At 37.1% G+C, this 126993-nt stretch overlaps 3 protein-coding genes and 1 long non-coding RNA gene across 6 annotated transcripts; 1 reads left to right on the top strand and 3 right to left on the bottom strand.

The window, feature by feature from the left end:
- Positions 1–4689: 4689 nt before the first annotated feature.
- LOC588305 (monocarboxylate transporter 2) lies at positions 4690–34438 on the top strand. Of its 2 annotated transcripts, none has more exons than XM_011671151.2 (5): positions 4690–4829; positions 26309–26507; positions 30482–30622; positions 31202–32143; positions 32643–34438. In XM_011671151.2, exons 2-5 carry the CDS (start codon positions 26330–26332, stop codon positions 32798–32800), a joined length of 1419 nt encoding a protein of 472 aa, XP_011669453.1. In that variant the 5' UTR covers positions 4690–4829; positions 26309–26329; the 3' UTR covers positions 32801–34438. The 2 variants fall into 2 exon arrangements, with proteins under 2 accessions (XP_011669453.1, XP_800498.3); XM_795405.5 differs by lacking the exon at positions 4690–4829 and adding an exon at positions 10850–11033.
- A 1988-nt stretch (positions 34439–36426) lies between these two features.
- Positions 36427–41862, bottom strand: LOC588279 (pancreatic triacylglycerol lipase). The gene is made up of 5 exons (XM_030982540.1): positions 41768–41862; positions 40430–40722; positions 39385–39613; positions 38244–38371; positions 36427–36772 (listed from the first exon to the last, which is right to left on the bottom strand). Exons 1-5 carry the CDS (start codon positions 41820–41822, stop codon positions 36488–36490), a joined length of 990 nt encoding a protein of 329 aa, XP_030838400.1. The 5' UTR covers positions 41823–41862; the 3' UTR covers positions 36427–36487.
- Positions 41863–61716: 19854 nt separating this feature from the next.
- On the bottom strand, positions 61717–77207 carry LOC115922544. The gene is made up of 3 exons (XR_004063473.1): positions 77192–77207; positions 72669–72673; positions 61717–61808 (listed from the first exon to the last, which is right to left on the bottom strand). It is a non-coding gene; the product is annotated as an uncharacterized LOC115922544 (long non-coding RNA).
- Positions 77208–103754: 26547 nt separating this feature from the next.
- LOC100890236 lies at positions 103755–119474 on the bottom strand. Of its 2 annotated transcripts, none has more exons than XM_030981561.1 (3): positions 119272–119474; positions 109980–110753; positions 103755–103811 (listed from the first exon to the last, which is right to left on the bottom strand). In XM_030981561.1, exons 2-3 carry the CDS (start codon positions 110418–110420, stop codon positions 103770–103772), a joined length of 483 nt encoding a protein of 160 aa, XP_030837421.1. In that variant the 5' UTR covers positions 110421–110753; positions 119272–119474; the 3' UTR covers positions 103755–103769. The 2 variants fall into 2 exon arrangements, with proteins under 2 accessions (XP_030837421.1, XP_030837420.1); XM_030981560.1 differs by having other exon boundaries at positions 119260–119474.
- Between the last annotated feature and the right edge of the window lie 7519 nt (positions 119475–126993).

Consider the following 126993-nt stretch of genomic DNA (forward strand, 5'->3'; position numbering starts at 1 on the left):
TTTTTGAAAGAAAAAAAACATGAAAAGCACTGCTAAAATGTATTTCTGATTTTAAAAAAGAAAAAAAAAAAATTGTAGGCCGCCATCTTGAAAAATAGCCCGAATGCCAGGGAAAATGTACGGAGCGGCCATTTTGAAAAAGAAAAAAAAAAAAAAAGCGCCTCCTCCTTCCCATTTTTCAAAAAAACAGGGCGCTATAAGCATGTTTTTTTTTTAATTTGGCCTTATATTAAATTTTAAAAAACAATCCAACTGTACCGGTAGTTATTCTTTAAGCCACTGGAACTGCGTAGAGTTCCGTAGTGTAGCGTACCGACTACGCAGAAATTAGGCTGCGTATTAATGGGAAAATAGTCCCTGCGTAGGTTATGCGTAGGCTGGCGTACAGGTTTGCTTATGGTTGCTTACTGTGTGGAAATCTTTTACTGCTTAGTCGATCTGGCGTAGGGTAGCGTACTGTTGCGTAAAAAGGCGGACTTTCTGCGTAAAAAGGCGTAATTTCTGCGTCAAGTTTCTACGCCGAAAGTACGCAAAAAAAATTAAACATGTTGAATTGTTTTCGTTCACCTTGCGTACCCCTTTCCGTCCCTCAGCATATAGTAACGTAGGCCAGCGTAGTTGGTACGCAACACTACGCAACTCTACGTATTGACCCCACGCCAATTAGTGACCCGCAAGTGTCACAAATAAAGTATTAAAAATATGCTCATCTGACCCTAATTAAACGCCTAAAACCCCCGAGCTTTCGGGGGTTTATGGCCCCTTGAAACCGTGGACCCCACGCCTATATTATATATACACTCAACTCGCTGCGATCTGATCTCTCGGGGATCTCTCCCCCCCCCCCCAACTTTGAAGAACGTAACCTCCGAGCTTTTGGGGGTGTATGGCCCCTTTAAACCCGTGGACCCCACGCCTATATTATATATACACGCAACTCAGGACCCGTGGAAATCCGCGGGATTCTAGAGGGGGGTGCAGGCAAAAAATTAAGTTTTTCATTTCGGGGGCTCCATTTCAAATTTTTGGGAAATTTTCGGGGGCTACTTTTTCAACTTTCGGGGGCTCTTTTTTCTGGGGCTACTTTTTCATTAATTCATAAAAAACGATAGGCCTACACTTTGTTGAGATTTGTTCAGTAGCCTAAGGTTTCAGGCTTCCTTCTTTATAATTGCCTATTTAAAAAAACAAAACATTTTTCTAGTTCAATAACTAAGTTTTCATGCATTGATTTGATGCAAGAACTGTAACATAATAGACCCTAGATTGTGATTATTTCTGACCATTAATTTCGATAATCATTTTTCAAAGTAAAATTTTCACAAGAAAATCAGACAGTCGTTTAAAAACGTAGACATTAGTAATACTTTTACTAATTCTAAGCTCAGGTTTCGTAAATCTATTCACGAAACTATATTAAAATCGCGGCAATAATGATGCAAACTAACAGATAACAATTTCAAAGTGTCAAATCTCTTCGACTCGAATTCAACTCACACACTGCTGCATAACTGCAGCGTAACTCAGCTCATCTCACACACACTACACAGTGCCAATGCACTATTGTATGCGTGTCAGTTACGGTGATTTTGTCTGATTTTCTTTACTTTGAAGAAATGATTATCAAAATTACGTAAACATGGCGAGAACATCACAAAATAGGCTTTAATTTCATACCTCTATTTATGGAAACTGTATAATATTGCAGCAATCGTGAATTCGTGATGGAAATTGATTGCAGTTTCGCGATGTTTAGTGGTTCATGGTCTAGATTCAGCTTCTACCAAACCAAATCGACCGCCAAAAACTCGAGCCCTACGCTCCGTCTCGATCTCGCAACTGCGAAAATGTACGTGTTTTGGCGTACTTGCGTGCGACATGGTAAGCCAGGTAAGGTATGGAATATGGTTCGAGTTTTTTTACGACCGATTTTTGTGTATACAATTTTATACGGATAGTCATCGGTCGTGTGTCTACGGATGCAATGTTGAATATCCATGAGGTATCTCTGTCGTCACGCATATCCTGCATTATGCATGTCGCGTCTGTTTTCGCCCTGGACGTCGACACGGAGGAGGACCTCGGGCGGAGTATAGCCAATTCGATAGAGTAGACTCTCTCGCGGACGACGGCACCGGGCACGGGTACCCCGAGGGCAGGGTTCAGGAGGAGATAGCCGCACCAACTTGGGTCGGCGATCTCATTAAAAAACAATAGAATACAAAGGCCGGCGGAGACGTCATGCCCCCCCCCCCCCCCCCGCGGAGCCTTAGCTTATAGATATTAAGTTTGTGACAATCTATAATATTGTTGTATTTGTACTAGAGATATTGATTTGTGATGATAGTAATTATGTGAGAGTCGGGATGAGGATATATTAGGAAAGAGGTTGTTTTGTGATTGCTTTGTGCATGTGTTCATGTGACAAAGGATGTGTATAGGCAAGTTAGGGTTTGTTACATATATAACAGTGAACTCAGGGCACTCTCATTTGGTGTGTGAGTCTGAGTGTGCACTGCGCACTAGTACTAGTAGAAACGAAGGAGTGACTTGTGCCTCTTGTTTGCTTAATGAGCTGTAATCTATGCAAAAGGGAGTAGAAGCCCAGAAACCTGCTCTGGGATGATTATGTTGCAGTATTAGTGTAAGTGTATATATTGCTGTAGAGGGAAGGCATATATTTTTCCAACCAGTGTTAACATAGAGTATAGTGATAAAGTATATGAGACTGAGTAGAAAACGTACACTTTGATAATTAGTTTGGTCTTGAGAGAACAGTTTTCTAATTGTTATGGCTTACTCCTATACAGATGTTAGAGAAAGTATATTGAATTCTCAAACATTAAGTATTGCTTAAGTATTCTCAAGAGTAGACATGTATAATACGAACAGTATAAAACGGTTACCATAACCACAATAATTCATGGTTTCATATGGTATTATATTATGTATTATCAGTTATTGGTTTACTGATAATCTTTGTTGTTATTCAAGCTTAAGTAAATTCCAGTAGTTAGATTTTCATCTTCATATACATGTAAATATACCAGAAACAAAGTAGTTAATATAAATGTATTAGATGAAACTGAGATAAGGACATGATCGCAGTTGGTCATAAGTATGGTTTTGATATTATAAGTATTTAATGAAGAACTAAAGATGATTAGATGGATTCAGGGTCAGATGCCAAATGTTCCATTGCCAAAGTAAAACAGACCAAAGTATTGAATATGCCTTTTTCAAATTGGCATACGTGTACACGTGTATATTGTAAACCTTGTTTATTACATTGTAAATTCACATATTAGTTTGAACTATCATATTTTTAATAAAGATCACATTGTTTTAGCTGATGCTACATCCAACAGTATAATTGATTTCACTCTCGTTTTGTCCATTTTAGAATAACTCCTGGAACCCCGTAACATAAATATTCATAATTCCTGAAAAGTTCTTCAGAATTTGATGTTGGCTGCAAATGGGAGATAGTACGTTGCAGTGATTTATCCTTCTTTAATATGGCAATGTTAAGAAAATATGTCTAATCCAATACAATCCAATCCAGGTATTTATAAAGCTCCAATATCTAGTTGCCTAATCAAAGGCGCTGATGAGGCTAACAAACTACAACAAATGTCTGTTCATGTTTATATCGAAGGCCTTCTCTTCTCCACAATAAAACTGATTCCACGCGTTTGTTTCCACATTGTCGGTTATTGTAGGTTAAAACGTAAGTAGAAGGCGTAAATCTGTGTTATCTTAATATTTTGTTAGATCATTAAACAGTGGGCAAATCTCTCATAGTATCGTATTTTACTAAGCAAAATAAGCAAAATATAAGGGTGCATTTTGATAAATGTAAATATACGGGGGTACCCATTTCAAGAATAAAACTGATTCTCCAGTCATGGAATGAAAACCCCCGATTGGATTTGACAAGTAACTATATGGTATAATCTACAGTAATTTGCATGTCTTGTCCCTTGGTACTATTTTCAAAATACATTTATTTATTTCCTAATTGATTTGAATAATTAAGTTCTCCTAAAATGACCTTTTTTTAATGAGGTGGGCTTGCGACTAAGGGCTTGCAGGGCTTTTTTTTTAAATTTCGTTAGATGACTAATAATAATAACTAGAAATACATCACATCTACACTTCTCTTAATTGGAAGTTTTCCCAAGATATTAACATTCCGTTCAGTCAAAGATATGGGACCGACACCAGATCGATATTGTAAGTACAAGTTCAAACTAAATACACGCTTTGCAATGGGTTGTCCGCCAACCTGTCCTTAGAACGGTCCCGAAAACGCTTCACTGTTTATTAAAGTTGTTGTGTGTTTAATTGGGTTGTCACAGATTTATATAAATCTGATATTATTATTTACTACCGTTGGCATTGCTAGCTGGGTTACAGGCGCACGCCACAACGCTTAGTCATAACAATATTGTTGTGTTCTATATTTCCTCTTTTATACTGCCCATGCATCAGTGATCCCATGAAACAAAATAATCAGCGTTCTGCGACATATTATTTATACCGCTAGCTTCTATTGTGTTGGAATTGTATAGTAGGGGGAGCGATCGAGGTAGTCTTGGTGTAGTGGAGATCGATCAATATTAAAAAGGCAAGATTCCGTACTACGTGCGCGCCCGCTCACACACTAGCTACAAAGCTGTACAAGAGCATTACATAGAACATGATGTATGCCCTTCTGTTGTACGTAGAAGGCGGATAGTGGATACGTATTGACTACTGACTGGTGTTTCGTTTATTCCCAGCTCTGAATGTCAAATCTTTACAATTCTGCGTAAACGTAAAGGAAGGTAGGTTGATGATTTGATTATAATTGCTTTCTTTAAGAATACAGTTTAGGCTTGATGTGGCATGTATAGAGAAATATGTAATTGACTGCCAAGGGACTCCAGTCCTATAGTTCACGCCCTTTCGCGACAGGGAGCTCTAGGGACGTACTCTCAGACGATCAAATTACTCATCACACCAGTCATGTCAGTATCCAGGTATCGGGTTTACTTTCATAAACTCGAAATCATAAGGAGGAGAAAGGGGAATTTGTCAAAGTAAAAAGGGGCACTTATCAGATGTGGAAAGGGGCACTTGTGTGTTCCAAAACCGTTTAACTCGTTCATTTTCGTAAACTCGCTTTTGAAAGATAACAGGACTCAGGGAGAAATATAAGTAGAGGGGGAGGGGATGCGGAGGAGGAGGAAGAGGAGTAGAAAATACGACATGAACAATACCAGGATTTTGATACGCAACTGTGGATTATCTTCCATCGTAATTACGTGTCCTGGATATTCGCTGCATCCCTCCCGTTACTATATGGTGACTCCTCCATAACGTCTCCGACTTGATCTCTTTTCCCCATTTTACATCTCGCCTCGCCCCGCCCCATCTTCCTCTCATACCAAACTTGATTGTTCGTGCACCCCCCCCCCCCCACACACACACACAATGAGGCGCGGTCAGTGAAGTGCAAAATAGCCTTCATGAACTTAGCACATGGTGTCACACAAGCAACATGAAGGTGAATGCTAGTAAGTGTCGTGCGATTAGAGTGGCTTTGGAAAGATTCGACCGCCACCACCGAATGTTGAAATAGGCAACTAGACACCGGACAAAGTACAGGTTGTAAAAAAAATGCGGGATATCCTTGTGCAATCAGATCTCAAGTGGAAAGGGAAAGCACTATGCTTTTAAGGCTAACAGGAAAATGTACATGTTGAGACATCTCCAACCTTTACAGCTTTCCTGTGATGATTTATTGACTGTGTACACTGGCTATGTAAGGCCTTTAAGGGAGTATGTAGTTTCGGTGTGGCACCCAGCCCTTACTGATTGACAATGTACTAAAAAGGAAGAATTAAAAAACGATCTTTAAAAATAATTCTAGGAGCTCGTCACATGACATATGAGAACGTCTTTTCTTTGGTTACAGACGAGCATGGGTCGGTCTCCTTGGTGTGACTGAGGTATAAGATATAAAAGTTTTTCACAGACACGATTTTAAAATTTAGTTTTGTATTATATCCTTTACAAAAAAGTACCATGGTAACCATGTTTTTTTTTGTCCAAATTACCATCCACCATGGTTATCATGGTACAAATGATAACCATGGTTACCATGGTGGATGGTAATTTGGACAAAAAACCATGGTTACCATGGTACTTTTTTCATTCTATTATACGAATGATACATAAAACTAAAAATAACATTTCTCAACTGTGAGGCGTGGGGACAGTTTTACCTGTTGCACATGGGTCGCCAATCATCTGTTTCTGATGTAGCATACAATTGGTTTAATACTTTGTGGGGGGGGGGGAGCATTAAATATCGACTTGGTTGGTAATCTGAAAACGATGTAATCTTTTATGTTGGTAGCATTATGTTCATTGTCACACAAATCAAAATTAGGACAAGTCAATGGTTAATGTCTACACAAAGCTTCTGAGTTAAAGACATCTGATAGAGGTGTCGGGGACGAGTGGATATGAAACCGGACTGTGTATCACCAGGTCCGCGGTTCAAGTCCCACCGCGGTACTAATGTCCTTTGGCAAGACATTGATGTACATTTGCCACTCTCCACCCAGGTGTTAAATGGGTACCCGGTAGGATGTGAAAGCTAATGTGCTAAGTGTGCGCATGTAAAAATGACGCCTGGCTGAAATGCTCCCCAGGGAGTGGAGAATGTGCATACATTGTGTGCGGGTAAGCCTGAATCCGATGACCGATCTCTACCGATGTGTTAAATGGGTACCAGCCAGGATGTGAACATTATGTAAAAGCGTCTGTATTAACGATAGCTGGAATACTTCCCAGTGAGCGGAGGGTATTCTATCTGTAACCACCGACGCTTATAGAAACCATCGATGTATCAAGCGCTATATGAACCCATAATATTCCAATTAATATCAACACCAGAATACAACTAGGAAGAAATACAGAGCTTCCTAAAAACAGCTAGAGCAAGAAACTTGGTAAAAAAGGAGAGAGGGAGGGGGATGTCGATCTTCAATTATTTGTTTGCCACTTTCAAAAATAAAGGGGAAAATATTTGTATAAACAAATATATATATAATGCCCAACTTTCAGTAGAAAATGTCCTACTAGCAGTTTTCACCGATCAGAGAGCTAGAGTATGTATGTGTGGTAAGTAATATAAAGTAGGATACGATCACTAAGCAAATAATTGTCTCGTTATAAGAACCTTGTCACATCTTAATTTGAACGACTATATTTGAACAAAGTGGTAAAGTTCAATTTTTCACCGCTAAAGTCCGCCACGGGTATTGTCTTCCATGTAATGAACTTATGGTGACATATGAAAGGTAAATATTAAAACACAAACTAAAAAAAATATTGATATGACTCTTATTATCTAAATGCACCGTGGTGTGCGGCAGGGGCGGATCCATCCGGCGGCAAATGATCGGGGGGGGGGGGGGGGGTTGGTAAGAGCACATTTTTTTTTTTGGGGGGGGGGGGGTTCCAGTTTTTTGGGAAAATTTTTGCTGGTGAATAAGCGGGGGGGGGGGGGTTGATGCTGTAGAGGAGGAACATTTTTTTTTGGGGGGGGGGGGTAGGGGAGGTGAAGCGCCATTTTTACATGACTTTCTTTTTAACTCTTACTTTCACCTATCCCAGATAACCCTAAGTTGTTTGTTGCTGCTTTCTATTTAGTTGATAATGCATGATTAAAAGAGAGAGAGAGAGAGAACCCCCATCATTATGCAATGGTTCAGGGTTTGTGTAATGTACATTTGAAACCATTTCTTAGCGTCCCAACCCTAAAAAAATAGCGAAACTGTTTTTGAGGAAAAGCATTATACTGAAACGCTGTTTTCTTTCTCGTTTGCAAGGGGAGAAGAACGTTAAAGATATTTAAAGATCAGTGTTTTATGCAAATACCGGGCCCCACGGAATGTTTATCAAAGTGGGGGGCTAAAGTATTTACGATCAGGTAGAGAGAGGGTAGCGAGCTAAGCGCAAATTGGTGTGGGGCCGGTTCAGGGGGCGGAGCCCCTGGAAGCTCAGGGGTTTTAGGCATTTAATTACGGTCGGAGAAGCACAAATATTTTGATGCCGCATTTATATCCCTGGCAGGTCACAATATTTTTGTTGAATGACGTACATTATGTTTAAAATTTAAAACAAGCGAAGAACCGTATCATCTCTTCCTCTCACATATGGCAGATTTGTTTTTGAGAGCAATATATACATGTATACTATAAGCAAGTGTCGCTGTTATTGCGTCCTGGACTCACCAAATAGAATCGGCCCGTGGATCCGCGCCTGGTGTAGGGCGGCTGAAAAGCCTGTGCAGCCGACGAGATGTGTCTGCCCCGCCCCCCCCCCCCACTCCCATGTTATTTAGGGTACGCATATGCGTGTTCCAATCGACCCCCCCCCCTTTTCAGCAAAAGTCCGATGTGTAAAGTTAATACGGGTCGACATTTTCTTTTGTTATGCGAGCCTTTCTCAGCACCCCCCCCCCCCCCCCTTTCAGCAAAAGTCCGGTGTGTAAAGTCAATACGGGTCGACCTTTTTCTTTTGTTACGAAAAGGACATTTTGGTAACACGCATGGGGTCCGTCCGTTCTCGGAGTGGGCGGCCGGGGTGTGTGCGTGAAACCCTGTCTATATTAAAGGCACATCTTACTTGTCTCCAAGTCATAACATGATGATTGTTTAATGATTACCATCCTGACGACAATATTATTCACGATATATTTCAGAAATATTAACATTATTATTTTTGTCATAACATAACGATATTCTAGTTATTGAAGTGTAACGTCGGTAATGTAAATGTAAATTTTGATTTATCCCCAATATTGGTTGTTAGATATAATCAAGAGGCGCAAAGTGGATATATACAGTGCGTCCTAGAAAATACGAAACCGAGAATTATCGATGTTTTATCATAACTTAATCACAATTACAATTAATCAATGACACATATTTGTAAAGCTTAGATCCCCCATATTCATTTGATGCAACTCATATGATGCATATTTCACGCATGAGTGATTAAACATAATTTGAAGAGAGAGTACCAACAAGTCATTTGGCCGGCGGTATCTGAATTTCAAAGAGAAAAATCACAATTCTAGAAAGTTCATTGTCTGCCCTTTCATAAGACACCTCAATCAGGAAAAATGAGCCAGGAATGACAAAGTTCTGTTTTTTAAGTTAGCTTGCATTTCAATAATTGGATTAAACGAATTCGTTTTCACTGGCTGCCTGCCGTAGCAACAAACAGAGTTCGTTGACGATCAGCCATGCACAAAGAATACGAAAGACTTGAAACACTATTATTGTTGACGGTGAAAAGTTGCTCGAACTGAATCAGTTGATGTTAAAGGTAAAGACCAGTATTGGAAACACCCCAATTTCAAAAAATGAAATGGAAGCTCTCATTACCAATCATGTGAAAGAATATGTTGTGACTAATACATGATGATAAAAAATTTGCCGAGAAACCGCCTACTAATTCATATATTTGGTAAATTTGTTTCTCTCATGGTCTGTGAGAGATATAGGGTAGTCCCATATACATCTTTCTGTGTATAGTGCTTGTAACTTTACAAAGAATGGGCCAAATTTCTTATCATTTTGATGATTCCAGAACCTTGCAGATGCTAGATGCTAGATGATCAACCTTTTCCGATCGATTCCACGTTTCTTTCACAATGCAATCGCATGACCATAACTGGTCTTTACCTTTAAGGTTACTAATTGTTGGTATAATTTTAGTTTTTTTGAAATAATCACAAGCGCATTGGTATTTTTAGAGGTTAATAAAAATTGCTCATTCATTCTTTTGAGGTTGGAAACGGTTGTTCAGAAGAATCAATATTATTGTTGGTATATTTTCAGTTTTTAACGTCATCACTCTAACCGAGAAGCACATTCTCGGTTTTTGTTAAAGATGATTTGTAACGGTTTCTCAGCAGGACAAGTATCATCATCGCAATCGTGTTGACATATTTTAGGTTGGAAAAGTTGCTCAATAGGAACATTTGTTTAGGTTGTTATCATCTCGTTTAGTACATCATTGCAAGCACATTGGGTGTCTTCTTTAGATTAGGTCTGTGCCCAAAAGGATCATTTTTATGTAGTTTCAGTATTTGACATCATTGTAAGGAAATTAACGTGTTTGATGTTCTAGCTAGATCTATAAATGTTACTCAAAGACGAAGTTAGCTCGTTTAAATAGAGAAGACTTTCAAGACAGTATGATGTACTTATTTACAACCGTGTATGACATGTCTTCACAGGTCACTGTCTGATCAAGGCTGATCAACCTCTATGAACACGTACACGTACATCCTTGAGGTGAATTGTTTAAGGGGTCAGTTCAGATCATGTCAACAGTGAAATGATGTTTAATCTTCTTAACACGTGACCTAATCGTGCAGCCTAAACTATTCACGTACTGGCTAGACGAAATGTATACGATATACAGAGTTGCAGTCGAGTTGACATTTAGATGTTTGAAAAGGTTGCTCATTATAGGATCAGTCGTTTATGTTATATAGAGTAGGTATCATCTTTATTTGTTGGCATCTTTGCAACCACACTCGTGTTAAGGTTGGTTAAAGTTGCTCATCGAAAGGACCCGTTGTTAAGGTAGGTATCATTTTAATTTTTAACCTAATCGCAAGCACATTTAGGTGGTTTTTTTAGGTAAACTTGTCGCTTTAAAGCCCGCCTGTACTAGTTTGGCCAGGAGGAATTAGACCACCTTGCTGGTCACTGACAGGGGGTTATCTCATCAACTCAGCTCTCAATTAACATAAGAAAAGAGGATCATGGGGGACCAACGAGCACCGCTTAGGCATTGTTTTCTATATAGAATGTGATTTGAATGCGCCTAGCAGGCAGCCGTCTCTGTTTTTGCTCTGAATTTTACCTTGTTTTACCACTGATAATCTGAGTGTATGCTGTTTTATTGTTGATCAACTGTCATCTTATGTACTTGTGACACTGCATGACATTTTTGAGGTGATGTATTTATATATTAGATACTGGAAACTGTTTTTCTAAATTTTGATTCAACGGATGTGTACACAGTACATGCAAGTAACGCCATTTTACATTGGGCTGTTACACATGTACTATACTGCGTGGATGTGTGAACGTTGTTCGTGTGTGACCGATTTGCCTATCCGTGGTGTAACATTCATCTACATACAATGAATAGTCTTGAAACGCACTGATGGATACTTACAAAGTATACGTTCTTTTCTACATTGCCCTATGTATAATTATCGGCCTCCGTGGACATTCGAGTTACTCTAAACATGAAACTGCGTTTGTTCCCGTTCGTGCTCCTAGCCGAGCTCATAAACAGCTTCATCGTAGCGGATATCACAAAACACCAATTAAGTATTATGCTAATGCAAGTGCAACTTTCACTTTACCTATCATTTGTTGCGGTGATGTGGAATCTAACCCGGGTCCGTTCGAGTTGACATCATGCAATACAAATAAACGATATAATTATACGCGAGGTGAATTGGTTAATATTAACTCAAATTCTTGTGGGAAAAGCTTACGACTACCAGTCCAGACATGGAAAACAATATCAGAGCTCGAAATTGGAAAAGAGTTCAAAACCCATCGCGGCTGCAGAGCTGGTGTTCGAAAATTGAAACATTTCAAGCATCCCATTCCGATTATTCTACCTACGGCCCGTACCAAGAAAGTACCTAAGAAATACCCTAGGTTCCCTCGCCGAAGATGCTTGACTTCTGTCCCAGTCGCCCCTCAGTCTGGGTGCGATTTGCCTTCTTTTCTTTTAAGCAATGTCAGATCAGCATGCAATAAGTTTGATGAGCTATCAGCTGTCATCTCGTATCTTCATGTAGACATTGCAGCTATTACCGAGACCTGGTTTAGGAATGACTGCCCACTCGATAACTTCTCTATACCAGGTTATTATCTCTGCACTAAATCACGAACTAATCGTATAGGTGGTGGAGTAGTCCACTGCCTGGACTGTTCTCTACATGATCCGTGCTCGCTCACATATCATACTTGGTACCATAATATACACGTACGGGCACTTTCGGGGAAGGTGAATTCGTGGGGAGTACGCATATCATACACGCGCGCGCATTCGGGAAAAGGCAATTACAGATTAAAACGACCTTTTTTCGGGGAAGGTGAATTCGTGGGGAGTACGCATATCATACACGCGCGCGCATTCGGGAAAGTGCAATTACAGATTAAAACGACCATAAGCTGGTCTAGTGGTGGAGTAGCTATCTACGTGAGAGACCTTTTAAATCCTTCTCCAGCCGATGTCCAAGTCCCTATAAACCTTGAAGTGACTTGGGTGAAGATACGCCCTCCTCGTCTTCCAAGATCCATCTCCTGTATTTACTGTGCAGTGGTATATTACCCTCAGCCTGATGTTGAACTTGAGACAGAACTCATAGATCATTTGGAAACAACTATTGATGTTATTTTAACTAATCATACGGATGCAGGTTTTGTAATATTGGGAGATTTTAATCGAATGCATATTGATCCGGTGCTTTTAACCCACTCATTTCGTCAAGTCGTTGATTGCCCTACTAGAGGGGCTCACATTTTAGATAAGATTATCACAAATATTCATCAGTTTTATGATAAACCACAGATTTGTTCTCCTATTGGAATGTCTGACCACAATTCAATTATGTGGTTTCCTCTTAAAATCAAACCTAAATTACCAAATACTACTCGTTTATGTATTCAACAGACCCATGACAGATAGTGCAATAAGGGCGTTTGGACAGTGGATATCTTCTTATGATTGGCCAGAAGTGACTGAAGACGTTGATGTAAATGTTCGATGTGGTTCTTTTTATAGTACTTTAAATAATGCAATTAACATTTATTTTCCAGTTCGTAAGGTATTATTGCACTTTAGAGATAAGCCCTGGATGACAGGTGAAATTAAATCTCTGATTCATAAGAGACAAATTGCATTTCATCAGGGTAAGGGAATTTTGTGGAAACGTTTAAGAAACAAAGTAAATTTATCAATTCAGAAAGCAAAAGTTAAATATTACAGGTCACGTATTCAGAAACTTAAGAAAAGTAATCCTTCACGATGGTATCAAGAAATACGCATCCTCACAAAGGGAAGTCGTCAATCACTCAATATCCCAGTTGATGGTGTTGATCCTAGTGAGAGAGATAAAATTGCGAATGCCATAAACGATCATCTCATATCTGTCTCTTCTGATTTACAACCACTAAATTTAGCAGCTTTACCTGCATACTTACCTTCTAAAAGTTTACCCGAGGTATATCCTTGGCAGGTTAATAAAGTTCTTTCTAAAATCAAATGCTCGACGGCGAATGGCCCAGATAATATTTCAGCACGCCTAATCCGTCTTTTTTCTGTTGAACTCTCGGGACCTCTAACCTATATAATTAATGCTTCTTTTAGTCAAGGAAAAGTTCCGGCCTCCTGGAAATGTGCGATTGTAGTACCGATCCCAAAGGTGAATCCTGCACGTATTGACAAACTCAGACCTATATCATTAACATATCACTTTGCTAAAGTCATTGAAGGTTTCATCGCAAAGTGGATGTATCAGGACATTGCCCAACATATAGACCCCTATCAGTTTGGAAACCAGAAATGTTTATCGACCTCACACTGTTTGATTAATATTCTTCATTATGTTTTTTTAAATGCTGAGGTACCAGAAACGTCATCGACGATACTTCTCACAGATTTTCAAAAAGCGTTTGATAGAATAGATCATACAGTTGCCATCAAAAAGTTAATTAAAATCGGTGTACGACCAGCGGTAGTTTACTGGACTTTCTCTCTCTCTTTCTCTCCTTTTTTCTCTCTCTCCTGCTTTCCCATCTCTCTTTCTTTTTAACTCAAATTTTTAAATTTAAATATTATATAAGATTAATGGTATATAGTATATACACGCTCTTCATAATTATGTAGATTGTAGTGTGACATCTTACAATGTAAAATTTCTTTTTTCCAGCAATTTAATCATGTGCAATTCAGTTACTTTTTACTGTGATATCACTTGAAATGTATAATTGTCTTCACCATCAATGTTTTATTCATGCACAATTCAGTTAATTGTAACTGCGATACATGGAAATGAATCAATAAATACCATTTATCTATCTATCTATCTATCTAGAGGGAGCAAGTAGACAAGTCGTGCAGTGGGGCCATACTGAAACTATACAGAAAGGATCGTTTCTGTATAGTTTCAGTATTTCACATATTGTAACGAAATTAATGTTTTAGATGCTCTAATAAAGATTACTCAAATACGAAGACCGACACTATACAACATGGCAAACTTATTTCCGATCATGCGTGACATCTCTTCAAAAGTCACTGTCTGAACGGAGTCTCCTCGCTATTCATATGGACAGCTGTTCATTAGGACCACTATTTATAAGGAGCGTTATTCGAAAGGACCGCTATTGATAATCAAAGAAGAGGGTCGCTATTCATAATTCAAGAAGAGGGTCGCTATTCATAACACGAGGAGAGGGTCGCTACTCATAATACGAGAAGAGGGTCGTTATTCATAATTCGACTAGAGGGTCGCTTTTCGTAACGCGGAATGAGGGGCGTTGTGGCTTGCGCCTGTAATCCAGCTAACAATGGAAGTTACAAACTGATTCAGCCAAGGACGTAGGTTCGAAACTGAGTCACGTCTTTCGGATGGTGACGTTTAAAGCTCGGTCCCAAGACTTAAATAATCATATCTGATTGATACACGTCTTTAAAAAAACTAATTACACACACACACACACACCCACACACACCCACACGCTATTCATAATGCGAGAATAGGGTCATTTTTCATGAGGGTCATTATGCTTGAGGAACGCTATTCATAATCGAAGAGGAGGGTCGCTATTCATAACACAAGGAGAGGGTCGCTATTTATAATACGGAAAGAGGTCCTTATGATCAATGACCCTTAAAGTGAATTATGAACAGCGACCCTCATCTCGCATTATGAATAGCGGTCCTAATTAATAGCGAGGGTACCCCATCTGAACGCTGACCAACCTCCGTGAACACGTTCATCCCTGAGTTTAATTGTTTAAGGGGTCACTTCAGAACATGTCAACATTGATAACTGATGTTTAATCTCCTTCTAGCATGCGACCTTGTGATGTAGCGATGATATTCTATACATGATACAGGAAATGTATACGCTTGTTTACAGAATCGTGTAGAAACTAAAAGGGAAGATGGTAGTCAGTTTCCGTTATGAGAGTATACTCGAGTATTGGTTCCCCCTCCCCGAATGTGATTACTTTTTCGTCTTCAAGTTTGGAAATTGAGGTGTGTCTAAGCCATGTTTTAAAAGAGATTTCATCCCATAGTCTGTAGTATGATTTGTGAGTTGAGACAAACGTATTGTTTGTTGTTGTTGATTTTGGTCCCTTGGCGATGTCGGCCTTGCCACAGTAAAATGTATCATCGAACTTCATGTAGTTGGTTTAGTATTCCTTGCCTATGAGAGGGTTTTTTTGATATTTCAATGCACCATCGAATTTTCTGTAGTGGGTTTATTCTATGCTCATGATCGAGATGGATATTTCGATGTTCAAACAGTTCCATCCAATGTACCCTCGAATTTATTGAAGTGAGTTTATTCCATGCTCATGAGAAGGAAAGTTCGATATGGCCTCTTACACCGTGGAGCTGTACACGAATATTGCTAAAACTAAGGAACTCCTTGCTTTGCGAGCCTGAGCGTCGATTACTTACTTGATCCAGGGACGCGATAGAGAAGGACGGGAATCAAGTCGCTCTCCTTTGACCCCATGCTCCAAGCCGCCGAAAAGTTATGCGCTAATCTGCAACTGTTGACCAGGTGGTGAGATACAAGAGCGCATAAAATCTCAGGATCTAGAATTCCTACATCAGAAACATCAGAAATGGTATCACAGCAACTGCTCGCTGTCCCTTTCAATGATTTCTCATCAATTGTTATCAGTTTGTGACGTCATAGCTTCACGTTTTATCAATTGCTTTATATACTTTAATGCCATTAATTTCCCTTTGTATACCCATGCCTTTGCCAAGGTTATATGATATTGCGTACATGACATTTCACACAATCTTTTATGAACTTTCAAGAATTGATACTTTTTTTTTAAATATTGAATATACACAACTATTGATTTTTATATAAATAGTTTATCAAAATTCACATTTTTCATGATTTAACTGAAACAAAATTACTCTATATGTGTGCACCTACACAAAAACATATTACTACCAATATAACTTGGATGCTTGTGTGAAGAAATAAGATTCATAGGGGGGAAATGGAAAATGTATATTATCAATATAAAGAAAACAATTAGTAGATAGTGAAGCAAAGACGTCACAGACTCATGAGTGAGTTGCCAATTTGTCTTGTGATTTTTTTTAATTTGTTCCCGTCATAAGAATTCATAACTTTCTTATTAGTTATCCGGTTTTGATCAAACTTGTTTTGATTGGTTCGTCTGATTTTTTTGCTTCTATTGAAAGTAAGTATTTTTGGAGTGGACTTGCCCTACTAACGATATTAGGGTATTAGGGTAGGAGCCTACGCCAGAAAATTCATATAAGGGTGTCGGTGGGGCGGGGTCGTCGTTTCGGAGTTCTTGTAGTGATTTTATTTCAATGATATGAATTCCTGTTCACTTCCAGTTTTTTTTTAAATGAGGAGGAAATTGTAAGGCCCCATAATTAATACAGTTATGTTATATGACATTCACAATTATTGTTATTCTACTTCTATTCTGCTACTTGTCAAAGCCTGTTCAGCATCTCGACAAGGATTATATATTCGATATTCCCACACAAGACGTACAAATACTTATCTGATATAATCCTGAGCACAAATTTGCATAATACAATTTCATTTGGCTTATCTAGGTATTTCATACAAATGTAGTTTTGAAGTGGAAGTTTCGCATATGGAAACGTTTGCTTTGTAGATTTGTCTCACAAAATAAGTTAACCACCAACTTGATCCCACACTAGTCTGCAAGCACAAACCCTGGTCAGTCGTAAAAGTGAGTCTGCACTATAAGACTACTATAGACCATGTACTGTAGCTGCTCCTGACACAACCAGTAGGTAGCTGGGCTAGACTTCTCTCAAGGCACAATGATTTTTTAATTAAGTGTCAAATTAGGGTCTGTGCCTGCAGACTAATCCCACACCGCGTTGAGTGCAGACTTGGGTCACGGGCCACTGGCTTCATCTGTCAGATAGTGTGTGTTCATCTGGAACTTTCAGGTCAAAAGTCAATTCAGAAGCTGAAGGTTTTGTTTAGGTTTCCGTTATTCCGACAAGAATATACAACCAATCAAAACAAGTTTTATACCAGAAGAAAGCTAACGATTAGTATGTTCATTGACCGTTCACCCAAAAGCCACCTGACCACAATGAAACGAGTGAGAGCTTGCGAGAGCGGCCGAAGTTTGATTGAAACTCGCTAGTTTGATCTTCTCCAACGCAAAAAGAGAAGCAATTGTGCTGGAATACTATTGTCTTTCCGACAAAAGTACAGAGAAATTGCATATTATTTTGTTATTATACTTTTTGAAAGGTATATTTGTAAAGCGCTTAGAGACATTGTATTAAGCGCTAAATAAAGGCTAAATATTATTATTACTATTAAAGGTTACCCAAGTGACTTCCGGGCACGCCAATGCTGAAAAGAAACACACTTTGGAGAAAACTTCACTTTTTCATGCAAAAATTTGTTTTATGCACGCAAGTCAGATTAAGCGGATGACCTTCGTCATTGCCTTGTTTTCGTTCACATTCTGCCCCATTAATATTCTTATCCTGGTTTTCCTTATCGTCCGGAATCCCATTCGTTTTGCACGTAGTGCTTGTCCTTCCTATCTAGGTCCTTTTCTCTTGCTCGATTCCTTTCAAACTTCGTAGGCGTAATCTCTGATATCCAATCTAGGTCACCTACTTTTTTGTTTTCTGAAATCACTCATGCGTAAACGTCCAAGCGCCATTTTGTCCGTTTCTGGTCCATTTTAAGGCCTTTTTATCTTCCTTCCTATCTCCACTATCCTAGATCCTACAAACTTCTAACAATTTTCTGTAGATAGTCCAAGAGATGTTCTTTAATCTGCGACGTATAACCTGCCCTTCAAAATGCCATCTTCATACTCAAAATTCAAATCTGAAACCGTCTCCGTTAACAATCTCTCAAATTCTTGAAAAATTGACCCCTAAATAATCTAAAACTGCCATAACTTTCTCATATAAATTCCGTTTTGTATTTAAATCTCACAGTATCTTTATCTCATAATTGCACATAGCCATGCCAAATTTCACGCTCCAATGGCTTTGCAAACCATAAATAGCGCCCTCTAAAGTTCTGGGAGTTGGCTTTCTTTCTGTGGCCGTATCTCCATTATGGCTTGGCAGACCCGTACCCTTTTTTGGATTTAGATACTTGAATATATGCCCTTTCCAGCCATATACAAAATTATATACCCTATCACTGACCGACTTTCAGAAAAATGCTCTCCAAATTCGCCATTTTCAAGAAAATTCCAAAATAACTTCAACTTACTCTAAAATGGCGATCTTTATACTTACATCAATGAAACTTGGCAGTCATATGTATCCATATAGGTGACAACTGTTTGCCAAGTTTGGTAAAATTCAAATATATCAGCGCAAAGTTATCGCCAAAAATGATGAATTTACTATGCATTACGTAATAGCGCGTTTAATGCGTGCACTACATTGCGCGCAGATAACAGTGGTGTCAAACTGACCGCAATGAAGTGCCCTTTCGAATGATACAAAGTATAGTATATGTTCACACAGAAAATTGTGAGTAAATTGCATTTGAACAAAGATCACTATACGAATTCCGCCGAAGTTTCCGCCCGAATCTAACACGTATCGGCTAAGACGTCATTTTTTCAGACTGCTTTTCGCCCCTTAAAGGCACACTGCCATACTTGTAGCTACTTGCTCCCTCTATTAAGAAAACTTCCCCAATCGGTGCCTGTTGGTCCCCCATGATCCTCTTTTTCTTATGTTAAATGAGAGCTGAGTTAATGAGATAGCCACCTGTCACAGTGACCTCGATGGCTCGCTATGTGGTCTAATCCCTTCTTGCCTAGTAGTGGTGACGGTCTTTAAACGACCTTTTTTTTCCTTGAAAATTTGCAGTGACATGCCGAGTTCGAATACGCAGGGCACCTTGTGTCTTGATTTTTGAATTTGGTCAAAGGGGCCATTTAAGACGCCATTTTGTCCTATAAATCTATTTTACATCACGTGTTTCGATAGGATTATCATAGAAAAAAAAAGGAGTAGTTCACAATAACAACAATGAAATTCTCTTTCTAATGATACCAAACACGGCCCATGAAGAGACATAAAGAGAGAGAAAAAACAATTGAACTCCGGTCATAATACAGATCCTGTACGTTTTCCGCCCATGCATTACACGCATTGTCTATGGGGCATATCGCGCGGGTTCACGCTATTGGCCCCCAGAACGATCTTGATTGCAACTAGAAATGCAATCGTGTCACAACGATGTGCGTGCAATGACGCCATGTTTCTACGTGTCAAACGAAGGAGCTACTCTCGGACTGTTACTATCCAGAGCAATATGTAAGAAGTCTGTAGCTTCTGTGATAGTGGAGATAGTCAGGGCGAAAGAAAGGTCATCAAAAGGGCCCGAAACGGAAAAAATGGTGCCTGGACGGTCACGCATGAGGGTTTCCGGAGAACGAAGAATCTAGTGACCTTGAAGGAATGCTAGAGACTACGCCTACGAATTTTGAAGGGAGTTGGAGTAGTGGAAGGGATCTAGAAAGGGCTCGCAAGCACTGCGTGCAAAACCAATAGGACTTGGTGCATGGTGAACATGTTGCGACGCGTGCCTTGGCACGGACGGCCGCCCATACTAACACAACCAAATAACAGTCTCAAAAAATGACGTCATGGCCGAAACGTGTTATAATAGGGCGGAAACTCGGCGGAATTCGTATAGTGACCCTTGTTCAAATGCGATTTACTCACAATTTTCTGCGTGAACATATACCATACTTGGTATCATTCGAAAGGGCACTTCAGTGCGGTCAGTTTGAAACCATTGTCATCTGCGCAAAACGTACTGCACGCATCAAACGCGCTAGTACGTAAAGCATAGTAAATTCATCATTTTGGGCGATAACTTGGCGAAGAGGGCATTACAATTTACTAAATTTAGCAGACAGTTGTCACGTATGTGGATACATGTGTCTGCCAAGTTTCTTTGATGTAGGTATAAAGATCGCCGGTTTAGAGCAAGTTGAAAATGGCGAATTTGGAGGGCAATTTTCTCAAATTTCGTCAGTGATAGGGTATATAATTTTGTATATGGCTGGAAAGGGCATATCTTCAAGTATCTAAATCCAAAAAAGGGTACGGGTTTGCCAAGCCATTATGGAGATACGGCCACAGAGAGAAAGCCAATTCCCAGAACTTTAGAGGGCGCTATTTATGTTTTGCAAAGCCATTGGAGCGTGAAATTTGGCAAGGCTATGTGCAAATATAAGATAAAGATACTGTGAGATTTAAATACCAAACGGAATTTATATGAGAGAGTTATGGCAGTTTTAGTTTATCTAGGGGTCAATTTTTCAAGACTTTGAGAGATTTTTGACGTAGTCGGTTTCAGATTTGAATTTTGAGTACGAAGATGGCATTTTGAAGGGCGGGTTATGCGTCGCAGATTAAAAAACATCTCTTAGACTATCTAGAGGAATTTGTTAGAAGGTTGTAGGATGTAGGATAGTGGAGATAGGAAGGAAGAAAGAAAGGCCTTAAAATTGACCAGAAACGGACAAAATGGCGCCTGGATGGTTATGCATGAGTGATTTCGAAAATCGAAGAATGTAGTGACCTTGATGAGATGTTAGAGACTATGCCTATGAAATTTGAAAGGAAAAGGACATGAGGAAAGCACCTAACTAGGAATCACAAACACTACGTGCAAAACGAATGCGATTTCCTGACGATAAGGATAAGGAAAACTAGAAATGCAATCGTGTCAGAACGATGTGCGTGCAATGACGCCGTGTTTCTACGTGTCAAACGAAAGAGCTTCTCTCGGACTATCCAGAGCAATTTGCACGAAGTCTGTAGCTTCTGTGATATTGGAGATAGGTAGGGCGAAAGAAAGGCATCAACAGTGACCTTGATGGGATGGTACTATGCCTACGAAGTTTGAAAGAAATTGGGATAGGGGAAAGAACCTAGAAAGGGCTCGCAAGCACTGCGTGCACAAACCAATGGGATTTGGTGCATGTTTGACATTGCAATCAAGTTCGTTCTGGGGGCCAAAAGCGTGAACCCGATATGCCCCATAGACAATGCGTGTAATGAATGGGCGGAAAACGTGCAGGATCTGTATTATGGCCGGAGTTAAATTGTTTTTTCTCTCTCTCTTTACGTCTCTTTATGGGCCGTATTTGGTATCATTAGAAAGAGAATTTCATGGTTGTTATTGTAAACCACTCTCTTTTTTTCTATGATAATCCTATCGAAACACGTGATGTAAAATAGATGTATAGGACAAAATGGCGTCTTAAATGGCCCCCCTGACCAATTTCAAAAATCCGGCCAAGTGGTGCCCTGCGTATTGGAACTCGGCATGTCACTGCAAATTTTCAAGGAAAAAAAAGGACGTTTAAGGGGCGAAAAGCAGTCTGAAAAAATGACGTCATAGCCGAAACGTGTTAGGTTCGGGCGGAAACTCGGCGGAATTCGTGTAGTGATCTTTGTTCAAATGCGATTTACTCACAATTTTCTGTGTGAACATATATAATACTTGGTATCATCCGAAAGGGCACTTCATTGCGGTCAGTTTGACACCATTGTTAACTGCGCGCAATGTATTGCGCGCATTGAACGGTCTATTACGTAATCCATAGTAAATTCATCATTTTTGGCGATAACTTTGCGCTGACATATTCGAATTTTACCAAACTTGGTAAACAGTTGTCACGTATATGGATACATATGTCTGCAAAGTTTCATTGATGTAGGTATAACGATCGCCATTTTAGAGCAAGTTGAAGTTATTTCTCAATTTTCTTGAAAATGGCGAATTTGGAGGGCAATTTTCTCAAATTTGGTCAGTGATAGGGTATATAATTTTGTATATGGCTGGAAAGGGCATATCTTCAAGTATCTAAATCCAAAAAAGGGTACGGGTTTGCCAAGCCATTATGGAGATACGGCCACAGACAGAAAGCCAATTCCCAGAACTTTAGAGGGCGCTATTTATGTTGTGCAAAGCCATTGGAGCGCGAAATTTAGCATGCCTATGTGCAATTATGAGATAAAGATACTGTGAGATTTAAATACAAAACGGAATTTATATGAGAAAGTTATGGCAGTTTTAGATTATTTAGGGGTCCATTTTTCAAGAACTTGAGAGATTTTTGACGGAGTCGGTTTTAGATTTGAATTTCGAGTATGAAGATGGCATTTTGAAGGTCAAGTCATCCGTCGCAGATAAAAGAACATCTCTTAGACTATCTAGAGGAATTTGTTAGAAGTTTGTAGGATCTAGGATAGTGGAGAGAGGAAGGAAGAAAGAAAGGCCTTAAAATGGACCAGAAACGGACAAAATGGCGCCTGGACGGTCATGCATGAGTGATTTCCAAAATCGAAGAATGTAGTGACCTTGATGAGATGTTAGAGACTATGCCTATGACATTTGAAAGGAAAAGGACATGAGGAAAGCACCTAACTAGGAATAACAAACACTACGTGCAAAACGAATGGGATTTCTGGACGATAAGGAAAACAAGGAAAAGGAAAATATTAATGGGGCAGAATGTGAACGAAAACAAGGCAATGACGAAGGTCGTCATTGCAACAAGGATAAGTATATTAATGGGGCAGAATGTGAACGAAAACAAGGCAATGACGAAGGTCGTCATTGCAATGACGAACATGCACCAAATCCCCGGCCCCCCCACTTAGGTTCCGAAATGACCGCATGCTTGTTGCCAAAATGTCCTTTTCGTAACAAAAGAAAAAGGTCGACCCGTATTGACTTTACACACCGGACTTTTGCTGAAAAGGGGGGGGGGGGGTGCTGAAAAAGGCTCGTATACAAAAGAAAAAGGTCGAGCCGTATTGACTTTACACACCGGACTTTTGCTGAAAAGGGGGGGTCGGTTGGAACACGCATATGCGTACCCTAAATAACACTGATTGGGGGGGGGGGGGGGGGCCGGGACCAAATCCCATTGGTTTTTGCACGCAGTGCTTGCGAGCAGTTTCTAGGTTCTTCCCCTATCCCAATTTCTTTCAAACTTTGTAGGCATAGGCTGCGTTCATGCTTAAGTTTTGAAGGCAGAATGAGCGATCTGAAACGCTCATCGTAAACGCTCATCGTGATCGCAGTTCCACGATGTTCTGTTCATGCTTACTTCTCTGGCTCCCCCAGGCAATTCTCAGTGTGTGGCCTTAATTGGTCTTCCAGCTGGATTCGCAAACCTTCACTGTGCATGCTACGTAGACCCACTAGAGGTCAGTGCGTTGACCCCATTTAAACGCGTTTACAAATTGTAAACGCATCTTTTTGTGAGTTTACGATCGGCGATCGTGATCGCCGTTTTTCGGTGATTCTACAAAAGTGAGCTAAGACGCAACCGTGTTTTAAACTAAACGCGTAACAGATGCCTGATTCTGGCCGTCAAAATCAAGCATGAACGCGCCCATAGTCACTACCATCCCATCAAGGTCACTGTTCAGGCCTTTCTTTCGCCCTACCTATCTCCAATATCACAGAAGCTACAGACTTCGTACAAATTGCTCTGGATAGTCCGAGAGAAGCTCTATCGTTTGACACGTATAAATATGGCGTCATTGCACGCACATCGTTGTGACACGATTGCATTTCTAGTTGTTATTGTTATTTCATTAATTGCCCTAAGATTCCTGCTCTTGAAGGGGAGAGTTTTGTAAGCGAAATGAGTGTTGTCCCACCATCGATAGGTCTCATAATGCAGGGCCTGGCTTTCGCATGTGCAGCGAGTTCATGTTAGTGAATGACATAGCGTTAACGATAAAGGTGAGTTCTGGTCATCCGATTGCATTGTGAAACAAAAGGTGTGGAATGGATCAGAAAAAGTTGATCATGTATCATGTAAGTATTGGTGTGTACTGCAAGGTTCTGGAGTCATCAAAATCATAATAAATTTGGCCCAGTCTTGGTAAAGTAACAAGCACTGTACACAGAAAGATGTATATGGGACTACACAAATGGTGTCGGGGCTACTAACCTTGATTTCCTAATCTTTCTATGCTCATTACTCAGCCAGCATACATTTTCTACCAAAACTGTTTGGCAAATTACATTTATTTGCAATCTTGAACATTCAGTGTAAGTTTCGTTTGATTCTGTGAGAATTCATTTTCTTTTCTTTTTTTAACCAGAAGTCACCTTTATCTTTAACTTTCCCATATAGAACCCTGTTACGTGCTTGTAAACGGTCTGTTGCAAACGGAAGGGATCTTTCCACTGCATTATTCCCCTGCGCTAATCAGTTGTGCGAAGGTGATTCGTCCCATGTGCCAGTAATTAAATGCTATGCATTTTCCGCTGTTTCAAACACTGTGTGTACTGTACGATATCACGGTCGCGGGGTGCATATTTCCATGGTGCGTCAAAAGAAACGAGCCACTGACGCAGCCTTACGTCAGACTGTACAACAGGCATTAGTCATAGGGTCTGACCCTAAATGCCTATTGCACATTAAACGTCATTGGGATTACGTATCACCTGCGCTAATAAAGCCTATAAAGGAGATTTAATGCAAGTCGTATTGTTAATTATATTCACGTTTTGACTCTCACATGGTGCGTCAGAGGCAGGCCTTAGGGCGCGTTCATGCTTGATTTTGACGGCCAGAATCAGGCATCTGTTACGCGTTTAGTTTAAAACACGATTGCGTTCATGCTCACTTTTGTAGAATCACCGAAAAACGGCGATCACGATCGCCTATCGTAAACTCACAAAAAGATGCGTTTACAATTTGTAAACGCCTGGAGAAGTGAGCATGAACAGTGCACCGTGGAACTGCGATTACGATGAGCGTTTACGATGAGCGTTACAAATCGCTCATTCTGCCTTCAAAATCAAGCATGAACGCGCCCTAGTATACAAACGTCATTAACGATTGAGAATGCACTCTATACACCTCGTGCGGTGGGAAGGAATATGCCCTGTATTTGACCTAGTATAACATCTAGTATTAATTGCTTATTTCGCTTTTGTATACAAAAATATCGAAAATATTTAACGCAGCAAGGTTGGTATTTGGTGATTTGTTCAAAAATTCTTATGTGTCTGAGTGAGTTATTTTAGAAAGTTTAGCCGATGGCTGAAGAAAAATAATCACATTGTCAAACTGTTTGGGTCGTTCCCACGTGTTTCAAAAGCTTTGTTTCAAAATCTATGTCAACACAATTTGCTGAGGTCAAGTTTCGGTCTGAGTGTGCAGTGGTCTAATTCTTAAAAGTTAGACAAACTTATTCAACGGATGTTGAGAAATCGATTTTTGTTTTTCCTTCTGGATAGTAATGGGATTACCAAATTAAAGTCTGCTGTTTTAGGGGGATCGATACCGAACGACTTCCGTCTATGAACAAGGGTTTGGTCCCATCGATCATTGTAGATCAAATGATTCTACACCAAGCCTCAAAGGGAAGGGATGGGGGGGGGGGGGGGGGTGGAGCATCCAAGAAAATTTCTTGATGACATTCCACCACCTCTTTCAAACGTTCGACGTTTTTTAATTTTTTTTTTAGGAAATGTGTATGATTTATGAGGTTTAAAGAGTAATTTGACAATAAATTCCTTAATTAGTGTAATTTGTTTTTGTCCTCTTTGGTTTTAATGTTGAGCGAGGGATAGGGGCATGTAATTTAACTTCCCCTACAAGTACAATATAGAAAGGAAAGAGATTGGAAGTGAATTTATTGGATATAATCTTATTCTCTTAGGAGTAAGATTAGTAGAAGAAGGGGAAGAAGAAGATTATGGAGAAGGTGAAGTAAAGGAGGAGGTAAAATAAATGAAGAAGAAGAAGAAAAATTAATTAAAAGTAGAAAAAGAGGAGGATAATGATTAAAAGAGAAGGGTAACAAGGACAAATAAGAAGAGGAAATCACCCAAATCCATACTAACCTCCATGTATTTTCCTGAACAATAATATTCCCCATCCAGAGCTGCCGTGACGTAATCAAAATGGCGATAGGTCGCCATCACATCGTCCTACTAGGAAGGTTCTTTGATGCCTTTTTCCGGAAAGGAATTCTCAAGAGTTTCGGTGTCCTAGTCCCAGCTTTGACTGTGTACCTGGGCACCAATTACACAACCATCGGGCTTATCCTCTCACTCAATGCTGCATTTACACAACTAGCATGTAAGTACTTGATCTACCTGTTTATACGTTTAATACTCTATTACATTAAACATGATAATGATAGCAATAATAATGATAATTAACAAAACATTTTTAAAAGCCAATAGCGAAAAATGAACATTGGTCGGCTATGAGTCGGTTTGGCGGTTTTCTTGCACATTTTACAAAACATATGGGTAAACACAGAGTAAAACACGTGCAAGAACATAATGACAAACTAGTCCAGTCCAACTATAAAATGACCCAAAAGAAACTCTAAAACGTCCATTTTAACTGCATATACTTATGAATAGCTCCCACAACAACGTACTAAAAGTTTAGACAAATCAAAGATGTGGACAAATGTCTAGTTTGCATAAATTGCATGTATATACGATCAGCATTTTGGATTGAATCTCCTCCCCTAATGGCACAGAGGCCAACCACCGCATATTTGGCGGAACTAATACATGAGGGGGAAGCATTGCCATTAATATTCAAGTAGGCCTAGAAGTAAAAGTAGAACTAATCATATTGAGAGGCTTCTAGTTAATGGTAAGTTTGGAAACTTTACTTGCGTGCAAAGTTGCTTTCGTCTGCAAATCGGAATCATAAAGAAGTAGCGACCGGAACAGGAGCGCCGGAAGCAGTTTGGGATTGGGGGAGGGGGGGGGGGGGGGGGCAAACATTCCAGGGGGCTCACATTCCAGGGGCAGTGACGTAATGAGAAAAAAGTTCGGAAGGGGGGGGGGGGCAGACGAAAAATCTGCATCACCACCAGTCTTACACGTTACATGCAGTTCCCGCGGAACGTTTTTCAAAGTGGAGTATTATCGATCAGGTAGAGCGTAAATTGGCGTGGGGTCCAGGGCATGAGCCTCGGCAGGGATTCAAGGGCTGAGCCCCGGAAGCTCAGGGGTTTTAGGTATTTAATTACGGTTAGATGAGCATCCAGTTAGGCAATTGACGTGTTCCAGGGGGGGGGGGGGAGAGCCCCCAGAAGCTCAGAGGTTTTAATATTTAACTACGGTCAGATGAGCATCCAGGGGCCGTCTTAGGGCCCTTGGTGTGGTCCAGGGGGCAGGGCCCCCGGAAGCTCAGGGGTTTTAGGTATTTAATTACGATCAGATGAGCATCCATGAGGCCGCCTTAGAGCCCTTGTTGGGGTCCAGGGGGCGGAGCCCCCGTAAGCTCTGGGGTTTTAAGCATTTAATTACGGTCAGATGAGCATTTTTTTTATACAAGGGCTGAGCCCCGGAAGCTCAGGGGTTTTAGGTATTTAATTACGGTTAGATGAGCATCCAGTTAGGCAATTGACGTGTTCCAGGGGGGGGGGGAGAGCCCCCAGAAGCTCAGAGGTTTTAATATTTAACTACGGTCAGATGAGCATCCAGGGGCCGCCTTAGGGCCCTTGGTGGGGTTCCAGGAGGCAGAGCTTCCGGAAGCTCAGGGGTATTAGGTATTTAATGACGGTGAGATGAGCATCCAGGGGCCCGCCTTAGGGCCCTTGGTGGGGTCCAGGGGGCAGAGCCCCCGGAAGCTCAAGGGTTATAGGTATTTAATTAAGGTCAGATGAGCATCCATGAGGCCGCCTTAGAGCCCTTGTTGGGGTCCAGGGGGCGGGGGGCGGAGCCCCCGTAAGCTCTGGGGTTTTAAGCATTTAATTACGGTCAGATGAGCATTTTTTATACCTTATTTGTGACATTGGCAGGTCACTTATTTTTTTTCTCCGTCTTTCTTTCTTTTCTGTTAACATACTTTTTCAAAAAGGAGGGGGGGGGGGGGGGGGCTCGAGCCCAGCCACTTTGCATACCATGACATAAAGGCTTCTAAATAAGCGTATTTCGCCTGACTGTAATTTGGGGATTTCTTATTTTCCAACAAACGCATAAAAAGGTATGACTTACAAAAAAAAATCAAGAAAAAATGCCGGGAAATCATGTCACAACATCAACATTTGTAAATCACTTGTTTCGAATTAGAAATACATCAGTTCCCCCCCCCCCATCAGTACGCCAGCGTTCAGGGCAGGGCTCAAATTAATTTTTTGTCCACGGGAGCTCTTCCCCCGAAAAAAGAGCCCCCCGTGAGCCTTCTCACGGGGGCTCTTTTATTACTGACGTGGGCTCTTTTTTATACAAATATCCATTGAATTGGTACCTATGATACTCCTCAATTATTTGCTATTTCATCATTATCATTTCAATCAGCTTTTTCCCTCTTACAAATTTACAAGCTACATAGCTGTTACTGGCCTGTGTATATAATATATACGCATACAACACTGATCTTTATGATGTCTTTAACGTGACATATCTTCTTCTCCCCTTGCAAACGAAAAAGAAAACATGTTCATTAAAAGGGATTAAGCGACAAATAATGATTGTGATTCAAATCGATGCGAATATTTGTTTAAATAAGCACTGCTATTCACCCGAATCTTCTTTGTAAAAACAACTTTTACAAATCTCAGCCATGCTTACTGAGTTGAGACGTTCCATTCAATTTAAAATACCCATTACATTATACACTTCTCCTAATCTCAAAGTGATCTTACAGCACAGTGGCAGAATTGCATGGCTGAGATTTGTAAAAAGTAGTTTTTACAAAGAAGATTCTGGTGAAAAGCATTGCTTATTCAAAAAAATCCTTGCATCAATTTGAATCACAATGATTATTTGTCGCATGGTCCTTTTATTAAATAACCTTGTTTTCTGTTTTGTTTGCAGAGGGAGAAGAAGCTATGTCACGTTAAGAAATCATAAAGATCAGTTGTATTATGCGTATATACATATGATACCAGAACAAATGTTGATTATCAGAATGTCATTTTGGAATACTTCTATACAAATACCACATTGTCTTTAGCCCGTATCAGTATTAGTATGATCCAATATAAAGCTATTATTCTTTATTTAATTCAGTATAATGCTTTTCCTCAAAAATAGTTTTGCTATTTTTTTAGGGTTGAAACGCTAAGAAATGGTTTCAAATGTACATTCCACGAACCCTGAACCATTGCAAAATGATGGTGGTTCTCTCTCTCTCTCTCTCTTTATTTTAATCATGCATTATCAACTACATATAAAGCAGCATCCAAAAACTTAGGGTTATCTGAGATAGGTGAAAGTAAGAGTTAAAAAGAAAGTCATGCTAAAACGGCGCTTCACTTCCCCCCCGCCCCCTGAAAAAAATAAAATAGATTAGTAGTCCTCCTCTCCAGAATCCCCCTCCCCCCGCTTTAATATCACATTTTCACTTGGCAGCCCAAGGGGGCCGGGGGGGGGGGGGTGGGGGGAGGGGGTTAAACCGAAATGAAATATTTTTAATTTATTTTGTTTTTTATCTTCTTCGTTTTTCTTCCGTATCCTGTCTGGACTCTACCTATATACCTGAAAACAAACAAGCAAGGAAGCAACATTTAGTAGTTATTCCAACCGGTATCTACCTTCTTGCAACCATTTGGCTGCGATTTGATTTGTCATGTGTAGATAAATACTTAAAGGTAAAGACCAGTATTGGAAACGCCCCAATTTCAAAAAATGAAATGGAAGCTCTCATTACCAATCATGTGAAAGAATATGTTTTGACTAATACATGACGATACAAAATTTGCCGGGAAACCGCCTACTAATTCATATATTTGGTAAATTTGTTTCTCTCATGGTCTGTGAGAGATATGGGGTAGCCCCATATACATCTTTCTGTGTATAGTGCTTGTAACTTTACGAAGAATGGGCCAAATTTCTTATAATTTTGATGATTCCAGAACCTTGCAGATGCTAGATGCTAGGTGATCAACCTTTTCTGATCGATTCCACAACGTTTCTTTCACAATGCAATCGCATGACCATAACTGGTCTTTATCTTTAACATGCTTAACGAATAGTGAAATGAAAGAGATAGGGATAACCCATTCAGGTAATAATAAGTTTATTTCCAATGCGGTCCTTGCTGATACCATGTCAATTGTCACTTTTGAATGCATTTTACAGGTATGCTGATGAATCCATTGATGAAGCGGTTAGGTACAAGACGTGTGGCTGCCACTGGCGGGCTTATGTCAGGGATTTGTATCCTAACTACGGCTTTTACTCAATCAGTCTATTTGACAGGATTTCTCTTCGTATCCGCAGGTAACCATTTATCTTCTTCTTCTTTTTTCCTTCATCTTCTTCGTCTTACTATTCTTCTTATCATAATTATTATTATTCATTTTCTTATTCTTATTCTTCTTCTTCCACTATTCTGTCATCTTTTTCCTCTTTCTTCCGTCTTCTTCTTAATTTAATTTTCTTTCTCCTTCCTATTATTTATGCATTCTTCTGTCTTCTTCATATTCTTCTTCTTTTTCGTCTTCCTCTTCTTCTTCCTTATTTCTTTTTCTTTCTTCGTTCTACCACTACTTTTTCTTCTCCTTTCTCGGATTCTGTCTTCTTTTTCTTTTTTTTTTATCCTTCTTGACAACAGATGGAGCCGTCCTAAAGATGGCGGGTGTGATGTCCACGCTTGTTTACAATGACCTAAAATGTTAGTAAATGTTATTGAACCTTTAATAAAAACAAGACATATTCAAAATAAAATAGGCATCTCTCACTTGTCTATATCAAACCACTTTACCTTACAGTGAGATGCACTGTATGATAATCAATATCACTATATCTAAAGACCATAATCAGTTGCCTTAAAAGAAAACTCGCACTATTATTTTCCAGGGTTCTTTTCTGCAGCTTCTAACCTCGGCACGACAACGACCCTTCAGCAGCATTTCGGAAGAAGGTTTGGCGCCATGAATTCCCTTGCTCTTATCGGAATATCAGCAGGTTCTACCCTCTTACCTCTCTTAACAGCCGTACTGTACAGGTACTACGGACTCAGCGGGACCCTTCTTATACTTGGTGGACTACTTCTGAACGAGTTCCCCATCGGTGCTGTGCTAGTGCCTCCAAGGAAACGGATCATACGTGTGGGAACTGCTTTGGACGAAGGAAATTGTGATGTTAAAGATAGCGTTCAGGTTGTTATAGCGGGAAATCTCCGAGGCAGTGAGTGTGGTCCTGTTGCAAATAGCGCTAGTGAACAGTTTACTGAATGTAATACACAAAACGAAGCTTCGCTAGATCAGGAACAGTCATCTGCTAGTGCCAACTCCTGTAGAGACTGTATGAAAGTAGTCAAAGACACATTTGACTTCCGGATATTCCGGGAAGAGAAATATTTTACATTCTTCATGCTACCAATACTAATTCTTTCATCTTTAGCCAACTATGGCTGGGTCCTCTTTGTGACGTCCTACGCAATTACAGTTGGCATCGAATCATCCAAGGCTGCCTACCTTGCTGCCGTGGGCGCCGCCGGTGGCATAGCTTCCTGTGCTCTGCAAGCCATTGTCTTTCACAGGCGCCCTCAATGGAGCCCGCATGTAATGGCTACGCTATGTTTTACTGGCGCATTGACGTTGATAATACAGACCTTACAATCTGACCTACCTTACCTGTTAGTGTGTTCCTTCATCATTGGTGCTAGTCTCTACGGTGTATCAACCGCCGTAGATGCCGTCGTAGCTGTCATTGTCGCACCGCATAATTTCCAAGGTGCGATCGCCTTCACCTTTGCCCTGGAAGGAATCGGAACATTAATCGCTGGGCCATTCTCGGGTACGTTCAATATATAAGTTCCACTTCCAAATATTGCTATTAGTCCCGGAGATCGCAGTTCATAGACCCCAGTAGATGTCACTCGTTTTAATTGACGTAACATGTCTCGCTAAGGGAGGACATTAATTGTTCTCCGATTGCAGTTGTCTCTCTCACTCTTAAAGTTATCTCTCGAACCATTATTTTGAAATATTGTCTTTATTCTTATACAGTAGTTTGCTTTGTTATGATAAATTGAACGCCTGAGGTTTTGAGGTAATTTCGAACAATTCGAAATGAATATTACCAAAAAAGAAATTACACAGTCACGTGTAATTGTTGCCATTTGGGGGAAGCAAAGCTATTATTGGGAGATACATTATTTGGAATATGCTGTTTGTTATGTTATTTTGAAAGAGGCACAATTGTATTCGGATGTAGTATTTTCCGTGATTTCTTTTTCTCGAGACTAATTTTTTTCTTCTATTTTTCTTATTCATCTCTTTAACAATAATTCCAGGATTCCTCTTCGACTTCACCGGGAGTTTCGAGACCGTGTTTCTTGTTATTGGAGGCATGGCCAGTCTCGCACACGTATTTGGCGTCATACTCATCCTAACGCGGAGATACAATAGACGGCATTACAAAGTGGTAGAAATGGTGGAAGACCCTCTCTAAGTCCAAGTCTCAGGTGGCGCCCTTTATCAGTCAGACTCAGTGTCATTGATTAGGATAGTTTGGCCAACCCGGTTCGAAAACAAACAAAAAATACGACATGTTGTGATCCAGTGAAGCCAAGTTGGCCAAACTCTGTGTATAGATGGCTCTGGTCAGACTCAGCTTCGGACTACCGTCTTACAAGCGAAAAGTTTGAAAACAGCGAATACCGCGCAGTGAATATAAAGCCTTCATCGTTCAATATGTACAAAGGTGTGTACGGCAGGCATAGGGAAAGTCAACCTGTTATATATTCATTTAAATATATACACAAATACAATAAAGGTGATGCTCCGTAGACGAAGAAATTGGAGCATCATTATTTCTTGTATTTCTGTGTATTTTCTCGAACTCCGAGCTGAAATCTAGAGTTTATTCTTTGTGTATAACTATATATTTGAATAATAATGCTCAATCATCCTCAGAATCCTTGAATGATTAGTCTTAACTTTCAAATGAAAAAAAAATGAAATAAATGTATCAACATAATTTTATATACATATATGTATATTAACAGCAGTTGACTTTTCCAATGCTCTTCGTAAACACTGCCTCGCAATTAATTAAACGTAAGGCCTCTTTACTCACTGTGTGACCAGTGTTATTGATTAGACACATTGACTGTGTACCATAGGTCTCTCTGTGTGTGATACTCGCTTTATTCGAAGAATAGGCCTATTCTTGGTTTCCCGATTTGCCTTTGCCTTTATATATGTGATCACAATTATATTGTAAGCTCCGCAGTCTAATATTAACGTAATGGACCGACACATTTTAAATTCTAAATTTCTCGATTGGTGTTTATTTCAACATGGCCGCAGGTCGAGATTGAAATAAAATGGCAGGAGGGAAATTATGAACTTGCATTCAAAACTATAATTCAATGACGACGTGCATTCAATATGTGTGACATGAAATTGAGGGCATTTTTTATCCAGTATGCCATATCATAACTGACTTAAAACATATCTGTTCCGATCTTACCAATCTTAAATTATAAAGGAATCATGTATATTTTGTAATTGATTTGAAAATTGTAAGTGATAAACGGTGAAAGCCTAATGTTTGTATTTATATCCTCTACTCTCACCCTCTCTCTCTCTCTGTCTCTGTCTCTGTCTCTCTCTCTCTCCCTCTGTCTCTCTCGTATCTAAGATTTGAATAATATTGTTATTATCATCTTTAATATTCCTTAGTCCCTTTATCGTAAGTCATCCCTCTCTCGATTTATGGACGTATATATATTATGTTCATTCTCTATTAGCGATTCTCTTCAAATGGTGCAATGGCTCTGCAAGTAAGTTTTATCGAATGGGCCTACATACAAATTATACCTCATTTAAACTTGTTTGATAACTGCTCGGGAGCTATGATTTATGAATATATGCCTATTTTACTCCAAAGCATCTTATTCTAAATGTGTTGTACGTCAGTATTATAGTCGTTTCCTAATGTGCGTGAAATACATTTATGAGCCAGGTATTATAATGGTTTAAGCCAAATAGTTATCATTTACTCCCTCCATGAGGGATTCATTAGATAATCATATTACCTCCACCCTGGCATCAGGTTAATGTCATTAAAAACAGACGAAAGACACAAAAAGGTCATTGACTTTTTCTATCTAAGAATCAAGGCTTAAAGGTAAAGACCAGTATTGGAAACGCCCCAATTTCAAAAAATGAAGTGGAAGCTCTCTTTACCAATCATGGGAAAGAATATGTTTTTGACTAAAACATGATGATACAAAATTTGCCGGGAAACCGCCTACTAATTCATATATTTGGTAAATGTGTTTCTCTCATGGTCTGTGAGAGATATAGGGTGGTCCCATATACATCTTTCTGTGTATAGTGCTTGTAACTTTACGAAGAATGGGCCAAATTTCTTATCATTTTGATGATTCCAGAACCTTGCAGATGCTAGATGATCAACCTTTTCTGATCGATTCCACAACGTTTCTTTCACAATGCAATCGCATGACCATAACTGGTCTTTACCTTTAAGAATTTCGTTTCAGGTTCACAACTCAAGTTGGTAACTGCATTATAATTATTGGCGAGTTACTCACCATTGTGTTGTACAATATTGTTGCCTGGCTCTGCATTTGACAAAGCTGTGCTTGAGTTATGGGTTGAATGTAGTTTTTCCTCTCATTCCTCAATTCCTCTTTATCATTTTGTTTTAAATTTGTATTTCTTTTTGTTATCTCTGTAAAAAGGAGAGTGCCTCGCCGAGGAAATAATACGACTTAATACTTTTTGAATCTGATCTTCCAGATTTAATATTCATTGGAACCTCCTTAAAATGTATCTGATTTTTTCTTCTCATACCTTTATATTGTTTTTCTTTTAAGTAGTAGCAATTATGACGTCATGGGCAGGATACGTGGCGTAACTATAGCCCCCCCCCCCCCCCCCAATCTTCCCATCCTCAATAATTGAATGGTCAAATAAAAACAGAGAGCAGGAAAGTGGGGCAGAGCAAACGCGAAACGAAGATGATACTACCACTTAAACGTCCTCGTTTACTTTGTTCATATTCCATCCATATAGTAATGCCCCTGGACCCTCCCCCTCCCTCCCCCATTGGAAAGCTGCATACAGACTACGCCACTGTCTTCGCCCATGGATGCCAGCTAGCAGGGTGGATTTGTGTGTTTTATGACTGCCTTACTGCTACTGCTAAGTGGAATGTTTGTGTGAGTCTTTCTACAAGCAATGAATATGCAATGTTCTTCCGCTGGTCTTTCGTCCTTTTTAAATTTTCTATTCTGAAATGAAATCTTATATTATAATGTTAAAAATGTTTTGTATATCAGGTATAACCAAAGCAGATTGTTGAATGATACGTGACTGTATGTATTGTGTGTATCTCTTCATATTTCTAGACATATATGAAATATATTTGAATGGCTTTACAAGCAATAAATGATATATAATATTCTCATATTATTAATTATGAAAAAGGATTGTTTTTCAATGTTATTCCGGACCAAAAATGAGAAAATAGGTGAAGAGAGGAGAACAGGTGGCTGACAATGTGAGGAAGTGTATGTGAAAGAGAGAGATAGAGAGAAAGAGAGAGAGAGAGAGAAAGAGAGAGAGAGAGAAAGAGAGAGAAAGAGAAATAGAGGGAGAGAGGGAGAGAGAGAAATAGAGGGAGGGGAGAGAGAGAGAGAGAGGGGGAGAGAAAAAGAGAGAGACAAGAGAGAGGGAGAAAGAGAGAGAGAGAGAGAGAGAGAGGGGGTGCTGAGAGGAAAAACAGATCGGAAGGCAAGGCGGAAACAATAAGGATATACTACAGAGCAATGGTAACATGCGGGGTTAAAAGCACGTAATGGGTGAACAAAGACATTAGGGACTTTTAGATACGCACGAAGACAATAGGTCTATGCTACGATCGACGTCCTAATAATGCACTGCCTTGAATGGACGTCACACGTATCACTCAAATCTAAAAGTCACTAGTGGTTTGGGGTGAAGGAGTCAAGGACAAAGAGAACGGGTGTGTAGAAAGAGTGTAAAATAATTAGGTCCATGGGTACACAGACGGCTACAACAAGAAAGTGGTATTAACCATTTTTTAATGCGGATTTCTTTTTATATTTAATTGTATTGTATAATTGGGAGTCATCTATAATCGAAATCACATGCAGAAGGGGCTTGCCCCGTTCGTCTCCACAAAGTAGGCCCCGCTTCCACGGTTCTTGTCTGCCCAGTAGCCCATCGTGGGGCAGGTCCCACATCTGGGGCAGTTTGGATAGCTAGCCCAGTTGCTGCATTTCCTGGAAGGAGCGAAGTTACAGCTTGAGGTGATACTCTCTGTATAGAGGTCTAGCGCCCTCATGTGGTCGCATGCCTCCATGACTGAGGTTCCCTCGCAGCCTGGTTGGCTTATGCCCTCGTTTGGGTAGAAATCTTGATGGCCCAACTGAAAGGAGACAGGAGTCAATAGTTTGAATCAGTATTATCATTATTAAATTTAAAAGACTAATTCGCACAAACGAAACCCTTTACAAAACATTTACTTCCAATCGTGACTAGGCACCACAAAGTTGCATGGCTTGATTTTCAGTTAGAGCTCAATAACGATGTATCTTGTCAGGTCGGTTACATTTCAGTTTTTTTCTTCTTCATTTCCTGAATGATCATAGCTTCTACTATATATTTTGAAATAAAGCGGAGGCAAAATATTTGCTAGAAGCAGGCGCGTCCACAAGGGGGGGGGGGTTGTGTAAACCCCCCCCCCCCATAACCATCCTAACCCCCCCCCCCTTTGAAAAAAAAGAAAAAAAATATTCCCATGGCTGACCTAAAAAAGCTGACCTTACCCCCCCCCCCCCCCAAACGGAGCAAAATGGCAATTTTTTCAAATTTGAGACAAAAAAAAAAGTGTCCTCTTACTCCCCCCCCCCCCCCCGCTTATTCAGCGGTCGGCTGAGTCGTTGCGGTTTTTGGGGGACCAAAAAAAAAAAAAAAAAAGTGACCTCTTACCCCCCCCCCCCCCCCCTGTGTACGCGCCTGCTTCTAGCAAATATACCATCATTAATTATCATCCTCATCATCCTCATCATTAACCTCATCATTATCATTATCATCATCATCAACATCATCCTCATCATTATCATTATCATCATCCTCATCATCATCATTCTCATCATCATCCTCATCATTATCATCACAATCATCCTCATCATCATCATCATCATCATCATTATCATCCTCATCATTATCATGATCATCATAACCATCATTATCATCCTCAACATCCTCATCATTACTATCATCATTATCATCATCATCAACATCATCCTCATCATCATCATTCTCATCATCAACCTCATCATTATCATTATCATCATCATCAACATCATCCTCATCATTATCATTATCATCATTATCTTCAACATCATCCTCATCATTCTCTTCAACAACCTTATCATTATCATTATCATCCTCATCCTCATCATCATCATTCTCATCATCATTCTCATCATTATCATCATCATCCTCATCATTACCATCCTCATCCTCCTTATCCTCATCATCCTCATCATCATCATCATCAGCAGCATCCTTATCATCCTCATCATCCTCATCATCCTCATCATCTTCATCCTCATCATTATCATCCTCATCCTCATCATTATCATCCTCATCATTACCATCATTATCATCCTCATCATAATCATCATCACCATCATCCTCATTATCATCATCATCAACATCATCCTCATCATCATCATCCTCATCCTCATCATCATCCTCATCCTCATCATTATCATCCTCATCATTACCATCATCATCATCCTCATCATTACCATCATCATCATCCTTATCATAATCATCATCACCATCATCCTCATTATCATCACCATCACCATCAGCATTTTGTTGTTCACCTGTTCAATCAGACCTGCACCGGTAGCACCTCCATCCGTGTGTATAGCATCAACGAATGATGCATCAGATGAATCTAGCTTGCATTGGTTCTCATAACCAAAGAACTCGGGTCCTGCAGGGTCTAGACCTAAATAAGACACAACAATAATATAATTATATAATATCATTCAACACCTTTGTGTAGATACGGAAGGCTGTTATTTATTAATATCTCCGCCTTTCTATATCCATAGAAATGAAAACGTCCAGCATACTTGTAAATGAGCGTCAGAAGGAGCTAGCTTGCATTCATTTTTATGACCTATATACGAACTCTGGCCCTGCCGAGTCTATGCCTAAAGTGGTATACAACAATATAACTTTACCAAGCAACTTTACGAGGGCCCGGAAGAATCTAGACCTGAGTTTTGTATACATTCATAACAAGAACAGACTGTTTGTATACATTCATAACAAGAACAGACTGTTTGGATTATGCTTATAACAAGAGCAGACTTTTTGGTTTGTAAATAAAATCAAGTAAAACAAATCTGTTGAAAGTCGGAAGCATCGAGTCAGGAACTACTGTACATGGCTCGATGACAAGGATATGGAGATTGCACGAAAGCTCAAGTACCTCAGATCAGTCATAAACAAACCGAGAAGGATCAGAGACGGATATCCGGGCACTAGAAGCAAAAGCTCGAACCGTAACGGTGTGGAAGTCCATCGAAGGAAGTCTCCGTTTGGAGAAGCAACTGGACAATCCCTTATCTCGAGCATTCTTAATAATAAATGATTATTGGGGGGGGGGGGGAGATAAGGAATACGTCCTCTGTTAAAATAAATGGAGTATATATTTGGTAACCCTTCGTTTATCGTTCGGCATTTTGTCCTATTATATCCCCTAGTAAATTTGATTATCGTCTTTAGTCTTTCGTTTTTTATTTTCGTCTTGTTCGCTTTCTTGTACGTATTGTTTCTTTTTAGGCAAGTTTCCCTTTTTTTTTCCACACAGAGCCAATGCCTCCCGAAGCAAATTTTTAATCTGCCAGTCATTTTCTTCAAATCCTTTTCTGGATACCACACTCTGCCCATTCCTTCTTTCCTACTCTAACCATTACCATTATATATCAATCTTGAGAAAATGTGAATGCCCACCTGAGATTCTGCCTACGCCCGACCTTGCCTCGCCAGCATAGCCGCTGGTATGAGCTCCCAGACTGTGCCCGATGATATGCATGCTACCATACGATGCACCTGTCGTCGACTTGAGTTTCTCGATGAGCTTCCCAAGCTCTCTTCCTACCACACGTGTGTTAGCCCGGCTCTGAGCGTAGTTGAGACGCCCAGCTCCCTCCTTCCAATCTACCATGATCACATTGGTATTCTAATGGACGGTAGCCATGGAAACAAACACAGGATCTTAATGTTTTCAATTTATAATGACGGATATAAACCCAAAACCAGCATACCCTCGTTTCAACATGTTTTAAGAAAAAGGGTTCACGAGTGTTTGACTGATGAATTTTAAAAAAATGGAGAAAACAGTAAAATACAATAATTGTGGTTTATATATTCAGATATATTTATCGCACCTCGAGGACTGAATTGTAAAATACTTTTACACAAATTAATTTACGTAACAACATAATACACTAAATAGAAGATATACATATGAATATTCATGTACATGCATAATTATGATAACTAGTTTACATTTATATCTGCAGCTATAGATTATTCATTGTCCAATCACACGCAGAGTTTCTATTATTAAATTTTAGAGATTTATAAGCAAACTGGTCAAGAAAATAGTACAAACTTTATTTGCGATTTTTTTTTTTTTTTAATTTATTTATTTAATTAATTTATTTATTTTAATGTGAAAATATAATTTTGTTTATGTGAATATTTTTCATCTGTAAATGTGTAAATTTATTTAGACCTATGTGAAAATTATTTTGTTAGTTTGTATACAATGTTATAAATTATGTACAATTTTCTTTATGAGAGAAATGAATAAAAACCTATGAAAACAAATATTAAATCCTAATTGAAAAACACGATAAACTTATGAAGAGAATGACGTCATACATGAAGAAATACAATTTGTCATAATGCTAAATGAAATAAGGGTGCATTTTTTGTTTTTTAGTCTGAATCCCAATTGCTTAAATTGTTAATTTTCTTGTACTGTCCCTACCTCCGTCAAGAGGGCGTCCTTCATATCCATAGCCCAACCAGACGTATACTCGTCTGTGTACCCATGGATGATAAACTTCGTATCTCGACCGGCTGAGAAGTACGATCTGGTGATCGACGAGGATGAAGAACGGTCTAGTTGTTGGCCTGAATTCCTGTTGTTCTTGGTGTAAAGCCAGAATCTTATCACGATGGCTTCAGGACTTTCTGGTCTGAAGTGATGGCAGCTCGGCGCGCCATTCCCGTACTCAAAAGTCCCAAGGTCGCCATAGGTTACAGAGTCAGCGACGCCATCTTGAGGCAAAGAGAACCGACACAAACTAACTAATGTTCAAGATTTGTATCTACATTTTTCAACTTGGTTTATCAGCAAGTTAAACAACTTGAAGGAAATAGAATGTTAAGTTAATCGCATCAGTGCTTTTGATATTTAATTCATTCTTTCTTGTATATTTTATTTTTGTTTTTATTTATTTATTGGCCCAATGTGCATTTAGAAGGAAACAAAATGTTGAGCTCATATGAATAGAAAGGTCCAAGTATTGTACATTGTATTTTTTCTAATATAAATAAAATTAGAAATATACTTTACAATATTGATGTTAACATTGGCTGATAAATACAACAACCTGGATGCTTTCTTCGCAGTAAAAAAAAAAAATCAACAATACAATCTATTAATAACAAACTGGAAATAATCACAATAACCCTTTACCATTAATTGGACGGGGGGGGGGGGTGTTTCACAAAGATCGACTTTAAGTTAGACTTAACTATGGCAGGCTGTTCATGCCACTGTTTGCTCTCACCATTAACTGACATTGGTCTCTGAAGGAGCGTAGACATCATGGTCACAAATCTACAAAATTTACATTTTTTGAAGGAAAAAATACTATTTAATGATCATAATGGTGAGAGCAAACAGTGGCATGAATGACCTGCGATAGTTAAGTCCAACTTAAAGTCGATCTTAGTCTTTGTGAAACAGTGCCCTGGAGTTCGGCATATAACTTGGTCGGGTACTTTATTTAGAATATTAACCAGGCCACTTTTTATCATATTATCATTATTAATTCGGCAGGGTAAAGTGTATACAAAAGAAATACATGGAAGAACAAACCATACAAAGGATGAAAATCATTAAAGAAAATCATGATCTTGATTCCCATGTGCATTTACAAGTTGCCAGGAATGGGGCAGACAAACTAAATCACCGAAACCTTGAAGGTCACCCATTCTTACATGCAGTACTGTTGCAGTTATTGTTGAGCAATTATATACCCATCATTTTTACAGTACGAACTAACAGCATGAACTAAATATAACAAATAGTTTTTACCTCCTATCTGGTTTGATGAAACCAAAGCAGCCAAAAACAGAGAGCTCAACAACATTTTGCTTTCCCTTTTCTCGAAAAGTCACCGAAAAACAAGCTCACTCTGAAAATTATAAGCATGATATGAAATAACCGGTTTTATATACACCTGGAGTAAGAAGAAGTGGGTGTGCAGGGCAGGGGAGAGGTAGAGGGGGTAGGGGAGGGGTAGAGGGGGTGGAGTGGAGGTAGAGAGGAGAAGAGGGATAAAGGGGGCTGTGGTGTGGTCAGGAGAAGATAGAGTCAATTCGTAAAAGAAACTGGCATGGTGATGTTTAGTCGCAGAGAAAGTGTTTAGCCTGATTTGTTGTTCTCGTTGTTGTTGGGTTTTTTCTTCCTGTAGGGCTTCTTCTTTGGCATAAATCAGGGGTACGTCTCCCCTTGGACTCCTGGCCATTTGATACTCGGTATGGGATCGAGACAGGTGTTCCATTCGTTTGTTTCTGGATTAAGTTTAAAGATTAGTTTTAAGGAAATAATCGGATTACCAAAAAACATCTATTTTTGTGCAGGGGCAGTAAAAGGCTGGCTGGTAAGACATCAAAATATTGTGCGACTAGGAACAACAACAAAAAAAAAAAAAAAAAAAAAAAATCGAATTGATGATTTATGACAACGAAACATGGCATGATAATGGCCCTATTATGTTCAAATTCAGGACAAGATTGTTATGCAATATATTTTACAGACGATTTTATTATAGTGTTCTCGCTATAAAAGAACGATAACAAATATATAAATATATATACATGTTTTTTGTATACATCTATTTTTATGACAAAAGTAGATTGTGGATGATGTAGTTTTAATTTACAAAAAGGTCAGAGTGTATTATACAATTTAATGAATCATATGATTGAGGCCTTTCCCTGCACGTGTCATGTTTAATCCGATTTTGGTTATCTAAAGCTATCCTAAAATAGGACTAGACTTTAATCAAATAGTGCTTAATCCAAAAGAACTATACCTACAGTGGGAGACTCCACGGAATATGACCCGTAGGAAATTGTATTTCATTAATATCGTAGACATATGTGATACTCAAAAATAAGAAAGATATTATGATTGGTCTTTACTTGAACATTTTTTTCCTTCTTTGAATGTTAGTTTGGACGAGTATCATAGGAAAACATATATAAAGAATGGCTCTTTACAGGCCCTCATATTCTAAAAATGACAAGTAACAACTACAGGTTTGGAGTTTCAAGCCCATGTTGTGCAGTCCCATGGCCATGATACACACATTTCTGTGTTCAGTGTGTGTAATTTTTAGCAAGACATTTTCTTATCATTTTGATGATTCCAAAACCTCACAGTATACACCAATAATTATCTGCTGCATGATTAGCCTTTCCCAATCACTTCAAACATTGTAATCTTAATAATGCAATCGCATGACCAGAACTAAACTTCGTCTTTGATTACGAAATCAGAAACTTTTCACCGACAAGTCAGTCTTTAATTTTCTAATGCCCGAGCCAATCCATTTTAATGATGAATAACAATCTAAAGGTGCGGTACCAACGTCTAAAAAGAGGTTGTATATTAATTTTCATCATTTCAATGATTAATCATACAAATATATTCTGTTGAAATAATGAGGTTACGTAACGATGAAGTTTAAATAAGTGATCTCGAATTCGAGAAGAACTACGATATTTTCTTCTTCCAAACATAGCAAAATGAAAAAACCCGTGAAGTCGGAATTTCAATTTCATATGATTATCTCTGTGTTTTTAGCTGAAGTAAACATATACGATCGATAATAATTGTGACTACGGTCACTGGTGGTAGTAGATCACAATATAAATGAAAAGGTCACTTTTAAAAATACTGTGGCCATTTATCTTTCTCGTCTATACTATGGACAATGCATCATTGGTGGTGTGTGCCATCAAATATTCAGAAAGATGTAGTACGGGTCATTGTTACAAATGATGAATGCTGCACGTAGAGTCCTAGACGCTAGCGCCCCCATTTGACGTCACAAGACACGCAGTCAATCGATGATATATTGGGTGGGTGATCAGACTAAAGTAAAATGAAGAGAGAGAGAGAGAGAGAGAGAGAGAGAGAGAGAGATAACGAGAGAAGGAGAGAGAGGAGAGAGAGAGAGAGAAGAGAGAGAGAGAGAAGGAGAGAGAGAGAGAGAGAGAGAGAGAGAGAGAGAGGTCGAAAGAAAGAGTGAGAAGGGGTTGGGAAGACGGAAAGAGAAGAAAAAAGGGAGGGGAGAGCGATATAGGATGAGAGAAGATAGAGTGAGACAGGGAGAAGGGTGGGAGAGAGAAGGATAGAGAGAGAGGGAGGAGACATCGAACGAGAGAGAGAGAGGGGGGAGAGAGAGAGGGGAGGGGGGGGGGGGGGGGAAACACACACACACACACACGGAAGTCGATACTCCAGAGTAATGGGGAGACAGAGATAGGCAACCATGAGAGTCAAAAAGTGGGTGGGGATATGTTGAGCGGGATAATAATTATTAAAGAGAAAATTACAAACAAATATATTTTTTTCTTAAACAATGAAAACAATAAAAGTATGATTACAGTTAGTCAAAATAAAATAAGAATTCCAATAAAAACACGTACTGCAATTGTCATGAACATACCTTCTTTCCAACGGTTTTCTTTAACACCTGAAGATTGTGATCTCATAATTTATGAAAAAGCCATTCCATTATACATGAATTAATGTCGCTGTGATTACTGGAAACAAATAACGCATGCAAAAGAGGACTACAATAAACAATGAAATGAAATCAGCAATAACATCAAAGGAACTGTGCAAAATTAATCTATACCGGTGTCGATAGGTCTGTGAAACATCGGAATTAGGTAATTCTGCAAAGCTTTTTGTCGCCGAAGCAATTCTTTGCTCAACTAGTACCTATTGTTTTGTTAAAAAATGCAAATGTGGCAAATAAGCGACTGTGCAGAAAAGCAAAGAAAGCAACCACAGTTTATAACATAAAGAAGAGCAATCGAAACAGTTACATGTAGTCATGTATCCATCCTAATATTGCATGTTCTGTAGAATTCCCGTTACAATGTTTCGTATAATACCCAAAGGAATTTGTTGAAATGGTTTTACAAAATTAAGACATCATCCCTACCGATACTAACACCTACAGTCGATGGCAGTAGGTGTCGCTATATGTCATTACAGGAAACATAAAATAGGAGACAAAAGATGAATGAAATTAGCCAACTTCTTTGTGTTAACAATATCCAGCAAAGCACAATGGCTACTGTTTCTGTTGTTGTTGATATCTCTTTGCAAGGGAAGGTCCAAGGGAGATGCGGGCTGGTAGAAAATGATGACAAATGAAGCACGTATGATTGTGAACTTAAATTGCGTTGTCGTGGTAACGATTGACATAAATAAAATCCCTACGATGCACAATAATATTGTTATCCTTTGGTCATGGACAATTCCTTTTTTCATTACCTCCCCATTGTCTTCCTTGTCTTCCTTCTCTTTTTTTTCTCAATCTCTCTTTCCGTCTTCTGTCTTTCTGTCTTTCTCTCTGTTTTTATCTATATGTCTATCTTTATGTTTTCTTCTTCTTCTCTCTCTCTCTCTCTCTCCCTATCTATCCATCCGTCTTTTTGTCATTTTCCCTGTCTTTCTCACTTTCTTCCTCTCTCTCTCTCTCTTTCTCTCTATGTCTCTCTGTGTTCGTCTTTCTGTCTTTATCTCTGTTTTTCTCTATGTGTCTTTCTCTATGTATTCCTCTTTCTCTCTCTCTCTCTCTCTCTCTCTCTCTCTCTCTCCGTCTTTCTCTCTCTCTCTCTCTCTCTCTCTATCCGTCTTTCTGTCTTTCTCCCTGTCTTTCTCTCTCTGTGTTCGTCTTTCTGTCTTTCTCTATGTGTCTTTCTCTATGTATTCCTCTTTCTCTCTCTCTCTCTCTCTCCGTCTTTCTCTCTCTCTCTCTCTCTCTCTCTCTCTCTCTCTCTCTCTCTATCCGTCTTTCTGTCTTTCTCCCTGTCTTTCTCTCTCTGTGTTCGTCTTTCTGTCTTTCTCTCTGTTTTTTTTATCTATATGTCTATCTTTATGTTTTCTTCTTCTTCTCTCTCTCTCTCTCTCTCTCTCCTATCTCTCTCCCTATCTACCCATCCGTCTCTTTGTCATTTTCCCTGTCTTTCTCACTTTCTTCCTCTCTCTCTCTATTTCTCTCTATGTCTCTCTGTGTTCGTCTTTCTGTCTTTATCTCTGTCTTTCTCTCTGTGTCTTTCTCTATGTATTCCTCTTTCTTTCTCTCTCTCTCTCCCTCTCTCTCTCTCTCTCTCTCTCTCTCTCTCTTTCTCTCAACTCCCTCCCTCTTTATCTCATATACCTTTTCTCCAATTAACCCTTGGTATCACCATAGACCTAGCTTAGTTGTCAGATAACCTTGAACGTCATTACTATATTCATGATCAATTATGTCTATTTATATTGATAATATGAGGTTGATATTACTCATTTCTGACATTGCGATAGATGCAAAAGGTTTGGGGTCAATACAAAGTAACCCTTTCAACCTCTCAATTGCGATATAAAATAATCAGCCCACGCTCGATAATATTCAGTATTCATTATTTTGTCATTCATTGATAATTTTCATTAATCAAGCTATTTGTGTTTGTTCGTTGAGGGCTAGATAATGGTAAAAAAAAAATCAGTGCAATCAATGACGCGTGTATGGGGGGGGGGGGGGGGGGGGGGGGGGGGGGGATCGATAGAGTCATTATAACAAAATACCCTCCTATTTCCACATAGTTCATTCTGTCCCTCCTATTCTACTCTACATCCATCTCAATTATCATTCACGAGGTTTTACATTAACGACTGAAACTTGAACTTGAATTCATTGACTAATTAAGTCAAAAAGGACAACAAGCTTCAGTCGAAAACCCAAATACAATTAGCTCGGGTGATTGCTCCGACAGAGTCCTGATATAATACAGCTAGTAATGTATCTAGACGTTATGGGGGTAGTCTTCTTTAAAAATTAAAAAAAACCCCAGATTTAACAGGTTCGGGGGAAGACCCCTTCCCGTTTATCAATTTCTGGAAACGCTCTCTCTTGCAACACCCCTTGCAAGCGATTTCAAAAGTGCTGATATGACGTCATTTTGAACTAAACCTGACCCCTAATGAATCGTGTCATAGTTTTACCGATAGTGCTTTCTGTTACGTGACATTTAATTGTCTTTGGTATAATAGCATATTTAGGAAACCGGAACGATTTCATTTTACACGGATGTCGAAAGGTGATATATTTTGTAAAGAAGGATAAAGAGCTTGGCACATATTTAACATCGAGGTCTGTAAGCAAAATTATCATAGTAAATAGTTATTGTCGTATTTAACGATCGGTTGATTCATGTATAGTCACGTCAAGAGAACAGTTTCCGTGTTCAAATTTACATTGGACCCCCCCCTTATAAAAACAAGAAGATATGAAACCTAACAAAGGGAAAAAACTGAGATCGACATATATGATATACATATCCAGGGAATAGGATTCATTATCGTTATTGTTGATATTTGATCGCAGGAGTTAAAGCCCCATGGTCTTACTTGTAGCTACCTGCTCCCTCTAAATAGAAAACTTCCACAATCGGTGCCTGATGGTCCCCATGATCCTCTTTTTCTTGTTAGTTGAGAGCCGAGTTAATGAGATAGCCAACTGCCAGTGACCTCGCTGTGTGGTCTAATCCCTTCTGGCCCAGTAGTATTGACGGTCTTTAAAACAGAGGGGAAATGTTAATGTTATCTTTTAGATGGAAGAGCGAGAAAAATATTCTGGATCACATCGGCTTTTTTGGGGGGGGGGGATTTGTTATTTTCGCTTTAAAAATATTGAGACAAGAACTTTATGTGAAACTAATTGAGTAATGAAATAAATGATATTTTTGCTATTTCCGTCTTTATTCTCGCCTTATATTAAATTCATTCTACTTGATGGACAGATTCAGGGGCATTCTACGTATGCAAAACATTAAGAACATCAACTACATGAGGGATGAAAATAATATTATGCCGGATACGTGATGTCAACACCTTCATAGCCTGCAGTGTAATGTAAAAGTCCTATCATAAACGTTAATTTGTCTGCATTAACGTCCGATTCAGCTAATTAATTGGAATGGAATGACAGGCGAAAATAAAGCAATCATGTTGAAGGGCCAGGTCGTTGCATTATTATATTCACCCTTTGGCAGATGGTATTATTATACCCGATTCCTTCCGGGCCCTGTAATGTATATAATTAAGATGACCATGAGAATTTGACTTGATTGCCAGTGGTTATGATGAATTCACATCACCATACTCTGTGATTGACATCTGACTCATACACTTCCATGAAGCGACCAGTGTGATGGATACTAATGTCCCTGTGGCATATTTGACCCACTCCCCACATAATGGTGTAATGGAAATACTGTCTCATCGGCAGATTCGGTCCACTCACCACATTTCGGGGCTGGAGAAAACTGTCCCATCGGCAGATTCGGACCAGTCATCACATTCCGGTGTGATGAAAAATATAGTCTCATCGGCACATATGGTCCAGTCACCACATTTTCGATGAGTTGGTAAATACTGTCCCATCAGAAGGTTCAGTCCACTCACCACATTCAGGTGTGATGACAAATGCAGTCCCACCGGCTGATTTGGTCCAGTCACCACATTCCGATTAGTTGGTAAATACTGTCCCATCAGAAGGTTCAGTCAACTCACCACATTCTGTGTGTGATGACAAATGCAGTCTCAGCCGCTGATTTGGTCCGGTCACCATATCCACTCAGCGAGTCTTGGGCTGGGTTTGGTTTGGTTATGCTCTCGCTATCAAACTTAAATACAGAAGTTTTAAAAAAATACATGAATATAAAAATACATACATGTACATGTGTATTCAAATGATTGAAAAAAGGATGGATCGCTTTATCTACAACCATTTATATATATTATATATATATTTATAGGCGTGAAAAAAATGGTCTACGAACACCCGTTGTCATGTCAGAATTCTCGCACTTTATATATATATATAATATATATATATAATATATATATATATATATATATATATATATATATATATATATATAATCGTTCTTTTTTCTATTTCTTCTAGAGGTCCTGCATGGTTTACTTTGTACTCTTCACAATAAATATGTGTTAACGGATCCTTTAGATATTGTAGAAACCGAATCCTAATTTTATAATTCGTGTATGATAATATATGCTTAACTGCTTAGAGAAAACGTTATATATTATCTATATATTCCATATACAACGTTGCTACCAAATGTTTGGGAAAGTTTCGTTTTAATCCAAATCATCGCTTCTATTTTCGAAAGACAGCTTTAATGCCTGTCTTCGGGATGTAAATGAGAGAAATACCACCATCGTATTTCCCCATATTGCTTCTGTGATAAGTATATTGCCTTATGTAATATTCAATATTGTTTTGCAATTCAGATCGTGAAATTGAATATCAATATTCCCATGAGGGTTTTGACGAACAATCGAATTTACGAACGGCATGCTTCTATCGTTTATTATCATCTGTCTGCCCTTGGCTGCAAAAATGCGAAAGAAAGGATCATATTATTATTCCCATAGCAAAATTGCAAATATCATTGAATTTGTAATGGACAAAAACATTTTAAAAATACATCATCACAAAATTCCATACTTTTGTTTGCGGGAATTTAAACTTGTTTTGATAGCAAATATTTATGTTATGATTTTCCATTTCAGAATATATTTATTATCAGTTACACGTGTAGCCAGATCGATATTTACTTAAGGAAACAAATAATACTGAGTTTGAATCAAATTTAATATCATTTCTAAACTGACCAAAATCATGACAATACATCCAAAACATGGTCTGCCTGTCGGACATTAAGGCAACATCTTATTCACAGTCCTCTAATGTATTTAGCAGTGCAATACTTTTTAGGAAATCATATGTTGACTTACTTCAGGAATTATTCAAAATTTCCATCAAAAGAATATATGTGAAGAAATTGTCAAAGTTGTTCAAAAAACCCATTTCCTGATTTGTTCCTCTAAATGCACCAAATACATTCTTTCATTTCAACTGACAGTATCAATATCTTGTCCACAATGCAAGTTCTTTATACTACTCTAATGCTCGATGATGAGCAACTCTAATTGTTTTCTTTCAAGAATATCCGATCAGAAAATTCAATCTTTATATCACGTGATTTGAAGAGGATCTTCCAGAAATAAAACGATTTACAATGACAGGTGTAATCTCATCAAATGCTATTATTACATTTGGATGGTGAAAATATATTTCAGAAGCCTAGTTGCCCCATATAGTTTAAATACGGTAACAAATAATACAAAACTATAAATGAAATCAAACAAAGAGGGAAAATAACAGCAAGACTGTATACAAAAAAATGAAGAGCGAGACAGAGGAATGAAGTGAGGGCGAGAGAGAGAGGGAGAGAGAGAGGGAGAGAGGAGAGAGAGAGAGAGAGAGAGAGAGAGAGAGAGAGAGGAGAGATAGATAGAGAGAGAGAGAGGGAGAGAGAGGGAGAGAGGAGAGAGAGAGAGAGAGAGAGAGAGAGAGAGAGGGAGAGATAGGTAGAGAGAGAGAGAGAGAGAGAGAGATGGCAATCCGAAAAAAAATACATAATGACATTTATTCATGATATAACCGTATACTTTATATAATAAAATATGAATACAAATGAGAGGGGAAAAACTAGGCGTGCCGTGATCACTTTCAACAAACAATGTAACTAAAGGATAATTTGGCGTACGGTTTGGTTTTGTTTTATAATAATAATAATAATAATAATAAATTTATATAGCGCAGCTTTTATACAAAATATATTCAGCTGCGCTGGATTGACGCCATCGACGTGCAACTTCTTTTTCTATAGTTTATTTTTATATTTGTCATAGAAAGGAGGTGGCAGGGATGTTATAAGTTATAATGATCTTGCACTCGACATAATTATAATCATGATAACGTTTGTGTTTAATAATACTTGAAATAAATGAGCGATTATATGAAAGTGATATCTAAGGGGGACTATACACTCCAACAACAAAAAGGTCAATCAGCATTTAAAAGGACCAAGAAGTGACCACATTTTCAAAATGGTAGATTGACACTTTGCATATGATGGACCCAACACTATAAAGGTTAAATCTATAATTGAAGATTGAAGTGTTAATCTGACAAGTGGTTACTCCTTGGATCTTTTAAAATGGTGATTTATATTTTTAGAGTGTAGGACTGCACTTTTTAAAAGGAAGTAAACAGGATACATGAGGGCAGGGTAGGTTAATTCGTGTTATAATTTAACGATTCAAAGAAAGCGCTCTAGCTAATAACCTAATAGTTGGTCTGTACACGTCCTCCCTGTTAAGGTTAAGGGCGTATGAAGGTGTTACAGCGTTGATAGCCAATTAGGTGCTACAAATCTCTTGGTCGTGTACCCCCTCAGCTGATAGTGACATCTCTCTCTCTCTCTCTCTCTCTCTCTCTCTCTCTCTCTCTCTCTCTCCCACCTCTCTCTCTCTCTCTCTCTCTCTCTTCTCTCTCTCTCTCTCTCTCTCTCTCTCTCTCTCTCTCTCCCTCTCTCGCTCAGGTGGATAAACAGATAGGTGCATGACTCCTTGCACTGCCGCCACTCCGGCTGGACGAACCATCGGAGGCGTGTGACTATATCCCCGGCATTCACAACCGTCAGAGATCTCCCCTAAATGCTATATGTGAATCGTGACATTATCAGATGAAGGTGTATTTTGGACCTATAGATTTATATTTCTTTTCGATGGTATTGATCGAGTTATTCGCGTGGGTAGCATGAAACAAAATGTCATCGGCCACTTTTAATCGATTTCCCTTAACTAATAAACAACAACATCTTTCATTCAAACTAACAAAATCAAAACAGCGGAAAGGCTGATGATGTTTAAAAGCTGTTAAGGTTTAATATGCATATCAATGTTCAATATTAAGTATCGCAAGAAGAAATATGGTTCCATGTCTTAAATCATTGAAGAAAATTGTTAAAAACATTCACAAACACGAAAAAAAAACACGAAACAAACACGAACAAATAAAAAATATATTTTGGTTGAGGCCAGGTGATTTAAGTTTTGTTACATCTATCTTTTTATTTGTTCTTCAAGACAAAACAACCGAATTGAACTTGACAATGATTATAATGAGAGCCATTTACACCTTTTAATTTTTAAGGCATTCTGCGACGTACGGTGAGTTTGAATTCTGTTCTTATTGCGACATTCTATTATATTTCTTCAGTTGGCAAATGCAAATAATAACCTAAAGACGAAATCCAATTACTACATAATCACGATAATAAATATACTATACCTATCTGTTGTCTTATCTTAATCATTATTGCGAGTATCCTATATTTAAGTCACTGCTTATGCGTCACTGTCCACCTATCGTATCCCACCTGTCTTTATCCATCTACTCTCCAATTATTGTTTCCCCATCTCATTAGTATTACATCATTGCTCTAATTAATTTCATTGAATTAGTAACGAATGTTACAATTGCCTATTAATGTATTTGTATCATGTATTTGAACTGTAAATTATGAAGTAATTCACCTGACTCAGTCATAGGGTGGCGAAAAGTTTTTAGTACAATATCTATATATATATATATATTTAAAAAAAAGCAGTAGCAGTAGATGCAGGTAGATGCAGGTTCAAGTCCCGCTGGTTCCAAGATTTTTTTCTGACTTGTTTTTCAATACAGATCGATCAATCGATCTTATTTACAGGGTGTAAGCCACAATTGTCTTTCATATTTATACATATAGGGAATCGCACCATAATCGATGGGAGTCATTAATAAAGAGTGAACAAAATGGAGGAAGCAAAAGGGGGAGGGAGAGCAAGGACAATGGTGAGAGAGACATAAAGAAGGGACAAAGGGGAGTGATAGAGATAACGATAGATAGATAGATAGATAGATAGAGAGAGAGAGAGAGAGAGAGAGAGAGAGAGAGAGAGAGAGTGAGAGAGAGAAAGAGAGAGAGAAAGAGAGAGAGAGGGGGAGAGAGAGAGAGAGAGAGAGAAGGGGAGATGGATCGAGATTATGACATAGAACATTACGAACGGAAAAATATCAAGAACCTGTTCATGAAATGCGAGGAGTTTTATTACTTGAGATATACTGAGATGCAGGACCAAGATGAGATGCCAATATATCACATGATATGATCTAAGGAGAGATATGTATATATCATTCATGTCACGTGACTAACTCTACCCGACATATCCAGGGTTCTAGCAGACAGCGCACATGATTGGCGCCATTTCCAGATTGACAATTTCATTTCTGGAAAAAAATGTAGCCTGCAAAAAAGAATACACAACAACAAATTTAGAGTTTATACAAATATACAATAAATTTAGAGCTGATGTTTTCAAATATATGTAAAGATGACATTGTGGATTCCAAGAGTATTCTCAGGCTCGAACACAATTACTACAGGCTTAATGTATGTTTGTTGTTTAGTGGTGGGGCCATATCTTTTCTATGCAGTAATATCTAATGTGTAATAACATTAATAATGATAATAACAATAATGATAATGATATTATTAATATCTCGGGACTTATACTATAACGATATTTAAAAAATAAAAAAATTGTCTATCTCACGTGTTAATATCTTTATGGACTCATAACATACATGTAAAAAAAATTTTTTATTGTAATATCGGAATAGCATAGAACTTGAACTTGAGTTCCGAAGCTTAACTAATCATTTAGTGAAGTAACTAGTAAAGTCTATGGCATCGTGATCAATAGGAAGCAGGGTTTTTTCTTCCGTGAATAATGGATGTAAACGACACTAATTCACTTTCGGACCAATACATTTGAATTGATTGAATATTCGTATTTGATTGGATGGAGGAAATTCTGTTATTAAACTTAAGTAATTGTTATTGATAACAAGTTTTATGAAAGATGACCTTGCGGTTGCTTCGTTGTGTATTGCCAGGCTCTTTCAAATTGATGATATAGTAGCAGTTAGGGACTTAGGGTAAGTGGCTTGAATTGATGCCATTTAATCTGGCCTCATCAGTCACTTATACCAAGAAATATACGATTGAACAACTTCACAATTATTACCAACGTCAGGCGAAGTCATAAACACAGATCAATGCAGAAGTTCTATGGTATTAGTGGAATTAGTCAGCAAGTTTTCTTACCGCTTTCCAGGAAAAAAACACAAATGAGGTACAGTTCATTATTTCTAATGTGCGACACACTTTTAAGGCACGCTAATTTAAAGGTCATTTTGAGTTCTGGGAAAGAAAAGAGATGTATCTTATACAGCACATATCAAGTGTTTTTGGAAGAAAATGTTTCGTTATTGCGCTATATTTATGATGGAGACAAGGACGAACGAACAAAACAGAAAAACGTTAAATGAAATTAACAAACAAAAAGTAAAAGGAAATAAACATAAGAAACAAGAATACAGAGAAATACAAACAAAATAAATAAATAAACATGGAAACCGAGCCAATCATTTATCCAGGACTCCGTGCATAGTGATACGTGATAATTATTCGCTCATGTAAATAATGCTTTAGGATATGAGATTTCTAGCAAAATGTTCGTTCTAGCATGTTCATATTTTGCGAATCCTTACAACCCATCTGCGATGTTTACTGCTTGACAAACATTGAATAGGTACCTTTAGCCATCTCAATTCTCAAACACAAAATAACCTCAACTCAAGATTAGTTTTTTAAAAAAGGTTGAGTTCATGTAATGGTAAACATAATTTTCGATCTTTGTAATTTGTCTATTAAAAATGTCAGAAATAAAAATGTCTCCCTAAAAGAATTGCCCTTCAAGTGCCATCACATTCGAATTATGACAAGAAATAGCTGAGTTGTGCGACCAAACAACCATGCCCCAAGTGTGTATATCCTCCTCTCTCTCTGAAATGTGTGCGATTTTCATCAAGATTGAATTACTTTATTTGTGATAAGTACGTTGATTGCAAAGTAATAAACAATCAATATTACCGCATTGCATTAAGTAAGTTTATTTTCCACTGTAATCCTAAGATCGGAATTAAACTTCATCTTTAAGGAAAATACATGGTGACGCGGTCGGCGAGGTTTAGTAGCCATTCCATTTGATCATCTGGACTTGACACCCGGTTAGTGTATGATGCATAGCCCTGTAATAGGCGATTCTATCACCGTCATATCACTGTTACTCTGGTCATTCTTCATCAGGCAGACCGCGGGCTTCTTTTACAACTCCTATGACAACACAATGGATCACCCTGGATAGGTGAGAAAAGAGGCTGCCCCGTTGATCTTAAAGGTTAAAAAGGTTTGTTCCTCGAAACAAAACCACGAAAGTCCTTTTCACTTGTGAATGCCCCCCCCCCTTCCCCCCTCATGTAGAATGATTTAGTTATCGGACATGTATGCGGTGTTCGGTGCATATTTAGGTTTAAAATCATTCAACATGTCTAAATTGTTTTGTGAAGAGGTAAATCATTAATACAGAACTCACTCCTACATGCTGACCCCGGTGATACATTGACCTCGACGATTACAGTAAAGAAAACAAGAAAAGCTTCGTCATTCTGGACTAAGAAACTATGATTCGTGTGAGTATATTCAACAGAGAGGTTCAGAAGAACAGGCATTTGTTAGTCGCTTTACAGGAAATGAAGCCAACAGAAAAAACAAAAATGCCCTTAAAACATGCTACCTTAAAGGTACTATGTCCCTTTTGCAGCCAACCTGAAATGCTGTAGAACTTTGCAGGAATTATGAATATGTCATGTATGTCCTATCTGTGAAATTTAAACGTTAGCAGTGTCCTCATATTCAAATTATGCAAGATAACCCGTTTACTTGCTAGACTTCACTGTCAGACACTATTGAGTGACTGACTGGCTTTTTTCTTCTTTGGTAATAACATACATGAAAAGAGTTGTAAAGGGTACATGAGCATTTGTCTACATTAACCCACTTCTTGTGATGGCCAAGATAAAACTGATTGAATCTTTGCGCAGCATAAAACGTATGACCATTCGGTACAATTGTCTGAAAATCAAGACTATTACTTTTGGGCTCTATAGCCCTAAAATTGATTTGACAACTAATAGTCGTTTTTTTCCCACTTGAAGACATTTTCAAGCCCCACCTTTTTTAGGGAAGTTCTTAATTAGTACTATCTTTCAAATGCAGTTGGAATTTAACTTTTTCATTTTTTTGGCCTGCAAATGGGACATAGTACCTTTAAAGGGATCCGGTAACTTTGTCTTATATCCTTTAAAAAGGTCCTTGATTTAGCTCATGCTGCAATGATAATTATAAACCTATAGGTCAGTCAGGAACCCCATGACTTTTACAAACCGATCGCCTGTCTGATTATCAAGATATTTATGATTGAAATCGAAATCAAATTTTGCGTTTGCCAAACGGTATTCATCATGATGACACTACAGTCTATTGGGGAAAACGAGTGTGGTAAAACCGGTCACTCAAAGGTTTTTTACTTTTTTGAGGCACTTTTTGATCATTTTGAAGCGCAATTTTGTTAGGGTTTCAATATATCACCATAACAAGTGGGGCCGTGCATCTCAGATTTAACATTGTTAAACGAGGTAAGGTATTAAAAGCAGGGTCAAGGTCAACTCAGGGAAACGACGTCAGAAAGATATAAATTGTATGATAACATAGTAGCATTATATCAGGTATATGACTGTTATAATGTAACAGCGGGAGTGTCACGGGTTTATTACGTTATGACGTGTTTAACAGGTGTTATGATGTCAAAAATAGATTAAAAAAAATTTGGAGCAGAAACTTTGTATTGATAATTTCAGCGCGGTGCGCTTTTTCATTTGGTTGAAATCAATAATGATCTATTGAACCAAAAGGAATTCCTGTTACTTTAACTATGAACAAATTGCTCCTAACACGGGATATTAATATCAACAAGGTACATTAGGTTTTTGTTCGAATTAACCTTTTTTCGTGAATTGCTGCATGGCTTAATTAAATTTTCCCAATATTTGACGAAATGATGACGCATTTGAAATACATCAATATCTTGTTGTAGCAACACAACTTAGCTAGTTCACTTGTCAACAAATGCAGCGAAGTCACTGTAAAATACAGTTAAAGGTAATACAAAGTTTTGGGAAATTTTGAAAATTTGGTGGATAGTGATTCCTTATAATTTTGATGTTAGGATGCCCCCGTGGATCAAGCACTAGAAAATGTTTACCCTAAAACACTTCTGAATTCGAGAAAAATAGAACATAAAAATTTACCGGTGCTCCCGGTAAATTTTGATAAATTTCAAATAGCGCCTACATTGGTAGCTGCGACCATGAAAATCTCAGAGTATGTAGTTGTGATATATAATTTCCAAACGGGAATAGCTAATCGGTCAATTTTAGTCAAGGAATATTGTTTTATAGGTTAATTAATATCTTGACGTTGAGGGGGAGCTATACAACATAAAGAGTGTATTATTTACAATTTCATAACTTTAGACTCGATTTCAACGGCGACAACGATCATTGAATTGTTTAGGATCGCATATGCTTCCAATATGTTCATTTGAACCAAATTCGTGAACCCATACCAAAACTTTGTATTACCTTTAAGATGTATAACACAGAAGACACTTCACTCTATTCTAGAAATTATTTCTTGGTGGATTGATAACAGAGATAATTTTACATTCAATCAAGTGTAATTTATTTTAAAATGTGACGTACATGTTCGTAATGGAATTGTCATTTCTTTGAGAAGTGGTTTGTATTCAAGAAAAGTTTCTTTAATACCAACAGATCATCAATATAATACGGAAAATATTCTAAAAATAGACACTCTAACAATTTTTTATGATTTGTCCCTAGATGATTTCCATATTCGAAGGAATTGACAAAGCCTAATACAAATTGAAAGAAAAAAAAACAACAACAAACAAACATGGACATAACATCCGTGCTGAATATTCACAACACAAACAAAGAATACTTGGCAAATCCAGAGTTTTGTGAAGGAGGTGAGGGGAGGTGGTGACAGTTGCCCTAATTAAAATATAAACAAATGGTGGCAGTCGTCCTAATTAAAAAAAAAATGGTTACAGTTGTCCTAATTTAAAAAAAAATGGTTACAGTTGTCCTAATTTAAAAAAAAAATGGTTACAGTTGTCCTAATTAAAAAAAAGAAATTAAAAGAAAGTAAAGCAAGTTAAATGAATATAAGTTTGATGGGTTTCTATGCGTGAGTGAGTGTGGTATTTTTACTTTGCAGTAAACAGCTTAGAGAAAAAAAAAATATTGACGGTCATAGAATTTCTAGGCAACAATGATATGAATTTGAGTTAACTCTTGCCGCATCGATTCTGTGTTTGAATACCGACATGTCTCGAGACCATTGACCTCAAGGAAACATTGCTAATATATTACATTCAACATTAACTTTACCTGAACCCTTTGATACCTTGCACGTATTTTTCTTTCAAATTAATTTACTTGGGTTTAATTTTTTTATAAAAGTAACTGCAAGAGGGGGAGAGTTGAAACATATAGAATGTGAGAGGGAATGCGACAACACGAAAAGAAATTGTCCTTGCCCTCTTGGTACTCTCATAACGGGCCAATGCCCTTCGTGACAGAACAAGAAACATCAATAGGTAATTGATGTAATTCCTCGGTTTCTGCAATACCAATAACAACTTGCAGTATCTTGGTATCTGTATTTAATCTGTAGACCGGAATAGTTTCATTATTAAGATTTGCTTGTTGGTAGCAGGTAGCAAAACGTGCGCTTTGTAAAAAAGGTGAATTAATATTTCCGACTCATATTGAGTTTATGCAAAGAGCAATGCATTCATCATGTTCATATTGTCAATAAAGACAACTCTTGACATTCATGTCTGCTCTCCGCGTCCCTAGCTTTTTTCCCCATTTTGCCTCCCTTCTCTCTCTCTCTCCATCTCTCTCTCTCTCTCTCTCTCTCTCTCTCTTCATCTCCCTCTTTCTTTCTTTTTCCTTCGCTCTCTCTCTCTCTCTCTCTCCCCCTCTCTCTCTCTTTCTCTCTCTCTCTTCATCTTCCTCTTTCATTCTTTATCTCTCTCTTTCTATATCTCTTTCCCTCTCTCTCAATCCTTCTCCCTTGCTCTTGATTTCTCCCATTCTCTTTCTTTATTGCTCCTCTCTTTTTTCTCCCTTTCCTCTTTTTATATCATATTATTTTAATTTCTTCTCTCCCAAACTCTATCTTAAAGTTATCCTCTCTCTTTACCTGTCTATAATCTTCTCTTTTCTATTTTTCTTAATTCATCTCCCCCAACTATTTATATAATTTCCATCTTTGTTTATTTCTTTGTTTGTATATATTCTTTTTAAAGGAGTCCCCAATTTATATAACTGTTTTATGAATTTTTATCACTTTCTATGCCTTTCAACACATCAGCTTTCAAATGAGAATTTCTCCTTTATGTGATTGTTGCCTTCTTCAGGCTTTCTAGTTATCATTATAATTATGATGAATATTCTTTCAAAATTCTAAATGACATGTCTTTAATATTCCTTTTCCTATTTTGTGATAACAGGAACAAAATAATGCCATAGTAATAGGAGGATGGAATTGTGAGTACAACCGCAAGTGACGTGGAATGCCCGTTGTCTGTCCGAGCTATCATATTGGATTGCTATGGTCAGTGGCTTATTTATCAAACATTCTTCCCTTCATTACCGTCGACATGCACTTTGGCGGTTGACTATTCTTAGCCGCAACGCATAAGCGTAGCCCTGTGGGGCAGGGGGGGGGGGGGGGGGGGGGACGCACCCCAAACTTCAATTTAGTTTGGGTTTCGCTATTTTGACTCTTACATGGTATCATCTACCCAAAAAAGATATAGTCAAACCTGTGTATGAAGGCCACTAAATGGACCGAGAAAGTGGCCACTGAGCTTGTACAACACAAAATGCATGGTCACTATAGACAGTTGGCCTTCATAAAAGGAGGCCACTGGGATAGGTTTGACTGTATCAACAAAGACGAGTTTGTCATGTAGAAACATATTTTCACGTTAGTACATACATTGTTATTTCGTAGTTTTAGTTTAACATTAGACATGAGAACCCCTCTGATCCCTGAACTTTCCATCATGTGAAAAGTAGCTTCTAGTCAATGTCATGTTCGATCTTAATGTACACGCCGCTGACATATTTCATGTATTTCCTCTTCTCATTTTACATCTGGCTTCGTCTCTATGACAAATACATTTTCTTTTCCGTGCCTTTTTTTTTTACATGACAAAGATAACTCACATAGTCATCGCTCCATTCTATATCCGAGGCATGGCCCTTTCTGGATTGATGATGATGTGGTTTTCGATTAAATTTGATGCCCCGTGATCATGGTGATGTCATATAGTCGCGTACGTCTTGCCGCTAATATAACCTTCAAAATAATTGTATTTAAATTTATAAACCAGTATTCCTGGAATATCGAATATTTGCTCCGCTTTGTTCTATCTCACTCTATCGCTCTCCCCTCTTTCTTTCCTTCTATTTTTTTTAAATTTCTTTCTCTCTCTCTCTTGTTCCTCATCTCTCTCAACCATCCAAATACACACACACACACACCCTCATTCGCACATATACCCGCGTACACACACCCACACGCACATAATAATAATAATAATACATAACATTTATTAGGCGCTTAATACTGATGTTTCTAAGCGCACAGTGTTCTGATTAAGAGAAGACTATAACCCGTAGAATTAAATTAGAAGAAAAAGCAAAAATACAAAAGTAACATAGATAAGGTAAGAAAAACAGTGGCAATCAACTAAATAAAGACAAATATGGTGCGCACCTCCATTGACCGACGCACAACTGCAATTTACAATTTGAAAAGATAGGTTTTGAGTAGAGATTTGAATTGAGATACAGAGGGGGCGCAGTGAATAAAGGCGGGCAGTTTGTTCCAGAGAGCGGGGGCAATAACTGAAAAGGCGCGGTCACCATACCGGGTGTTAGTGCGGGGTCCAGGTGTTAACAGTAATGTGGAAGATGAACGAAGTGTTCGTGACGACGTACGGGAACGTAAGGATATGAGATCGGAAAGGTAAGAGGGGGCTAAGCCATTGATAGCTTTGTAGCACAGGAGAAGAATTTTGAAGGATATGCGGTGGTGAATTTTAAGCCAATGTAGTGAGTTCAATATTGGAGTTATGTGCTCTGATTTACGCGAGAGAGTCACAAGCCGAGCAGCGCTATTCTGTACCCTTTGAAGTGGGACTAGATGTGACTGAGGGAGGCCAGAAAGAGAAGAATTACAGTAATCGATATGGGTCGAGACAAAAGCATGGACTAATTTTGAAGTTGTGGGTCGGTCAAGTAGCCTCCTGATTCTACTGATCTTATATATACCAAAGGAAGCAGACTTACAAATACTACTAATGTGTTGTTTGAAAGTAAGATTGCTGTCAATATTTAAACCAAGGTCACGCACAGAAGCACAACAACTGAGAGAGCCATCACTCATAACAAGATCAGGAAAGGGGTCTGAGTTCCGAAATTTAGAAGTAATATGAATCATTTCAGATTTTGAATCATTAAGGCAGAGACAGTTTTGAAAAGACCAGGTTTTGATTTCATTGAGGCAACTGGTGAGTTTGTTCGCGGCTACTGTCCTGCTGTTTGGGTGAAGAGTTACATAAATCTGGGTGTCGTCTGCATACATAGTGTGTTGAATATTCTGATGAAGGTTAATAACATTTGAGAGAGGGCTGGTGTAAAGAATAAACAGGAGGGGGCCGACCACGGAACCCTGAGGAACGCCGCAGATGAGGGGAAATGATTCCGAGTTGGTGTCATTGATGATCACCTTCTGAGTTCGGTGCATGAGATAGGAGCGAATCCATTGAAGTACGGTGCCGGTGATGGAGAAGTCGTTCTCTAAGCGATGGAGTAACAGGTCGTGGTTGATAGTGTCAAATGCGGCAGTGTAATCAACATCTCTTTCTCTATCTCTTTCTCCCCTCCCGCATTATGTTTTCCGGGCTTCCACCTCCCTCTTTTGTTCTCCCTCCCCCTCTTCCTCTCTCTTTTTCTTGCACCTTCTCTGCCAACCATCGAAACGCAGACACATCTTGTTTCCGTATTTGTTTTATATTAACAAATTAAAGAATCTAAACAATACAAATAATTATTTTAACAATTTTTTTCTTCATCATAATGATATAATTTATTTAACTTCATGTGTTTTTGATTTATACGATCATTTGTATCTTCTTTAATGAATTAAGTTTGTATAACAAAAAAATATTGACAAAAAATATACCCCCCCCCCCCCCCCACTTCCAATACTACCCAACCCTAAACAAAACCCACCACCATCTGTAAGTAACTCATACTCATTTGTCACTTGAACAAATGCACACTCACACACGTGTACACGCGCACGCACGAAAACTATGCCCACGCACCCCACAACCCCCGACACACACACGCATACAAAAACACCAAACACACAGCAATGTTACCTGCTAACATTTATATTCACTTCTAATTCTTTCCATTTTTTTAAAATTCAAAGACAACCTGCCTACCTTTATTGTTAAGTTCTACTTATCCTCTATAAAATTCATAATAATATTCTGTATCTTTAGCACTGAAAGGTTAATGGCCCTTTGCCCTTGATTTAATCGATGCATATTTCAAAGAAATTATGAACGTGTTCGCACCATTATTTCTGTTCGAGTTAACCGACGACCCTAAAATATATCTTGCAAATCCATATCCCGTAATTCAACTATAAAATCGAAGTGTTCAATAGAAAATGAAAATTGCCATAACTGTTTGACCTTTATACAATTTAAAATTAAGTGTAAATTGGTCTCTGTTTTTAGGTAAAATGAGCAGATGTCGTGCTTAATAAAAACCCAAGTTCATTAGACGTTCTTTTGCGTATATGACTCCATGTAATAACATTAACTGAAACTCTCTGTCTTTCTTAATATTTGTTGTGCTCCTTGATCCGACAAAATAAAAATTGTTGTAAAGTCAAATTTGCTATATCTATCCCTTTCTAGTATTTTGTACGCTTCACGTGACAAAACAATCACAATTTGTCCTTATTTTTATTAGAAGTGTTGTGGTCGAGTGGATACGTCGCCGGACTGTCGATCACAAGGTCCGTGGTTCGAGTCCCGCCGCCGCACTAATGTCCTTTGGCAAGACATTGATCTACATTTGCCACACCTCCAAGGTGAAGTAAATGGGTACCTGGTAAGAATTTATTCCTTGAAATGCTAGAGCGCCGTATGGCAGCCGTGCTAAAGCCAGGGTAATAATCGGGAGCGCCAGGAGGGTCAAACTGACTGACATGAGCGCTATACAAGAACCCACTATTATTATTATTATTATCAGAACATTTTTGTTTCTACCTGGAAATATTCAAGATCATATCAAAATCTAAAAAAAACAAACATGTTGATAGGTGGAGTTACATTCTTTTAAGTAGATAGTAAAGCAATACCGTTTATCTGAAGCAATTGATTCGCATTAGTCGAAATACTCTGAAAATGAGCGACAGGCTTCACTCGACTTATTATACAAAATATGGTTTACATGGCATATGCCTTTACCAAATCAACCGTTAAAATATACATAATATTATCAAATATGACTGGATTCACTTCAATTTCAGAGTTTATAAATTTATACAAAATATGGTTTACATGGCATATGCCTTTACCAAATCAACTGTTTACATATACATAATATTATCAAATATGACTGGATTCACTTCAATTTCAGAGTTTATAAATTTCCCCTATCCCGCCAAAGCTTTAGCATTTGTGAATAAAATGGTGATATTTTCAGTCTGAATTTTGACGCATCATAGTCACACAATAACAAAAGTCTTCTCCCGCTGTTCTGAAACAATAATAATCAAATTACAGTTTTCATCCACGTTATATGTTGTGTCTTCATAAAGAGTTTAACATTCATCATTGCTCACATGATACACACTTTTTCTCTTCATAATTTTTTCCCTAAAAACTCAAAAAGTTATTTTGATCACCTCTGATCAGTAAGCAACCGATTTTAATTTGACAATGCATATGTTTTTATAATTGTGTATTACCTAAAATATTAAATCCCACACTCATTCCCATATACACACCCACACACACATTTCTCGCTCTTTTTTTCCCTTCTATCTATCCGTCCTTTGGGGTTTTCTGTTTTACTCAACGAATCGTCATCTGCCTGCCTGTCTGTTTAAACATCGCTGTTTTTATTTCAATTTTTCACCACTCCCTATTATCCTCCTTATGCATATAGCATAAATAAACCGGACACCATTTAATCTATGAAAGTACGCATTGCTTAACGTGTCACCAATCTCCTATTTCTCTCTCCAGTTAAGGGAAAACATCTCCCTTCTTTGGACTGTTTATTGATATCTTGAGCCTGTAGCCTCTTTAATCCAAACAGAACACGATACCATCTCCCCAATGACGCACTGGTTCATTATCAATAAAGGCCATATTCCCCAAGTCCTAAAGTTCACTCTTAATAAATGCTAAAAATGTACTTCGTCTCTAAGGTCGGGGCTAAAATTAACCCCACGTCTATAGTCGCCTCGATCGGAAATCAGTAATCAATTAGAATAGTTTGGATATAATTGGTGCTACCTCTAAACACATTGCTCTTGAGCGGAATTAATCTCCTATTTTCCACGAGAAAATATCGCATCAGTGGAAAAGGCAAAGATAATCATTAGGAGGAAATTCTCTCTAGATTATCATCATTTTTTTCCAGCTACGAAAAAATGGAAAAAAGGACATGAATGTCTGGTTGCAAATTAATTCTTTCGTTGGAAGCACCTTATATTACATATTCTTGTATCTTTTTATGAAAGAACATTAGACACAAATTAATTTGTCACCGGAATTATGACAATTAAAATGGAAATAGATGACAAAATTTTTTATTCAAATAGAAATGAAATTATGTTTAATCCTCTGTACACACGATGAAATCACTTATTTTCACCCATTTTTGCAATCGATTACGTATTACGTAATTCGAACATAATTTCTATGAGACATACAATAGGGTATTGAATTGCCCTGAGTTGAATTTTCGAAATTAGTTGAAGCAGGTTAACAAAGTGTCACATGGACAATACAACATTTAAGCTTATCAATCGCCAAAAATAAATAATTTGTGTTGAGCTAGAATGTATAAAATCAACATCAAAATATATATCCGTCCTTCTATGGGGTTCCGGATATGGACCATGAAGAAAATAAAGAATGTCATGAGCCTGCCCGGATGAAACCCAATTCGAACTCAAGTTCCGTGCGATCCTTATTTTATGCGAGCATGTTGTTGTGGTTACAGTTTTTAAAAGCGGCTAGCTTTCGGTAATTGCTTCCAGATAACTCTAATCATGTTCACGTCATGATCATTTTCTGACAGAAAGTGGCAAATCTTTGAATATCTTGCATACCCATGTATCCGCACAAAAGGTGATATTTCACACCCAATAATAGTATACAAATATACACTTTCTTGAGAGGTTAAAACTATGCGCAAGAGGTGACTCCAATAACACTTTTTGCGGAGGGGCGCAGCCCCGAATCAAATGGTACTACCCCTTGAAATGTTAGAACTCAAATACATCTGGACGCGTGAAACCCTCATTTTATTGTTGGCTTTTCAATAAAAAATTTGGGCCAGTAGAAAATAATCACCGAAAAGTACAATTATTGTCATAACCTTATTTGCATTGTTTATGTTTTCGCATTTCCGGGAAGTTTCGGAATGGCCCCTCTCGACATGAGACATGTAAGGGTTGCAATTTTGTAGAAAATTGTAAAGGACCCCTTTAACCATGTTTATACACGTTTGACATATTGAACCCATTGTGCATCAATCCCAATCTATACAAGTGAAATGCATCCATGCATTATTGCACATGATTCAATTTCAATAATGAAGTGATGGTCGTCTACAGGTGTTGGTTACGTTTGTCCTCCAAGGTGGAAAATCAGAAAGGTCTCGGATAAAATATGATTCCAATAACGACGCCATGATTCGCCGTTACCATGACAACCGTTTTAGCTTGTTTGGGTACCTGTTGACACGATCACCAATACATTGGTGAGAGATAGATCCGGTCAGCAATTGCATTCAAATTGATTGAATGATAAAGTGCACAAGGTCATGATCTTTGTGAGAGACAATGGCAACGGAAGAAGAAAAATATATGAGTCAACACAATAGTGATGGTACTATTGTACAACATATCAAACACGAACTTGAGACAATTGATAATGGGATGACAGATTGGTTAATTTAAGATTTAAGGACCAAACTCGATCATAATTGTAAAACGGCATTGAATTCCAATTTTAATATTTGTATCATGTTTAAATGTCTTTGGTTTAAACGCCTGTTGGCTTTCGTATTCACCATCATATTGATATTATTTGTTGTAGATTCAAGATTTATCAGCTTTCAGCGGTGAATTAAAACTGTTATCATTGAGCTTTGTCCATGCTGTCAATTCATAAACATTGTCAATGAACATTCGTCTTATTACTCATAATATCAATGATGGCGGATTTCAGTCCTGCCATATGCCTTTCAACAACCGCCATAAGTACCCCCTTGAAACCCAATGTGGCATACCATAAGAACATGTAAAAGATGAATACGCCTCAATTTTTTCGGATCAGATTTGCCCCACGGATGTCCCCCCCCCCCCTCCACATAATCATCGATCCACGTCATGTCTACACTATTTGTATTCAACCGATTTACAATGCAGAATGAGATTATTAGGAGTATAATGTGTGATTCTTGACGGTAGAAATTCGATCATCTTCTTGGTACCGAGATACATGACTCTGTGCTCTTGAATCAAATCAAATTGCAATAGTAGCGGGTGAGTTATATTCTAGATGACATAATTCAGGTTTGTATAGCCTTTGAGTAGAGACGTGAAAGTGGTTTGAAGAGTGTGATGACGGGAACAGCAAAGGATATATGTATGTATATTTATATTTATAATATACATACATGTTTTAAAGAACAGTTCAACACGATAAATTTTACACAATGTCAAAGATTTCATATCAATGGTTGGATTTTTGTATATTTATTCTCATTATCAGGATCATTATTATTATGATTATCCCTATCATAATAATCATTATTTATAATATTAATAATTATTATAATCATTATTATCATTATTATTATAATAATTATAGGCCTATTAATGTTATCATAATTTTATATCAATTTACTAATTCTAATACTTTATCGTAACCTATTTGTTTTATTGTATTTATCCATTTATTTATTTATTATCTAAATTTCACGAAGTGTTTTCATCTTTTGCTGAGTCGCCATGAGAACAAAAGTGGATCTGTCGTCATCTTCAAGACGCTTCCTCGAGGAAGGTCTGGATTATCATGGAGCTAGGGGTGTATTGACCTGATTGGGAAGGAGGACAGAACTTGTGGCTACCTGTCATTTGTCTGTCATTTAATAGTCATCTCACCACATTGTGAGCAGCATTCACACATGGCGAGTTAAACGTATACAAAACTGGCCTTATCAATATAACATGACATTAATCATTACAAAGAATATATAATGCCTTAGTCCTGTGTGGTATAACATTTAGATCATGCATAATAAATAACTTAATATTACATATATGAATGAAAAAAATATTACATATATATATATATATATATATATATATATTGATAATACATTTGTATTTCAATATTACTTGATGTTTTGCATTAAATAGATATTTATATATCTATTGATCTAATGATTTACTTGTTTATTTATTTTCCTTTTATCTATTTAATCATTCATTAATTCATATATATATATATATATATATATATATATATATATATATATATATATATATATAAAACTCTATCTATTCTTTATCTCATAGGATAAGAGGGAAGATCTGTTACCATGCGGATTAATGAACGACTTGAAATAAAAATGAGATTGAGCTTGAAGAGGTGGAAAACTTTTCCTGAGAACTGAACCGGATGGAAGAGGAACATGAAAAACTAAGTCTGGCTATTTTAACCACACTTATTTTAGCCCAAGTTGCGACGAATTCACAGGTAAGTTTGCTTGTTATAATGCCAGAGTGGATTTTGTGAGGTTTAAACATCAGGTCGGAATTGGGCTTTTCATTTGTTATATTACACTGCAATTTTGATGTGCATAAGGCTTGATGAAGATCGTTGGATCACTTCACCACCACATCCATTCATCAAAATGAGTTGATTCGATTGGTTTTTCTGCTCAGGTACTAGTCATACGCCCAAATGGTCAGCAATTATTGATGTGAACAATGCACTAGTTTTACCTAGATGATCAGGTTTTTAAGACGTCACATAGCAACAAGGTACAGATATGAGAGTGTCGTGAACTGTCTTCTTTAAATATAGCTTTAAATTCACATCATGAGATGATTTCGACAGCATCAATAACATTTCAGTAAATAATTGTAAAGAGTTGGGCAAAAGGAGCTATATTGCTTTATTCCGCGCTCTATTTTCGTCATTAAATCATGTAGATTCATTGAATAATTTGCATCAGGTGATTCTTAGTGGCAGGGGTGTTTTTTTTTAACATTAACATTTTGTTGGTGTAATGAATGTTTAATAACATCAGACTAGAAAATCGCTGATATAGGAACAGATCGGAATAACAATGAAATGGGTGCACTCAGGCTAATTTAATGCCTACTCTGAGTTCGATTCGGTTTTGGTCGAAAGATAATTTAGTGAAATGTAGTACAGTGCTTCAAATAAATTTGCGGAAAAAACATCCTAGCTTTTCGGTTAGCTTCAACAATTGACCACTAATGACGGCTAGTGAGGTGCCGTGGTCAAATGGTTAGGTCGCCGGACTGTCGATCACAAGGTCCGCGGTTCGAGACCCACCGCGGCACTAATGTCCTTTAGCAAGACATTGATCTACATTTGCCTTTACTCAACCCAGGTGATGTAAATGGGTACCTGGCTGGAATTAATTCTTTGAAATTGAAATGACAGAGCGCCGTAATGGCAACACAGCTAAAGCCGGGGTAATAATCTCAAAGTTTGGAAGTGCTTAGTGATTGTAATAAGCGCTATATACAAAAAACTGAGTATCATTTGTTTCCTTCAATTTGCCAAGTACATGTAATCATTGACATTTACCAGGGTTGAGAGTGACATCTGTTTATAATAAATGGTCGTTCAAGGTCTACGCAACCGAATGTTCAGTCGCATACAAAAAAAAGAAAACATTCAGTAGCTGTGATCTCACTTTTGATGTTATTTAAAAGACAACTAGGACGAGATAGGAGATGTCAAAAATGTTAGAGATGTGAAAATCCAAATCGGGTTAGAGAGAGGAAGCAGGAATAATTCGTTCACTTTGAAATGTACCAATCATGTTTATTACCACTTTTGTTATTTAGAAGGACCGTGGGCATACCAAATGAAATGTCATTTTATTCTCCATCTATACTGATGTTATATGCCATGTATCTCGTCCAAGATGAATCTTGAATAGAATTTTATCCCACGTCTACGATTTATCGTTACGAGTGACATTCACATGATGGGCCGTCAGAATTGATTTATAAGATCTTTATGAGCAAGGTGTATTTCATTATCAAACAAATCCCAGGGAACACATAGTAATGCTGGCACAAATTAACGTATAATGAATGGTTAAATGTCAAGTATCCAAGGCCAAATGTATTGCAACAGAAGCTCGGCATCAGTAGCATTAGATTGGATGTCACATGTAAACATGGGATAGAAGTTGAATCCTTACAGCGAGTACATCCAAGCATTCATTACAAGAGGATATCGATTTGAAGCTAGGGCAGAATCTTTATCGAAAAACAGGCTTCTTATTATCGTTTTCAGCGAAGTGATCAAATTGGAAATAGAAATATCGCTCCGTGTTCTAGACAAGAACTGTGCTACGAGTTTTTTCTTACGAGTTTCACGAGTAGGGAAATTGTATTGTAAGAAAAAGATAAATAGACCAAACCAAACCGAACTCATTAAACTTTAACTGATCAAAACAATTCAGCGAAAACAAAAACAAAACCAATGCAAACAAAAATTATGGGGCACTGTTGTATGTATCTTGATAAGTAACAGTGGATCTTAGTTAGAATATGGCATACAAACGGTGACTGTTCATGACATACCTCAAAGTCATGATTATTGTGATAATGTTTAAATGAATTCTACGAAGGTTCTATCATGATGTAATCACATGGCAATTACTAAACATCTGTTAAGTTAAAAAAACATGGAAAACTTACATACCATGTTCAACGATTGCACGCCGATGAAGGACGTTTGTTTGCATTATGAGTTAACCTTTCCAGCAGACGACTATCTAGGTCTTACCATCATCTTCGGCTACAATCTTCACTGTCGAGTCTGATTTAGTTGATGGCTGGAAAATTTGGTTTATTACTCCAGAATGGATGTATCTAATCTCGTCTCATTTCCGAGTTTGACAATTACTGAGCAGTTATTGACGTAAACCGAATCATGTCCAATTTTCTATTTCATGAACGGTGTGCTCATAAATTTTGGTTTCCAAACGCAATATCAATTCTGAAGCAATATTAATGCATTGTCTGTATAAATTGATAATATTGGCGCGCTATCACAGTGAAAGACTCTGAATGGGCAGAATATATAATCTTAAATTGTTCTAAGTTTTAAGCTCCTTATGCATTTATCTTGTAAAGGTGTTTTTATCGATTTTAACTTCGATCCTTTCATGTTTGGACGAAAAATGCAATATTGACCTGACATTTTCAGAATCCCGAGATGAAATCGATTAGGCCCCTGGTAATTACACCAATATCTAAAAGGTGAGATAGTTATTGTTCTCTCCTTGTGAGTTTGGCAAAGACCAGTAGAACGACAGAGCCTTTAACCTTTCATAGTAAGAAAACACCAGCACCTTTTAGCAACTTGATCTTCTCATTGTTTGATTAAGCCAAAGTACGAGGATTCAATTAATTTGTCAATGTACCTAATAATATAAATAACAGAAAAATCAGCGTAGTTTCTTCACACAGATACAGTATTGTGCTTTAGTAAACATGTGATAAAGGCCCCATGTACCCTACTCCCTCCCCGAAATAAAAAGGGCCTCTATTTATCTACAGTGTGTATGAAATTGGAACTCACCTAACTTCCATTCACATAAGGTGAAACAGAGGGGAAATAGGGAGAAATAACAAACAGACAAATGTAGACAGAGAGTCAGGCAAACCGACGGAACTTGACTTGAAAGTGACGGGTTCAGAGAGAGAGAGAGAGAGCCTGAACACAATCGCAATTACTTTCGAAAGTTCAGCTGAAGGGTAATTTCAATACCATATTGTTTGTCCCCCCCCAAAAAAAATCACATTCGGATTACGTAATATGTCACGTATGATCTCAAATTTTAAAAGTTGACGTACAAGACCATTGGAAATGCCTTTAAGTTAATTTCCCAAAATAAGTTGCGATCATGTTATATTTTATATTAACCCGTTGGCTACTGAATTATCTTATTCCCATAGGCTTTACACATGGACCACCAGGTTCCAGTAAACAATGGGTTAAGAGGTTTCGAAAAAGAAGAGAGAAGCAATAATGAGGAGAAGTACGGAAAGAGAGAGAGAGAGAGAGAGAGAGAAGTTAATAGCGTGTGTGGGTTGGTGTGTGTACCTGCGTGTTTGGGTGAGTATCTTAACATGAGGAAATTGAATAGTATGATGAATACAGAAGGAACTAGAGAGCCAGAACCCAACACAGCAAAATATAATAAGCTAACAAGGTAATAGTATAACAAAATAAATCAATCGACCGTCTCTATGAGCTCTTCCGTAAATAACCCATTGCCTACTGAAACTCAATGTATCATGTATTAAACATCAGAGAAATGTGATAATTTCGTACCCAATAGGTAATGGTCATTGGTGACGTAACGAGAAGTAATCTTCGGATCGGCTTTTAGGCCTATACCTTTTAACAAAAACGCCTACACGAATCACGTACACTGAACGCATTCAATCTAGCACCCACCTACACCAAACGTACTGAAGTTATCACCCACCTACATGCAATCGCATTTAATTTGCCACCCATCTGCACCAAGCATACTCAACCTGTCACCCACCTACACCATACACACTCAGTATGGCACCCACCTACACTATACACATTCAACCTGTCACCCACCTACACTATACACACTCAATCTACCACCCACCTACACCATACACACTCAATCTACCACCGACCTACACCATACACACCCAATCTACCACCCACCTACACCATACACACCCAATCTACCACCCACCTACACCATACACACCCAATCTACCACCCACCTACACCATACACACCCAATCTACCACCCACCTACACCATACACACTCAATCTACCACCCACCTACACCATACACACCCAATCTACCACCCACCTACACCATACACACTCAATCTACCACCCACCTACACCATACACATTCAATCTACCACCCACGTACACCATACACATTCAATCTGTCACCCACCTACACCATACACACTCAATCTGTCACCCACCTACACCATACACACTCAATCTGTCACCCACCTACACCATACACACTCAATCTACCACCCACCTACACCATACACGTTCAATCTGTCACCCACCTACACCATACACACTCAGTATGGCACCCACCTACACTATACACATTCAACCTGTCACCGACCTACACCATACACACTCAATATACCACCCACCTACACCATACACACTCAACCTGTCACCCACCTACACCATACACACCCAATCTACCACCCACCTACACCATACACACCCAATCTACCACCCACCTACATCATACACACTCAATCTACCACCCACCTACATCATACACACTTAATCTACCATCCACCTACACCAAGCGCACTCAATCTGGCACCAACCTATACCAAACGCACTAAATTTACCACTCACCTACACCTAACCCACTCCATATACGCTCACCTTCATCACATGTATTCAATTTGGCACCTTCTTGTCGTCTCTTTTTTCTCTTTCTTGGTGACTGGTCACCTCTGAAAATTAAATTCACACCGATAATGCGATGAAACAATGAACGCATTTGACTGACAAGTATTTTTCATTTATTTTCTTCTTTTTTCGTCATTGTGGAGGATAAATCGAAAAGGCATTTTCAATACGTAAAGACGGTTTGCAAGTAATCTAAATTACAACAAAGCTACGCTTAAAAGAGTACTTGTATTGGACCGTAATGCATGAATTTCATATACACAATGGACTCAGCCGGCGTACATTATTTTCATATTTGTCGTAACAATAAGTTGTTGGAATGCGTAATTCGAAAATAAGACAAAAATAGTTCCGTTGATTCTATCTAAAACTGTAAAATTAACAATATTATGAAAATGCAGTTAGTAACATGTTTTAGAATGTGCACCAAATCAGACAAAATTGGTCACGAGCGATTGAATGATTATTATTTCTATATAATTGATTTTTTTTTTAAATAAGACTTTTAGAGCAACACCATTTATGTAGTTATAAGTAGACAATATTAAGAATAATACAGATTTATTAAATTGTTAAACTTCATATGTGACAAATTGGGGAGATAACTATGCCTCTACCTAGCCCATGTCTTCAAAACAAAAATCAATATATAATTATTAGATTGGTTTCCCTGGGCGACAAAAGACGCATGTTTTGCAATTATATATTGGTAAGCTTATTCTTTTATCACATTCTCGTTTTTGTTTATATTGTGCAACAATTACTATTTCAGGTATCAACAGATAATTGATGAGATGCATTCCAAACGGTGCTAGATCCACCTTTATTGTTTATGAGTCGATCAAAGATTTTGAATTGATCCCTTCTATTGTAAAGTTTCCTCCAAAAAATGTAAAAATGTTAGGGTTATTGCCTTACATGATTGTTCTCACCTTTAAACAAATCTTGCAAAGAATTATATTTTTCATGATATTTGAATGATTTTAATTGATGTGGAATTAGCCCCCTTTGGAATGAAACTGCGGTCGACAGTTTCTTTTGTGTAAGTGTAATCAATTTTGGCGTTTGAAACCCTTTTATCATTTTATAATTTTGTTCCCATTTTGTTATTGAAAGTAATTTAATAAAATGGGTTTTCCTTTAGAAAAATACTTTCACATCTGTCATTAAAAGACGAGCTTAATCCAAAAGTATTTGCTGAAATAATTTAAATATATATAATCAATTTTAATTTTGCAGTAGTCGTCTAGACTAGTAACTGCACCATATACAGCAAACATCTTAAAACTTAGCTTTAGGAAACGTCGTTTAAATTTGGCGCATATTTATTATCACCATAATGAATTTAACTCTTTCTGGAATGAAACAAGCTATCCAGATATTGTTATGGTGTACTAAAATCTGAAAACATTTCAATCCTCTTATTCCAGGTATATACAGTGAATTCACAAAAGGGAATGAGAGAATTAAAAAACAAACCACTGTAACGGTGAAAATCTGGATTTGATATATGATTGCATTATATTCGATTACGTCAGTGGTGGGGGTGGCACTCTTTTGGTTCATGTATTTGGTTGCTAAATTTAGATTATGATTAAGATGGACAAATGCGCTTTATCAAATACCTTTTGGATCGGATTTTGGATTGGATTGATTTGTAAGCCAAACATCGTAAATGTAATTACATACAATCAAGCAAGATGATGTCAAATGTATGTTTCCTCGTACCCAACAATAAATTTGAGAGAAAGTTTCGTATGAAATGTAAGCTCATACAGTGATAGTTGCCCAAGGAGCCTTCTTTCTTATTACATTTGGTAAAGGCTAACATCATTGAATTTTCTTCCAAACATCTATTAAAACAAAAAAGACCCTGCAGAGAAATTTATTTTAAGATTTAAAAGAGCAAAATGTATGAGTTTTACATCATGTTACCAATGTTTAGACTGCATATAGCTAATCTTCAATCCAATTGTATTCAGAAACCACATAAGTATTTGCTCAAATGCTCACGTGGTGCTTTCTATCCGTACGTATGCATTTTGTAAGTATATTATTAACACATTGAGTACCGTAAACATTAATTAGTTTTTTACATTTGTATCGGTGGTTGTGAGAAGCTCAAACCTTATATAGTATGCTTAATCTCCATAGGGTTTAACTGAAGGTTTGCAACGTTAGAAATAATCGTGGGCATTACTGAATGTAATCGGAGGTCATTCTTAACTACATATCTTGAGCATATTAATTATGAATATTTCCTCTACACATTAACTTTTCCAATAGTTTGGTCATGCTTGCCTAAACATATCATTTTCATTCCACAAATATTTCATACCCACAAATGACTAGCACCCCTGCTAACCGCTTTCAAATTAGGTTTTGCAAAACTCTTCATGTCCTTCTTTGCTGCAACCATTGTTCTTTCAATGGTTGAAGATTAAAAGAGGTATTGAAATAATCCTGAATATGTATTCGGTATAAGCATTGGGGAACTTATTTTTTTTACGTTTCCTAATAGCCACATGGTAGTCAGTGTCCGTATGGATTGCATCATACCTATCTGACACCAGATTTGGTTGAATAACCAATTAATATGTCTTTATGGGCACAGGTCTCTGAAGCAGCTAAATAATTGTCCCACTAGAAAATACTCCAAAATGCCCTGTTAGGGATAAGGGAAATTCGATGATGAAAATTCCTTATGTGAAATGCTAGGGCACATTGCATTAAATAAGACCTGTTGGTCGTAAAAAAGAAGTCCATTCTATGGTGATGGGCAACATCTGTTTTAGGTAAGCATTTCAATGGTGTCAAATTCCCCATGAAAATCCAATACTATGAGCCTTTAAAATGTGTTATAACGGAGATACATACGTTTCCCATCATGGAGCTAGTGCTTTTTCAGGACATATCAAGTGAATCAAACACAAGCTAACAAGACGATGAAATAGAGCAAGAGAGGACATAATAAAACTAACCGTCCTTTAAGCTAACAAGAGCACTAATATACGAGATAAAGTTATACTCATAACAAAAATAGATGCACCAAAAGCAAATTATATATATTTCTTTCAATGTTCATCAGTAAATATACATTCAAATAGCCGTAATAACTATTTACATACGAAAGCTTCTTTAGTTATACATATTGCAATTATGTGATAGTAAAACATAAATTGGTTTCGATTCCCGTTTCGTGTTTTTTTTTTTACCGTTTTCCACGTACGTAAAATACATTCACAGTGTAATATAATTAATCAAAAATTTAAATAACAGTCTACTGAAAAATCTTCAAAGAAATCAGGGAGAAATGGAGGATTTTACATATTACCAAACAAATTTTGTCGGTTGCGTGAGTAGAATAAAAATATAATTTTTAGCAATTTGCATTCGCGAATATATTCACAAGGTCGTGTGGAATTGTGTTACCTATTCTCAATATCGACATTGAAAAAAAAGAGAGTTTTATATGATTTGTTCCTGAATGACCCGCTGTTAATCATCAGTCAAGGGCATTCCTGTCCTTTCCAGTGTCCTTGCTGAGCCTCCCCTGGATGTTCCTTCATAGTATTGCCTCGCCTGAAGAAAGAGATAGAAAAAGAACAAAGAATATATTTACATAATCATCAAAATAACCTTACTAAATGCACAAATATGCTATATTTGGGGTTTGAATTTTCAATGTTTTAAAGTGTGTATGACAAATTCTTCTTGATTCGCCTAAATTCGTGGTCATTTAGGTTTGTTTTACATGTCTCAATGAATGATCTTTTCTTCCTCAAATTAGCAACATTATAATTATTTTCAAAATCTGTTAAAATTTAAGTTAAAATGATTATTAAATGGAAACTTTGAATGAAAACAAACAAAATCCATTAAATCGCTCTTGAACGGCATAGTGCACGGAGATAGACTCAAATTTCCCAGTAATTTCGGCAAGTTTGCTTTTCCACAATTTATACTTCCGGGTATTCTAGACCAAAACATATAAATAAAACGTCAATTTAAATTTGACACCAACCTGCTATGGGTTAAACGAATCAACAACATAGAATCAAGGACAGACAATAACTTGTTAAAATTTAAACCCTGGAATACTGTAGTCAAAGCAATTTTGTTAGACAAAAATGCAAAAATTTCCAGTATCCGTTAAACTCACTCCTAATATAGTATGGTAATGTTACATTTTGATATATTATGCTCAGATCTTTTTGTTTACATGTTTCTATATAGAAAATGTTATCACAATTTCAAATATGACAAATAGAACAAATCAGTCCTACATTAAACTTAGCGACAAAGTGATATCAACCCGAAAAAGCTTAATTTAAACTTAAAGGTGCCATGTTGTTAAAGACTCCGGGATGATATCTAGTTAACCAGGTTTACAGATCAGAAGTAACGATACTCTATATCGGCGTGGCTTGATAACAAAATGGCGGAAAAACAAGAAGAAGAGACGCATTACCCTTTAACATTAGTTTGCATTGAATTTCCAAATGCCTGTCAGTGCCGCCTTTGAGGGGTTAAAAAGGGACGGGCTCGGATTGCCAGTCCTTTCTTTTTGCACCCATTATTAAGAGAATAACAATGTAAAATAGCCCGGTAGTGACAGGTTTTTAACTTGATAGTCTACCGCCTAATGGAGGACATATCAGTAAGCCCGACAACTAGTTAGACGAACATCCTTTACAGTGCATGTAGGTTGATCTTTAGAGGGACGTTCCCACTGCTAGATCACACACGTTCACACTACCAAAGTCACGTGATCGGAATAATTTGATAATTGATTACTAAATAACACATAATGTTATCAAAAGCCTCAAATTGTAAATTCACGCTCACCATGGAAACAATAATTTCATAGGGAGAGGAAGGGAAAATTATTCTAGATGTCGCATGGAACATGTCGAAAGAACCGCCCTCCAATTGTAATGCTATAACCTGATGAATATATATATATATATATATATATATATATATATATATATATATATATATAAATGAATGGTGAAATCATTGTTGATTTAATGTGAACAGTATTTATTTCTGCATATCGGTTGTTTAAGAAGCTTTAAACAGAATCGTTGATGCATTGTTTTCTCACCTTATCTGTAAGGCCTACTTTTAAAGGTTTTATATAGTGTTTTTTAAATAAAATTGACGTCTTCATTAATATCTTAAGAAAAAGATGCCCCTATCCCCCTTTAAAAAAAATTGTTTTCTTGTAATTGACATAATTTTTTTCTTTAAATGTTTAATTCTTTTTATTATGTTTAATGAAACTTTTTTTAAATTTATATTCAATGAAGTTTGATTTCTTTTATTAATTCCTTAATATCCAGTGGGAAGTGCCGATAAGAAGCACTACTCTACAATTTAATTAACACGTCAGATGAGTAGAGTTTGACATTGCTAGTAACATCATCTGATGTTTGTTAGGGGTCTAGTTTCAAGTTGACCCCAATATACCAACTTGTTCTAAAGACGCCATTTAATTGATAAATGTGTTCGTTAAGAATCCAGGTTGAACCAGGAAAACGTAACTGCTGCGTGACAAAGAATTCAGGCATTCTGGTATTTTGATACAACTTAAACTACTTAGAGAAATTGATTTTCCAACGCCTTCGGAAGTGACTGGTACCATTCCCTTGTTTGTTCAAGATAAAATAACACTCAATTGATAAACTCACAGCCTTCCATCCCCTAAATCAGATCACCCTTTCTCTCCTTCATTTTAATTTAAGTATTGGTTTGGTATTCCTGTCCCAAACGGATTTGCAATTTCATTATACAAAAGCCGTACCTATATCATATTCAGTTGATTATGTATACATGTGTGTATTACACCATGCCACAGGCACTTTTGCAATTGTCGGAAACATTTGCTCAAACGTTGCCCCGAATAACGCAAATAAAAATTCAAAAAATGATATTCAGTTTCAACACAGCAGATTTGTGGAATTGGTATCGAGTGCTCTCATTAAACACCGGGTTAAAAGTACACTATGTACCTTGTGAAACAACATAATATGAAACTTATACAAAACACACACAGGTAAATGCAATATGAATTGAATTAAATTGAATTGACAAGGTTTATAAATAACAATTCAAGTCACAGCTAAAAGCTGACGCATCTTGAATGTACAAATACAACTGCAACATATGAAACACAATGCAAATAGTAGAATAAAAAATAGACAAATTAAACAGACATTCGCTAGTGAAATTATATAATAAAATACATTTAAAAACAAAGAAAATTAACAAGAAAAACAAGAAGGAACAGAAAATAAATGAAAAAATAAAGAAAGAAAGAAAGGTGGAACACTGGTTGATAGTAAAATAAGAGTTTATAATCGATATGTTTGTAATACCAGTAATACAATTCAGTAATAAAATAATTCCAGTTATACAAATAATGTCTTTACTAAGAATACTAGTGGTTCCAATTGAAGTTGAGGTGAATGGTCTACATCTCAACATGTCAACCAATTGTGAACACAAATTGCTATGAAATGTTAAAGAATAAACTGTTTGACCAATGAATTTTACAGACATGATCATTTGGATTTGGCCATTACTGTCTCTGCAAGATTGGCAAGCATAAGTTGTAGAGGTATCGTGAACTATTGAATGGCGTCAACGGGCTGTAGGCCACATGGTTTGCGGTTCGAGTCCCGCCGCGGCTCTAATGTTCTTTGCCAACATTAATCTACATTTACCATTTTCAACCGAAGTGGTGTTTAATGGGTACCCGGTAGGATGAAATTATTCAAATGCCAGAGCGATTTATCAGAGTAGGTCGGCTAAAAATAATGGCTCAGCGCTAAGGAACATAAATATCAAAAACTGTAGTTACTAATATTATAATAATCTATGACGTATGTTTGTAAATAAGTATCGTCAACGCGGTGTTGCATTTTATTTAGACTGGGTTGAAATTCCCCTAAGACGGAGTGATATCATCATGCCCATTTGTATCAATTATTCTTTGGTATAAATATTGAAAATAAAATGAAAATGATTTAAAAAAAAAAAACGCGCCATTATTTTGCTCAGCCCTAAATCCTTTACGAATGCCACGTCTTTTGTAACTGTGAAATGGTTTTAAAAAGCCAATTTTAATACATACTGAGAGCATTCGACATACCGAATTAATGAAAGTGCTTACAGTTGATGGCCTATTTCCATATTGTTGACAGAAAGTAAAACCTTCTTCTAATTTGTTAATGATCTTTCTGCTTTGTATTGATGGCATCATTGCACAGACACACCCTTTACGTGTCAACCCTGCACAACAGTCTCCATGTTGCATTCTACCTCCCCTTCTACCATCTTCCAACGCAGTTTCTACGAAAGACACTTGTTGCTTTCTTCCAGCGACACCAATTAATATACTCCGTGTTGCGCGGTGGTTAATACGGCGGTAGGCCCTCTCTTCTCCAATTTGAATGATTAAGAGGGTTTCTGGTAAAGGTTGCCTAAGGTAAGAACGAAACTCCCGACATCGCTTAAACTCGTTGAGAGAAGGACACGATAAATGGAAGGACAGAATTAGACAAGGGTGTCGTGTTGATAATCAAATACCTATCTAAAATCTTAGCTTTTTCCTTGTTAAGGCGGTGTGGAATTTTCATGTTAAGTGCACACCGCCAAAAAAGCTTGGTCCCTCGCTAATGCATTAATTGTGAAGCTGATATAAAGATTGTGTTTACCATGCAAGTGAGTGATAAAACCATTTATTGTTGTCATTTGCTCATTTTGTGTGTATGCTGTTGATAAACGCTAAGGATCCAGTCAAACCATCAATAATATGAAAAGTGGCCTGGAGAAAAAATAACTCCAAAAACGTTCCAGACAACAACAAGAAAAATGGCATGTGATATAGACCTGGACGTCTCGTTGCTTGTTTAAACTTTGTTCGTATTGTTTGTTTCATTGACAGCGAGTTTCGAAGATAGGGATAATCATTACGATGTCTGGTAGTGAGAACACAACACTTGTTTTATTTTTAGAAGAGGAAATGAGTATGACCCGTACTGGAGGGGAACGATATCTTCCGGTAAACATCAAAGAGTAAGTGAAAGGGACCCTATCGTTAAATCATTTACCCTATAAGGTGAGATGATTCAGGTTACGTCATCTTAGATTACATATCCCAAGATTCCCTCACCATCATTCCCTGGTTTGATCGAGTATTTCTGACTTCCGGACACCTCAGGTGAACCATTGTATATCATTCTCCTTCACACCGTGTCGATTCCTTACTTAACCTCCCTTGACATATAATTTGAAATTCCCAAAGACATGTTGAATACATGATCAATGCGATCATGATTCACGGTTTCATTAATATTCTTTAATGAGTAAAAGACAATTTGACCGGTATCATCCCTCATTCTAGTTTCTAACGTGATTCCATCATTCTGAATTCCTTTCTTTTTTCAAGAAGATGTACGAGGGCAGTATAAGACACAGTCGGACTCATGAACAGTTCCTCTCACTCAATCACAATTATTCAACACTTAGGGAACCATGTTTCGGCCAAATCGATTTTTTTTCTTCTTCTAAATTCCCGGTGTAGGCAATATAATCGGATCCACACGGGGGGGAGTTAGCTGTGGCAAACCCACCTACGAGAGCCCTGCAATATATCTGTAGTTTCATATGTAAGAGGTCATTTTCGACAGTTATTAAGTCATTTAGGAAAAAACGGTATAGAAACTTACAAACACGAGTTAATTACGCATGTGTATGTCAAATCTAGCCATTTGTCTCACGATCATTTTTGTACGCGAAAGATAAAGTTTTCATGATTTGAATAAAACTGCAAAGCTTGGTTTGCCAAACAAATAATAAAGGTTGGATTGGTATAGGGTTAGCATTAGAGTTAAGGTTAAGACAAGTTGCAGGTTAAACGTTTTACCAAGGTAATTACCGCACATCGCTATTTTCTAATTGTTCAGGCTCTTGTTGCTGTTATGCAACATTTCCATGGAATTGTATAGGAATGACCCATGTTCTAATAAATATTTAAATCCAGTGCTTTAGAAGCTAAACCTGGATCTAAGTTTTCTATTCATATAGTCCTGATCTAGATGTAACGTTTGTTCTATATTTACATAGTCCTCAACTAAATGTAACGTGTGTGTTATCTGCGAGTATAAACAGTGAACATTGATAAAACCCCGAACCATTCCTCAAAGTTATTAACGAAATAATAATCGTTTAATAAGATAATATTGCTAACCGCACAAAAACTGATAATAACTATTATAAGAGAAAGTGTTTTATAAGTCAATAATGATCCGTTATTTGTCTATATTTTCATTTGTATGTGAGAAACGAATTTCTCCATTGTTCTAACTCAATCATTGAAAATATTTATACATTGCTTTATTAGACATTCATATGCTTAAATTGAACCGGAAATAAATCAAATACAAAACGAATTTAAGCAAGCATCATAGATGCACACAAATGGAAATTACACGATAAAAAAGCAACCAGGCATTACCTTTATATTTTGAAATAAGGAAGATTCTTTTCTACCATTTTCATCTGTGGTTATCTTGTAGTGGTCTAATGAAAATAGAGTAGGTGTGCCATTAAATCATAATTCGTTTCAATATCAATTCGAGTCACGATAGAGTATAATTAATTTTTACTTTCCTGTGATGACTGATTCACGTCTACTCTGTCAAAAATCCGGGTGGAAACAAAGAAATTCGTAATAAAAATGAACGACGTGTTCAACGGAGCACTCATGTATCAATTTCCATTATAACCCCCTTTGTCAGAAAGAATCAATCTTGATTTGTATTTTTTTTTAGAACATCTATAAGGTTGGGTTGGGCACTATCTCGTCATACTAAACATTATATAAATGAGTGATTTGTTATATCAGGAAAGAGATGATGTGAGTGTTAACCCATAAATGAAGACATCCACAATTGATACATAAATAGATACAATGAGAGAGAGAGGGGGATAAAGAGAGAGAGAGAGAGACAGAGAGAGAGACAGAGAGACAGAGAGACGGAGAGAGACAGAGACAGAGAGACAGAGAGAGACAGAGATAGAGAGAGAGAGAGAGAGAGAGAGAGAGAGAGAGAGACAGAGAGAGACAGAGATTTGGGAGACGGAGATAAAGAGTGAGGTGGATGGAAGAAGAACGTGAAAGAATGGCCGAAGGAGGGTGAGAAAGAGAGAGAGATAAATAGCCGGGGCAATAGGGAAAAGCGAGAAAGTGAGGTAATGTGAGAAAGAGAGAAAGAAACAGAGAGAGAGACAGAGAGATACAGAGGGAGAGGGGAGAGAGGGGAGAGAGAGAGAGAGAGAGAGAGAGAGGGGGGGGGGGGAGCAAGACAAGCATCTGCAGAGTCTTTAAACAAAAATGCCATGTATTTTTTTGTTAATAGTAATTTAAAGGGCAGTTCTGTTTAAAGTAAAACAAAAAAAATATCTGTAAATGTCATTATTAGAATTATATAATATAATTGCTGTATATTTATTTTACATTATAACTTGTTATTTTAAGCGCTTAGAAACATTGTATTAAGCGCTTTATCAATGTAATCTATTATTATTTATTATTAACAGATATATCATGCAGCTGTGTCAAATACTGCGATTTAAAAAAAACGAGTGGCATAATCCTAACTCATTTAAAAATGACAACAAGTTACAAAAGAAAAGCCTTCAGTTACGAGTGACGATGAACTTTATAAGAACGAGACAGCAAACCCGCACCGATTATATCTATTACCAGAAGTTGCGAACATGTTTTCCATGTAACCATGTAAAATTTTACAATTAGTAGGTATGCTAATTGTGAATTAATATGAAAAGGAAAGGTATGCGGCGGCATCTTTTATGACTGCGACATCTATTTAGCCCAATTTCGATTAATGTTTCTCACACGGTTAATGCTGTTTCAAATTAGGATGATAAATTGCCTGACATATACCGCCGGTCGTAAAAATACAACGTTACGTGTTTCCACTTATCAGAGCTAACAAGTTAACCAGTTGACCGCTGAATTGTGTCATTCCCAAAGAATTTGTTCTGGAACCATCGGACTCCATCACAGGTATAATACTGTTTAAAATGGCTAGGTATCTAAGAACATTTATATTTCGCCCAAAATACATACATTTTTACGCCGGGCCTTGTGAAAGTATATGTATTGTAATTGACACATTTATCTGTTCGTGATACATTTTATATCAAATTTTCGCTGTCTATGCGTCATTTCTATGACATCCGATGCACTACGGGTTCTTTGCATGTGCAGTGCCTAGGATCCAATAAACAAGTTAGATAGGTACGATGGACCACATTTACTTAGGATGAAACGTATTATCGAAATAATCTCTTCTATCTAAAATTTTACCATCAAAACCTTTAGTAGGCAATGAACAAAAATTGGCAGCTGATATGTTAGGGTATACGCTATCCATTATACAAAACTATAACTTCTAAAGATTTTCTAAAGATTTTCTAAAGATCACATGCAAATGGATAATCAGTATCAGAAGTTTACTTTAAGGATCATGAGTACTCTTTTACGATTCGGATTAAGAAGAATTCAACATGTATTATATTTATTGCATTAACAGTAGACCAATGAACGCTCCTTCTCTCCCCTTTCCTTTTCTTCTCTGCAAGTCACTCTTCTGCTATTTCTTTTTATATATTTTTTTGTTGTATCTAAGTTGAGGCCGCAATGGCGATATACTTCTTTATTGCTTGCAGCGAGGAGCCATTGCGGTCCTCGCGGGCACGTCAAGCTACTTTGCTTATTCTGTAGCCTTCCTGCATCTCATGTATGTTAATGCGGAATGGTTACTAGCAAACCATGGAAAAAACAGAAATTTAAGATTTCTAACACAATTAAGCCCTGACTTGAATCATTACTGATCTTAATCAACAAGACCTTACGCCTAATCGCACAGTACGATTTGTGAATGGGAGCAAGCGAGATGATGTATAACCGACAGGAAAAAAGAAGGAAAAAAAAGCAATCAAAAACGATGTAATGGTTGTAATAAATTATGCCTTTATCACTGCATAATTATGAACTCCAGTGCAAATAAATGTATGCCCCCAAATAAAGATCATTTGGAAACTCCGGGTTTTTTAATATTTTTTGTTTATAACAGCAGACACTGGCAGTGTAAAATGTATTGGTCAAGACAGATTATAGTTCAAGTGTGTAGCGAAAAGGCTCAAGATGGATTGTATGGTTTCCTTGATCGGTCTATGATGTACCTGACTTCACGAGTTGTTTGAGGATTCGTTTTAGCAAAGTATTAAATGTTACTTAATGTCCTAATGTGTTGTCTTTTCAAAGGGTAATGCCATTTATTTGCCAACTCATGACCAAAAGATCTACCTGTGTATATTTACACTGTAAGCATGTTAACGGCATGTTGTCTCCTAATGTAAGTATGTTGCTTGCTAGCATGCCTAACTAGCCGCGGAAAAGGTACTTCGTTATCTTCACCAAGCCCTCGAGAAGGTAAGACAAGTGTTGACAAAAGTACTGGTCTGATGAATGGATCCATTAATGCTACCGCTGAATTAGAGGGCAAAGAACACAAAGTCTGTTCTTTTTGTGAATGAGTTTACATCATCTTAACCACATTAACTATCCCGACCACGGGACGTAAAGTTTTCCCATTGCGTTAAGTAGTCCACTTGTTGCTTTCTGTCACTTTCTTTATAGGTAGAGGATCAATATGACGCCATTAAATGTCTCTTGAGAGCGCGGCAGCGGTGGGATATCTATAATCACAATCACCAGGCCACAGTGAGCGGTAACTAAAGGCTCGCATTTACATGGTTCCACCATGCTTCTGAGTCGAGCAGGTTGACTTGACTCCGATATGCAGTCTTGTGACAGCAAATTGAGCGTGACTCAGTAATCTACGGGTTTAGGAGAAGAGAGCTGACGTATATCCTTGAATTACTTACATGAAAAAGTGTCTATCATTTACGCCAATATACAAGTCATTGATTATTTCATTTGTGTTATTTACTGTAAAATGTTAGCATAATTTCTTAATTCAAATAAGAAATTGTGAACATTGAATTTAGGTATGAATTGATGCATTATATCAGGATTCACTAATATCCAGTTAATGGCTTTCTGGGTCTAATATTCAGCTACTTTGTAAATTAAATAAAAACGTTGACCTCTGAAATATATTTTCACTGTCATTCCTTTCGGGGCTTATTGGCCTTTTTTGTATTGTAGGATGTCAAGCATGCGTGTGGAGATTGACAGAACACAGTCACAAAAATAAATGTTAATGCAAAGGGGGGTTGGTCACGATCTGCTTCTTCTTTTTTGTCAAGAACTTTCTGAAACGATCACTTTTGTCTTGGAATGGCATAACTATTAATAAAAGTGAACATACCATTTTTGTTAAGTGCTTCCAAATATCAAATTGATGATTGTAATACCACAGTCTGACAGCAGACACGGCGTAGGATATAATAAGAGATCGATAAAGACCTCATAATCTGTATTACTTACAGGTTTTGAAATTCATGTTTAGGGCAATTTGCTATGACAGATTGATGTTTAATGTCGAAATGAAATATCACTTAGTGACGTGTGTTATGCATTTATGATATCCGGGGAAGACAGAAGGCTAAGTACAGATTTGCCATCACTTCCTAAAGTAGTAGTAGTAGTAAGGAAATAGAGACCAAACAATATTTTGATAATTAATTGAAACCGTATGTTTGTTCGTTTGTTTCTCACCACTAAAATGTTACAAAATGCTGTGTAAATGATCTTCTTTAACCTATTTGCAGAGCTTGAGAGGCAAGTTAATTTTGTCGACATCACATAATGTAAGCACTCTCTTCAGATGAAGTCAAAACTAACACTGGTCATCTTTACATAATGATTTGATCAAGTTGGTATACGTTTTGCACAACATCGTCAGCTAAATAAGTGTTACAGATACACATTACCAACAGCAACAACGTAAGTTAGTAAATAAGATTTCGATATTTAGAACTACTGTTTAGATTATGACATCTTTTAGGAATAAAGAAATTAATTGATTAAAATAACATATTCTCAACGATATTTATAAATAGTATATTCTCAAACACCATTTGAAAAGATCTCACGTATCATTGTTGCCTTTAAGTTCTTTATTGTATGTCACCGTATATACGTATTGTATTATTGATGGCATTCTGGATCTGATGGAACATACCTGACAGGTTTTTACCGATTGAACCTTATGGAATGATTAATTTGATATTGGCCTCTCAAAATTGCCCTTTTATTAGCATGACTGGAGTTGACAGATTAATAATAGATGAAATAATTGGTTTGGACGATCTGAATTTTTCGCGACAGGAGCGACACCTCGTTCCCACAAATTGGCATTTCCGAATAGCATTACTAGTGTTATATCATTTTGAATAGTAAATGCTATTTAAATCGTGAGGGTGTCAAATCATTCGGTAATGAAACTAGTGCCATCGGCTATTCCCTCCACAGATACGAGAGAGGCTAGGGGGATACGCACTACTTGATCAATATACTGCGATGATAATGGATGGCCTATATGAAAAAGCATAACAATACATATTGATACGTCGACCTTGTACTCGTGTTGTGACCTGCACACTATCCAAAATCGTTTTATTCATTTATTATTATTTAATTTATTTCATAGACAAACTCATAGATTACTTTGGGGTCACCGACTATGTTTTTCTCACCTGCAAACTATTCTATTGACTCTGTTTGCATAATGCACTTTGTATCAAAACGTCATGGATCGTCCCCCTCCCTTCAAATAACTTTTCTGATAATCTTTGTCTTCAAGACATGAAAATCTTAACCCCTTATGAAGAGATGTAATTATGCAGAATTCAAATAATATTCTAATTCAGTACTTGCTCGACATCTATTCAATTACTAAATAATTATTTGATTAGACCTTTTATTCTCTACTGGAAGTTTATCTTTATTTAACCTTTCACATTCTCCTTTATCCCAACCAACTCGAAACTTTTCTTGACGTGACATGTTGGCCGGTCAGTACCGGCAACATGCAATTAACAAGCAATTATCACTAATATAATTGCCTATTTTGAAAGCGCAAAGTTACTTGCAATTGTTCTGTACCATTGTTACATCACATGCGTCATATAATTACATACTGTAAAGACCTTTTAAGAGTCCGTTGATGCTATATATGGTGGCATATGTAACGTCCATTTCTTTGTGAAAACTTTTCTCGAACATTATCGCCGAATATTATACAAATTCGCTAACAAAAATAATACGATTTACGCAAATTTAGAAACATTTCGCGAGAATCCCCCTTTAAATAAAATGGTATTTGAAATTTCAATCCAATTTTCTCGAAATTTAAGATCAATTCACTTAATGTTATTTCATGGGACGCAAGATTAATTCCCCTCTATCCCCCATTTCGCGAAATTTTTACCATATTCTATTTATATATATTTTTTTGGGGGGGGAGGGGGAGGGGGGCAGGGGAGCCTGGAGATCACATGCATGAAGTCAGTTTTTGATGCATGCAGTACATTTTAAGCAAGGGAAATCACATGCAAAATGCTAAATGTGTTTCATTTCACTCTTTATCACTCTAAGTTGCCCCACCCCACCCCTCTTTTGGTAATGCACAGTCACACTTGTTTACATACGTATAAACAAATTTCAACGCTTAGAATTGTTAATATCTTGCTATTTCTCTAAAACAATAAATGAATGAAAGCTGATGATTTTTCTTTGTTGTACTTTTGTTATTCTGTTTAAAGGGTGGCTGCCAAAACCATATGATAGCTTTTAAGTACCCCCCCCCCCCCTCCCCTCCTAACAAAAAAAGGTTTTTACAAATTCCTTTACTCAACCTCCATGTATAGTGGGCACATAAAACAAGCGAGCATAACATACGCCAAGTGTGAATAATGAAGGAGAATGAATTGCATGCCTTGTTAATTTGATTGAGAACAATCTAATCTAGTTAAACCGAAACGTTATATTTCACGGTGCAAGTTTCACTATATATCTCATTATGATTGTATTTGATTATAAGACGATGGAGGTGTCACGGGCTTTGCAAGAACACTGATGAACACGCGCGTCTTCCATTTCATTGACATGCAATGCATTCTATAAGTCGCTCACAGTGGCAAAAATATCGATTTTTAAACTCTATTTGTTGATGCTCTTACAAGTAAAGACGAACGAAAAATGAACATCTGAACATATAAGTATTATGGACTAAGAAGACAGAAAGCAGGAAAGATGCGAAGTATTTTCGTTGAACCTTTGGATCTAAACATATGACTGCCGTCAGAGGGGTAATGGAGAGGTTAAAGCCAAAAAATGGGAGCAAAACGCCACCTTTAATATTCATGTCTGGTGACCAGTGGTCCAGAGATTTCTCTGCGGATCCAAACCTCTCCATGATTGGCCGTAATTAAGGTTTTGAATTCCAACGACCCTGCAAACAGACTCGACTAAATATAGAAGCCCTCTGTCCCCACACCTTGGGTTATAGTGCATTGACATCTATAAATCAATACAAAAATGAAAGATGGTATTGTTCAGGAATTGAGCGGCCTTTTATAATTTCTTCCTCTGAATAAATTTGAAAGCATGAAATAAGGAACATTCAACAGCGATTGCTACGATATAAACGATATAAATGATAAGAGTCGTACACAAGAGATTTGACGCAATATAATGCAATTCGTGTTTAAATTCAGTTAAGAAGTTGACGTGAAAGAAATGGCGTATGTAGGTATGTTTGTGATTTACTCACATTTTTATGTTTTTGAAATACGAGGAAAGATCTTATTTTCTTTTGTTTCACCCGTTTTCGTTAGAATAACAATAAACCTGGTCGATATGGCACACTTGGTAGCCTTTGCAAATTTAAAGGCACACTGTCGTACTTGTAGATACTGGCTCCCTCTATATAGAAACTTCCTCAATCGGTACCTGTTGGTCTCCCATGATCCTCTTTTTCTTATGTTAAATGAGAACTGATTTAATGAGATAGCCACCTGTCACAGTGACCTCGCTGGGTCGCTGGGTGGTCTAATCCCCTCTGGCTGAAGTAGTAAAGCCTGCCTTTAATGAATGCATATGATGCAAAATTACCTTAAGTTTTAAGAAACAGAAATAGAGAGATAGAGAGCGAGAGAGAGAGAAAAAAAAGTGGGCAGAGAAAGACAGAGAGAGGCGTTTAGGAAGGGATCATTTGCATGGATAACAAAACGATATAGGAGAGAAAGAGAGAACAAAAGGACAAAAAGACAGACATCAAGGTGGAGAGAGAATGTTAAAATGTCGTATAAACGAACTATGAAATATATTTGGAACGTACTTTAAAAACATCTGCAGCTATGATTTTGATTTCATTTTCCTCCCATATCTCTATCACCCTCTCGCTCTCTCTATCTCCCTCTATCTATCTCTCTCTCTCTTCCTCTCTCGCCCCCCCCCCCCCCTCTCTCTCTCTCTGTCTCTTCCTCTCACAAACTACTGTGTGTGATGCGGCAAACCCATCTCCTACCAAATTACTCAATTTCCCTTCCGAATGCCAAATAGAGTTTTCTTTCAGACTGCCTGTCATTTCCCAGAGAAGCGAACATTGAAACGTCACCATGGTAATGAAAAACATAAGAAATACAAATCCCAGCATGCTCTCTCGAGACATAAATGGTGATATGTTGAGACGCAAAACATTCTAGAATCCAATCATTTTTATCTAAAACACATCCTCTTCCGGCGATCCTCTCCATTAAATTGGATTATACTGATCTTTTACGTGTGCATGACAATCGCATCGTATACCAGCGAATTCAGGTTTACTTCTTTTTCTTTCTGCTTTCCATCCAGTCTCTCCATATTCATCTAAACACTGTGAGCAATTGTAAAACACAAATGCCGGTTGTTTCGCTTTATGGGGATAAATCACTTTTCAATAGTTTTTGTTCTGCTCTTCATGACCAGAAGATGTTTTATTGGTATTATGTGAGGTCGTTTTGAAAGGCAATATGTGTACTCACAGAAATATCCAGGACGACTCATGCTATATACTCATATTATTGATACATGTATCTCTCTCCTCTTTCTTTCTTTCTTTCTTTCTTTCTTTCTTTCTCTTTTTTCTTTTTTTTCTTTTTTCTTTCTTTCTTTCTCTCTCTCTCTCTCTTTCTCGCGCTCTCTCTCTCTCTCATACCATGATGGTCATAATATAGCTAGGTAAGATTTGATACAAATCAAAAGAAGCTTATCAGAGCAAATAATCTTTTTCTTCTATCCTGTAAATGAGCTGATAATTAATAATATGAGCTTTCCTGGCAGCCTTTCAACTAGAGTCCATAAATCCAATCTTTTATGTCTCTATTTGGCGGCAGGATTCAATTATTTTCCATTAAGATTGCCATTGAGTGGGGTAGAGTAATGCAGAGTCGATTTACGAGACAATTTACCACTGGTTTAACACGATTCAAGTATTTAGTTTTGCGGTTCTTTCGTCAGTGTTCAAATGTCAAGCCTCACTTTCAATGATAGACTTTTTAGCTCTGTTTGGTTTTTTCTGGTGAGAGCCTTCCGGATAAACAGTAAAAGGAGCACTTGGCTTTTAGAATGACAGAAACACCCAAATTTAATTTTACCAACTTACGACCTTATTTAAAGCTAGACAAATAGTCATGTAGACTTTCAATTGAATCAAGAGCTTTATCTGAACAGAAAGAAAGACACAACTCTCCGCTGTAATATCTGGGGCTTTGGGGGGGGGGGGGGGGGGCTTTCTTTCATTTTTTGCAGCATAGCTTCAGAAGTGTCACAAGATATACCTCAAGATATAACATCTAGTCCATCAATTAACGTTTTTAAAAGGAGATATAAATCATTTTTAATCCAACAAAATAAATAAAGATCGATTATGTAAACGGTCTGGTTTTGGGGTTTTGGTTTGTTTTGTCCCCCCCCCCCCCCCCCCCCCTCTAGTAGTTTTTTTTTGATGAATGAAATAAAATTCAATTCAATTTAAAAAAAAAAAATGGTTGTCAATAAAGCCAAAGCGGTATTTTGACAACCGACGTGTAGTGCTGGGATTCAAATGTGAATACTCCCAAATCATGTTTTAAATACTGCTTTTGTGAGGGTATGTTTTTGTGGGAGGGAAGGTACTAAAAGAAATGAAATATTACTAATAGTCACAATTATGGACAAACACACATTTTTAGGAGGCCATAACATGTTTGCTTATTATAGCAGGCGGCTTGAAATATCAATTTCCAGTTCTAATAAACTGAGAATGAGGTGGATTAAACAACAAACAAAAACTGCTCTTGTTCGTCTGAAATTGATTCTGAATATTTTCCATGAAATAAACGGAAGTTAAATACGAAGCTGACTTTGCTAATGTATTCTACCACTTAATACATCCAAACAAGAACTAACATCTTACGTTGTAGAGACGTTCTGGATATTCTATCACAGGCGTTTTTTTTAACAATTTGTCAAGGACACCATACCCTTTAGGATACCACATCATTGGAAACCATTTGTTCTCTTTATAGAACAAAGTTTGTGTATTATGAAAATCTAATGATCCTCCACTTCCCGCCAATAACCACAAACTGGTGTTTGATAACATTGAGTAAACATATTCCAAACATATTCCAGAAATTAATATTGGGTTCGAAGACGAAAATTACCAAAATAAGAAAGGAAAACAAACTGCTTGTGGGTATGTGCTGTCTCAAGTTTCACAGCTGCAATAAACTGTAATGAAATGAATTTAATTAAAACGAGTATCACATTCACCCTACAGAGTGTTTAACTGAATACATTTACAAAAAACAAAGATGCCGCATTGCGTCTGGTCTACATAAAAATAATATCTACATTTTGTTTCTCAACCCACTGAATACACTACGTGGGCTGATTACCTGGACAGTCACGGAATTCTATTCCGAACAAAGCGATTAAATTAAATAACAAGTGAAAAAGTGGAGCAATTTCCTCTTGTGAATTGCCGCAATTGCATTGGGAGCTGTCAGTCCGCTGGTTGGCATCAATTTGTGAATTAAATTCGGAAAGAATTCAAATATAATGCCACGTCGTCATCAGTACAGTATGTCACCTAGACGTACAACGTTCTAACACAACCGTAACCCTGTTACTATCTTGAAAATAAAATCAGAAAAAACAAAATTACGTTTCACTTTTAAGGTGGAGCAGGCAAGAGTCATTAATAATTTTGCCTAGTTTATAAAGAACAGGGGAGACTGAAATGGCAAATAAGCATTGATAAGTGTCCTTTCAGAATCTTTTAACTTGATTAATCTTAGTTAATACAGAAGAGGGAAGCACCTTTGAATGAGTACCTTGTAGTATAGTGGTGTATTACTTGCTCCAGAGGCGGGAAAACAGCACATGAAAGTCATTTTACATTAAGCACATTAAAATCTATTTAAAATGACGGAACATAATACACTTTCTGCGCGTGCCTTTAGACAGATAACCTCCTCTCAACAATGAGTTGTACTATTGGTAGATGGAGGTAGGGGGTGGGAATTGGGGATGTAAAAATCCTTCTTGAAGTTGCGATAGTGCAAAAGAAGAGGGAGGAAAACGTGATATTGTGTTTCTTCTCACAAGTATGACAACTGACACATTCTGCTTGAATTGCATTTTCGTTTCGTGTTTTCATCCTTAAAGACATCGTTTGACAATGAGATGCATGGCCCTACGTGTTATTATTGTCTGTGACATGGTATAATATTGAAGCCCTATACAAAATGCGCTCCAAAATGATCATGAAGTTCGTCAAAAAGTAAAACATTTTGAGTGACCGGTTTTTACCTTACTCATTCCCCGCGATAGACTGTAGTGTTATGATTTTGTTGTTGTTGTTATTTCGTTTTCAAATCATAAACATCTTGATAATCAGACTGGCGATCAGCTTGTAAAAGTCATGGGATTCCTGACTGACCTAAAGGTTTATAATTAGGATTACAGTATGAGCTAAATCCCCGATTTTGTTTCACAATCCAAGGCAATGTTACCGAGTCTCTTTACAGACAAGCTGAGTTTTTTCTTTATTTAGTGCAGACATCATCTATGATGCATATCTCTATTCATTATCATTGTGTAGTGAGACGTCTAGAATGAGATTTATCACCAGGTCTCAAGCACACTATTAGTTCATTCACCCCTACGTCTGATAATAAATATAGACTCATTAATTTTACTCCTACATTTATTCACATTTCTCATAAGTCTGGAGAAAACCACACTTTAATTGATCATTGAGAAGAAACACAAAACCGAATGAATATTCTTTTTTGTATTCTGCCCACGACACACGAAACGGCCCATTATGTTTAACAGATGTAGTCCACTTGTTATTATTATCTATATTCGTTTAGACTCTGGAGCTACTTGGTATTTCATATCCTGCGATATCATTCGCATGGTTGAGATATTCAGTTGCAATGTATCCTCTTCGCCGTGTATACGTGAACTGCACGAAAATGAATGTGGAAAAAGATATATGAAAGGAGTCAAAACATAAAGGGTGAAAGAGAAAAACACAGGAAGGTTAATGGTGGGGAAAAGAAAGAAGAAAGAGAAGGAAAAGTTCTATATGCCAATTTTAGCTGGAAAGTGTACCAGGAATAAAATATAATTACTTACATAAAAATGATTTTCAACGCTGCTTTTGTAATTATTAACATGGTTGTCAAGGCATGGATCATGCACCGTGCACTGCAAAATATTGTTCTTGAGCACCTTTCTTATTCAATTAACATTTAATTATGTCACTATAATATACACATGCACACTACCAAACATCAAGTTAGTCAATATTCTATATAGGTACAAACGAAATGATACAACCTATGTTACACTGCTGATATATTTAATGAATGTTCATACAATTTTAAGACATCACATCTGAAGAAGATAAAAAACGGATAAAAAACTCTTCATCCTATCAATTACAGCAGTATAACATAGATTGGATTATTTTGTTTGTACACTGGTACACTACCAAACACTAAGGTAGTCAATATCTTAAGTACAAACAAAATGATACAATCTATGTTACACCGCTGATAATTATATTTAATGAATGTTCATGAAATTTTAAAACATCACATCTGAAGAACATTAAAAAAACGGATAAAAAACTCTTTATCCTATCGAGGATATCGATCGATTTGCCCGACTCATTCTTCCTTTTTACAAAAACCCAGTTTTAGCAAGCTCCATGTATACCTCAAAATCGATTTAACGAACTATGTTGAAAATAAAATGAAACTACTAGAGATCAGGTCTTGTGAATGATCTTTCTAAAAAAAAACCTAGTTTGGTTCGTGATGACGTCGTGTTTTCAATAGCATGAATGGTAGTAGTGATTTTTTTCGTCGCTGACTTTTCATCTTGACATGGATAAGCTGTTATTGTGAGAAGCACGAAAACAAACTCGAAGGAAGGTGGAAAGGATGCAATGAGCACCTGTTCATGATTTCAGCCGATTTGACAAACCTAAAGATAGGTTATGGGGAACATTATATTGTGGCGGTTACGGCTGCAATCAAAGGTGCATTCAAAAAGTAGAAATGAAGAAATAAGATTACATGAAGTTGATTGGTCTGTAATTTTCCGACTTAGTTTGAAAGTGTCAAAGAGGAAATATGTAGACCAGGATAACAACAGGAACAAATCCGTGTAGCTGTTATAAGAATCATTTCATTCTGCACGAACCATCTATGAGTTTGTTTTTTTATTCCAGTGCCTTTTGATTAATCTTTAACGACATCTTTATATCACTATTTATAACTCTGTACCCATGATGCTAGCTTGACAAATGAGATTAATTTTGTCCATCATATTATCGGGTGATGTAATTGACCGAAAAAGGTTTCAGTTCAGACTCGCAAAAAGGGAATTATTGATTGGAATTTACGACGTTTCGAGTTTGAGAATGTTTTATCGTCTCCCAAAAGGTTGGGCAGAAAGAGATATAGTGCTCCGCTGTACTGTACATGTTAGGAGAGAAAGATGTAACGAGAGAGAGGAAGAGCGAGGGAGACTGAGAGAGGGAGGAAGAGAATAGATAACAGACGGTGAAATATTATGACAACTGTCTACTTTAGAATTAAACAAATATATTTGGTTTCATTTAATATCAAGGAAATTTCAAACAAAGATTCTGACAACTGTCTTTTTTAGAATAGGCACCTGAAAACCTGACCTTTTTTCAGTAAATTCTGACGAAAACCTGAGAAAGGATATGAAAATACATAGAATCCTTTGGTTGATGTTTGGAAAAAAATCTTTGCGAGCGTGTTCCGAACATTTTGCCTTCTAATTTACACATATTTAGATAATATACAAGATATTGGAACAGTTTATACATTTCATCAAATTCACACGTCGTAAACAAAAGTAGAACATTTTACTAAAGCACAAAGCCACAAGAATAACCTAAACATTGGAAATGGATCGTCTACCACTCCTGTGTGTATCCCTAACTTACCCCGCCGCCATAGGCAACACGGTTTTTGTTTTAATAATTCAATTTCCATCGAAGTGTCTCAGCAAATGAAACAACATATTGTCTCATTTCATCCTTAATCAATATCTCTCTCCCAATATTATTACCATAATAGAATTTTCTCACTCAGAACGTGGCACTGCAATATTGCGGACATGATGGCTTTATTTGTCGCCTACTCACGGAACTTTCTAAAGAAACATAGTCCGTACGTGAAGTAACATGAAACGCAGCCTTTGGCATAACATAACGTACTTTTATTATGACCCAACACACTTTATCTTAAATCATTATTAATCCACATAGCCTACCTCTCCCATTTAGTGCAAACTCCCGAATACCACCACCTATACCTCAGTTAAAAACTCAGGCGTAGACATATTTGCTAGACTGGGTATTAGACTGTGAGTGTGATAAATCATCACAGAGTCGCATAGTTCCTTAGATCATGTTTAATTATGTTTTCTTCTGATTTAGCAGATGAACATGGGGTCATAACTCCTTGCGCCAATGGAAAAAAAATCATCTCGATTAAATAAGAAATTTGAAACACAGCTCAAAATAAGTTCTTGACTTATGTAAGCTAATAAGAAAGCAGGCATACTCTTCCAGCAAGCTTATTATATGCGAATGTTTTTTTTCAACCATCTTCGAACATTAAAATACACTCCCTTACAATGCTTTTTATTCATTTTCTTTTGCTGCGTACAGGATGTAATATGGTGACAAGTTTTTGTGTAAAAAAAATGTAATTTACGTTCGTCTTGCAAACTTCTAGGCAAATTTAGAATAATTCATGTTTGTAATAATAAGATGGAAACATATTTTCAGTAATGAGGAACATATCTTAAAATAAAACATATTTAAAAAAGACTAAAGGAATGTTGAGGCTGTGGAGTTATTAACGGAAGCGCCATGAAGACCATCGTTTCCGCTATTTGCTAACTTTTCTGTCAAATTAACCATTCATGCACATTCTATGTGTAGCGAGATGTAGCATTACTTGTTTCCTTTCATATTCATATTGCAGTGTTGTGGTATGAGATTTCTTCCCGCGTTGCCTCTTCTACGTTCAGCAAATGGATCTTTCAAGTCAAGGTTTTGGAACTAGTATTAAAAGTATATTTTCATATGTGCTATCTAACTTCTAACAGAACTGGTCAATTGAACGAAATAATACAAAATAAAGGGCACTAAATCTATGTAATTGCAAGGGGGAAAAGATGAGAAATACTTATATTAGAACGATAATTGTGATGCCACCCATGGAAGCCTCATCAGCTCAATATCGTTCTTCCTGGGGGCGGGGGGGGGGGGCTGCAATTAGTATTACCCCAGCATTTACCCGGTACCCATTTACACCTGGGTTGAGAGTGGCACATGTGGTTTAATGTCTTGCCAAAGCATTTTTAATTCGTATCATGCCACAAGGCTAATCCGTGCAAAACACACAGCACAGTCCAATGAGCATGAACAGTAACTGCTATTACGAATGCGTGCAAGTATGCATAGGCATTGAAGCAATGGCTCGCTCGCATGTACAAAGCCCTATAACCGTAGCGTGCATGCAGCCTTATGGCAGCCTATGAGGTAATAGTGCCTGGCTGTGATTCGAACCCTTAACCCCTTGAATTGAAATTCAAGGGAATGAAGCACAATACCACGACATCTTCACATAAGGATTTAAATCGCATGGAAACAACTCGGGGGGGGGGGGTAACTAGGAGGATCTGTCATTTTGTCATACTCATCTGATAATCGTGTCTTAAATAAATAAGTGCTTATGCCTTACCCAACCTAGATATCATGCAAGGAAGCATACCAAATAGAAGAGGTCGATTTCGCACTGGGTCAAGGCACCGTTTTCGAAGCCAGGTCTAATTAAAAGATCATTAATTCTTTAAATAAGAAATGAGACGTCAGAGCTGGGAGATTATCATAAACGATGAAGACGCGTGAGTCGCATCCATGAACACTATTAGATAATTTGAAGCTCATAAAGAGAGATCAGATCGGAAGTGAGCTAATCAGACCAAAGGGCAGGGGGAGTGCCATCAACCAAATAAGATGAAGGTTGCAGTTATAGACACCCTTTTAAAAGGCTATTATAAAACAATTATAGGGATCAGTGAAATCATTTTGATCATTTAGCTTAATACATATTCTATTTACTACAGTTTTAGGGACTATATTTCGCTTACAAGAAACTTAAATATATAATATTAACTTTTGTTTTCAATGAAGAAAAAAATTGAAATAATTATTATATGTCAAGGTAATATTAAACAGGCCATAGTTGAAGTCTCAAACCATTTTTACAACTTTATTTCCTCCTGACAATAAAGACATACTTCATTCTATAAATAACATGAAGCAGATTCGTCAAATTAAGTTTTCAAATTTAATTAATTCGATAATCTCAAACTTAGAATGGTTGCGTATGTGTGAGTGAGAAGAATTGTCGATACAAATATATAAGAACTTAAAATAAACCAAAATAGTTGCTGTCAAAAAGATGAATTCATTTCAATAATGCTCTTACAAGATAACATGTTGATTGTCACATCTTAGATATCTTGTAGGTTGTAGTATTTTGGTCAATACGCTGAATTAAAATGTTTCACAATCTACGGCTATAATTAGATTCATTCTGATATGCAGAGGTAAACCTCTCCCCCCCCCCCCCACACACACCATCAAAAAATTAAATAACGCCACGTTTGTTATCTTTAATTTTTAAGTGTACACAATTCACTTAGCTCTGTGTCATCAGATACAAAACATGTGAGATCTTTTACACTCACGTCATGAAACAATTCGCAATGGTTAGCCGCGTCTATATGAAGGATCCTTAAATCTGTTCAGTGAGGGAGCTGCTATATTGGGACCAAAACGTCAAAATAATTCCTGATTAGAACTCAAAAACCAATCGTTTACACAAACATATATCTAATAATTGTAGTTTGTCAAAAATTGACAGATTAATGATGTCATTGGGGATTTCTTTTTGGTTGTAATGATTTTAAGCACCATTTATTTCATCATAACTCAAGGGCGATTGATCAACACTTGATTCCAAATGTACTACTAGGTGCTAAAAATATATGTTTTTGTCCGACTTTACCTCTCTCGAGACTGGAAGTCTTTGGATGCGAGATGTCATAAAATATTAATAGGCCTAGTGGTATGCGTACTGGCGTCTTCTGGGTGACTTATGACCATTATAGCGTATGGTTTAAGACAGGTGCGATACTTTTTCAGTCTTTCCTTAAGCTACATCTTTCAATGCCAACTACAACCTTTTTAAAACTCACTTTATACTCAGGAATACATTCTAAATACAATTAATCAGATTAATCAGATCTGTGGTGGAAAGAGGGGTGGGAGAGAGTGTGAGAGAGGGAGACAGTTGTGTGCGTGTGTGTGTGTATATGTGTGCGTATAAATAGAGTGGAATGCCTGAGGGTGACCTCAGTTATCATTTCTTACATAAATAGATGTATTTTAAAGCGCAATCGTATAAGATGAAATATGACCACATGACGGATAATAATATTGCTCTCTCCACTTCAATGCAATTATGTTTCAACTTTGACCTACAGCCTCGATTAAATGAGACATCACACAGGGAAATCATGAATTTGCCTTTTGTACGTTTTGTTTATAGAATTATGGATGGGTATCTTATAATATTTCCATAGGCGCATCTTAATATTCCGACTGCAGCAGCATCCTGAAAGGTATTTTCACATTAGTGTGCATTAAACAGAGTGAGAAAATGTTAGACATATATTATAGCTATTTGCTACAGGTGAAATGTAGATAACTATATATACGTTAATCCGTAGCAACGATGATAATCCCTTTTACCAATACCAGCCACAGACAGTACAAGAAATACACCCCTCTTCAACTCCTCTTCTGAACCTTAATGAAAAGAGTCTTCATTGAAAGCCTTTGCGTATGAGAAACGAACACCTGTGCCTCCTAGGGCGATTATTTAGGTCCAGTCAGCCCTGTAATAAGTCTCTTTTCTCTATCCTCTTAGTGCTCTACTCCACTTTTCCGCCAGCTATAAATAAAGTGAAGGAGGCAAGTAAATGTCGCCAGCCAAATGCGATCCCTATATTAATTTTCGTGCGTGTTGCCCTCTTTTCTCATTTCGGTTGCTGATAAATTATACGTGGAATGTTTCTTATATTCCGTTCTTGTTTACGAATATACCAAGTTTCGCCATAGTGGAAATGTTTAGTCGGAAGTACGGCACTCGTTAAATACGAAGCGGAGGCCTTTAGGCTGCTGTATTTCGCCCTTTGTTTGTCTCACTCTTTATTCTCTTGTTGGATAGCTTAAATGTATATTGAATATCATAATTATGATTTGGTAATTGTTATAATTAGAATATCGATACAAAGAATGCAATTGGCGAAAGCTACCTTAACAAATACGGTTTGTTTTCTTCCTAAAACGTTACCTCTATTAAAATTCGCTCTTCCTTTCGGTTAAATCCTAAATAAAGTACAAAGACAAAAAAGAAAAGAAAAAATAACGCAACAGCAATACGTTTTAACAAACAGCAGCAACAAACATAACACCATGAAAGAAAAAAGTAACACAAATTGACAACAAAAAGAGGGATCTCCTTCTCATATCTGATATCATAGAAAATAACTTTCATAAATGAAGTAACCGTGGTAACAACATGATTTCCTTGAAAATTGTAGACGAGTAAACCATGACATATTCGCATGACAACAACTTTGAAGCATGACTTTGATTTGCCATATAGGTGCCTTCGAATATATGTTTACATTAGACAAACCCAAAGTTGTATATTAACCTGTAAGTTGTATATGCACGCAATGGCCTGATATTTTTTACTGTTTTGTTTCTCAGAAGAATTCATAGTAAAAAGACACCCAAAGGATAACCTGATTTAACCTGATTTAAACGGGAATTGTACTTTAACCCACAGTACACTCATTTTTGTTGTCATCATTTAAAATTCAGTATTCGAGGAAGATAAATACGGCTTTGTTGCCCGTTGGTAAACCTCAAGTAGTAGAAGGAGGAGTGGTTTTACATCGCGGTTATGATAAGAGTGCATCATTCGATCATTCTAGACAAGACTTACATGAGGACTGATGTAATAATCTTACGATTCGGTTAGCAGTACTGTATATGTGCCGTGATACAAACCACTCAGATGCAGACTAACTGAGCACAAAACCGAGAAGAAGGAATTAATTGCTGGGAGGGAGATTGATTTGTGTCCAGTTGTATAATGTTGTATAATGTATCTATAGATCAGGTGATGCAAAACTAAAAATCAGGTTCTCTCCACGTTAAACTTTTGCTTGTGATTTCTCAGAATCTTGCAAAAACTCTTAAAGACAGGGTTAGAATTTTCAGGCAAACTACTTTTCTTAAAACCACTTTGATAGCAGATTCGGAAACGCGATATCATGTCCGCTATTGCAATCACAGCGCGATATACTGAGATATTGCCAATTTTTGCCATATCAAAAGTCTATTCTAATATATCTATACACCAAATCAGTGAGAAGTACATGTGAGTGTACCGTATCCTGTTGTATCCTTTTACAATAAGAAACCCCAATATTTTTGTCATACTTTGTGAAGATCTCTTTGTCTCTTCACAAGTACTTTAATTCAAAAACTGTCTGACACATGAAAAGTTAAAATGGATGGAATTTGTACCCAGTATATTTTCCATAAAATAAATATGATAAGATGTATGTCAGAAAGTACGATGTATGTCAGAAAGTACGATGTATGTCAGAAAGTACGACTCATGCTCCATAAACCCTCGATAACATGCATGCCATGTTTCCCACATTTATGACATCTCAAGCATTTATTACGCTTCGGTCAATATTATCTGTCTATACTTTCGAACCACAACAATTATGCTTGGAATACTTTCAAAAGTGAAAAATACATACCGGTATATATACTGATCCAGTACAGAATTGACACTGTGATTTTTTTATTTATAAATGACGTTAACATCTTGCGTTCATATTGCACTTAATACATCTGCGAAGTCTCTAAGCGCTCTACATGAACATTATTACCTTGGTCATCGGATTCAGGCTTGTCCTAACACAAAGTATGCACAGTCTCCACTCCGTGGGGATCATTCCAGCCAGGTGCCATTTTTCAGTCACTCGAATTCTGACCAAACTACAATGACTTTCGAATCCTATCGGGTACACATTTTTAACGAGGGTGCAGAAAAGTAAATGTAGATTAAAGTTTCGCCAAAGGACAATAATACTTGGTTGATTCGCATTACTGTTATGCAATGCAAGAATACTTCACTTTAAAATCAAATCCCGTCCTCTTAAAAAGGTATTTGATAAAACGCTTTCCATCGCAGTTATATAACACTGCACACATTAGTCCACATGGGTCGGCCACTTTGGCATACATTTTAAAATAGTATATTATTTCTAAATTAAGCTAAATCCAAGCACTTTTATATGCAATGTACGCGATGAAAATATACCTTAAGTAATACAAGTCGTGATATTGAATAGAAGCTAAGATCGTAATATAATGCTCGTAAGTAATTCATGGCGCCAGTTCACCAAGGTTTTCAGTGGAGCTTTCATCCACTCGTGGCGGGCAGTAAACCGACACAGTCCTATAGCAAGTGGTTTCTATGTGCTTACTAAAATGTCTTCTGTCGGGTGTGTTCAAAGACGAAAGCTTTTATTGCGTCATCAGCTTCGCTCTCACCCGTTCGAGGACCGAGTGGGAACTTCGATAAAGAAATAAATATAGTCTTACATTTCAAGACTTTTTGTCTTAAAGTCCCACTGCACTACCTGTAGCTACTTGTTCCCTCTTTATAGAAAAAATGCCTGAGCGATGCCTGTTGGTCCCCCATGATCCCCTTTTTCTTATGTTAATTGAGAGCTGAGTTGAGAAGATAACCACCTGTCAGTGACCTTCCCTGGTGGTCTAATCCCCCCTGGCCAAACTAGTACAGATGGGCTTTAAATCAATCAAAGCCTCATGGGTGACCTACATGTGCATCAAACAAGACGATGTCGGTACTGAACTGAATGGAAAGGTGATTTTTAGTTTGGGTTAATGATTTGATCAAGTGGATACGTCACCTGATTGTGGATCACATGGTTCGCGGTTCGAGTCCCCCCATGGTATTGATGCCCTTTGGGAAGACATTAAAACATGTTAAAACATGTTAGGTAAATGTGTATTGGTTCGCTGAAATGCTAGAACAGCATGGTGGCAGCCATGCTAAAGGTGGGTAATAATTTTGGAGCGCCAGGAATGTCAATGTCTGACACACATGTGTGCTTTACAAGGACCTACTATTGTTATTATTATTCATATATAAAAACCTATCTTTTCAAAGATTATCATTATCATTATTATTGTTATTATTACATTTCTTGTTAGAATTGTTCTTCTCAGTATCATTGTGATCAGCATTATTATCACCTGTCTTTGTCAGAGATGAAAAGGCGAAGCCACCTCAGACTATGTTGTTGATAACCACTTTTTTTTGTCTCTTTGTCTGATTTTAAGTGGCCATAATTAAGGAAAGTTATGATGGTGTGTAGGAAAATAAATGATCAGCAAATTTCTTGTAAATGTATACTAATGTATATCATACAGTGTAGATCACTCAATCTGCTTTACAAATGGAATGATGCAGTATAAGGTATTCCATGAACATAGAAGAGCGTTTTTCACCTTGGCACGATACTGCATGCATGCTAGACAAAACGGTACATTGATTCGTCGACTCCAAACTAGTATGCAATGCAATCTCCCATTTTGTCATATTAAACTTCATACAAGAAATAAGAGATAAGCATCATTTCTCAATGTCGTAAATAAGTGCCCCTCCGGTGGGAGACTTGCACTTGTCAAGTTTGCATGGCGTTTTCTCGGTTGCTTGAGTAGGACTGACAACACAATGTCACAAGGTCACGTGATCCCCTTTCACCAATCAATTCCTTCCGCGGGAAATAAAACACTCGCCCAAGACGGTCTGACGTGCCAAAAAAGACTCATGGGCAGATCCTATCCAACATTCATCTTTAACAAAAAAGAAAAGTCGAAACACATACTAGCCTATTCTCGCTGTGGGGGAACTGAAGTGATCGATTATGTTAGTTATTCAGATACAAACAGATGATGGACTATCCGCTTACAGTTTGGGTCAAGAAACCCGTATCTGATTTCAAAACAACTTGTGTTTTTGTATTCCCTTTTGGTTTTGCTCCTGTTTTTGTTTTGTTTTGCTTTGTTTTAATTCATTTGGGAGTATATTTACTGGTCAACCGAGACTATTCGAGAAAATGTATTTGAAGATACAAGACAGGGAAACTTTTGAGTTACATGTGTTGATTACATGTATCCTCGTAATGAGTGATATGCCCTACAATTTGTATGAAAGGTAGAGATACTTATATTATCACACGTGTGAAATCATCTTCAATTTCAGCTTTGATGAATTAAATGAGTCGATTCCCCCCAAGGACGACATGTACATAATGCCACCTCACTCTGAATACCTGAAGTCAATGGTATGTCGACTCATAGATGAAACATTGACTTTAATGTGTATTTGAATTCAACAGCTTGAGACCTGAAGGTTTAAATCTTTGACAAAATGTGGGTAAGATTTCCACCGCAGTAGCGGGAAAGGTTATCTCAGTAAGCTGCTAGCTATCCGCATATGATACGGCTGCCTCATGTATTATTTCCGATATACCGGTATCTGTGTTATGAATCATTCCTAAGATTCTTTAACTTCCATTCACTGTGGTAAATCGCCTTAATCGCAAACCGTGTGCATTTTCTAGAAAGGTAACATTTCTAACTTTCACCTAGACTATTCATTCCATTCAGGTTTTTCGAAATCAAATTACAATGCACATGAATAGCATATGACCAAGAAAAATAGTCGAAATACTTTGCATGTAAAAATACCCGACAGCTGTATTAAGAAATAAAGATCACGAAGACTACCCATGATCGCTTGAATTCTACTTTGATGTCATTAGGAAGCTTACATATCTCCCAAATTTCGTTAAAGACTAATCCGATAAAAGGGGGTAATCGTGTCTTTTTCAAAATCATCAACTCTTTCAGTAGGCCATGTAAAAAGGCACGGAATAAAAAAAAGGCGTAATAGGTTTCCGATGCAAACGAATTATTTGCATTAGACCGAGTAACCCTTTTTGCTCTAATGGACTAATGAATAACAAAAACATGTATGATTGTCTATTATAACAAAGTTGTGTGGTGAAAATATAATTTATTTAAGGCCCAACAGATCTGGTTAAAAAAATCTAATGCAAGGGTATAATTAGTTATCAATCTATCAAATAGACGTATCAATGAACGACTTTTGAATATGTTAATCATATCATAGGACTGCCACATGTAAATGTATGCATTTTCACATTGAAAGGCCAATTAAGTAGAAAGGTCGAATGAAAGAGAGAGCGAGAGTTAAAAGTGCCATGCCATTCTCTCGTAAGAGGTAGAATATTGCATTTGTAAACTACATATATGTGTAGAAAATAATCAGACAAGAGCTAAAGACGGCTTTTCTAGTCCTTAAGTCTATAAGATACCTAAAAATTTTAAGGCATCGTAAATCTTATAAAGGTAGATTATCATGACGTCGGTTTATGTAATTTTTAAGAAACAAAATGTCAAAAAGGTGACTTTCCAAAATATTTTCATTTTTAGCAAACACAAAAGAGCAAAAATAAAAATGAAAGCCAACTCGAATTGAATATAATGTATTAGCAAAAACACACTTCGTAGATGGTTTGAATTGATTGTCGATTATTACACAAACTGCCGCCATTGATCAAAAATGGAAAGCTGTAAAATTCTTCGAGATTTATGATTTGTCTCTGGATATAATTGAAAGAGTGGCTGTAGATCACTCCCCTCTTTGTTATCCACCCCTTTCTCTCTGTCACTCCCCTTTATCTCCATCTGTCTCTTTATCTATACATCTGTCTATTTCTCTCTCTCGCTCGCTATCACTCCATCAGCAAGTCTCTTTTATTCATCTCCCCCTCTTATCTCTCTCTTTCGTCTTGTTCTTCTTCTTTGCCATTTCTCGTTCTCTCGATCTGCATCAAGTTGTATCTCCCTTAGTCTTCTATCTTTCATCCATCTCTCGCGGATGTGGAAACGGAATTCAATTTGCTAGTGTTCGGGTTACATAGGGCAAGGCGTTCCTATCTCGAGGTCACCAATAATTGATTTGATTAAAAACCAACTATCATCCTCCTGAACTGGGCAAAATTATCGATATTACGTTACATTAGAAAAAATCGTAACCTAGGAAACGAAAGGAAGACAATTCTATGTCAATTGTTTCCGATTCGTTGACGATGTCAATTTAGTTCTGTAACGGTTTTATTGAATAACTTATTGCCTAGGTCTCTTTCTTCCTTTCTTTCTTTCTTCCAAATGCAGACAGTTTAAACTCAAAGTGTTTTTATTTCCGATTATTCGTACATTCAACTTTCCCGATTGGTTTAAAAGGATAAAGTGCGGTGTCTTTTACGGGCATAAAGCATGGAATTTGTGTTATATTGGCAGTAACATTCGTAAGGGGTAAACATCTGAGGACATTTCACAAATCTTTCTTTCTATTGTAAAGCCAATTTCGAGTACTAGTCGTATATGATACTACTTTATCATGATTGGACAACATGTGATAAACTGTAGGAGCAATTCAACTCTGTGAGATACTTTCACTAAAATAAGGACAAATCAAAGAATACAGTTTTTTTCGGGAAATAGTTTTAAAAATTAGGATATCAATCATTATGTAACAGCCATCCTTGATCACAATTAGACAATTCGTTGTTTATCGTTACAGATAAGGTTGAGTTCTGGTCATTTGATTGAATTGTGACAGACACGGTGTGGAATCGATCAGAAAAAGTTGATAGTGTAGCATGTAAGAATTGGTGTGTATTGAAAGGTTCTGGAGTCATCAAAATGATAACAAAATTGGCCCAGTCTTGGTAAAGTAATAACCACGGTACACAGAAAGATCTATATGGGTCTACACAAACATGTGGCATACAAATCGAGCCTCATTTTTTGAAGGTAATACAAAGTTTTGGTATTGGGTCGTGAATTTGGTTCAAATGAACAAATTGGAAGCATATGCGACCCTACAATATTCAGTGATCATCGTCGCGGTTGAAATCGAGTCTAAAGTTATGAAATTGTAAATAATAAACTCTTTATGTTGTATAGCTCCCTCTCAAGACATTAAATTAGTTTTTAAAACAATGTTTCTTGACTAAAATCGACCGATTAGCTATTCCCGTTTGGAAATTATATATCACAACTACATATTTTGAGATTTTCATGGTCGCAGCTACCATCGTAGGGCCGTAGACGCTAATTGAAATGTATATCAACATTTAACGGGAGCACCGGTCAATGTTTTTTATTCAATTTTTCTCGAAAGCAGAAGTGTTTTAGGGGCTAAATTTTCTACTGCTTATATTACATCCACAGGGGTATCCAAATACATCAAAATTGTAAAGAATCACTATACACCCATTTTCAAATTTTCCCAAAACTTTGTATTACCTTTAAGCTGTCACTTGTCATATTTAGAATATGAAGGCATTTGAAGATCCATGCTTTACATGGAACATTTCTTCTCTGATGTTATTCCACACTTGCATAATAAGAATGATAACGCTCACAACTTATTTGTCACCTCTCCCCAGAACTCAACTGTCTCTTTAAGCTTAGCGATTTTGTTTCCCTCTTTCAATTATCCAAAATGAAAAGAAAAATGTTCAATCTATCCTGACATAATAAAAACCCGACTACTGTGTTGAGCAAGATAATACAATCGATAGGCGTCCTCCAGTTCAGAAATTTAGCGATCATATTTATGTTATCCATCAGTCCCCACCCCCCCCCCCCCCCGAAAGCAATATACAAAATGGCGCCAGGAAAATGATCAAATTGTAATTTTCTGGAATATCTTCTGGAAAAGAGGGGAATTGCATTCGCAGGCATTTCTGATCAAAATAGAGCCGTGATGGCTACTTGTATCATGTGTATATTATGCACTTAGTGCATAAGTAAAGATGCACTTTGTGATTTCTATAGACAATTTATATTTCTGTTTAACTGTGTAAAAGCACGGTTCGTTGTCTAAATTAATCAAGAAATGCTAAGAACAAAAACTATCAACAACTTCACCAGGGTTATTAGGTTACGTGACGTACTTCTGACGTCATACCAAGGCCAAGTTCAGGAAAGGAATACATTTTAGTTTAACAATATCGATTTCCCGCCGTTTGAACAAGTCATACCAAATTAGGTCTATGGAGTGAAAAGGTATTTCACAATTATTCAAAAATAGAATGAATAAAAAGTTTCATTTCAATTTGGATAACAATAGTCTGCACACAATTGTTTTTTTTTAAGGGCTGTCATTTTCGAGCAGTTATAGCATTGTTTGTTTAATTGAAATAAACATTCATTTATGTACCGCGGAATGTCGCCTTTAGGCATTCAGCGACAATGACTCACAATAAAAGTTAGATAATAAAGTCGTTATATTTGTGATTTTATTTTCCAACCAATTCGATACCGATTCGGTTTGCTATATCATGCCACAGGGCTAATCCCCATTGTGCCATGAATAGCGAGTGCAAAACACACAGCACAGTCCAATGAGCATGAACAATAACTGCTATTACGAATGCGCCCTTGCACGCACATGACACTCAAGCGATGGCTCTCTCGCATCTACAAAGCACTATAACGATAGCGTGCATGCAGCCTTATGGCAGACTATGAGTTAAAGAGAATATTACTAAACAATGATATGTATATAGACCTTAAGAATACCAATACTCTATCCCAAGAATAACATTGATAGGAATAAATGAGGTCATTTTCACTTTCATGTTGATACGTGTTGCTTTGCTGTGATCACTGCCTGGTATAATTATGAAGTGATTGACGACCATGGGTTTATGATTATTGTGTTAATGCCTTTCACTATTTCATTTGAATCATGACTCCATTTAGCTTAAATTTAAGGTATATATTTTTTTTCCATTCTTGTTATTTGGTTATCATACAACTCTTTCAACCCAACGTATTTTTATCATAAGGAGTAGTAATTAAAAAAGATGTTCAACAGAAGACTCATTAGTTAATTGACGTTGGAAAATGAAATGAATAGACGTTGCGTTTTCCTGTGTGCACAATAATTGTAAAATACAAAACGGATATAGTCGTGATTACAGTAGGACTATATGAGTGACATAATATTTTCTTTTTGGCTTACCGTTTGTAGATCTCCGAGGAATGTGTATATCTTGTGAACCATGTCAGCAGCCTTGTGATCTAGTTTATTCGTGAAGGCCACAGCTAGAATATCTCGTTCCCTCGTGCTCCGTCTCTTTCTTTTCCATCCATTGACTCGGAATCCGTTATTACCTCTCTTGACACTGTTCAGCCTGATTTCATCCTCCCTTGCCGCCTCACCCACCTGGATTTGCTCGAAGTCACTCAGCGCTGCCAAGAAGTCTTTCATCGTGTCCACCACCCTAACCGCATCGCGAAAGAGTTGATTCGCAGGTGTGTCGAAGGGAACATCGCTTCCCGTTACGCTGGCCGCCGCCGCAGCGGCAGCTTTTTCGAGAGGAGTCTGTACCGGTGAGCTTGTGACTACTGTGGATAACCCCAGTAGTACGGCCATGTAAAACAGGAAATCAGCCAGTGGCATTTTGTGTTGCACCGGTGACGTCGATATGGTTGGAGTTGGTGTCCTCTGTGATGTCAGTAAGAAATAAACCCTGTTTACGCGGTCTGGGGTAGGTACTAGCGTTTGTCCTTGGCCTTTTGGTCGTCCAGATGTCCACGGTTTTGTCTTTCTCCAGATTGCTGAATAAGAACAATTAGATACGGTGGGGTAGAACCGATGGCACGGCGTTGCGTGTGGCCGCAATCTTCAGCCAGCCACTTTGGCCAACTCTGATCTTGAGTTAATCGTCGATATCCTTTTCGATTTTTCTTTTCAAGTGTCGCGTGCACTCTGCCGTTGAAACCCAATGGGGCTCTGCAATGAAACAGAAGACAAAATGAGTATCGATTCCAGTCTAAAGCCACGACACGTGAACCAGCCACATACGCTAGTCGATCGATTTCGGCAGAAACGTTTACGAGAAAAACCCAAGCGAATGTATGCTTCATCGTTACCCACTTATACGCCCCCTCTTTCAATTTACGGATCGTCAGCCTAGAATTCTGTTTTTAACAACTTCTTTGCAGCTGGTGGGTATCCAAGTTTGAAAAAGTATAAATGTTTATTCCAATTTGGCTTTTGTTATTTAACTGCCGAAAGCATGACTTGGTAAATCAATTACAATTGAAGCATGCACATTTGAAAACTACTGTTTTAGCTTACCATTCTGTTTAGAACATTACCTACTTAACAACTCTCATCCCGGAAACTTACCAGATTTGGCAGAATTGGCATTAAAAGTAGGGTTGAAATGGTGGCAAGTTTGATAAACCAAGAATTAGATAAACTGTATTCATTATATTGCTCCCGTATTTCTTAATTAATATGAGCAAAGTGTAATACCGTAACCATAACGCAATATCCAACAACTGACAAGGGACACATTTATTTTTCAAAATGATAGACTAATGGTATTAATGCTATTTAAAATAATATCAAGAGTAATGCAAATAACAATAACGATACAGATACTAGCAATTATAATAATAATTTTACCCCCAAAACAAAACGTATATGATGAAGCGAATTATCAGCGCTGAATAAACATCTTTTTTCTTAGTGCTTTATCTTATTCATTATATATACATCTTACACATCAAATTATCAAAGAAATCATACATTACCAGACATTTACCATAATCAATTGAGAATGTCCATTTATTGTACTACTTACTTGTTTCTGTTATGAATTTAAATAAGTTGCTTAAAGTACGGTATTGTTAAGATATGAGTATATATATATATATATATATATATATATCTAAACGATGAAAATTTGTTCAGAAAAATGATTTCAAGCACTTTATAAATGTCTACATTGTTATCAATAAGTTGCTTAAAGTACGGTATTGTTAAGATATGAGTATATATATATATATATATATATATATCTAAACGATGAAAATTTGTTCAGAAAAATGATTTCAAGCACTTTATAAATGTCTACATTGTTATCATTATTATTACTTTTATTGTACTTCTTATTATTATCATCATCATTAACATTGTTATTAGTATCACTACTATTATTATTATTATTACTAAATATTATCATAATTAATATAAATCCAAACAAAGAAAAACACAATTGAGCAGCTTCACTACATGTCGAACTTCACCGGTATACCATTATAAGTTCCTTTCCCATGTAGATGCAGGTTTATAGGTGGGCGGATGGCGTAATATCGCCTTGAGAAGTTTTATTGGTGTTATGTCATAAAACGCATGATCCTGGCATTTACACTTTCAATATAACCTTGTAAGATTGCGGATTATATTTCCATATCTCCGCTCTGGAAAACAAACATTAAACTCCTATAAGCTCCATATTCCCAAAATATTCCATTCACGCTGTTTGACTAACATGTATCCCATTAATTGGTAGATTAAGTCCATTCCCAAGGGTGATCGTACCTTGTTGCCGAGATATTGGATTAAACCTAGTTTTCAAAAGCTTATAGTAGTTTAATTAAAACCAATTAATTCATCAATTACAGCATCCATCATTTTAGAGTAGACTAATTAGTCAGATTATGTTCATAGTGCTGTCCATCACAATCGTAAATGGAGTGATGTATTGGCACAAAGTAGCACCGACTTCAGTCAGATACATATTCACAGGAAGGTTTGCGTAAAATATGATGTCATACATTTGTTTCATGATCATAATCATATCAACTGCGCCTTGGCACTGCGTGAATGGAATAATAATGCAAACACAAGCCATGCACTTTCAATTCTTAGCTGTCGCATATTGATATCCAAAACTAGATTCCTAAATAAAATGCTGCTGAAATATGACTGTCTTTCTTTTGAATATGTCCGCTGCTCGTTTTTATATATTTGTTCTTTTTAAATTGATCTCCAAACACCGTAATATGTTCCCCAAATAACAATAAAAAGGGGCTTAGTATGAGATAAGAAAAAGAAAGATATTGGGTCAATGAATCGTGCGTTCGTTCTTGACATAAAGTGATTGCAAACACTTAACAGTGGTCTTTAGCCAGATAACTCGAATGTCACTCGCATCAAATCTTAATAATAACGTTATAATATAAAACTATATATATATATATATATATATATATATATATATATATATATATCTTAAGACTCGAAGAGAGCATACGCCTTTCATGAATTGCTTAACGTTTCCTCTGGATTGACGAGTTTTTCAAAAGTTAGGTCTAAAACAAAATGACCCATTTCAAACCCTACACTGGCGGGTGTAAGCTTTAGTTGGTCTGACGTATCAGTTTTCATTTTGTTAAAGGTGGTATTAGGACCCCTGGTTAGGTTTTAGTGAATTCGAAGACAAACCAAACAGTTAAACTCTATCCCGAATCTTTGGGACCTGCCGTTATACATAATTCAATCTCTGTCTGTTTTACGATAAAAACGTGATACCAAACTAACAACATGTATTTTTCATTTGTATATCTCTGGGTCAGAAATAATCATATTTGAAATAACGAAATGTTAAGCATGACATTTCAAATGGAATTGCATTTTCTACTGATAATGAAACAATGCAATCAATGTAAGATTACTTTCTCATCATAATGGGATTAAGATAATTCCTTTTTTGTCTGGGAATATGCGAAGACAACAGCTTTAGGTAATAAGGCTGTGAGACACAGGTATATAGCTACATTAGACCATATGAAAGGTATTAATATGTTTAAACAAAGATGCATATTTTGTGATATGAACATGAATTATTCCCATAATTGCGTCTTAATCAATATTTTACTATTGGCATTACAGTTGAACTAGGTTTATTATTTTGCAAATGAGTATTCATTTGTGCCACGTCTATTATTGCTGTGTTATATCTTTTTAAATGTACTATGTAATTATATTCAAACTGTATAAACTTTAGACTTTTTGATGTAAATATGTTCATAATTATTCAGGGCTCCATGGAGGACCACTACTTATTGGTGAATGGGCTACCCTGACAAAAGATTATAAATTAATAAATAAATAAAATACATATAAATGCATCGAATTAATATCATGGTCATGTTCCCTGGTCTCACGTAAACATTATCTTACACGTTTAATTGCTTCGAAAACCTGTTGTTTTTATTTTACACTTTTGTTTATCGCCTTGTAAAATGTGCTACTTATCAAGGGTCAACACATACGTCGTTAACTTAAGTGATTTGAAAATGCACTATTGCGTCTTTCAGTTTTTCGTACGTTAAATCGATTTTATTTGGAAGGAATGACCCTGAGTTGTCCCACGTTTGGTGTTAGGTTCAATAGTATTGTCTCTGAACCTACGAGATATTCTAGGGTACCCGAGACACTGTCTTGAAGGAGATTCATGCTAAATTGCATTGTCACTCGAAAGGAATACTCTCCAATCACTAAGTCAATAGAAAATTGATTTTTCTTCAGAAGAACTTGTCACTCTCTAGACATTAAGGAGAGCGTGACATGTTAGATAAGCAAGGTTTGCGCATGAGTCTGTTTACTGTATAACACATTGTCAAAGAGAGCTTTTGTACTATACATAAAAGTATACGAAAGTCTCACGCTATATAGATTTTCTAGATTTTTTCCAAGGGGAGGGGGGGGGGGTAATAAGGTAAATTTATCTCGGACGTTCATGAATGAATTACAACTTTTTCACAATTCAGACATTTCTTTATTGTTTGCACGTAATAAAGATGTGTTTTAAGAAGAATCCCAGTCAATTTATGATTCCTTGTGTTCACGTATTGCGTCATATTTAAGGATTTAGACAATTTTAACACTCTGCACCCTTAAAAATGAAAGACAACTACATTCCGAAATATATCTCATTCGTCCCATTCCCAACTTAACTCGCTTTGTTTCTGTATTCAAACTGATGGGAGCCGCATATTTCAGTAGTCCACAATTAAGACAAAACAATACAACTATATGGATTATACTTTTCAAACTAACAAATTATATAGTTAAAAACTTGATTAAGATGTGTATTATAATTCGAGCATATTTTAAATCATTTCAAAAGTCAGATCTTTCTAGTATTGATGTGCATGCAACCAGGCACAATTAAGTGTAACCGAAATACGTCGGACTGATTCGACGGCAATATTGCATATAATCGATATGTAACGATTTTGTCTTATCATTATTATTCATTGAAAAAAGGACTGCGCAAAAAAGACATCTAGTCGAAAGATAAATGTTCCCTTCTTCTTACTCTTCTTGTTTATCTTCTTCTTCTTTATCTTCTTCTTTATCTTCTTCTTTTTCTTCTTTATCATCCTCTTCTTTGTTTTTCTTCTTCGTTATCTTCTTCTTCTTCGTTATCTTCTTCTTTTTCTTTATCTTTTTTTCTTCTCTATACTCTGCTTTTTCTTATTTATCTTCTTCTTTGTTTGTCTTCGACTTTTTCTTTATCTTAAAACTATGGTTCTTCTAATTTAGGGTGTAGGGGCTAGGCGGCTTCGTATGTTTTATATAAAAGATAACTACCACTGTACTACCGAAAAGCTAATCATCTTTCGTCAAAGATTTTCGTCGCCATAATTTTGCAATACCTATTCGTTGGAGCATGCCTGCGTTAGATTCTGAAACTCATAATAAGCACTTCGCGTCACTTCATTATATTTAATCCCGGCGCCTCTGGGCTCATCACATCATTATGAAACTTGTCAAGATTATTTTCTCAGTGGTTAGCATTTCCCCTCAAGTGCACGGTGTAAACCCTACCCACGTCCTTGTGGATAAAGGTGGCTGGATTGTCTGGGCGATCATAATCTAGCGGCGATACTTGAAACAAGACTGAGTAGCATCGCTTGAAATCATAGATAACATCATGTTTGGTGCTTGGCTTATCTTGAGAGCCATCTGAATGGATATTTGTAGAAGATCACTTTTTATGCATCATTGGTTACATGCGCCGTTCATAATTTTTCCGCCTTAGTACACACATAATGAATACCGAATGTTGACCTTTTTTAATTTTATGTTAAGCAACAAGAAATAATAATTTGGTCTGATTGTCCATTTCCTCAAGAATCCGAATCGATAAATCTAAAGTCTATTGACGTGTTATTACACTCAGTAGTTATCGTATATTAATAGAAAGAATGCACTTCATCAGTGTTCATTAGTTGAGCCGTTTCAGATCCTCACTAGCCACTGTTGCCTAGTCGGTGCCCAGTATAGAGTTATTACGGCTGTGTAGTTAATAGGTTCATATCTAACACAGATGCTTAGCTTCAAGATGTTCCTCTCTTCAAGCAGAGGAATGAAGGTTCACTTCGTAGTTGCTATTTCACGAATCGCTACTTTTGGAGTTCAATCCATTTCAAAGGACTGTATCGGTTGAACTAATTAGATAATCGATCATTGAGATTTTAGAAATTTGAATGTTCACTAAAACCTAACCCCGGGTCCTAATATCACCTTTAACAGAATGAAAACTGATATGTCAGACCAGCTAAGTATGTTAAAACCAATTATGGACAAAAGTTTACACCCGGTGTAGGGTTTGAAATGGATCACTTTGTTTTAGACCTTACTTTTAAAAAACTTGTAAATCAAATGTTATCGCACATTCTTCCAAAATCGGATCAAATTCAAATCGTAAAGTACGCGTAGGGTTTAAGGCGTATCACATAATGGAAAAAAGCGTGTTGTTTAACCGAGGCATATCAGAGGGATGCTCAAGAGAGTATGGCGTACATAGTGTTCATGTGAACAATGATAAAAACAGGTTTCTTTGTCATCGAAGGTCAATTTATCTGCAACGAAAATAGCAACAAACTGCAGCTGAACGAAAAAGTCAACCTTGGAAAATCCATTTTTAAACAAGTTATCAAACTGTCCTTGACCAATAATGCATTAAAGGGACGATAATGCATGTGATTACACAGTGATAGAATCGCGTAGCTTTGGTCATCTTCGTATAATGTAAATCAAATATGAGTATCATGATACTCTACCTACAATGTACATACTTGTCGTAGCTAGTCGCATTGCCACCTTTAAAATGTATTACATTTCTTTTCGTATTACATGAACTCTATCAAATGGTCAATAATCAGACTTTGTTCGAAATTGTTTAGAAAGGTCGCAACATTTAAGATATACTAAACTAACATATTTCTGGAATTGATATCTTCCATCAAAGTGTAAATCTTCAATAGTTGCATTCATGAATATATAATTCTCCAGAGCATAATCGTTTTTATCAGTGGTTTCATAAAACAGTTGAAATTCACATATATTTTAATACAAGTATTGACAAAAATGAAAAGTGTCTCTTTAACAAGGTAGACGTAAACTGCACGTACGTTAAGATTATGATAAGGTAATATCTGCCAGCGATCTTGATTCAAAATCAAAGTTATGAGGAAAGAAATATAGGGAAAATTAGATCTCCTTGTTATAGAAAAGAGTTCTTTAAATAAAGTCTAATGATTCAGTAAGTTGTCTTTCTATCCCTGTTTATTCCACTTTTGCTTTTAAAAGGAAAGTAAAGCGTGGGTGTATTTATCTTCCCTAACTATGGATGGTCAGAGGGACAGCCGTTATCGGAATACAATGAATGTCCTCCGATAACGAGACAAGTTACGCATCAGTAAACACACAGTCTCGGGGCACGCCACGCTATTACCTTTGCGCTACACTCAAACCAAAAGCGCTGACCTTTCCGACAAGGGCTTGTTTCGAGAAGAAAAAAAAAATCATTTAATAATTCGAAAAACCGCAGAGAATTAGATATGTAAAAGGGAAGCTACATTGTCTTTCTGATTAAAGACATCGGTTTTTAATAAGAAAACGGCTTTCTCTTGTCGAATGACATTTAGTACTACCTGTACTATCTGGTAAATCATGTTAAGCATAAAGATTGGATTGGATGGAATAGATAACATGTCGTTTCAGTTTATTTATAGTGTCTATGACATCGCAGTCTCGTTTAAAACCAAGCGATGACAAAATGTCATGGACATTGAAATAGCTCAAAATATGGTTCTCAATGACATGAGTTTTATCAGGTAAAGTTAGAAGCACACTTCGCGTTTATTTTTTCAAAAAGACAAATATATGCCAAAGCCAAGAACGCCGAAATGGAAGGGTGGGGAAGGGTGGGAAGGAGGATGGGGTGTTTTATTTGTCGTCAATGAAAAGCTTGCACGAGAACGCTTACGACTTGTTTTCTTTTCGTCTGCTTGTCAACAAAATGTGAATGTGCTCTTTTTAGTTTGAAGAGAGATTTCCACACATGTATTTATTTAATTGTATCGATGAATGAAAACGTTGCCTTTTTTTAAAGCAAGGAGCTTCATATCCATAATACGACGATTACATTGATACGTCGAAAGTAAGATCTTCAATGAAACAGCCAAAATATTTTTAAGACGTTTAGGCATATTATAGGGACATCATATACTTAACCCTTTCCTTCACTGTTGCATAGGTATACTTGAAGAACAGACAGTGATAAGCAAAATAGAAAACACTAATCAAAATTTGATTAGACCTTAATCTACTTTTTTGCCTCTAAATTTACCGTATTTCTATTATAACAATACAACTTTTTTTTTTCGTCGTTTGAATTCATCTTCGTAACAAATAGTGACATAAAGCAGTGTTAAGTGGTGGAATTGATATGGATTTCATGGTAATGACTAATTTCTATTTAAAAAAAAGGCTTAATTAAACCTATTTCTAAATGGAGTCCCATCAAGGTTGGCTTTCCATCAAAGATTCCCTAATTTTCCATAACAGTAACGTTAGATGTAGGAAAGTGGGAAAGAAAAATATTTGTAATGTATAGTGAGAACACATTGCCACTTTGAATTTCTTTTATAATTTATGACCATGATTCTACGCAACGATCCATTCCCAATTATTGTGACAAAGTGCTTTACATGACCTTTACCTCATATAAAAACTAAAATATTAACATAAATCTCCCTTTTCTTCACCTCCTTTTAAACAGTTCTAGCCGTCACAATAGTACTAGCTAATATGAATGCCCCGATTATTATTGAGATTGACGATGTGAAGCCGATTAAAACACTTCGCACTCGAGTAGTATCTTGATTATTGCAGACAATTGCTCCATCTTCTCTAACGACGCTTTAATTGAAGCAATCTAATCCTGCTGGAGCGATGGATAAATTAAGAAGATTTGATGTCTTGAACACGTGTTTTGCGTAAAACTTTAATGAAGAACAGACGCGAAGGATCGGACCGAATTTGATTCGTTTTGACCCAATTCCATGCAATTTAGGAAATAAATCTTGGAAATGCTATACGCAGTCGAATGGAAATGAAAGAAAAGGGAGAGAAATATTAAAATACTTGCCTCCGCACTAACCCAATTCCAGCCGAGAGATGAGTTCGTCTTCACAGGTGCATTGCCAAGTGTAATGTTCGTTTTCTCTCGCTATTTGTGATTTGACATCGAGTGATTGTCCGTACGTGTTCCTTTCATTCCATTTGGCTCCACATAAATGACTCTCCTTCGTAAGCAACCCAGTCACAATGGAGCGCTTGCTTGTTTTCAGCTGCCACGCTCGCCTCTCCTCCACCCACCAAACAGGCACACACGTGCTGTCTTCACACGCGCACACAAACACACCCACACACACTTCGGTTTCCGTGGCGGAAGAAAACTTCTTACACACCTGTGAATCAAAGTGTTTGTGCGCAGACGCGTAGCTTGTGACGTCAGGGCAATGATAGCCAAGCAAATAGCGGGAAAGTATATGCCTTTCCCTTTTTTAATTCTTCCGCACAAGGGGGGGGGGGGGGGGGGGGGGGAGGATCAGAGCGATGGAGGGAGAGAGTGTGGTGTACAAAATATGACGTCATTTACCGAGGCAGACTCTGAGCGTATTACATAGGGTTTTGTTATTCTCAGAGCCTCAATTAATATATAAATATGCCTCCTTTCAAGCAATTCTATTTCATCTAATTGTTCTTATATTTGTTATGTTATAAATCTATTTTGAGATTGTAAATGTCAGCTGTGGATAAATTGAATATAGACTGATACTATTTTAGTAGCATGCAAATATATCTTATATATAACTTCAAAATATAAAATTTTGCATTTTGCAAAATAGCAAGCGCATTTGATCATCTGACGATGTATGGGCAAGTCAATGTCCCCACAAGATACCGATGCCATGGACGATTTGATTGGCAGCCTCACTTCAGCATTGATAAGACCGACTATTTAGACAAGAATTACATGCATCATGTTATATAATACCATGTTAAAGGTAAAGACCTGTATTGGAAGCGCCCCAATTTCAAAAAATGAAATGGAAGCTCTTATTACCAATCATGTGAAAGAATATGTTTTGAATATTACATGACGATAAAAATTTTGACGGGAAACCGCCTACTAATTGATATATTTGGTAAATTAGTATATCTATATACTGTTGAGAGATACAAATGCACGTGTCGCACACGTGTGTGTAGTCCCATATACATCTTTATGTGTACAGTGCTTCTAACTTCATGAAGACTTGGCCAAATTTCTTATAATTTTGATGATTCCAGAACCTTGCAGTACATCATGCTAGATGATCAACCTTTTCTGATCGATTTCACAACGTTTCTTTCACTATGCAATTGCATGACCATAACTGATCTTTAGCTTTAATCGTTGGTATACGTATGAAAAACAAACTGGTCAAATTCCGTTGACCTGCCCATATGCGATTATTATTTTTTTTAATTCATTTTTTTAGAAGTATTATTAATTGTTGTAGTTATTTTTGTTGTATTTATCATCCCGATATAAAAAAATGTATATTTTATGAAACCCAGTAAATTACGGTGGGTAATATTTGAGTTTTAAATGTGTGTAGTTTTGGTAAAATATGGAGGAAATTCCAAATAGATAGATAGCTCCTTCATAATTATTCTTTTGAAAAACCTATTCACCGTCATGGCAACATCAGAAATCTCCTGTGTAAAGAAATAAAGAAATACTACTCCATAAATATGTATATAAGCCATATCATTGAAAATGGTCGCATTAATCATATAACATGTCGGATAACACGTCACAACATATTCATCAATTTCACACTGTAGTATACTGTACCGTATTGTAAAAAAAAAGGTCACGGTGTTAACTGAACCAAGATTATAGGCTCTCGGCCAGCTTATGAATATGATATCGTTGTCCCTGTGTGCCTTTCTTATATGAGATGAATCATTCAGACAGTTTTATGGAAACTGATAGGATGTAAATGTTTATGGCATTTTTATTCAAATCGATGATGCGATGCGATGATGCGGCTGACAGTATATGAAGATATTTCAATCAGTTAAAAAAGGCATTAGGTTTTTTTTTGCATGTGTCTTTCGCACTTTGCCATCCATTTCATTCCACATCAGGCTTTTTATTGGTTGAATATTTCAATTCAAAACCAATCCTACTAGAGGTGTTTTGTGTAGTATTGTCATTGTTACTGTAATTATCATAATTATTATTATTAGTATTGGTAACATTAGTATTATCATCATTGTTATCATACATGTGAGGTTATAAGAGTACAGGGTTCACTACTGTGAAGTATCCATAAGCTGGCTCATGGCTGAGCGACTATAATCTAGGTACAGTTAAAAATGTGACTATCATAATATGGTACAGTATGCTACCGTGTTCAATTGTCGAATCGGGTGGAATTTATGTGAAAGTGTTGAAAACAAGTAAGGAAATGGACCGAGGTACGTCCGCTTTAAATCATCTCATATGATTACTATTCTTAGATAGGGTTGGTTTTTAAGTGTATATCCTTTAAAGCCAGTGTTTTTTAAATACTATTTGTGAAAACATATCCATGTATTTTTTATCCAGCTTCATGACTAAACTTTAATTTTCATTTGGATCTGAAACACCATTGATAATCATTCCAAGAGAAATACTCTCAGTAACTATTCCCTGATGAATTACTGCCCTGACAATTGACCAATAAAATGTCATTACAACGTATTTTAATTAGAGATCTGAATGTAATTTTTGGTTATTTTTTCTTTAAGAGATGTTTATCAAATGGTAAATTTGGTATGGGGTGATTGTGTTGGGGTTATTGTTCCATCGGTAGGTTGTCATGTTGGGAGGGTGATTGGGATCTGTTTCTTCATAAATGATAACAAGAATAAATCACAAAATAATATTTAAAAAAAAACAATTAGAACAAAATCCAAGTGTTACAGCCCTCCCCCAAACAAACACAAATCCAGTAGTTATGCTGGACGGCTTTAGAGAGGTTTTATAAGAGGTCAAGATCAAAGAAGCAGAAAAGAAGACAAAGAGGATACAAACAGAAGAAAAAACTAACTGTAAAGGTCAAATACTTGTAACTCTTCCCACAAAGAGAAGTGTAGTTTTGTCAACAATTGTCGTTGGGGGTGGAAGCATGGATGCAAATGCGTTTAGCCTGAGGATTGGGTGTCTTTATGGGTAGATATCAAATGTTCACGTGCCGCCTCGGTTTATTAGGTTTTGCCGGCTTGTTTCCTTACTTGGTCGATTTTCTTTCTCGATCAACTTGCTGATGGTCATGCAAGCGACGCCTCCGTGCTCGCAAATTGGCGTTCATTCCTGTTCTGTAGATCATTACTCTAAAAGATAGCGAATGGAAGCGTGTTAATCACTGATTTGATTTTATACATCCTCCGAAAGTGCAGATTCTACTTCATTTGTTCTTCCATTATGAGTTGTCTTTAAAACTTGCTTTTGGCATTGCTTGATACGCTCTGTCTTTGGAAACGTTTTAAAATGATGGAAGTTTGAATTAAGCTACGGTACCTTATTATTATTCAATTCCATTTGTTGCTCTCTTCTTTTTTTTTTTGGGCGGGGGGGGGGGGAGGTGGGGGCGATGGGGCTAATTTGTCAACATTTTTGAGAATTTCAAAGATAATTATAAAAAAAGAAAAATACGTATGGTTTGCAGAAGCTTCTCTCCGGATAATATCTTAAACCTGGTCTTGAAAGGACTAGAATCGCTAGTGTCTTGTTCTGTAACATCAGAGACCACAACATTCGAATTGATGTGACTCATTAACGCCCTTCCTTGCCTATTTCAAGCATCTTAGATAGTCGCCTTGACGATGACGATGACGTTCCTGACAATTCAATATATATGATAGATATCTCAACATGTTATGTAAAATGTGAAGAGCATAACAAAAAAAGTGGCAAAACGTCAGATGTATGAAAATAGAAATGCAGACAAATAATGTGAGCATGTATCGTGTACTGATTACCATATTCTTGTTGCGGTTTGCTTTGGCTGTTAAAATCTTGACTGAAAAAATGTTGCTGTTGGAATCTGAGTATTCTTGTAACAATAAGTGTGTTTCTCACGTCTTTCCTTCAAACCATCAGAAGAATGTTTTGAAGTTTTCCACAATCATGAAAATAGCATTGCTACAGATTTCTGTTTTTTTGTAAATGCTATATTGAGCCGTACAACGGATTTCAATTTATATCGGCCAATGCAAAAGGAAACATGCGTAGCTTTGTTAATAAACAGCTATGTTTGGCTTTCCTATCAAGTATACATTTCCATTTATTTTCATGTTTGTTTTTGCGAACAATTTCGAAATATCAAATTCATTAGCTATAATGTTATTCACTCAAAAAACATTAAAAGTTTTAAAAAAGAAAAAGCGTGTAGTTTTACGTCAAATAAAAACACTATGTCTGCGTGTACTGTGCGTGTGCGTGTGCGTGTGTGTGTTCGTGAGTGTGTGTGTGTGTGTGTGTATGTGTGTGAGCGAAAAAGAGAAAGGGAGATAGGGAGAGTGTGTGTGTGCGCACCTATGTTCGCGATGGGCTCACTTTAAAAATAGCTGACGCTCTTTCATTTTAATGATTTTTGGAAACAGGAATTAAACAAATGAAGTCACCAATGCTGTTTAAGCGTTCAGTGTTATATTAATCAAGTGTACTTGTATGTGACTGTAAAATCTATTGAAGATATTTAAGAGCATCTAAGCATGTACATGTAGTATATTAAGGTTTCAATGCATTTCTCTTCCTCTTTTAATGCTTTGAAACTGAAGATAGCCAAAGACCGTCAAAAGATATTTTTATCACCGACCCTCACACATGACATAATTGATATAGAAATAATGAGGTTTGAGACCATGGAAGTAGGTCATTTATATCAGCTGTTGTAAGGTTGTACGGGAGAGCTTCGTTCACACATCATGCTGTAACCCGCTTAGGATAGATTAATTCATGATCATCATGAGGAGGAGGAGGAGGAGGAGGAGGAAGAGGAGGAGGAGGAGGGGGAGGAAGGAGAGAATAACAATATGTTCATGATGATGAGGATGAACATGATAATAATAATGATAACGTTTACCATTATGAACATGATAATAACAACAACAGTAACAACAAGAATTTGAATAATAGTAACTGATAATAATATTTTACATCGATGATAATTATAATAATGATAATAATAATAATAATAATAGTAATAGTAAAAATAATGATAATTATAATCGATCATAATGATGACGTTAATAATAATAACAATTAGAAGAAGAGGAACTTAAAAATATTAAAAACATCAATTATAATGATATTAGCGATAATAATTAATAGCAAACCAAAAATTGCATAAACACTTAATAAATGTATTACGTTTTATAATATCTATGTCGTATATCAAAAATGAAGGTGAATGTTTCAATGGATCTTTTTCATGCTTGCTGCACGTACCGCCACTCCTTACCATCACCTACCATTCATTGATACCTCATTTATTTTCTTCGACTCTCTTCTGAGACGTTTATTGTGTGAACAGGTCTATAACGACTGTGTGTCTAAGCATGCCACTATAGGCTCCATGAATCAAGCACCTATTGATCAGTCTTTTATCACGTGAGCTCAGGTGATAAGGCTCTCACGATTTAAAGGGTTTGAGATAATCTTGCCGTGGCAGGGCTCAGCTCGGGAAAAAAACGATCCCGTATGATTGCTTTTAAAAGGTGTAGACGAAATTAAATCATTTAAAATAAAGGTAGGCCCTATTCTATTTGAAAATCAGATTTAAGAGAAAGAAACAGACGTGATGGACATAGGCAACTGGCAAAGGAAAGGGAAACGTTCTCAAGATGTAATAGTGCGTGCATATTATCGCGCCACAACCAAGCAGGTTTTGTACATATTTTCTAAGAAGTAGACCAAGTAGACAAAATGCATCCCCATAGCGTGGTAAAAACATTCCCTCCCCGGTCTGCTATCTGAGGGAATTATTTAGAAAGGAGTAGACAAATTACGTACACATAACGTGATGAAAATACTTCTTCCTCGGCTAACAATTACTGATGTAGGTAACTTAATGTAAGGGTATAATATATATAAATCTTTTTCTTGCCACAATACATATGTCACAATTTTATTAAGGGTTTATAGCATTACTTTCTCTTTTCCAATGTTGTATTTTATTTATAGCACAATATTAGGATTCGCCATCTCTAACGAGAATGTCGCTAACACCATGCTACTACATAAACAAATTGCTCGTCTAAATCTAATATACTCCAACAAATTTCGATCATAATGCGGCTCTGATATTCATAACGTAGTGTGACCTCATCAGTCTTAAGAAGGTAGGCACTACCAGGGAGTGGCTATGACGTCATAGCTGGTATGGTGATGAGCAGGTTCTATTCTTGTGAGCTTTAGAGGAGGGAATCTGAGTTAAAGGTATTATGTCCCATTTGCAGGCCAAAATAATGAAAAGGTTAAATTCCAACGGCATTTGAAAGATAATACTAATTTAGAACTTCCTTAAAACAGGTGGGGCTTGAAAATGTATTCAAGTGGGAAAATAACGACTACAAGTTGTCAAATCGACTTAGGAGCTATAGAGCCAATAAGTAATAGTCTTGATTTTCAGACCGTTGTACCGAATGGTCATACGTTTTATGCTGCGCAAAGATTCAATCGGATTAATTTTGGCCATCATAAGAAGTGGGTTATTGATGTAGACACATGCTCATGTACCCTTTCCAGCTCATTTTATGTATGTTATTACCAAAGAAGAAAAAAGCCAGTCAGTCACTCAATAGTGTCTGACAGTGAAGTCTAGCAAGTAAACGGGTTTCCTTGAATAATTTGAATATTAGGACACTGCTAACGTTTAAATTTCACAGATAGGACATACATGACATATTCATGATTCCTGCAAAGTTCTACATAATTTGAGGTTGGCTGCAAAAAGGACATAGTATCTTTAAAGGTAGTCAAGTTTTAATCACCTTGACATGTATTTATAAACGTTCCAGTCCAGGTTTAGGGAGAGTTAGCAGTACACTGATTCATACACTGAACCCAATGTGTCAAACCTTTCATCTTCTAAAAGTCACACTACTCTTTAATAATAGGCATACATGTATCATTTCATATATTAAAAAATGATTTCCAATTTTCAGTTTAAGACTCGTATAATATTGCTTCATTTTCCACATAATTAAAGCTAATATACATAATAAAGGACTTCGTTGGAGGAAAGTTTAACCATACTTGCACCTTAGGGAATACGGCCTTTGTGCTTTTCATGAACCGTTCAGGCCATCTGAGGATATCAGGTATCACATTTTCACCCAAATATTAACGAGAACGTCCAAGAGCCATGAGCAAGGTTTGATAATATTCTTAATCTATATCATATAAATTAATGTCCAGAACATTCGAAATGATGACAGATATACAAGAAGAAAGAGGAGGTGAGGCGAGAGGCAGGCAGATACAGTCAGAGACGCGTCGTGAGAGAGAAAATGAGATAGACGAACAATTTAAAGCATAACTACGTCTAATTCTGCATTTAGCTGTGAAAATTAATGTACGCTGTAAAAGCTTCAATTCCTTTTCAAAATTCCTTTTGACCATACGTGGTTGCAAATCAGACTCACTTCCTTGCAAGATGGGCCGTTACAATAGGCCTACTATTCGACCTAACTCCGTCTCTATACCATTGTTATACCAAATACTCAAGGGATATCAAGCTAGGGAAGCTATACAATTGGAGATTCCTCTCTACCTCGT

The sequence above is a fragment of the Strongylocentrotus purpuratus genome, unplaced genomic scaffold (assembly GCF_000002235.5).
Source record: "Strongylocentrotus purpuratus isolate Spur 01 unplaced genomic scaffold, Spur_5.0 spur5_scaffold_12, whole genome shotgun sequence".
Classification (NCBI taxonomy): Eukaryota; Metazoa; Echinodermata; class Echinoidea; order Camarodonta; family Strongylocentrotidae; genus Strongylocentrotus; species Strongylocentrotus purpuratus.

Coding starts and splice junctions, on each gene's coding strand:
- LOC100890236 (XM_030981561.1), bottom strand. CDS start 110,420: ATGCCACTGGCTGATTTCCTGTTTTACATGGCCGTACTACTGGGGTTA. Junction 103,812..109,979: donor TCCTCGGAGATCTACAAACG/GTAAGCCAAAAA, acceptor GTCTTCCCAAAG/GGCATCAATACCATGGGGGG.
- LOC588305 (XM_011671151.2), top strand. CDS start 26,330: ATGGCGATAGGTCGCCATCACATCGTCCTACTAGGAAGGTTCTTTGAT. Junction 30,623..31,201: donor ATTTCTCTTCGTATCCGCAG/GTAACCATTTAT, acceptor ATTATTTTCCAG/GGTTCTTTTCTGCAGCTTCT. Junction 32,144..32,642: donor AATCGCTGGGCCATTCTCGG/GTACGTTCAATA, acceptor CAATAATTCCAG/GATTCCTCTTCGACTTCACC.
- LOC588279 (XM_030982540.1), bottom strand. CDS start 41,822: ATGTTGTTGAGCTCTCTGTTTTTGGCTGCTTTGGTTTCATCAAACCAG. Junction 40,723..41,767: donor TTCATCAAACCAGATAGGAG/GTAAAAACTATT, acceptor CTTTGCCTCAAG/ATGGCGTCGCTGACTCTGTA. Junction 39,614..40,429: donor AGGACGCCCTCTTGACGGAG/GTAGGGACAGTA, acceptor ACCGTCCATTAG/AATACCAATGTGATCATGGT.